We start from the raw sequence: 117,925 nt of genomic DNA, 5'->3' as shown, positions 1-117,925 counted from the left end.
CCCCATGGTGGCCCCTGCACACAGTATTATGTCCCATAGTGGCCCCTGCACACAGTATTATGCCCCATAGTGGCCTCTGTACACAGTATAATGCCCCATGGTGGCCCCTGCACACAGTATTATCCCCCATGGTGGCCCCTGCACACACTATTATGCCCCATAGTGGCCTCTGCACACAGTATTATAACCCATAGTGGCCCCTGCACACAGTATTATACTTATATTTGTGGGGTCACTTACCGATCCAGGCAATTGCCAGGATCAGTAAGTAAATAGGCCCGCTATGGTCATGGCCTATTGAGAAAAAAAAACGCAAAGGTAGCGGCTATTGCCAGGCCCAGGCCCTGTGGCAGCCGCTACCTATGCTACTCCGGTAGTTACGCCACTGCAGCCCCATATGTCATGTGTCAATTTATGTGGTGATAACTTTGCAATGCTTTAACTTTTCCTGGCGATTTTGAGAATATTATTTTGTGACACATTGTATTTTGTGTTTGTTATAGATTTGTGTCAATATGTTTTATATGAAAAAAATAGGAAATTTTGTGAAATTTCTGAAAAATATGCAATTTTCAAATTTTTAAATTATGCTCTTTTCATATACAGAGTCATACCACTCAAATGAGTTAACCTCTTTGAAATCGTGCAGCTGTTGAAACAGGGAGCCGTCTGTGACTACAGCCAGAGCTTCCCTAGAGAAGACAATCACTGTGTACACAGCGCTCAAAGAGCGCTGTATATACAGCTTTGGGCACCGTCATGATGCGACTCCCCTATGACCCGGCGGTCATGTGATCTGCCAGGATCAGAGTCTGTTACACCCAGGCCCCAGATCACCTCTATAGTAACGTGCAGGAGGCTGTATTCCTCCTGCAACTGAGGCAAAATATACCAGCCCCTGTTACAGGGATAATCAGCATCTCCCCCAAAAAATAAAGTGAGCAGATGTCCCTAAAGATCTATTATGACCGTATGGGGACACAATGGAAAAGAAAATGAGAAGAAAAGTAAAAAAAACTAATTTTAAATAAAAAATACATAAAATAGTATATCAATGAAACGCCCTTATTACAAGTTCTAGCCATATCCCCGACGACACCATACAAATAAAAATTACCGTAGCGGAGAGGAAAAACTGTTTAACCCCTTAGTGACCAGCCTGTTTTGGACCTTAATGACCAAGCTACATTTTGGAAATCTGCACTGTGTGACTTTATCAGTGAATAATTCTGTAACAGTTGTCGGGGGAATCATAATACCCCAGAGATATGCTGTCTGTAAAGGAAAATTAATTAACAGGCCAAGATTGGCTACAGCCGATCTTTGACCTGGAGAATCACGAAGACACATGGTGTTTGGTGTATCAAGGTGGATTCTAATTTAATGGTGCACAAAGGTGGTTTAAATACAATACAGACAAGAGCAGGTTGGACTATTCTAACATGGTTGGCATAAAATGATTGGTTATAAGATAAACCTGGCACATGACTATTGGCTGAGGCCTTATGTATTTTGCATATCATTACAGCTTAATGGACTTTGTACTTTGTCCTTAAACAAAGAAAGTTTCAAAAACACTTTTGTGTGAACTAACAGCTTACACTATGTCTATATGCATATATCATGGAAACAGAGATAAGATGTCATGTTGGTGCTAAATGAGTCTCAGTGACCTCCATATACCATGAAGATAAGATATACAAATAGCCAGCTGCGACTTACTTACACAGTTTATGTGTGAAAGGTTACAAGATGACTGACAAAATACAAAGATGGAGGATTTGACTCTAACATTCCCCCATTTTGAGATGGTTGAATACAGGAATTCATATTTAGGTACTTCAGTGACCTAATGTCTACTGCCGGACTTTACCAGATTCCCCTCATATGTTCCTGTATTCTAACCTAATCTCAATCATAGTTCTGGCCTTTTATATCTTGGTCTGCTCATCCTTTTGTATATGTTTTGTATTAAACAAACAAAATGAAGATAAGATTTTTACTACAACTTGCTGATATTTACTTGTTTATACTATGTATCGTTCCTAAAATATGAGGTGGTATCTTCTTAACTATATACCTCAAACATTTCCTGTTGCGTCAAAGAAACAGCTATATATGACATGACTTAGGCTAATATGGGGTTATGAGTACATATCCTACAATCTGACACATTCAGATCTTCGATCAAAATCATATGATGTTTAAGAAACTTATTGTCCCACTTCATTGTTAAATGTTCTATGCAGGCTTATCGTCAGGACCATCTGTAACAGCATTATCAGGAGAATCTTCATCGCTTTGTGTGTAGAGACTTTCTTGCAATATGAAGCATGGATACAATTAGGCTCTCCTTCAAATTTCACAGAAGTACTGGTTATCATCAGCATTTGGAATGGACCATCAAATCTTAGTTCCAAGGTTTTTCTCACGTGTCTCTTTATCACCATCAATCTCTTGGTTCAAATGAATAGGTCCCGCCCACTAACTTAAAATCTGAGAAGGAGAGAAAACTCAAAACTATACATTAGTCAAATGTTTTTGCCAATACATCACATAGTCAGTCAGTACACCATACCACATCTGTAGGAGTTGCCAAGAATACAACCCCCAAAGAAAGTTTGACATGGGCTAAAGCCAATTCTTCTCTTAGGAGGGTACCTTACAGAAAATACCAATACAAGTGACACACTACTTCTTCAGTAGCCGTCTATCTGCAGCCCCGTTTGTGATGGCTTTCTTCACCAGATATGCCCCAGGCCATCCTGAAGATAGATAACTATACACACAAGCACGTACTTATACCGTCTCACCTTTAGTAACTGCATATAGTTAACCTGCAATCTCTGGAACGGGTACAAGGGCTCTGGGCCTGGCTCTGAGAAACTTTTCACTTTTTGGCCTACTTTGCATTTAACACATGCCATGCAGTGTCTGTAGTGATGTTAAATCCTGCAGCCGCCCATCCTCTGCTCACCAGGTCACACATGGCTACTTCTAAACACTGCTTTATGCCATCAGTGGGGACAATGCACTCAGTAAATATATTCTCTTACCACCGGAGATCAGGACTTGTACATCCTCTTTTACTGTAGTCCTGGACCATTTTTGGTGCCTCAGTGTTGTAAAACCTGAAAAGAGAGCTAAAAGGGGGGTTTGGGTCGAGTATAGTGACCAATTATCAGTAAGGCATATCCCCTAGGCCTCTGCAACTGGGTTAGTGGCAGTGTCTACCCACAAGTTACCTCTACTTTCCTTCGTATCAGCCTTAGTGTGTGTCCTGACTTTTGACTATACCCACCTATGTGGGGGTGGCAGCATCACTACCTGAACAGCATGGAAATCCTTTTAAGCTTAACATTGACCCTACAGAAAGCTCTCGCTCTCCAGATTGGACCATAGTCCCGCTATATCAAACACCTACCCTCAGACATTGTACCCTGTCTCAGTGATGGCTTCTAGTTCAACTTCATGAGCTGAGACCCATACAGTTCCATAATGGTTCTACTTGTGCTTGGTTTTACCCTTGGTTTACCTCATATTCAGTGACCATGACATATCTGGTGCAGAATCCACCATCATTCCCAAATCGAGACTCATCTAAAATAAAATAACTCTTATCAGAGTTAACAATAGATTCATCATTTATTAACCAAATCAGCAAAAGTAAAATTAATTTTAAGTTATCTGACTCTCCTTACTCCTCCCCTGAAACTATTGTTAACAGGTTAGAAGGGACTTGTAGTGCAGCACAGAATGCAAAGCTTACATTAGAAGACATAGATAAGACACACTGCAGCCTGAGATATCCAGCCATTGTCATCTTTGTTTCCAATGCAAGATTTATCACCCCTTATAAACCGTGTCTTATCATGGAAGCAGCTGCGCTGGCTCTCCCCACACTTGTCATAGCTGTAGTACTACATATCCCAGCAGACTTATTTATACAATCCCAAGTAAATTCAGTTCTCTAAAACTTCTAAACACTCCAAAAATTCATTAAGGTAAGTAAATACTCAACATATATCAGCAGAGAAGGCGGAAGCCTTAAATTACAGAGCAGATATGTGAGTGACTTCTGATCTACTTACACAGCTATCTAACACCTTGTAGCAAACAATGACCCAGAAACACCACTTTAACTTTGTAGAACTGCAATTTATCTTTACCTGCGTGTACATATTAGGGGCGTTCTGTGCCCCTTGTGGCAAGATAGTTCACATGTATTGCCTACCCCTATGGGGCCTAATCCCATATCAGAAAGAACATCTGAATAACTTTTTCACACAATAAATCCCGATTGTTAACATTCTTGGAATTATAGTATAAACCCATAACAAATATTTATGTTACAAGTGTAAAGCCCATGTGATACATTTGATACACATACGCACCAATACACACTGAGTACATAATACATGTACATGGTATATCAAGTACATCTCATTTACACCAGAACACATATATATTCAACAATGGAAAGAACTTTTATGCCTCCCTTTCATATCTACTTGTCACCACCCTCTGTGGTTATCAGCATTCAATATCTGCTTGCTGTGGAGACTGAAAATGTAACAATACAGACATGGACAAACAGAACATGTACACATAGCAGACACGTAACACGTACATATAACTGACACACATATATGGGCCCATTCACTTTTCTGAACCTTCCATACAAACATGCAACGTCACACTGGAGCTCCAGACAGAACAAAACAAATGTCAATTAAATCAAAAAGAACTTGTCTGAACTAAAATAAAAAATATTCATATATTTTGTACCGTGATATCACTTATTCTCTCGGGACGGCTTATTCCTACAAATAGGCACAGAGTTAGTTATAATTCCTGCACAGCTAAATATTGAGGAGAAAACAAACCAAAACATGTAAATAGTTGCCTTCATCTTTTTACCAATTTGCATATTACTATAAAATAAACATAATAATGTTGATCTCATATTTATGCCATTTATCCAATTTTTAAAAACATTACCATGAGAGGAGCATTCTCAAAATGGGAAACCTTTCCTGAATAAAAGGACACTATAGACATTCTAGAAATAACTTAATGTCCACCCCCAAGCCTATATACACACATATGTGTATACACATACCTACACTTAACCTGCAGTATCCTCACCACAAAACATATCATGTTTCCACTTACATAGCACAAACCAACAAACTAACAACACAATGCTAAGTGCCAAGCACATTAACCCTTTAGCTGGACTGTCAATGGATGCTCACTATACATTTCCTTACACTCAAAGCCTTTGTCCTTCGCTTAGGACACCAGCAATCTCTAGCCAAGTGTCCCTGGTTTCCACAATTAAAACACTTCCTGGTTACCCTCTATCCCTGTATCTGTCCTGCCTATTCTCCATTGGTAACTCCTGCTCTTTTTTTTTTTTTTTTTTCTTGAGCGGCATCTTCTTCTCTCTCTCCCATTCCTATTAGTTCATATGGGGTGTACCCTACCTCAGAGGGTCCCTCCCCCATAATAGCTGATGGCCAGTCAGCCGTGAGCATCCCACTCCTCTAGGGCAATTAAGACAATAGAGGGTCACTTTTGACTCACCTAGTGGGACCTCCCAAACAGTCACTCTGTTTTCATTGAACTAATCTCTAATGTGCATGTTCTGACTTAGTGCTCAGGGCAAAACCCTCATTTGGTTTCCACAGACTCCATTTTGTCTGTGTCCCTCTATCGAACACCCCTGAATCATTGCATGTACTTACTCAGATTCTACTCAGTCCTTAGTGTCCAAAACAAGGACTTTTCAATCACTCAGTACTTCCACTCTCGCAACTCTAGGGATTAAGGATGAAGAATAACTCTCTCTTCTGCACCGCTTTTTACACTCTATAACAGATGTAACAACCAAATGACAGCATGGACAGTAGACAAAGAATGAGGTATAACATTTCCCACCCCACTACAGACAACATACTATTCAGGTTCTTGCACACTATATAATATGGCATCGATTGTTATAACATATGCAGCACTAATCCTCACTCACCGACACACAGGATCCGGGACACGTAGGAACTCAGATTAGTTATTTGGCAAGAAAAGGACTTACCGTTACAGCGCCGTTTTATTCATCTGAGGTCCTCCGGGCCCGTCTCCAAATCGGTTGGTGAGTGGATCAGTACACTATCGGCTGCACATTAAACGATTATCGATGCCCCACGATGGGTGTCAGGTTCTGTTGGGGACATTAAGGGGTCCCCATGATAGAGTATGTTGCTGAGTTCCAAATTAAATATCAGGCCTGAAGTAATTACGCCCATTATCAGGTCTGGAGAAGCCACACACACACAACTGATGGTGTATCAAGTGAGTTCTAATTTAATGGTGCACAAAGGTGGTTTAAATACAATACAGACAAGAGCAGGTTGGACTATTCTAACATGGTTGGCATAAAATGATTGGTTATAAGATAAACCTGGCACATGACTATTGGCTGAGGCCTTATGTATTTTGCATATCATTACAGCTTAATGGACTTTGTACTTTGTCCTTAAACAAAGAAAGTTTCAAAAACACTTATGTGTGAACTAACAGCTTACACTATGTCTATATGCATATATCATGGAAACAGAGATAAGATGTCATGTTGGTGCTAAATGAGTCTCAGTGACCTCCATATACCATGAAGATAAGATATACAAATAGCCAGCTGCGACTTACTTACACAGTTTATGTGTGAAAGGTTACAAGATGACTGACAAAATACAAAGATGGAGGATTTGACTCTAACACAGTATAGCGCATCCAAGCGATTCTGATATTGTTTTTTCGTGACATGTTGTACTTTACTGAGAAGGTAAAATTAGACTGATATAACTTGTGTAAATTTATTAAAAAACTCGCAAATGCTGAAAATTTTTAAAATTTTTCAATGTTTTCCATTTTCAGCTGCGATATCTCACATATACACAATAATACAGGGCAAAAAAGTTAGTAGTTATATATTTCTAAATGTTCCTTTTGTGTTTCAAGCATATTTGAAATAATTTTAGCATATTTGAGTAATTTAGACAATTTAGAAGTTTATCAAGTTTATAAGCAAATTTTGGAAATTTGGAGTATGTGATTTTTTCCTGTACCAAGCTATGTTTGCAGACAGGAATTGGTGGCATAATGACAGAAACTCCCATTAAATGACCCAATTTGTGAAACTAGACCCCTTCAGGTATTCCTTGTGGGGTATATTGAGCATTTTGATCAAACAAATATTGTTTTACAAGAATTATTAAAAACTAGAGGGAGGACCCGGCTTCGCACGGGTATATTACATTTTATGTTTGTGTAGTGGCCCCATAAGAATTGTCCAGTTTTGCACTGGTGTATTTTGTATGTGGTTTGTGTGTATGTCCATAAGCGTCATGTGATTATGTGTATCTCATTTTGGATATCAGTGAAAAACCTGTGATCAGTTGTTATGGATACCTGGAGTAAAGCTGTATCTAATCCTTCCCCGTGTAGTACTGTGTTTAGACGCAAGTATCTAATCCTTGTTGGTGTGGTACTGTGTGCAGATGCACATATCTAATCCTCCGGCGTGTGGTACTGTGTGCAGATGTGTGTATCTAATCCTCCCCCATGTGGCATTGTGTGAAGAGGCACGTATCTAATCCTCCGGTAAGTGAAACTGGGCAGACGTGCATATCTAATCTTACGGCATGTGGTACTATGTGCAGATGCACGTATCTAATCCTCCCCCGTGTGGTACTGTGTGCTGAGACGCGTATCTAATTATCTGGCATGTGGTACTGTGTGCAGAGGCACGTATCTAATCTTCCCCTGTGTGGTATTGTGTGAAGAGGCACGTATCTAATCCTACGGCATGTGGAACTGTGTGTAGACGCACGTATCTAATCCTACAGCATGTGGTACTGTATGCAGACGCGTGTATCTAATCCTATGGCGTGTACAACTGTGTGAAGATGTGCGTATCTAATCGTCTGACATGTGGAACTGCAAGCAGACCCGCGTATCTAATCCATCGGCATGTGGTACTGTGTGCAGACGTGCTTATCTAATCCTCTGGTGTGTGGAACTGTGTGCAGATGCGCGTATCTAATCCTCTCCTGTGTGGTATTGTGTGATGAGGCGTGTATCTAATCCTACGGCGAGTGGAACTGTGTGTAGATGCGCGTATCTAATCCTACGGCATGTGGTACTGTGTGCAGATGTGCGTATCTAATCCTCTTGCGTGTGGTACTGTGTATTGAGACGCATATCTAATTTTCTGGCTTGTGGTACTGTGTGCAGAGGCATGTATCTAATCCTCCAAACTGTGGTACTGTATGCAGACACACGTATCTAATCCTCCCCTGTGTGGTACTGTGTGAAGAGGTGCGTATCTAATCCTACGGCGAGTGGAACTGTGTGTAGACACGCGTATCTAATCCTACGGCATGTGGTACTGTGTGCAGATGCGCGTATCTAATCCTCTTGCGTGTGGTACTGTGTATTGAGACGCGTATCTAATTCTTTGGTTGTAGTACTGTGTGCAGAGGCATGTATCTAATCCTCCAAAGTGTGGTACTGTATGCAGACACACGTATCTAATCCTCCCCTGTGTGGTACTGTGTGCAGATGTGCGTATCTAATCCTCTGGCATGTGGTACTGTGTGCAGATGTGTGTATCTAATCCTCCCCCGTGTGGTACTGTGTGCTGAGACATGTATGTAATTCTCTGGCTTGTGGTACTGTGTGCAGAGGCATGTATCTAATCCTCCCCTGTGTGGTATTGTGTGAAGAGGTGCGTATCTAATCCTACGGCATGTGGAACTGTGTGTAGACACACGTATCTAATCCTACGGCATGTGGTACTGTGTGCAGACGCGTGTATCTAATCCTCCCTGTGTGGTACTGTGTGCTGAGACGTGTATGTAATTCTCTGGCTTGTGGTACTGTGTGCAGAGGCATGTATCTAATCCTCCAAAGTGTGGTACTGTGTGCAGACACACGTATCTAATCCTCCCCTGTGTAGTATTGTGTGAAGAGGCGCATATCTAATCCTACGGCATGTGGAACTGTGTGTAGATGCACGTATCTAATCCTACGGCATGTGGTACTGTGTGCAGATGTGCATATCTTATGCTCTGGTGTGTGGAACTATGTGCAGATGCGTGTATCCAATCCTTTGGCATGTGGTACTGTGTGCAGACGCATGTATCCAATCCCCCGGCGTGTGGTACTTTGTGCAGACGTGTGTATCTAATCCTTCGGCATGTGGAACTGTGTGCAGAAGCGCGTATTTAATCCTCTGGTTTGTGGGACTGTGTGCAGACGTGTGTATCTAATCCTCTGGCGTGTGATACTGTGTGCTGATCTGTGTATCTAATCCTCTGATGCGTGTATCTCAGTTTGGATATCAGTGTTGGGTTGTGTATGTGGAGTGACCGTGTGTATTGCAGTTGGAATAGGAGTGAAAGACTTGCATGTTTGTATTGGCTAAGGGGGGGGGGGCACTGTGTTTGGAACGCTGTATCTCAGCAACGGTACGTCCGAGCGAGTTGGAGTCTCGTCTTAAACCTTCCCGGATATCTGAAGTATCTCTGTACCAAATTTGGTGAAGATCGGTCCAGTCGTTTGGTTCGCATTAGAGCACAGACAGACAGACAGACAGACAGACAGACAGACAGACAGACAGACAGACAGACAGACAGACAGACAGACAGACAGACAGAAATTCATTTTTATAATATAGGGAGATGATGAAAAAAATTACATTTTCATTTTCTTCAAATATATGTCATTTTAAAGCCAGTTTTTTTTGCACACAACACATCAAAAAGAAGAAACACACCCAAAAATATATCACCCCACTTCTCCCATGTTAAAAAATGTACACTTTGTGGCCTTAGTCCTATGTACGCTCATACAGGAGGGCCCAAGAGGTAAGGAGGGCCAAATGGATTTCAAAACACAAATTTTGCTTGCAGATATTTTAGGCAAATTGCACATTTGAACAAGATTTGAGTTACCAAAGCTATTGAAAACCCCCATAAATGACACCATTTTATAAACTAGACCCCTTGAGGTATTCATTGAGGGGTATAGTGAGTACTTTGGCCCCATAAGTTTTGAGAACATTTGCGTCAAAAAAAAATTTCATATTTTTTACACAAAAGTGTCATTTTATAGGCAGTTTTTTTGCACATAACACATGAAAATGAAGAAAAACACCCCAAAATAGATGACCCCATTTCTCCCATGTTCAAAAATGTACACTTTGTAGCCTTAATCCTATGTACGGGCGCATGATAGGGCCCAAAAAGATGGGAGCGCCAACTGGATTTCAAGATAAAAATTTTGCTTGCAGATATTTTAGGCCCATTGCGCATTCAAACAAGATTTGAGTTACCAAAATAATTGAAAACCCCCATAAATGACCCCATTTGATAAACTAGACCCCTTAAGGTATTCATTGAGGGGTATACTGAGTATTTTGACCCCATAGCCGTCTCACAGATTTTACTAACCTTGGGATGTTTAGGTTAAAAATTACTAAAATGTTCCTTTATCCCCAAAGTTTTCACTTTCACAAGGGGTTAAAAGAGAAATCCCCCCACAGTTTGTTACACAATTTCTCCTGAACACGGCAATACCCCATATGTGGCCATAATCTGCTGTATGGGTACATGGTGGGGCTCAGAATGGAAAGAGCGCTATGGTTTTGGAGGGCAGATATTGCTGGAATAGTTTTCTGGTGCCATGTCGCATTTGCTGAGCCCCTAAAGTATCAATACAATGGAAACCCCTCAAAAGTGACCCCATTTTGAAAACTACACCCATCAAGGAATGTATCAAGGTGTATTATCACTTTGAGCCTAAGAATTCTTCCCAAAAATTAATGTACAAAATGAAAATTGAAATTTTAAAAGAAATGTGCCATTTCGGTGCCCAACACGTTGCACCCACTTTGTGTTGTCAGAGACCTGCACTCCTAAAACTAATAAGGGGCCTTCACGAGGGGCAAAAAATTATATATCTGGGTGTAAACTGCTACTTGGGCACACAGCAGGGCTCAGAGGGGAAGGAGCTTCGCTTTTTAGCTTTTGGGGTACAGAGTTAGAGGGACTTTCTGGGCGCCATGACGTTTTTGCAGAGCCCTGGAGGTGCCAGTAAACTGGAATTCACCAAGAAGTGACCCCATTTTGTAGGGGCAAATAGGGTCTCCGCAAATGTGACATGGTGTCCAAAAACGAAGACTCTAAATCTGCACTCCAAAAGCACATATTGCTCCTTCACATCTGTGCCCTGCTGTGTACCCAAATGGCGGTGTATGCCCACATGTATGACACTGGTGTACCCCGGATAACGGACTTAATGCCATATGTGGGTAGAAATGGCTGTTTGGGCACAGCCGGGGACAGAAAGGAAGGAGCGCTATTTTGGTTTTTGGACCTCATGCCACTTTTGCAAAGCCCCTGAACTGCCAATAAAGTGGAATCCGCAGCAATGTCACGCCATTTTGGACACAAGCCCACTGATGGCATTTATCAAGTGGCGTAGCGAGCATTTTAACCCTTGAGGGTTGCATTTATTTAGTTTCCAGAAATGAACTCGTAGCTGATAATGAGAAGTTAAAAATGAAATTTTTCCAGAGATTCGCCATTTCAGTGCCCGATATGTTGTGCCCAACTTATATCAGCAGAGATACACACTCCAAAAACTGGTAAGCGGGTATCCCAGGCACAACAGCTTTCAGAGCGTTCATCTCTGATACAAGGCTGGCACAACATATTGCGCACTGAAATGACGTATTCCTGGAAAAATTGTCATTTTCACCTCTCACAATCAGCTTCGTATTTATTTATGGATAATAAGTTATAGCAACACTTGGGGGTTAAAAATGCTCTCTATACCCCTGGATAAACCCTTCAGGGGTGTAGTTTCCAATTAAGGTCTCGTATCAGGGCGTTTACTGGCGTTTCAGCTCTGCAAAAGCGTCATGGCATCCAAAAACCAAACCGTCTGCACTCCAAAAACCCAATAACCCTTCTTCCCTTCTGTGTCCGGATGTGCCCCTATATCAGTTTATACCCACAAATGGCATTACATACGTTATCCGGGGTACACCAGTGTCATACATGTGTCATACATGTGACATAAACTGCAGTTTGGGTGCAGAAGGGAAGGAGCGCGATGAGGCTTTTGGAGTACAGTGTCAGATGTTTGGTATCTGGACGCCATGTCATGTTTGTAGAGCCTGTAAGGTACCAGAAAAGTGGATTCTCCAAAGGAGTGACCCCATTATGAAAACTGCACCCCTCAAAGAATTTCTCAGGGAGTGTAGTGAGTATTAGTATCCCAGACGTGACTGCACGGCGGATGGCGAAGAGGGAATATATAAGCTGTGCGGAGAACATTGCAGACACCAAATTCCCTACTATGTCCCAGTAGCTCCTATGATTGGGGGAGTCACTTTAGGGGTCACTTCTGGTGTCTGTTCCCTCATAAGCTGTAAACATGGGGTGTCCCCTGATATACGCTCGCACAGCTTATATATTCCCTTCCTGACGCAGCCAGTTGTATTCTAATGATTTGGCGATTTTTGGGGGATTTGGCCTTCGCATTATTAGATGCTATATTTTCTTTATTTTTCTGGTGACGTGGCCATATAAGGGCTTGTTGTTTGCGGGATGAGATGCATTTTGTAACGACACCATCTTTGGGTGCCTACAACTTATTGAATACATTTTATTAACCCTTTTTTGCTGGATTTAAAAAAGAAAAAAATCAATTCTGGCATGGAGTTTTACCTTTTAAATTTTTCACCATGCAGCGTACAGTATAAGTAACATGTGACCTTTATTCTGTGGGTCGGTACGATTACGGCGATACCTCATTTATATTATTTTTTTATGCAATACTAATTCTGTAGAATAAAAACACATTTGGGGTCATAAATCAATGTTTTTTGCATCGCCATCTTCTGAGAGGCGTAAACTTTTTATTTTCTGGTTGACAGTGTTGGTTGGGGGCTTATTTTTTGCGGGACAACCTGAGCTTTTTATTGGTACTGTTGTGAGGCGCATATGACTTTTTGATCACTTTTTATAGCATATTTTGTAAGGTAAGATGCGAAAAATCACTACTTTCGGCAGTTTTTTTCCCTTTTTTTTCCGACGTGCACCGTGTACATTGAATATTGTTTCAGTTTTATTGTACAGATTGTTACGGACGCGGCGATACCAAATACGCATTGTTTTTATTAATTTTTAGGTTGTTTTTTTTTATATAATTCATTTTCTATACAAAAAGGGAATTTTTGGGGCTTTATAGCTTTATTCATTTTTATCAGACACTATTTATTTATTTTTCACTTTTTGTTTTTTACTTTTTCATGTGTCCCTTTAGGACACTTGAATTAGTGATGCTTTGATAAAAGCATCACTAATTCTCTATTAGACGCTGCAGGACACAGCTGTCAGTCTCTTGCAGCGTCTAGAGGAAGTCAGACGCAGGGGCTGCCTGCGTCTGACTTCCTCTTACCCCGGGCAGGATCAACCAGGTATGGGGGGTCTTTAGCAGTCTGGGGTCACTGGCCAGACCCCAGACTGCATGTTGGAGACACTGGCACCCCCCGATCTCGCCGCGGGGGGTGCCGATACAGCCAGCAGCATCACGGAACCGCTTCAGTTCCGTGATCATGTTTGATCACGGAACTGAAGGGGTTAAAACCCCCCGATCGGAGACCCCTCCGATGGGGGGTTATGGAACAGGGTCTTAGCTGTCAGATACAGCTAAGATCTGCTCCATTTACGTCGGCACTGACAGGGAATCCTTCCCTGACTGCCCGACGTAATTTTACTATAGGGCAGTCAGGAAGGACCTGTCAGTGCCGACGTAATTTTACTATGGGCCGGTCGTTAAGGGGTTAAAAGCATTTTTTAATAGTAGTACTTTGTACTATTAAATTAAAAAAAAAAAAAAAGAAAAGCGAAAAACAAACGTTTTCCCTTCTCTTTTGTTTTTTTGTTTTGTTTACATTTTCCCAGATATAAAAAAATATAAAACACATGCAAAAATAAAATCAACATAAAAATAAAGTCCTACATGTCAACCAATAAATCTTTTAAAGGGATTCAATCATTGGGAAAACTAATTTTTAACTAAGCATATATTTGCATAGCCTTTAGAAAGGCTCTTCCACACATACCTTTTGTTTGTAAATCCTCCCAACCATTTTTTGAATTAGCCCGCTTTATGGATATGCTAATTAGCCAGCAGCGAGCACCCGGAAGTTCAGTGAGCACTGTCTGCCGTGTGTACAGCACATGTTGCTGCTGCTGCTGACTCATCAGCCTCCCTGCTCTCACCTCCCCCTGTGTACACACAGCAGACAGTGCTCACTAAACTTCAAGATGCTCGTTGCTGGCTAATTAGCATATCAATAAAAGTGGGTTAATTCAAAAACAGCTGGAAGGATTTACAAACAAAAGGTGTGTGTGTAATAGCCTTTCTAAAGACTATGCAAATATATGCTTAGTTAAAAATGAGTTTTCAAAATTATAGAATCCCTTTAAGGGTCCATTCACATGGAGGAAAATGGTAAGGAATTTGGTGTGGAATTTCAGCGTTGAAAAAAAAGCTGCTAGCAGAAAAAGGAACCCATTTCAGCGCTGAAATTCCACACCAAATCCCTCTCCATTTTCCTCCATGTGAATGGACCCTAAGGTATTAATTCAGTTCCAAAGAGGCTTTGAACGGTCTTTGTATTAGAAACCTCCATAAATCACCCTGTTTTCAAAACTGCACCACCAAAACAATTCAAGACAGTATTTGAGAATTTTAAACATTTAAGGGCTAGTTCACACGGGGACATGGACGCTGATTTTGACAGCGGATTTCGCGGCCAAATCAGCGTCCATACAATGTATCCCTATGTGAACTGCTCGCTTTTTTTTTTTCTGCTAGCTCGCTAGCAGAAAAAGAAGCGACATGACCTATCTTTCGGGCGGAAGCCGCTCGCGATGAGCCGCGGCTTCCGCCCAGCCGCAGCGCCCTCCATGTCGGCTCATTCATTTGAGCCGACAGCGGAGGTCGCGGCGGGAGCAGTTCACATAGTGTGGACATTGTATGGACGCTGATTTGGCCGCAAAATCTGCTGTCAAAATCAGCGTCCATGTCCCCGTGTGAACTAGCCCTAAGGGTATGTTCACAAGAAGTTTTTTTGCAGGCGGATTCCTCCTCAAAATCCGCCTACAAAAATGGCTCCCATTGACTTCAATGGGAGCCGCTCGCTTTTTCCCCCGCTAGCTAGTAGCGGAAAAAAGAAGAGACATGACCTATCAGGAAAACCTCAGGTTCCGGTCCAAAATACGGGTAGCCGCGCACTGCATCGGCATCCAGTTGCACAATCCACTCCAGATTAGGCCCAATGAATGGGCCTAGTCGGGAGGAGGGAGTGTCTTCAGGCCGAATCACGAGGCAAAACGGCCTGAAGAACGAGCATCTCACTTCTTTTTCCAGGAGCCAGAACTGACCGGCTCCCATTGATTTCAATTTATCCTAAGGGTAAGTTCACACAAAATTTTTTGGTCAGGATTTTGAAGCCGTATCCGCCTCAAAATTCTGATCAAAAAGACAAAATCAATGGGAGCCGGTCAGTTCTTTTTTTCCGTGAGCCAGTTTGTTCCGGCTTCCGTAAAAAGAAGCGAAATGCTCATTCTTCAGGCCGTTTCCCCTCGCAATTCGGCCTGAAGACACTCCCTCCTCCCAACTAGGCCTATTCATTGGGCCTAATCCAGAATGAAGTGTGCAACTGACATTCAGTCGCGGCTACCCGTATTTTGGACCGGAACCTGAGGCGGCCTCCGCTTCAGGTTCCTGTCCAAAATACTCCATCTGAACTTACCCTTAAGTCAGGGTTACAGTGAGCATTTTTAACCCCGAAGTGTTGCTATTATTTATTATCCATAAATGAATACGCTGCTGATTGTGAAAGGTGAAAATGTAAATTTTTGCAAAAATGTATCATTTCAGTCTGTAATATGTGGTGCCCAGCTTGTATCAGAGATAAATGCTACAAAACGTCTTGTGCCTGGGATCCCTGCTTAGCAGGTTTTGGAGTGTGTGTCTCTGTTGACATAAGCTGGACACAACATATCAGGCACTGAAATGGCTTATCTATGGAAAAAAATCATTATCAGTTGTGCTTTAATTTATGGAAATTAAATGAATGCAACACTCAAGGGTTAAAAATGCTTGCTACATCACTTGTTAAAACCGTTCAGTTGTGTAGTTTCCAAAATGGGATGACATGTCTGCGGATTCCACTTTACTGTTAATTCAGGGGTTCTGCAAAAGTGGCATGATGTCCAAAAAAACTGTGCTAAACTCACATATGACATTGTTAAGTACGTTATCCTGGAGAAAACAGCGTTATGCATGTGGGCATAAACTACCGTTTGCATACCTCCCAACTTTTGAAGAACTGAACGAGGGACAAAATGTGCGGGGCGTAAAGCGCATTGCTGCAAATTTAGCTCCACCCACTTTTATGTTGACTCTACCCATTCTCATTAATTTTTCATGTGCCCCCACACAGTATAATCCTCCTACAGTCACCCATAAATTATGTGTCCCCCCCCTCTATCTCTCCCCCAGTTTCATATACACCCTTCATCTGCCCCCAGTTTCATGTCCCCCCTCCATCTCTGCCCCCAGTTTCATGTCCCCCATCTGTACCCCCAGATTCATGCCCCCCATCTCTGCCCCCCAGATTCATGTCCCCAATTTCTCCCCACAGATTCATGTTCCCCATCTCTGCCCCCAGATTCATGTCCCCCCTCCATCTCTGCCCCCAGTTTCATGTCCCCCATCTGTACCCCCAGATTCATGCCCCCCATCTCTGCCCCCCAGATTCATGTCCCAATTTCTCCCCACAGATTCATGTTCCCCATCTCTGCCCCCAGATTCATGTCCCCCCCATCTCTGCCCCCAGATTCATGTCCCCCCATCTCTGCCCCCAGATTCATGTCCCCCCATCTCTGCCCCCAGATTCATGTCCCCCCATCTCTGCCCCCAGATTCATGTCCCCCCATCTCTGCCCCCAGATTCATGTCCCCCCATCTCTGCCCCCAGATTCATGTCCCCCCCATCTCTGCCCCCAGATTCATGTCCCCCCCATCTCTGCCCCCAGATTCATGTCCCCCCCATCTCTGCCCCCAGATTCATGTCCCCCCCATCTCTGCCCCCAGATTCATGTCCCCCCATCTCTGCCCCCAGATTCATGTCCCCCCCATCTCTGCCCCCAGATTCATGTCCCCCCCATCTCTGCCCCCAGATTCATGTCCCCCCCATCTCTGCCCCCAGATTCATGTCCCCCCCATCTCTGCCCCCAGATTCATGTCCCCCCCATCTCTGCCCCCAGATTCATGTCCCCCCCATCTCTGCCCCCAGATTCATGTCCCCCCCATCTCTGCCCCCAGATTCATGTCCCCCCCATCTCTGCCCCCAGATTCATGTCCCCCCCCATCTCTGCCCCCAGATTCATGTCCCCCCATCTCTGCCCCTAGATTCATGTCCCCACAACTCTGCCCCCAGATTCATGTCACCCATCTCTGCCCCCAGTGTCATGCCGTCCTCTCCTTCATCTGCCCCCAGTTTCATGTTCCAACTCAATATCTACACACAAAAAACACTTAAACTCACCTTTTCCTTGCTCCCCCGACGCTCTCTCGCGAACACAGTTGTAGGCGCGATGTGACGTCATCACATCGCGGCTACACAGCCACTAGCCGGAGTGCAGCAGCAAAGCAAGGAGCTGAGTTGTGACAGCTCCTTGCTTTAGTCACGTATGTATTCAACTCAGATCTGCGTCCTCCAGATGCAGATCTGAGTTGAAATCGGGACATACCTCCCTCCAACCGAGACCGTGGGACATGTCACCTAAATCGTGAATGTCCCGCGGAAATCGGGATGGTTGGGAGGTATGCGTTTGGGTACACAGCAGGGTGCAGATGTGAGGGAGTACTATGTGCTTTTGGATGCTATATCACATTTGCAGAGTCCCTAAAATTGACCCCCAAAATGGAGTCAGTTTTTGGGGAATTCCAGTTTACTGACATCTCCAGGGCTCTACAAAAACAACATGGCGTCCAGAAAGTCTAAATTCTCCAAAAACTAAAAGAAACACAGTGCTCCTTCCCTTCTAATCCCTGTTGTGTGCCCCAAGCAGCAGTTTATACCCAAATGTATAAATTTTGTCCCTGGGATAGCCCACATAATAGCTTTAGGAGTGCATGTCTGCGCTGAATTCAGCGCACTGTCGGCTTTCCAGCAGTATATAGAACTGCCTGTGCCCAAATCAGTGAAAGGTCCTCTTTAATGCACATTTGGGCTGAGTCCTTAAAGGGATCCTATCATTGGATACCCTTTTTTTCTGACTAACACGTAGGAATAGCCTTAAGAAAGGCTATTCTCCTTCCTTTAGATGTCTTCTACACGCTGCTGTTCGGTAGAAATCCAGGTTTTCTTTGGTATGCAAATAAGTCGATGCTTGGCGACTTATTTCATATTTTCCATATTTTCATAACTGTGCTTCATTGCTGTGCTCCGAGCATGAAATGATGATGTCACTCACATCACACCCGCAGCTTTCCAGAACAGATTGAGACTGCAGACAAGGGATCGAGGAAAGGTGAGTATCAGTGTTTTTATGTTAAATTTTGATGACAAATTGAGAAGGAACAGTAACCTAGGGGCAGAGATAGAAATGGATCATTATACTGGGGACAGAGATGCAAGGGGAACATTAACCTGGGGAGGGGATGGTAGGGGAACATTATACTGGGGGCAGAGAAGGAAGGGGAACATTATACTGGGGCAGAGATAGAGGGGGGACATGAAACTAGGGGCAGAGATGGAAGGGGAACATTATACTGTGGGCAGAGATGAAAGGGGAACATTATACTGGGGGCAGAGATGGAAGGGGAACATTATACTGGGGGCAGAGATGGAAGGGGAACATTATACTGGGGGCAGAGATGGAAGGGGAACATTATACTGGGGGCAGAGATGGAAGGGGAACATTATACTGGGGGCAGAGATGGAAGGGGAACATTATACTGGGGGCAGAGATGGAAGGGGAACATTATACTGGGGCCAAAGATGAGGGGGGGGATATGAAACCGGTGGCAGAGATGCAGGAGGACATGAAACTGGGGAAGAGATGAGGACGGCATGAATAAAGACAATTACACTTACCGGTAATCTGTTTTCCCTTGACTTCCACAACAGCAGTAAGCTGGAGGTATCCCCGCCCTCAGGGACAGGAAATGACACCATTTAAATAGATCCCTCCTAGAACCACCTTCAGTCGTTACCCAAGTACCTTCGCTCAAGGACAATCATTAGCATTATCACAACAACAACAAAAAAATTGTTTGTTTTTTTTTTTTGGTTTTTTTTTACAACAGAAAAGAGAAGAAAACTGTCTGGGACAGTATATACAACTACTATCACCTCAGTGAATATATGGGTTGGGTAATTAAACCCCTGCCGTTGTGGAAGTCAAGGGAAAACAGATTACCGGTAAGTGTAATTGTCTTTATTCCCTAGACTTCCACAACGGCAGTAAGCTGGAGATATACCAGAGTAATCTCAGGGGGGGACAACAGCAGAGAGGACCTTGCGTCCAAAGGCCAAATCTGTATTAGAAACTACATCCAGTTTGTAATGTCTAAAAAAGGTATCAGGATTAGACCAGGTAGCTGCCCTGCAGATCTGTTCAATTGAAGTATGAGCCGACTCGGCCCAAGAGGTGGCCATAGCACAAGTAGAATGGGCCCTAAGGCCCTCCGGGGTGGCCCAGGCCTGGGCTTCATAAGCCAAAGAAATGGCCTGAATAATCCACCCTGCAATAGAAACCTTGCTGGCTGCTAAGCCCTTATTCTTCCCCTGAAACTGGACAAACAGGTGGTCTGACTTTCTAAACTCTGCTGATCTATCTAAATAGGAGAGGAGACAGCGCCTGACATCTAAGTTGTGAAACTTGGCTTCCTTTTCAGATTTAGGATTCTGACAAAACGATGGTAAAACAATCTCCTGCGAACAGTGGAACCTGGAAAATACTTTGGGAAGGAAGGAGGGTTGGTGCTTTAACAAAACCCTATCCTCTAATATAGTGAGGTACGGAGGCTGACAAGAAAAAGCCTGCAACTCCCCCACTCTCCTAGCCGAGGTAATAGCGACCAAAAACGCTAACTTAAAGGTTAACATCTTAAATGGAATTTCATTAAGAGGCCCAAAGGGACTATCAGAGAGGGCTGAGCGGACCACATTTAAATCCCAAGGGGGTACAGTGGAATGCCCCTGAGGTTTAATACTAAGGGACCCTTTCACAAACCTTTTTAAGATAGGGATCTCAGCTAGCCTACAGTCTAAAAAGGTACTCAAAGCAGCAATCTGAACCTTAATTGTGCTTGGACTGAACCCCTTATCCAACCCCCTCTGAAGGAACTCCAGAATCAAGGCTATGGACACCGGACCCTCTGGAGCCCTAGAAGCCTGACAAAATCTCTGAAAAGGCGTTCCAGGATCTCAGATAGATCCTATTGATGATAGGCTTCCTGGAGGCCAACAGTGTGGTAATAACTGGATCTGAAAATCCCCTGGATCTTAATAAACTCCTCTCAATCTCCAAGCTGTTAGCTGGAGTCGATGTGGAGAGGGATGTTTTACTGGACCCTGCATTAGCAGATCCTCCTTGAGAGGAAGTGGCAGACATTCCCCCCTGGATAACTGTAATAGGAGGGGAAACCAAGACCTTCTGGGCCACCTGGGAGCTATCAAGATCACATTGGCCTTTTCCTCCCTGATCTTTCTTAGGACCCTCGGCAAGAGTGAAAAGGGAGGAAAGGCATACAGGAGGCCGAAGTTCCAGGTCTGGGAGAAGGCATTACTACATATGGACTGTTCCAATGGTTTAGGGAAAAAAACTTTTGAACCTTGGTGTTACTTCTGGTAGCAAAAAGGTCCAACATAGGTAGACCCCATTTGTCCACCAGAAGGTGAAAAACTTCCAAGTCTAGGCTCCACTCTGATTTCTTCAGTAACTCCCTGCTGAGGAAGTCCGCTACTAGGTTCTCTGTGCCCCGAAGGTGAGTTGCCATGATAGATAACAGATTGCTTTCTGCCCATCTGAAGATCCTTGCCGAGACATTGGACAAGTTTGGGGACCTTGTCCCCCCCTTGCTTAAGTAAGCTACTACTGTAGTATTGTCCGATAGGATCTTGACATGCCTTCCCTTTAATTCTCCATGAACGGCCTGAACCGTCTTCCACACGGCTGTAAGCTCTCTTACATTGGAAGAACTGTTCTTTAGCTTGGAGTCCCAAATCCCTTGGACTGTGGAGGAGGATGTATGGCCTCCCTATCCCTGCAAACCTGCGTCGGTGGTAACTATAACCTGGTGAGGACGCCGCCATGGGACTCCCTGCTGTAGATTTGTGGATATTTTCCACCAATTTAGGGTGTCTAATAATCCAACCCAGTCTCTGCAAAATGTCGCAGACTAAATCAATATTGGCCAGTAACTGGGCTTCAGAGGGCCCTACCAGCAGGAGGTCATCCAGATAAGGGATCAGCTGAATCCCACTGGAATGGAAGTAACTAGCTACCTCAGACCTGACCTTAGTAAATACCCTAGGGGCAGAGGATAACCCAAATGGCATAGCCTGAAACTGAAAATGACGGATGGCAGACCCAATACAAATAGCAATTCTCAAATACTTTTGGTAAGCTGAATGGATAGGAATATGATAATAGGCATCAGTGAGATCAATCGACGCCATCCAACAGCCCTGGAACAGCAGATTTACAGTGGACCTGATAGTCTCCATCTTAAATTTCTTGTATGCAATAAATTTATTTAAAGGCTTTAAATTAATAATAGCCCTATAAGAACCATTTGGGCTTTTTGATTAGGAAGATAGGAGAGTAAAAACCTTTCCCCTGCTCTTCTACCGGAACAATAACTTGTTTCTGGAGAAGAAGAAAAATCTCTCCCTCAAAGGCGGCCTGCTCTGAGGGGCCAGATATCTCTGGTAAAAGGTAAGATAATATACTGCTACCATAGGTGGCAGCAGGCGGTAGCTGACAATCAAGTAACAGTCAGGTAGCCACCCAGGTGGCCAGTAGCCAAAGTCAGGTAGACACCATATGCGGAGCATATAGAAATAAAAATCTGCTTCCCACAGATTGAATCACAAAAACTTGCCTTTTTAATGAAATTTACTTAATATCAAGAATAGACTTGGCGCACATTCAGCTTACCTCACATGGATATATGCAAGCCGCTGAGAATCCAGTGAGCCCTAAACTCACTGCATTAATAGGCTGTTGTTCACATTAGCTGCAATTTAAGGCAGCGGAGAAACCTAGCCCATCAGCCAAGTGAGCGCACAGAGTCTGCAACAGCAGGCTGGAAGATAGGCACCAATAAATATAACTTAGAGCATACACCATTAAGTGAGCAACAAACAAATATGCATTTATCAAGCAGTGATAATACACAGGTATATGTGAACCGCTATACCTAGGTCCACAGCATATGGTCTCCACTTAGGGACTAAATGCACCTTAAACTGCAAGACATAAAAAGTTTGGTTGGATCTTACCATAATGGCGGTGAGATGACTTCCACAGCTGAGCAGCACGGGCGCTGACAAACGACAGAATGTACATAGCAATAGAAATAGTGCTTTAGTTTCTGCACTGGACACAGGAACGTTGGAGAGGACTCAGCTCAACCTACTGCTGGTAATGAACAAGCTGCAACACAGCTGAGAAAATGTCAGTAACAGGAGAGACAAAAGACTGGAATATAAACCCAGATCTTTCTCAGAAAGAAAGAAAAAAAGAAAGAAAAAAAGAAGAATAAGAAGGCTCTAAGACACCTTCTTACAAACCTTACAGGAGGCTAGAAAAGCCTCCTCCACCTGTCCTGTCACACAGGACAGAAAAAAACACTTGTCCCAATTGCACCTGGGGAAATCCCAGGGGGACATGATTCTTCCTACGACCCAGCCCCTGAAACATCTGATCCTGAATGCTGAGGGGTTCTTTAGCTTCCTCTAGGCCCATTGTGGCCCAGACCGCTTTTACTAAGGGCTGCGAGTCTTTGATAGAACAACACGGCTTCCCAGAGTCGTCCAGAGAGGAATCAGACTCCACCCCTTTCCCCTCACTATCCGACACTACCAGTGCCGGTGAGGCCTGGGGAGCATAAGAGGTGGATGGAAAGGCTGTGGGAGGCCCTGTGACCTGTGGTAACCTCTGCCACTAATTTTTCAGTACATTTGAAACAAAGTGGCTTTTTGTGAAGACTCGGTAAAGACTTTTTGCAAATAGCACATTTTTTGGAAGCCGACTTTGTGCTGGCCGCTTCCTTAGCCTGAAAACACAAACAGATAAAAGAACTACTAACATAAGTTCCTTGAAGTGACTTAAACCACAAACAAACTAGCAGAAAGAGAAGGAGGGACCCACCGGGCTAGGAGCTTTGGTAGAATCCATCAGACCTCACACTGATCCTTAAGGAGCCACTGTAGACCACTGCATATACACAGCAACAAGGTAGCAGCAAACCAAGTATCAGACTGCAACCTGGGATTTTGAATCTGGCGCCACCCGGTTAGGCCACGCCCCCTAATCACCTTCCTTTGAGCTGCAGCCGAGCTCCATATGCCGGCCGGTGGAAAGGAACAGTGTCTCCTGCTACTGCCTGAGGCTCCAGCAGGCAGCAGCGAGGTCTGGGACGTCTGGCCGGCTTACAGCAGCCGCCTGCGACCAGGAAAAGCCCAGGAGAATACCGCCACCGGCGGATTTACATCTATCTAGCACTGGCAAGGCCGTTCAACAGCAACAGCCCGGGGAGCCAGATGCCTCGCACGGTCTCCCCGGCAGCACAGCGCTACCCAGGGACTTCCATGGACCCGTGCGGTAAGTAACTGATGGTGTCTTCATCCCGCAAGGGACAGGAAATGACTGAAGGTGGTTCTAGGAGGGATCTATTTAAATGGTGTCATTTCCTGTCCCTGAGGGCGGGGATACCTCCAGCTTACTGCCGTTGTGGAAGTCTAGGGAAATGGGGGTTAGAGATGAGGGGGGTATGAAACTGGGGCAGAGATGAGGGGAAGCAGAAAACTGGGGGCAGAGATGAGGTGGGACATGAAACTGGGGGAAGAGATGAGGTGGGACATGAAACTGGGGGCAGATGAAAGGAGATATGAAACTGGGAGAGAAATGGAGGGGGAGAGATGAAACTGGGGGCAGAGATGGAGGGGGGACACAAAACTGAAGGGATGCACTTAAACTGGGGGAACATTAAACTGGGGACAACTGGAGGGGGGCATTAAACCGTGGGAGTAGCTGGAGGGAGACCTGTTTGCCTCTAGTTGCCGCCACTTTAATGTCACCCTACAGCTGCTCAAGTTTCATGCCCCCTCTAGTTTCCCCCAGTTTAAACTGGGGCACCAGGAGAGGGACTTAATACTGTGGGACAGTTGGAAGGGAACATTATAATGTGGGGACATATAATGTACAGGTGACTATAGGAGGATTATACTGTGGGGGGGCACATGAAAAATGAATGAGGTGGGAGCTAAATTTGCCGCGGCGAGTATAGCGCACCAGATATTTTGTCCCTCTTTCTGTTCTTCAAAAGTTGGGAGGTATGAAAGCGAGTAGTATTCGATCGAGTAGGTATTCAAACGAATACTACGGTATTCGAAATAGTCGTACTCCGAATACTATCACTATTCGCAGCAAAGATTCGATTCAGAACCAGCGTTGATTTGCTGTATAGCATTCGGCAAATCAACGCTGGTTCTGCAGCAGGCTCGTCCTTGCTAGTCGGAATCGGCATCTGAGATGTAGCAGAGCCGTGTCCTCAACTCTACTACACCTTAGATGTAGCAGAGCTGTGTGCTCTACTCTGCTACATCTTAGATGTACCAGAGCTGTGTGCTCAACTCTGCTACATCTTAGATGTACCAGAGCTGTGTGCTCAACTCTGCTACAGATGAGATCGGACCACAATGGATACTGCTGTGCTCTGATCTTAGACTCCGCCTCCTCACAGACGAGCCACCGGCAGAACCAGCGATGATTGGCCGAATACTGTACACTGTATCGGTCCTTGGGTGGAGCAGTCTGCACATGCCAACAGGCCACGATAAAATGGCTGCTTCCAATACTGTGCAAGCGGCCATTTTCCTGTGGCCATGCACAGACTGCTCCGCCCGAGGCCCTAGAAGTTACAACCCACTGTCGGAAGAATAGGAGGAAGATGACGCTGCTAAAGAAGAGGAGGCGGCGCTGCAGAGAGCTCTCTCCCATCACTGGGGACGCTCCCAAAGCTGTCTGAGCGCTGGGGCCAGCCCCCAATGCTGCGAGAGAGCTCTTTAGCATACTGACAAGAATCAGGATTGTAGGCGAACGGCGGCGCAGAGAAGACAACAAAAGGTAGGAGACGATCAGCCTTTCTTAAGGCTATTCCGACGTGGTACTTAGAAAAAATCATGTCTGAGTGATAGGATCCCTTTAACATTGCCCTCATAGGGTCTTGGCATATACAGTACAGACAAAAAGTTTGGACACACCTTCTCATTCAAAGAGTTTTCTGTATTTTCAAGACTATGAAAATTGTAGATTCACACTGAAAGCATCAAAACTATGAATTAACATGTGGAATTATATACTTAACAAAAAAGTGTGAAACAACTGACAATATGTCTTATATTCTAGGTTCTTCAAAGCTACCTTTTGCTTTGATTCCTGCTTTGCACACTCTTGGCATTCTCTTGATGAGCTTGAAGAGGTAGTAACCGGAAATGGTTTTCATTTCACATGTGTGCCCTGTCAGGTTTAATAAGTGGGATTTCTGGCCTTATAAATGGGGTTGGGACCATCAGTTGTGTTGTGCACACCTCAGGTGGATACACATCTGATAGTCCTACTGAATAGACTGTTAGAATTCGTATTATGGCAAGAAAAAAGTAGATAAGTAAATAAAAACCAGTGGCCATCATTACTTTAAGAAATGAAGGTCAGTCAGTCCGAAAAATTGGGAAAACTTTGAAAGTGTCCCCAAGTGCAGTTGCAAAAACCAAGCGCTGCAAAGAAACTGGCTCACATGAGGACCGCCCCGGGAAAGGAAGAGGAAGAGTCATCTCTGCTGCAGAGGATAAGTTCATCCGAGTCACCAGCCTCAGAAATCGCAGGTTAACAGCAGCTCAGATTAGAGACCAGGTCAATGCCACACAGAGTTCTAGCAGCAGACACATCTCTACAACAACTGTTAAGAGGAGACTTTGTGCAGCAGGTATGTGGTAAAATTGCTGCTAGAAAACCACTGATAAGGACATGCAACAAGCAGAAGAGACTTGTTTGGGCTAAAGAACACAAGGAATGGACATTAGACCAGTGGAAATCTGTGCTTTGGTCTGATGAGTCCAAATTTGAAATCTTTGGTTCCAACCACCGTGTCTTTGTGCGAAACAGAGGTGGTGAACTGATGGACTCTACATGCCTGGTTCCCACCATGAAGCAAGGAGGAGGTGTGTTGGTGTGGGGGGTGCTTTACTGGTGACACTGTTGGGGACTTATTCAAAATTGAAGGCATACTGAACCAGCATGGCTACCACAGCATCTTGCAGTGGCATGCTATTCCATCCAATTTGCGTTGAGGCGGACCATCATTTATTTTTCAACAGGACAATGACCCCAAACACACCTCCAGGCTGTGTAAGGGCTATTTGACCAAGAATGAGAGTTATGGGGTGCTACGCCAGATGACCTGGCCTCCACAATCACCAGACCTGAACACAATCAAGATGGTTTGGGGTGAGCTAGACCGCATAGTGAAGGCAAAAGGGCCAACAAGTGCTAAGCATCTCTGGGAACTCCTTCAAGACTGCTGGAAGACCATTTCAGGTGACTACCTCCTGAAGCTCATCAAGAGAATGCCAAGAGTGTTCAAAGCATTAATCAAAGCACTACAAAGCTACTTAGAAGAACCTAGAATATAAGACATATTTTCAGTTGTTTCACATTTTTTTGTTAAGTATATAATTCCACATCTGTTAATTCATAGTTTTGATGCCTTCAGTGTGAATCTACAATTTTCATAGTCATGAAAATACAGAAAACTCTTTGAATGAGAAGGTATGTCCAAACTTTTGGTCTGTACTGTATACAAGTGCTAAACCTGGCTGCTTACTGTATGCCAAGCTGAATGTCATTCATCATAGGGCCTTGTTGGCTAGCATGGTAATATTTTCATGCAATTAATACGGTTTACACCATAAGAGCTGCACGCTTTTGTACATTGTTTATTGCAGTATTATAAGTATTGCATCTTTGATTCCATTTATTAATACTCCTATTACGAAAAGGTTAAATCTTCTAGGTGTGGTTTGTTTTTGACTTACTACGGTCATTTATAAAATTGAAATTACAGGTAGGCTATATGGATTCTCCTAAATCGACCCTTGGTGGAGGAGTCTAACCAACACCGTGTTCATAAGCCTGGTGAAGATTTGGGTAGAGGCACTGTGAGATCAAGCTGGTGAAGAGGTCACTATTATAACCATTTCTGTAATCCTTATTGTCTCCCAGTGGATTCCCTCAGAGGAGGTGTTACAGGTATATTACTTATGACATTACATTTCAGTATTAGAAATCCTAGTGATGTATAAGGCTGTCACTATAGTTTGTATGTGACCACTAGCAGAGGCAAGGAAGGATAATATGACACCCAGCAAGGAATTAAAAACAAAAAAAAAAATACTCATATCCGGGATTGTCCTATTATGCTAGATGTCTCACAAAACCATGATTGCCATAGAAGTTTTTGTGATGTTTTGTATAGAAAACAACCTCACAGGACCAACCTTCACATTGGAGTTAGTCACTTGGATAATTCACCATTAGTGAGATATATGCATTGATATTGTATGGCTGATATGGTTTTTATTATAGCCCAAATATTGTTCTATAACTCTGCAAGCCAAAAAAAAAAAGCCCAGAAGGTGCCGCAGATAGTGGGGTAAGAGGAGAACTGTGACAACACCGTGTATTTATCTCCCAAAGTATCCCCAGTCTTAAACTGACTTTTGGTGGCTGTCTCTTAGCTGTCCCTAAAACCCATGGATCACTGCATGTGTTTGTTATCCATCGGGGGGGGGGGAATCTAATGAATTAGATCCAAGCAGCAGATAGGAGTAGAACACGTGTCTATGTGCATACTCTGCCCTGCTTACCCCTTACTTTCACTTCAGCCCCATAGTGGATTGTTAGGGTACACCCAGGGGCATAACTTTAGGTGCTACAGAGGGTGCATTCGCACTGGGGCCAGGAACCTTATGGAGCCCATAAGCACTACCATCAGTATTGAGATTGCAGCTTACATCTGTCTCAAACCAAGGGGACTCACCGATTACCCTAACCACACTAGGGATGATTAAACTCCTTAGCACCCGTAACCATCACTATCAAGAATTCTCTAAGGATGAGGTAGGGGGCCCTGGACAAAACATCGCTCTGGGACTCACAAGACTTTAGTTATGCCACTGCACCCACCCCAAGTTTACAATAGCCCTAGTGTTAGAACTCACGGTGTTAACCTACATATTGGATCTCTCTGCTGGTCTTTTAAGGCTGCTATGTGTTAGACACCAGCTGCTTTGTCTTGTGCCATGCATGCTGTGAATGGTAGAGTATATTCAGCCACACTGTGAAGAGTTAAGATGGAGGGGCCATTACTAGAACCTAGAGCAGGGGTGGGCAATTAATTTTCCCATGGGGCCGCATAAGGAATTGAAACTATGCTAGAGGGCCGTGCCACTGCCAATTTAGCTCCACCCACTTCTACATTGACTCCGCCCATTCTCAATCATCTTTCCATGTGCCCCCACAAAGTATGATCCTCCTACAGTCAGCTGTACATTATATGCCCTCACATTATAATGTTCCCTTCCAACTGCCCCACATTATTAAGTCCCTCTCTTGGTGCCCCAGTATAAACTGGTGGAAACTAGAGGGGACATAAAACTGGAGCAGCTGGAGGGGGACATTAAACAGTGGGGGTAGTTGGAGGGGGGCAATAAATTGACAGCTGGAGCGGGATATGAAACTGGGGGCAACTAGAGGGGGACATTAAAATCGTGAAGCAGACATTAAACCGTAGGGGTAGCTGGAGGGTGACATTAAACTGGGGGCAACTAGAGGCAGACAGGTCCCCCTACAGCTTCCTCCAGGATTTAATGTCCCACCCCAGTCTAAGTGCCCTCTTCATCTACCCCGTTTCATGTCCCCCCCCCCTCCATTTCTCCCTCAGTTTCATATCCCCCTTTATTTTCCCCATTTCATGTCCTCCCTCCATCTCTCCCCCAGTTTCATGTCCCCCCCCCCTCCGTCTGCCATCTCTGCCCCTAGGTTACTGAGACACACACAGACAGACACATATAGACACACACACACTCTCCACCCTGCATCTCACCTTACATCTCTCAGTACTTTATGACACACTCCACATGTCTCCATCTTCGGCCGGCACTAAGACACGCCCCCTAGACACGCCTCCCTAGTCAAAGTTGTGCGGGCCGGACTGAATCAGTCAGAGGGCCGGATATGGCCCGGGGGCCGGACTTTGCCCAGGTCTGACCTAGAGTAATCCATTGTTGGCCACTTTACAAGTCTACATGGGGTGATCTGACACCCTATCTTTGCATAATCAACTGTTGTGGTTTTAGTGCACTAGGTTGGTGCCTGTTATTAAGTTGGTTTTAGATGCTAGGCACACCAGGGACATACAATTAGTGCATACATACTCAGGTAAATGCTTGTAGCATTGCAGGAAACGGACACAGACACTAGGTTCAGGGTGTATTCACTTGTAGTGCATTCACTGCCTTTGCAAAGGTACAAATAACCAAAACAAAAACCTTCTTGGCTGAGAACTAACTTAAACATAAGGAATAGAGATGAGCGAGTAGTACTCGATCGAGTAGGTATTCGATCGAATACTACGGTATTCAAAATACTCGTACTCGATCGAGTACCACTTGCTATTTGAATGGAAAAGTTCGATGCAGAACCAGCATTGATTGGCTGAATGCTATACAGTCGGCCAATCAACGCTGGTTCTTCTCCTACCTTTAGAAGTCTTCTCCGTGCAGCTTCCCCGCCAGGCATCGGGCCTGGGCAGAGCCGACTGCACATGCCCGCTTGTAGTGCGGACATGTGCAGTCGGCTCTGCCCAGGCCCAATGCCTGGCAGAGTGAATTCAGAGCCGGAAGACACCGTGGGGACGCTGCACGGAGAAGACTTCTCGGAGGATCCAGCCCGACCCTCACTTGTGGATTTGGTAAGTATAATTTGATCGAACGTTGCCTACCCCTGAAACGAGCATTTTTCCCCCATAGACTATAAAGGGGTTCGATAATCGATTCGAGTAGTCGAATATTGAGGGGCTACTCGAAACGAATATCGAACATTTTACTGTTCACTCATCTCTAATGAGGAACTTTTCCCTGACTATACAGGAGACTAGCTACCAGACTCCCACCTTGGCAACAACAATGGGTGGCACAATACCTGTTCTGTAGATTTGGTCTGGACAGGTCAGCTCTATCAGTGTGGTGCCACACTCCTAGTCCTCACACACAGACTATTATCAGGCCTTGATTAGTCAGCTGACCTCCCTGGTATGGGCCTTTACCAAACACCCTTCCCAGACCACGCCCTTCACTGTCTCACATACTCGCTCTCCCCCATCCACCCCAGTTCTGACCCCTCGGGGCAAATTCCAGACACCAAACAATAAGCCCAGGACAAGGCATCCGCGTTGCTTTGCAGTTTCCAGGCTCTGTGCTCCACTGTGAACCTAAAGTTCTGAAGTGACAAGAACCACCTAGTCACCCTGGCATTCTTGTCCTTGGTCCTGCTCATCCAAGTGAGGAGTGAGTGGTCGGTCACCAGACGGAACTGCCTCCCCAACAGATGGTACTTCAGGGCCTCTAATGCCCATTTTATGGCCAGACACTCTTTCTCCACTACGCTGTAGTTCTTTTCTGCTGGCATGAGTTTCCTGCTCAGGTGACCGGATGCTCTTCTCCATCCACCTCCTGAGACAGGACAGCTCCCAGCCCTACATCTGATGCATCCATCTGGACCACAAACTCCCTCCTAAAGTTGGGCGTAATTAGGACAGGAGATCCACACAAGGCCACGTTTAGCGCCTGAAAAGCACTTTTGGCCTGGTCATTCCACTGCACCATAACGGACTTTTTACCCTTTAGAAGGTTCGTCAGGGGAGTAGATACCGTGGCAAAATTGGGTATAAACTGCCTGTTACCCAACTATGCCCAGGAATGACCTAACTTGTTTGGTGCTCAGAGGTTGAGGCCATTCCCGGATAACGTCAACCTTGTTGACCTGGGGTTTGATTATACTACGGCCGATCATATACCCCAAATAGCGTGTCTCCTCCATCCCCAAAGCACACTTTTTGGGGTTGGCAGTCAGCCCGGCTGCACTACAGCTTGTACCTTGGACAAATGACTCTCTCAGTCATTGCTAAAAATTATGAAGTCATCCAGATACGCTGAGGCAGGCGTATTTTCTATGAGGTTTCAACACTATGGCCATTAACCGTTGGAATGTAGCTGGGGCCCCATGAAGCCCGAATGGTAACACGACATAGTGAAAAAATCCCTCAGGGGTGATCAAGGCAGTCTTTTCTTTGGCGCTGTGAGGGGTACCTGCCAATATCCTTTAGTGAGATCAAGCGTAGAGAAGTACCGGGCCCCTCCCGGTCTTTCAATAAGTTCGTCTACCCGAGGCATGGGGTAGGCATCAAACTTAGACACCTCGTTTAGTTTCCTGTAGTCATTGCAGAAACGCAATGTCCCATCTGGTTTGGAAACTAGAACAATGGGACTGGCCCATTCACTTTTGGACTCCTCAATGACTCCCAATTTCAACATTTTCTGCACCTCCCCTGAAATGGCTTGTCGGCGAGCCTCGGGTACCCGGTACAGCCTCATCCGCACTTTCACATGGAGCTCGGTAACTATCATATTTGATTAGGCATGTACGCCCAGGTTGCTCAGAAAAAACATCTGTATTCCTAGCTGCAAACTCTTTGCACTCTTGTTGCTGGCTTTTTGAGAGAGTCTCTGATATTCCTATCCCTGCTACTACCTCTGTAGTCCCAACTACAGCCTGTGGGGATTTTACAGGAGACAGTTTAGCTGGAGACCTTTCTGTAAGCAGACTCTGTCTTTCCACACCTTTAGCAGGTTTACATGATAAAACTATTCAGGTTTTCACCTACCTGGCTGACGAACCTTGTAGTTTACTTCCCCTATTTCATCTAATATTTATATCATTTTGTTTGCTTTATTATAGCTTGAAAATAAGTTTAAAACTCCAGTGATGTATAGTGTTCTGCTCATTTTTAACTCAGCTTTCTTTTTGTCCCTTACAATAAAAAGACACAATTGTATTTTACATTCTGCTTTATTAGAAACAAAAACATTCCTAGTAAAATAATTCTTATTGAAGATCTATTGTATGAATTTTTAAACAAAGGTTTTAAAATGGTTTATAGATATGTTAACCTCTATGTATATTGCAAGATATTTACATTGCATATTTAAGCATGTTATGTAGCATCAGCTACTTCCTCATTCACAGTTATCTCCATTTTGCATGGGGATCCTGGTGTAGTTTTCTCTGTTGGAAGAAAAAAAAATTTAAATAAATAACAGCTTAATAGATACTAAATGGTTTCACTACATTAGATCAAGAAGGTTCTATCTCCACTTTTTGTAAAAAATGAGTTAATAGTGGCACAAGGTTCTTTGTACTGAGAAAACGTGAATACAAAATGGTTCCATCTCCAAATTTATTATCGGAAAGAAAAAATAAATAAAAGGAGCTTTTTGAAATGTTGTAGACATTGTTTGCGGCTACTTGCACAAGTGGCGGCAAAACTGTTTAAACATCAGCAAAAATAAAACAATGGTGCTCGCCTCTCATAAGTGCCGATTAATTCCCTATGACTGAGTGTCTGAAGCCAAAGTCAGGCCAAAACAGTTGTGCACATGTTCTGGGATTGCAGGGTACTTTGTGACTACTGTCACAACAATCTCAAATTCATGGCGTTCAATTTATATACGTGGTTACCTTTTTATGCATACCCCCCTTCCCCCCTCAAAAAAAAAAAAAAGCAAACAAACCCCCCCAAAAAAACTATCCTATTGAATTGGAAACATCTTAATCTTTCCACCTGAAAAGCATGGATCCATGAGCATCCTACCCATGTACAAATTCATATACAAAGCCAGGGGGTGTCCTAACAGATTCATTAAGTTAGATAGATTCATTCCGCTGTAAGGCTAAGGCCCAACATTGCGGCAAAAAAGCAGCTTCTTTTGTTGCAGATTTTGTTACTTTTTTGAGGCAAAGCCAAGAATGGCTACAAAAAGGAATGTGATTGCATACACACAGATACATATATTAATTATACACAGTTCTTATACTTCTACTTTCTGCTCAATCCACTCACAGCTTTGGCTCAAAAAACTGCAACAAAACTCAATTTCCGCAAAATGGGGCTTTAGCTTTAGATGGATAGCTTCTTCTACCACATCACTAGCATCTATATACCCTTGACTCTACTTTCCTTTATAACCTGGACACCTTTTGGCTGAGTTCACACTGGGGTTTTTGATGCACAGGCCGCCTCAGAATCCGGTCCAAATAATGGCCAGTCGCGGTATTCCGCTTCGGATTAGCCCCAAATGAATGGGTCTAGTCGGGAAAGTGTCGCACCGCGACGTGTACGACTGATTGTCGCTTCTTTTTTCCGCTACTAGGTAGTGAAAAAAAGGGATTTTTGTGTACTCACCTGTAAAATCCTTTTCTCATTGTTTCACTGGGGACACAGCACCTTGGGTATAGCCCTGGTCACTAGGAGGCGGACACTAGGAAACGAAGGCAGTTGGCTCTGCCCACACAGGCTATACCCTCTCACGGGTAGCACACTCAGGCAGTTTTGTACCAACAGCAGTAGAAGAGTCCCAACGAAAAAAATATATATGGTACCAATAACTACCAAAAACCTAAACTCGTGAAGGGAGGAAAAAAAACACAAACCCTGTGCAAAAAACTTTGGGACGTCCAAAAGTAGTCCCTGAGGGAGGGAAAAAAAAGAGACAACCTTGCGAACAATCAGCGCACTACTGCCTTCAGAACCTTTCGACCCAAACTGACATCGGCAGAAGACACAGAGTGGATCTGGTAAAATTTAGTGAAGGTGTGAACCGAAGCCCAGGTGGCAGACTTGCAGACCTGGGAAACAGAAGCCTGATGCCAAACAGCCCAGGAGGCACCGAAAGCATTTTTTTTTTTTTTTTTTAAATGTAGATTGTGAGCCCCACATAGAGCTCACAATGTACATTTTTCCCTATCAGTATGTCTTTGTAATATGGGATGGAAATCCATGCAAACACGGGAAGAACATACAAACTCCTTGCAGATGGTTTTATGCCCTTGGCGGGATTTGAACACCAGGACCCAGCGCTGCAAGGCTGCAGTGCTAACCACTGAGCCACCATGTGGCCCCGCACCGAAAGCCTTTGTAGAGTGAGCCATCACACGGAAGGGCGGGTCCCTACCCTTAAGCAGAAAGGCTTCCTTGATGACAGACCGAATCCATCTAGAGATGGACACCTTGGAAGCAGGCAAGCCCTTCCTAGAGCCTCCTGGAAAAACAAAGAGCATCACAGCGCCAAAAAGGCTCCGTGAAAGCTAAGTAGATCCGGACTGCCCAGACAACATCCAGGCAGTGAAGGGAGCGCTCACAAGGATGTTTAGGCTCAGGACAAAAGGACGGCAAGACAATATCATCATTGATATGAAAAGAGGACACCACCTTGGGAAGAAAGGTTGGAGGAGGACGAAGCACAACTTTGTCCTTGTGCATAACCAAAAAGGGGGACTGGCGTGACAAAGCCACCAGCTCAGAGACTCTACGAATAGAAGTGATTGCAACCAAAAACTCCACCTTCCAAGAAAGGAGGCGAAGAGAGATTTCACTTAGAGGCTCTAAAGGGGGAGCCTTGAGAACCTCAAGAACGAGGTTGAGATCCCAAGGATCAAGCGGAGGCCGGAAAGGAGGGACACAATGAGCCACACCCTGAAGAAAGATCTTTACTTGAGGCAGGAAAACCAGAGTCTTCTGGAAAAGAATGGAAAGTGCCGAGATCTGACCCCTCAGGATAGAGAGACCAAGACCCTGATCCAGCCCGGACTGAAGAAAAACCAGGACCCTAGGCAAAGAAAAAACAAGAGGATGACAATCTTCTGCTTCGCACCAATGGACATAAGATTTCCAGGTGCGATTGTATATCTTCGCCGATTGAGGCTTCCTGGCCCTGAGCATAGTCTGAATAACGGGCTCAGAAAAAACCCCGGCGCCTCAAAACCTCTGCTTCAACAGCCACGCCGTTAAACGCAGCTGATGTAAGGAAGGCTGTAATAGTGGCCCTTGAGAGAGTAAACCCCTTCGCAGAGGAAGAGGCCAGGGGGCGTCTGCTACCAGAGCCATGAGGTCTGCGTACCATGCTCGTCAAGGCCAGTCTGGAGCCACCACAATTGCAGGGACTCCCTTGACCTTCTTGAGAGCCTGAGGGAAGAGGGGGGGGAACAGATACAGGAGCTGAAACCCCGACCAGGGAATCACAAGAGCGTCGGCCGCGATCGCCTAGGTATCCCTGGATCTGGCCACGTATAGAGGAACCTTGTAGTTTAGCTGTGAAGCGAAGAGGTCGACCTCTGGACAGCCCCACCTGGCAAAAGATCTGATGGAGGGACCATTCGCCTGGGTCGAGACTTTCCCAGCTGAGGAATCCCGCGACCCAATTGTCCACTCTCGGAATGTGGACTGCTGAGAGAGCGGGAATATGAAGCTCTGCCCACCTCAGAATGGAAGACTTCCAGAAAGGCTGCCCAGCTCCTGGTCCCGCCCTGGTGATTCAGGTAAGCAATGGCTGTGGAATTGTTGGACTGAATGCGGACAGGACTGCCCTGGAGGAGGGGGGGTCCAATGGCACAGGGCCTGAAAGATGGCCCTCAATGCCAATAGACTGTTCAGGGCCGGTGGTCTTCGGAGGAAACCTTGCTCCAGATCAGTCTGGACTCCGAACACTGCCCCTCAGCCAGAGAGGCTGGCGTCAGTGGTGACAACCTGCCAGTGGATGGGAAGAAAAAACCTCCCCAGGACAAACCCCGGGAAGGAGAGCCACCAACGAAGTCTGAGACGGACCTGAGGAGACAGAAGGATTCGGCGGTCCAGGCTAAACTGGCACTGGTCCCAATGTGCCAGAATTGCCAGCTGAAAAGGCCGCGAGTGGAACTGGGCAAAAGGGACGGCTTCGAGAGAAGACACCATCAGGCCTAGGGCTCACATGCAGAACCGGATAGAACACGGGGACCTTTTCCGCAGACGCGACACACTGGACTGAAGATTTTGAAGAACCACCTTTCCCTGACGGGTATCCAAAAATCATACAGAGAAACTCCATGCGCTGAGACGGCACCAGGCAGGACTTTTCCGTGTTGATGAGCCAGCCAAACCGCCAAAGAAGGTCCATGGTGATTTGTAAATTGGAGAGGTTGTGAGTCCTGGAGATCGCCTTGATCAGCAGATCGTCCAGGTACGGAATAACAGCCACACCACGGGAACGGAGGATGGCCATGAGAGAGGCCATCACCTTGGAGGAGCGGTGGCCAACCCAAAGGGGAGTGCGACAAATTGGAAATGTTGCGAACCTACCGCAAAGCACAGATGGGCCAGAGCAAAGGGAATGTGGAGATATGAGTCTCGGATATCAATTGACGCAAGGAGTTCGCCTGGTTCCATAGAGGAAACCACGGAACGCAGAGACTCCATACGAAAACTCCGGACTCGAACAAACCTGTTCAGAGACTTCAGGTCCAGGATGGCACGGAGAGAACAGTCCTAATTTGGAACAGTAAACAGGTTGGAGTAAAACTCCTGGAAATGTTGAGAACAATCACCCCCTGCTGCTGAAGTCTGGAGATCGACTTGAGAAAAGCAGTCGCCTGAGCGGGGGAAGAAGGCAAAGAAGAACGGAAAACTATGGAGTGGCCGGTTGAGACCACCTCCCGAAGCCAGGCGAGCCAAATGTCCTGGAAGGCAAGCAAACGACCCCCCACCCAAAAATCCCCAGGTGGGGGTAGACCTTCATGCAGAAGGGGGCTACACCAGACCTAAAAGGCTTAGAGCAGGGATGCCAGGCAGGTCTGGGCTTGGAGGACTTCTTGGAGCGCAGCTCCTGAGGAGATTGCCCTCTGAGGCGGGATGAAGAGCCCTGAAAAAAAACAAAACCGCTGGGAACAGCCATAGGAAGAGGCAGGCTGACGCCTTGAACACCTCTGAGGAAGCGGAGAGCTTTTACCCCCAGTAGCCTCAGAAATAAGTTTCTCCAAGCCCTTCCCAAAAAGACGGCCCTGCTCACCATAAGAAAAAGGTAGGGCAACCACCACCTTTTTAGAAGCAGGTTCAGCATTCCAGAAAAGGATCCAAACTGTATAGCCACAATATTAGCAGTGGCCTTGGTCGACCGGCAGGACCCAGTGCGGCCTACCCGCTGGTGAAGCCGTGACCGCCTGTGGGGGAGGATACTTACCTCTATCCCTTAATACTTACCAATTCAGTGTCTTCAGGCGCCACAGACTCACCCCTTCGGCTATATAAATAAATAAATAATACCTCACATATTAACCCCTTAGCGACCCTTGACGTAACTGTACGTCATGGGTCGCATGGGGATGTATGGAGCGAGCTCACACGCTGAGCTTGCTCCATACACGGCAGATGCCGGCTGTATCATACAGCCAGGACCTGCCAATAACAGCAGCGGTCGGTGCCCGAGCCGATCGCTGCTGTTAACCCTTTACACACTGCGGTCAAACGCGACCGCAGCGTGTAAACAGCGCAGGCGGCACGGGCGCCGCCATGTTTCCCCGATCGCCGCCCTCCTGAACGTCACAAGAGGGCGGTGATCGGTTGCTATGACAGCCGGAAGCCTATTGAAGGCTTCCAGGCTTGTCTCTGCACTAGATCTATTAGACGATGCCAGAGGCATCGTCTAATAGAAGTGCTGCGATTTTGCTATTCACTGCAATACTGTAGTATTGCAGTGAATAGTATGGGCGATCAGACCCCCTAGGTTTCAAGGTACCTAAGGGGTCTGATCATAAATGTAACAGAAGAAAAAAAAAAGTTTTTAAAAGTATTAAAAAAATAAAATATAAAAGTTCAAATCACCCCCCTTTCCCTAGATTAGCTATAAAAGTAATTAAAGAACATTAAACAAACATATTAGGTATCCCCGCGCTCCAAAATGCCCGAACTATTAGAATATTAAAACATTTATCCCGTACTGCGAACAACGTAGCGGCAAAAAAAATAAAAACAGCCAAAAAGCGTTTTTTTCAACACTTTGCCTCTTATAAAAAATTGAATAAAAAGTGATCAAACCATCAGATCTTTCCCCAAATGGTATCAATAGAAACGTCATCTTGTCCCGCATAAAAAGACACCACAACCAGCTCCATACATGGAAATATGAAAAAGTTACAGGTGTTAGAACATGATGACACAAATTTTTTTTTCTTTTTTGCAAAGTTTATCATTTTTTTAAAAGTATCAAAACATTTCAAATACTATATAAATTTGGTATCACCGCGTTCGTACTGACACGTAGAACACAGGTAACATGTCATTTGTACCAAACAGTGAACGCTGTAAAAATTAAACCCATAAGAAAATGGCGCAAATGCATTTTTTCTCCAATTGCACCTCATTCTGAATTTTTTTCCAGCTTCCCAGTACATTGCACAGCATATTGAATGGTGCCATTACAAAGTACAATTTGTCCCGCAAACAATAAGCCATCATGTGACTCTGTGAACTGAAAAATGAAAAAGTTATGGCTCTTGAAATGTGAGGAGGGAAAAACGAAAATGCGAAACCAAAAAATGGCCTGGTCCTTAAGGGGTTAAAGTGGGGTCACCGGCATCACCAACCGCGAATGCGGCAACAGAAAAACAGGGAACTGGGTGACTGCGGGGCGCTCTGAAAAAGAAAATAAAAACGATGAAAGACAGAATAGACCCGACACAGGTCGTGACTGCCTCCTACGACACTAGGGAAAAAAAAAAACTACCAGTGAGAGGGTATAGCCTGTGTGGGCGGAGCCAACTGCCTTCGTTTCCTAGTGTCCGCCTTCTAGTGACCAGGTCTATACCCAAAATGCTGTGTCCCCCAAGTGAAATATGCGAGAAAAAGAAGTGAGTACCTCCCATTGAAGTCAATGGGAGCCGGTTTTGGCAGCGGATTTCGAGGCAGATTCTATGTCAAAATCTGCTGCCAAAAAACTCAGTGTGAACTCAGCCTTTCACCTTTAAATAGTCAAGCTGTGCAGTCTGTCTTTTAGGGTGTTTCGCATTATGGTTTACTTGTGTAGGTACCCTGTTTAAAACACTCTTATTAAAATACATAAATGGCAACATGTCTTTCTACTGACATCTGCTTAGATGCCTTAACGTATGTTCACACAGTGGAATCTGGCGTTGATTTTGAGTTGGGCATCCGCCCCAATATCAGTAGCCTATTCTGCCCAGATTTTGAAAAAAATAAGCTTCCTGCTCGATCTTGCTGGGGAATAAATCAGCCGATTCAGCATGAGTCCATCGTGTAACACACTCGATCTTCTGAGCCCAATCAACGGCAGAAAGTGGAAATGGAAAAGGATTTTGGATGTGGATGTCAGTTAAATTCCTCTTAATTTTCTGTTATATGAACCAAGCATCATTGTGTGAGGGCTTCCTGTGAATGAATCACTAGGGCACTTGCATGGCCAGAACTCTATTCAATTCTAAGGGGTTTCTGGGACTGCAATCTCTGACAGTCCAATAATAATTAATGGAGAACCAGTCATGCAAGAACAAAGGTGCTTAGATTACAGACTTACAGGTCCCTTTTGGATCTGACACTTATCTCGCATACGTTAATAAATTTCTGTACAGGCACAAATTTTGTACAGGCACAATTTCCCAAATGGTTAACAGTTATTTTTAGACCCCATTATATGTAAACAGAAAGCATGTTGTCGAAGACCGAAATTTCTCTGTGCTGGATGGGGCAAAAAAAAAAAAAAAATAAAAAAAAAAAGAAGAGCAACCCCCCCAACCATACACACAACCTAGAAAGTTTAGCTAAGTTTTTGATGCCATATAGAAACTTTGAAATTTGTCAGTCATTGCTGAGTTTATAATGCCTTTAGTTCAATATTATATTTCTTTCCTATAATTTGCAGAAATTTTGAAACTAAAGTTACCGAACCTTTTCCACTTTGTTCCACAATTAAACAATCATCGTCCTCATCATCATCATCCTCATCCTCTTCAGTGTCTGCCTGGAATCCATCTGACTCCAATGTGGTCACCTATACAATACAGAAAAAAGGTTAAATAAAATCAAAACCATTTCAGAATACACTATGCCTACTGATGTTTGGGTGAATGAACACTTAATGAAACAACCTTTTAACCCCTTCCCGCTGTAGACATTTTTTCGTTTTTGATTTCCCTCCATTCATTTTTCAGCTGTCATAGCCATATGAGGTCTTAATGTTTGCGGGACAAAATTGCTCTTCATGATGCTACCATTATTTATTACCATATACACGAGTATGAACCGACTTTTTCAGCACATTTTTCATGCTGAAAAAGCTCCCCTCGGATTATACGCGAGTCAAGGTCCACGGAGCACAGAACTCTGGAAGGACCTGGAAGGGGGAGGTCCTTTAGTGCTACTGCTCTGTGATTGGCTTGTCATGAGGTCACGTGACTAATGTCATCAAAGATCTTGTAGCCACTGGTATGTAACATCTGCAGATAAGGTTGAGTCTAAAACATAGTAGCTCCGCCCACACCAGAGTCCGATCACATGGTCATGATGTCATCAGAAGTCCTTTAGCACACTAGGATTTAGCATCTATCCTGCAGATGAGTGGCCAGGATTCATTGTGTCTTATGGAAGATGTCTGTTGTATGGAGGAGAGGAAGCTACAGTAAAGTGACACACACAGGGACCTTCCTTTAGTTACTCTGCATATTAATGTCAGGCATTTGAGGTTATTAATTTAGTTTCAGTAACTCCATGTGCTTCACATTAATAACAGTTAACCCCATCATGTCCCTCATATTAACCCCTATGTGCCCCATATAAGGGTTACTAATATGTGAGACACATAAGGGTACTAATTAAGGACCTTAATTATGAAGATACCTAATTATTACCTCCATATGTCCCACATATCAGTAACTCTTATGTGAGGCACACAGTGGGTTAATGTGAGGGACATGATGGGGTTAACTGCTATTACTATGATCCCCATGGAATTACTAAGCTGCAATGCACATGACCAGACTTTATCTGCAATGGTGGATTCCCCCCCTCCCCCTCGACTTATACTCGAGTCAATAAGTTTTCCCAGTTTTTTGTGGTAAAATTACGGGTCTCTGCTTATATTCGGGTCGGCTTATACTCGAGTATATACGGTACGTGCAATGTACTGGGAAGCTGGGGAAAAAAAAATTTAGAATGGGGTGGATTTGAAGAAAAAGTGCATTTGTGCGACTTTCCTACAGGCTTCGTTTTTACAACGTTCATTGTGCAGCCAAAATGACATGTAATTTGTATTCTATGTTTTGGTATGATTCAGACGATACCAAATTTATAGTTTTATTTACATTGTAACCCCTTAAAAATCCAAAACTGTGCTAAATTTTAATTTTTTCTAAATGTTGCCATATTCTGATACCTGCAACTTTTTTTTTTTTTTTTTTTTTTTTAACTTCCGTGTACGGGGATGTATAGGGCGTCTTTTTTTGTGGAGCCGGGTGTACTTTTTAGTTCTACCATTTTGGGGAATTGCTTTTGCTTTGATCACTTTTTATTCAAACTTTTATCATAGGCAAAACAGTGGAAAAAAAAAAACCTTGGCTTGGCACTTTTGACTTTGGCTACGGCGTTTAACCGTACAGGAAATATATTTTTATAGATTTGTAGACTGGGAGTTTTCGGACACAGTGATACCTAATGTGTATGTGTTTCACAGTAGTTAAGTACTTTTATATGTGTTCTAGGACAGAGAGGAGATTTCAATTTAATACTTTTTTTTTGTTTTTTTTTGTTCTGTATATATTAGACCACCTAGGGGTCTGGAACCCCAGGCGGTGTGATCGCTAATGCATATATTAGTAGCATAGGATAGGTGATTATATATATATATATATATATATACACACACACACATACATATATACACATACTGTATATATAAATATATATATATATATATATATATATATATATATATATATATATATATATATATATATATATATATATTAGTAAGCCGATAGCTGGTCAGGTAATGGAGGGGGTGTACTACCAGACTACTCAGGTGGGTGAGATGAGAAAACTCCAGGAATGTTTGTTCTCAGCAGACAATTTTCGTCTGATGAGCATTTTGGTAAATCCTCAGTATTGGGCTGGATTTTTAGGAATGACAGGAAGGTCGGTAGTGGGACCTGTCATTCCACGCCCCTCCAGTCCACACTTTGGGGATGTTCCAGCAGCGACTCAGCTGCAGAGAGTCTCCTCGTCAAGGAGGCTTAAGAAGTTGCTCCAGCAGCAACACTTTGGCAGAGCTTGGCTGGAGAGTGACAGAGGTCATATTTTTGGAGCTGTGTCCTGAATGAGTCTACTAACTTTTGATTTCTGTGATTCTAGATGAGGTAACCTATTCAATGTTTAGTTAGATCCTAGCCGGGCAGGTATTTATTTTTGTATTGTTTCCTTTTGTTGCTGCATTACCTTTTTGAGTGAAAATAAACTCTACCTTTGTTTTTGGACTAAAGAATCTGGACTTTTGTGTCTATGCCACCCCACCTAGCAACCCCAGACCCTGACGATATACAGTCCTATGAAAAAGTTTGGGCACCCCTATTAATCTTAATCATTTTTAGTTCTAAATATTTTGGTATTTGCAACAGCCATTTCAGTTTGATATATCTAATAACTGATGGACACAGTAATATTTCAGGATTGAAATGAGGTTTATTGTACTAACAGAAAATGTGCAATATGCATTAAACCAACATTTGACCGGCGCAAAAGTATGGGCACCTCAACAGAAAAGTGACATTAATATTTAGTACATCCTCCTTTTGCAAAGATAACAGCCTCTAGTCGCTTCCTGTAGCTTTTAATCAGTTCCTGGATCCTGGATAAAGGTATTTTGGACAAACAATTCAAGTTCAGTTAAGTTAGATGGTCGCCGAGCATGGACAGCCCGCTTCAAATCATCCCACAGATGTTCAATGATATTCAGGTCTGGGGACTGGGATGGCCATTCCAGAACATTGTAATTGTTCCTCTGCATGAATGCCTGAGGATTTGGAGTGGTGTTTTGGATCATTGTCTTGCTGAAATATCCATCCCCGGCGTAACTTCAACTTCGTCACTGATTCTTGAACATTATTCTCAAGAATCTGCTGATACTGAGTGGAATCCATGCGACCCTCAACTTTAACAAGATTCCCGATGCCGGCATTGGCCACACAGCCCCAAAGCATGATGGAACCTCCACCAAATTTTACAGTGGGTAGCATGTGTTTTTCTTGGAATGCTGTTTCTTTTTGGACGCCATGCATAACGCCTTTTTTTTTTATAACCAAACAACTCAATTTTTGTTTCCAAAATGAAGCTGCCTTGTCCAAATGTGCTTTTTCATACTTCAGGCAACTCTATTTGTGGCGTACGTGCAGAAACGGCTTCTTTCTCATCACTCTCCCATACAGCTTCTATTTGTGCAAAGTGCGCTGTATAGTTGACCGATGCACAGTGACACCATCTGCAGCAAGATGATGCTGCAGCTCTTTGGAGGTGGTCTGTGGATTGTCCTTGACTGTTCTCACCATTCTTCTTCTCTGCCTTTCTGATATTTTTCTTGGCCTGCCACTTCTGGGCTTAACAAGAACTGTCCCTGTGGTCTTCCATTTCCTTACTATGTTCCTCACAGTGGAAACTGACAGGTTAAATCTCTGAGACAACTTTTTGTATCCTTCCCCTGAACAACTATGTTGAACAATCTTTGTTTTCAGATCATTTGAGAGTTGTTTTGAGTAGCCCATGATGCCACTCTTCAGAGGAGATTCAAATAGGAGATCAACTTGCAATTGGCCACCTTAAATACCTTTTCTTATGATTGGATACATCTGGCTATGAAGTTCAAAGCTCACTGAGGTTACAAAACCAATTTTGTGCTTCAGTAAGTGCTTAAGTAACTGAACTTGAATTGTTTGTCCAAAATACCTTTATCCAGGAACTGATTAAAAGCTACAGGAAGCGACTAGAGGCTGTTATCTTTGCAAAAGGAGGATCTACTAAATATTAATGTCACTTTTCTGTTGAGGTGCCCATACTTTTGCACCGGTCAAATGTTGGTTTAATGCATATTGCACATTTTCTGTTAGTACAATAAACCTCATTTCAATCCTGAAATATTACTGTGTCCATCAGTTATTAGATATATCAAACTGAAATGGCTGTTGCAAACACCAAAATATTTAGAACAAAAAATGATCAAGATTAATAGGGGTGCCCAAACTTTTTCATAGGACTGTATATATGGCTTGGAGGTTTGTTTGTGTTTGTTACTCAATCATGCAAAAACGGCTGAACGGATTTGGATGAAATTTGGCACATAGTTTGTAATCTCAATTTATTTTCATATACTATGTTACACAGCAAGAGACTTCAGCTATTTGCACTTTGTGCTGATAAAGCTGCTCTGTTATCTCTCTATGTAAACACAAACATAACACTGCTCATTCTCTGATCTTCAGAAGTCTTCTGTGTCCTGTTCAGCCAGAGGGAGGGAGGGAGGCAGAGACAACAAATACAGGAAGTGAGAAGCAAATACTTAAGGCAGTGTGTTCAGACACTAACCTGGGAAAACCCCACTCATCCAAATTGCCAGTTTCCCAATTTTAACCCCTTTACGCTATTTCACGTACAAGCACGTCAAGGAATGTGGTTAGTTCCCGCATTCCCACGTTTCTCTTTTAACCACTTGTGAAAATTAAAACTTTGGGGATAAAGTGACATTTTAGTAATTTTTCATTTACACATCCCAATGTTAATAAAGCCTGTGAAAAGGCTGTGGGGTCTAAATGCTCACTCTACCCCTTGATGAATTCTGTGAATTCTGCAATTGAGACATGGTGCCTGAAATCTATTCCAGCAGAATCTGCTTTTAACCCCTTCCCGACATCCGCCGTAATAGTACGACGCTGCCGGGAAGGACTTCCCGCAAACCGCCGTAATAGTACGGCGGCTGCATGGTGCGCACACAGAAACTGTGTGCGCACCTTGCACTGCGGGTGTCAGCTGTAATACACGGCTGACAATGCCCCGTAACACCCGCGGTCGGAACCGGGTCCGATCGCGGGCGTTAACCCCTGAGATGCCGGCGGTCAACATGACCGCCGGCACCTCCTGGGTTTCAGTGTATTATGGTGCCGGTGTTCGTAGGGGGCAGCCTGGGGTCTGATCAGTGACTCCGGGTCTGCCCCATCACTTACCCCCTTCACGCACCTGGTTGATCCTGCCCAAAAAGGAAGTTGTCAGCCTGTGCGTCCACACAGGCTGACCGCTTCCTATACTCTGCAATACACGTGTAACACATGTATCAGGAAGCCTGATGAAGTGCGTTTAGCACGAAACTGTCGTCGCTTCATTTTTTGTACATTCTATCTGCCCTACCCCCGACTGTAAGTGCTGTTCAAGTACCTGTTTTTATGGATGAATATTAAAGCTTGGTAAATTTTCCTACTGGCTGGTGAGTGCCCTGATTTTCTATTTTTGTATTACATAAACTGGGATTACTTTAAAGATGTTGTCCAGGCATTTGTTTTTAGTGCCTGGACAACCACGAGCGGTATAATAATCATAATTTTAAAAAAAAAAAAAAACCCACACATACGTTTTTCTACTCTGGCGGCTTTTTACTGGTCTCTTCCAGAGTTCCGCTAAAGCCAATCAGTGGCCTCAGCAAGAGACCTGATTGGACTCAGAATGCAAATACGGGTGATCACCTTTACAAACCCATTCAAGTGAATGGGTTTTAAGATTGACCGCCAGGTTTCCATCTCCTGGCCAGTTTTGCCTGGGCTGAAGACGGAACCCGGCAGAATGCACAAACCGTAGAACGAGCACAAGTGTGAACCCCCCCCCCCCCCCTCAACTCTCCCATTATCGATAGAAAGGAACAATATTTAATATAAAAAAGTTGTTATTCATGAAGTTCAAAACACATACCACTTTTATGACAAAGGGTTACCTGGAGAAGTATCAGAGAATTGTTCATTTATAGAAGAATGACAGAGGATTTACATTCATAGAATACATACTTTGGCGTTTCATAAATTTGAAACCTCTAGCGTTCTTGAATAAACACAGAACAGTTTTAAAAACTACTTACATCACTGACTGTCCCCAAAGTCTTGGCTTTTTTCATAAATTTTGTGATTGGCATACTACCAGCAGCTTTCCTCTTGCTGGATGTGGACATTGTCTGCATCTGTCCTCCACTGTTTCCTACTTCATCTTTGCTACACAAATTCACTTGGGTTACATAAGTCCATTGGCATGGCACAGGAAGGCTTTCCTGCTGGAATCTTTTCAAAACCTCAGCGTGCACATACCAACAAAGACGATGATCTGGACGTTTTTCATACACAGAATTCTCAGAGATTATGCGTTTCAGCCGAGCTTTTGAAGGAATATTAACATTGAGTTGGCTTCGTGAGTTTGGGCTTGCAGTTTCACAAGCTGTTGTGTTGCCAGCTTCACCGAATGGGAACATGCTGCGTTGACAGCACTCTTGGAACTCCTTAATTATGGTTTTGCTTCCATGAACATTTCCGTGTAGCAATGGAAGTAGATGTGTAAGGACTGCAGAATGAAAACAAGGTATAAAAGTACACTCAGATTTGTATTCTATAATTTAGCACAACTTGCTTTTTTTTTTTTTTGAGCTAAAGCCAGGAATGGACTGAGCAGAAGGTCAAAGTATAAGAGTTTCCTATATATTCCACATTCATTTGTAGCCATTTTGGTCTTTGGCTCATAAAACTGTAGCAAAATCTGCACAAAGAAAGCTGCTTTTCTGCAACGTGGGGCCTTAGCACTATACATAATTTTTTTTTTCAACGTGCATACACTTAGAAGAAGAAACAGGACACCAGCAAATGTTTCAAGTCCCTCTTAGGTTAAGGCTCCATGTTGCGAATAACCTGCTTTTTCTATGCATATTTTGCAGTAGTTATTTGAGCCAATGCCAAGGGTAGCTTCAACATGAATGAGAAATATGGAGCAGGCGCTGGTACGTTTCCCTTCTGCAACAAAAAAGCAGCTTTTATCACATGTGGGGCCTTAGCCATAAGGTGGATTCACCTGGCCCCTAAATTTTACACCACAATAACAACTAATAAAATTCACAGCAAATTGCATTACATTTTTGCAGTAGATTTTTTCATATAATTTACTGTATGTGTAAATCCAACTTTAATCTCCCACAAGAGCAGTACATTCTTATCCTGAAATACTCACTGTTGTGTCTCTTAAGCTGTTCTGAAGCCATTTCTGGTACAGAGAGCTGAGTGGTCAGTAACCTAAGTCAACTGGTCTCAGAAGTCAAATGTTAGCTCCTTGGGTGGTGTAGTCTATGATATATGGGATAACACCATGCTCTAGGTTTCAGCTGTCATGGTATGCAAGGTTTGGCATTTTTGCTTTTTATTTTTTCATTTTTTAACAGTGTAATAGTCACTGACAACCATCTACCCCTATGTAATCGCCCTCAAAAAGATCTGCAGTCTCCTAAAGTATTCTGTGCTGCTGGGAGGGACATTGTTGTTTCTAAGGACCACTAAACTTTGAATCCAAACAAATAAAGAATGCATAACATATATAGACGCCTAACATTGTCAGATTTTACTCAGATTTTATTTTCTCCTATAAATGCACTAAGTAGAGTTTGGGAAGTAATCAAAGAATAACCCAAACAGGCTGTCAATCCGGTTAATCGACATGATTTTGTACACGTCTGTTATTTCCATATTCTCAAACTTCTACCTGCACACTGAACACATACAAACTGGAACTACTATTATAATCCAAGTCCAGAGTATAGTTAGCGGAGACCATTGGGGAAGGGGTGGGGTGAAGAAAGTGTGTTGCTCATCATCCCTGGGTTCCAGGCATGAGTCTTCATCTACTTCAAGGTTTTAGTAGTTTAAGTTATACACTACTCAACAATTTTGAAAAGGATGCTTGTGGAAATGACAGTTGCTAAATGTATCTAAATAAATCCCACTCCTTGCCATGTAATTGTGCCATATCCTGTCAGATGTCTTTTTCATGGTCCTGGGAAAGCTGGGTAACATTCCAGGTAATGCTGGATTAGTAAACGGCCCTATAATTTCCAAGTTTTCAGATATAGATAGATATAGATACTGGTTTTGAGTGTGTTAAATTAATATGACAATTTGTCAGCATTCGAAATTAGTAACTTTTTCAGATTCCACCTGAAAATACCCACGACCCCATACCAGGGGTTTCCTGGCAAAAAATAATTAAAAAAAAAGTCTGTTAGTGTCATTAATGATTTAATAAGTGCACTCATATACCTTTAGGAGAAATTTGAGTGATTTCTTTGTTTCTCTGGGAAGGCTTAGCATCTTCTGCATTTGTTTACTTAGTGTGTAGCATCCCGCTGCAATGCATTCTGGTAGTTGTAGACTCTCACTATTTACAGCCCACTCTCCCCCCCCCCCCCCAACACCTCCTTCCTGTCTCCCTAGCTATTCCTCCCACTGCTAGTCTTTCCTAACACCACACTATTAGCGGAAAAAAGAAGCGAGCGGCTCCCATTGAAGTCAATGGGAGATGTTTTTGGCAGAAAATTTTGAGGCGGATTCCACGTCAAAATCTGCTGGCAAAAAACTCTGAACATACCCTTAGAAGAATGTATGATAGTTAAAAATAAATAAAAAATATTTATATATAAAATATATGTAATTTTTCTTACTTTCTCTATCTTGTAGGCTCTTGCTAGAGTAAACTTCTGGTGTCAAGTTGTCCTCTCCAACAGCAGGATCTATAATACATGCAGCAAATTTCTCAAGGAACCGATGCTCTACAGAACAGGTGCCAAGCCATACACATCCAATCACTAATGGCTTCAGAACATTAATCTTATTCCCTTTAGACTGCAGCTCATCCCACTCCTTTGCCTTTAATCTTTGTCGAACCTTCTGATTTTCTGGGTTTTTGCACTCCTACAAAATAAGGAAATGGTATAAGCTGTAAAAAAAAAAAAAGATCAACCACTATTTAGCCATCCTTCTCATCTTCAAAGAGACTGAAGCTGGATACATATGTATCGGTCTAAAACAAACTCTCAGAATGGTGGGGAAGCAGTTGTCTGATGCTGTTTCTAACTGCACAGGGATAGGAAATCAGTTAAAGGGGCTCTATCACTAGGAAAAGTCATTTTTAACTAATCACACCTTTGCATAGCCCTTAGAAAGTCTATTTCACACTTACCTTTTGTATGTAGATTGCCTCAGTGGTTTCTGAATAAGTCCGTTAATATTCATATGCTAATTAGACTAGTGCACGATAGATTGTGCACACCTCTCCCTGCTGTTTTCTATGGGAGACTGCTGCTGATGACTCGCTTCCTGTTTGCTTCACACACATAGAAGATAATGGAAGAGAGGAGGCTGCTGGGAACTTCCTGAGCTGGCTGGAGGCTCATTAGCACATATGAATAAAAACGGACTTATTCAGACACCACTGAAGCAATCTACATACAAAAGGTAGGTGTGGAATAGCCTTTCTAAAGCCTATGCAAGCATGTGTTTAGATAAAAATGACTGTTCCCAGTGATAGAGCCCCTTTAAAGCCATATCTGGAAGATATATTGGTAAGAAAATGAGACTTCATAGACTAATTTAGAAAATAACTCTGAAAATAAACTGAAAAATGGCGCAGGAAACATTTCTTTAGTAAGATATTACCATAAATTTGAGAACAAAGGAATTAAGAATTTATTTTAATTTGTTTATAACTGTAGTAACATTTTAAAGCATATCTAAACTTTTGATTTTCTGAAAAGTAAGAAAAGAATAACTGATGTTTATTAAAGATGTATTATGTTAAACATACCAAATATCTGAATAAAAAAAGGGAACACCAAAAAGTAAATGTGGATAAGATCTCATATCTCAGAGAACTTCCCATGAGTATAATAAGGCTTCTAGTCATCACAACATGTTAGCTTCTATAGTACAAGTAAAAACAGCAGCAGTCAGGCTAGTCTTCAAATATAAAACCATAACTGGCAGAAAAAAAAAAGTTGACACATTAAACCAACCACAGAACGTTTAGATACGCTTAAAACTTCCTTGAGGCTCCATGAACATATGAGATGAGTGGATGCAAAAGAAAATGTAAAGTGATGAAAGCAGGAAACAGACTAAATTATAGGAACCTTGGGAAGCAGAAGCAGGAATGGTTGGGGGGGGGGGGGGAAGGGAGATATAGACTGAACAGGTTATTGGTAGGGACTAGAGCAGTGGTGGCGAACCTAAGGCCAGAGGGGACACTCAGGAGTCTGGCTGGGGCGACTGGTCATGCCCACAGAGAGAGCTCTGAGTAGCTCAGGGACAGCTCTACTAGATTCCCCAGACAACACTTCTTTCAAGAGTATGTACAATTGCACATAACCATGAAAACTGTCAGTGTAGGCCGCAGGTCCGTGGCTTACACTGACAGAATATTGTGACCTTTGCCCTGACGCAAGGCTCGATGACATCACTCGACAGTGACTGTTTTGTGGTGGAAGGTGGTGGTTGTTCTTTGTGGGAGTGCAGTAGCTCATCGGACTGTGTGGGGACCACCGTGGAGCACATGGGCCCTAAACTATTTATATCACACAGTATCTGCTTTATAGCAGACGTATGATATTAATACAGACTTTAATTGCATCATACAGGATCTGTTTTATAGTGACCAATGTTAATAGTGAACATTAATTGTTCAAAAGTATACCAAACACAAACTTTTACCTTTCAGAACAAAGCTGTTTGCATCACCGAACCCTCTTTTAAAGCCTTATTCATATGACAGTATTAGGGTTAAATCGCCGTGTTGGCACTTTGCGATAAATTAGTGGGTTTTGGGTTGCAGTTTGGGCACTTGGTCTCTAAAATGTTCGCCATCACTGGACTAGCACATCCAACGCTAGAGTAGTCTGTTTCCAAGTGACAAGCGGAAGCTTGTGACTGAGCCTCAGTCCGTTTCTGAAGTCTCAGAATGTAAATAGAGCTCAACACACAATGGACCTATTTGCTCTTAAAATGTCCATCAACAGAAACATCAGCATAAAACTAATGACAGTACCTTGCAAGGTTGCTTCTACACTATTTAACATGACTTACACATTCTCCATTGCAACATTCTCATCAGGATTTTATTCTTGTAGAAGCAGCCCTGCAAGGTACTGTCATTCATATTATACCACTTTTCCTGCTGACAGGCTCCCTTTAAATGAAGTCAAGGAGTAACTTCATGAAGACATAAGAAGAGTTGAACCAGGCCAAAAAGAAAAGTCATGTACCAGTAGTGGTTGGTTGTTTGGTTGGCCAGGCACAATGTGGAATGTAGAGATATCTGTCCTTTAAAATACTTGCCCTGCAACATGGAGGCTATCAAAGTCTATAGACTTCAATCATAAATTACACAGTTGAGACAGTGGTGGTTCAAGACAGGCCAAACATTGTTTGTTTTTTTTTCTTGGGAATACAGGTAGAAGGTTGAAAAAAAAATCCTAAGAATTAAAACTACATGCTACAGGGAAATCGTGTCTAGTGAAAATAGAGACAAAAGCTATGGAGGAGAGAAAGACTATTTGAGGGCAAGGGAACAAATTTAAAGGGATTCTACCATTAAAAAACTTTTTTTTCTAGGTAACACGTCGGAATAGCCTTTAGAAAGGCTATTCGTCTCCTACCTTTGGAAGTGATCTCCGCCGCACCGTTCGAAATATCGGTTTGTACCGGTATGCTAATTAGCTCTCACGCAGCGATGGGGGCGGGCCCCAGCGCAGGAGATGCGATGGGGGCGTCCCCATTGCTGCTCGAAAACCGACTCCAGCACCGCCTCTGTCTTCTTCTGCATCCACCCCTTCCTTCTTCGGCTTGACGTCGGACGCCTGTGCAGGACGCTTTGTTTGGCGAAGTTCGCCGAATGTACTGCGTATGCCCGCGGCCATAGTGCCGACACCGCAATTTCCCACATGCGCAGTACGTTCGGCGAACTTCGCCGAACAAAGCGTACTGCGCAGGCGTCAGACGTCAAGCCGAAGAAGGGGCGGATGCAGAAGACGACAGAGGCGGCGCTATTTCGAACGAACGGCGCGGCGGCGATCACTTCCAAAGGTAGGAGACGAATAGCCTTTCTAAAGGCTATTCCGACGTGTTACCTAGAAGAAAAAAAAAAAGTTTTTTTAATGGCAGAATCCCTTTAAATTGCAGCTCACAGACAAAAAAATGTGTTGGATACATGCCCAAAAGGCCAAGGGCTAAATGATGTGAGAAATGCAGATTGAAAAAAAAAAAAAGCAAAAAAGCAAAAAAAGCAAAAGTAACCTCGTCAGACACTCCCCCTTCATCCTCTGATAAATATCCATGAGGTACAAAGAATCCATCATCATCTTCATCATCTTCCTTTGTATCATCATCATCTTCATCCTACAATGAAAAAACAAAATCGCAGTTATACAAACTTTTGTTGAAGAGAAGAACAGCTCAGATGATAGGGTAGGTAGTATCAGCCTCTTCAAAGCGTAGATTCTGAAGCTAGGAGAGAAGGGGCAGGACACTTTTATTCTTTCTTTAGTGAAAATAACGTGAGGTAGATTTTTGAGGAGATTTTGAAACAAAAAAAAAAACTCAGTGGCAGCTCCAAAAAAATACACTGTTAATGCTCCCTTAAAATGTATGTCTTTCGTATAGTTGCGCATTTTGAAAAAATAAAATTTAGTTCTTATTCAGACATTAATTTTTCAAACTTCCATATATGCATCTTCGTGGGTCTGTTTTGCATGCAAAGTTGTATTGATACTACTATGAGCCTTCTCTGATATTTCCATTACTATTTTTTTATTCATTTTTCTTTTTTTGCAGGTGAAGCGATGTAGAAACGTCAACTAAGCATATCCCCCTTCATGAAGTTAACTGTATGAGATTTAAATATATTTATATTTAAAACCACCCCCCAGTGACCGGCCGTTTTTGGACCTTAATGACCAAGACAAATTTTGGAAATTTGCCCTGTGTGACTATCAGTAAATAATTCTGTAACAGTATAGGGCATCCAAGCGATTCTGATATTTTTTTTTCGTGGCATGTTGTACTTTACTGAAAAAGTAATATGAGACTGAACTTGCGTAAATTTATTAAAAACTCAAAAATGCTGAAAATGTTTAAATTTTTTTTTTTTTTTTTTTTAACATTTTCAGCTGCGATCTCACATATACACAATAATACAGGGCAAAAAAAGTTAGTAGTTATATATTTCCAAATGTTCCTTTTGTGTTTCAAGCATATTTGAAATAATTTTAGCATATTTGAATAATTTAGACAATTTACAAGTTTATAAGCAAATTTTGGAAATTTTGAGTACGTGATTTTTTCCTGTACTAAGCTGTTTGCAGGCATGTAGGTGGCATAATGATAGACCCTCCCATTAAATGACCCAATTTGGAAAACTAGACCCCTTCAGGTATTCTTTGAGGGGTATAGTGAGCATTTTGGTCAAACAAATATTGTTCTGCAAGAATTATTACACATAAAATTAAATTTTCAGTTTCTTCAAATGTGTGTCATTTTAAATGCAGTTTTTTTTGCACACAACACATCAAAAAGAAGAATCATACCCCAAAATATTTGTGACCTTAGTCCTATATACGCACATACAGTAGGGCCCGAGAGGTAGGGAGTGCCAATTGGATTTCAAAACACAAATTTTGCTTGCAGATATTTTAGGCCCATAGCACATTCGAACAAGATTTGAGTTACCAAAGCAACTGAAACCCCCCCATAAATGACCCCATTTTATAAACTAGACCCTTTAAGGTATTCATTGAGGGTTATAGTGAGCATTTTGACCCCATAGCCATTTCACAAATTCTACTAACCTTGAGATGTGTAGGTTAAAAATGAATAAAGTGTCCCTTTATCCCCAAAGTTTTCATTTTCACAAGGGGTTAAAGGAGAAAAAAAGGTCCCCACAGTTCGTTAAACAATTGCTCATGAACACGGCAATACCCCATATGTGGCCATAATCTGCTGTATGGGTACATGGTGGGGCTCAGAATGGAAAGAGTGCTATTTGGGTTTTGGATGGCAGATTTTGCTGGAATAGTTTTCAGGCCCCATGTCACATTTGCAGAGCCCCTAAAGTATTAATACAATGGAAACCCCTCAAAAGTGACCCCATTTTAAAAACTACACCCATCAAGGAATGTATCAAGGGGTATTATCATTTTGAGCCTAAAAATGCTTCACAAAAATGAATGTACAAAATGAAAATTAAAATTTTTAAAGAAATTTGCCATTTCAGTGCCCAATACGTTGCACCCACTTAAGTAGGTCATCCCGAGGGGCAAAAAAATTATATATGTAGGTATAAACTGCTGCTTGGGCGCACAGCAGGGCTCAGAAGGGAAGGAGCTCTGCGCTTTTTAGCTATTGGGGTACAGAGTTAGAGGGACTTTTTGGGTGCCATGATGTTTGTGCAGAGCCCTGGAGGTGCCAGTAAACTGGAATTCCCCAAGAAGTGACCCCATTTTGTAGGGGCAATTTTAGGGTCTCTGCAAATGTGGCATGGTGTCCAAACACTAACAATCTAAATCTGCACTCCAAATGAACAGTGCTCCTTCACATCTGCGCCCTGCTGTGTACCCAAATGGAAGTGTATGCCCACATGTATGACATTGGTGTACCCAGGATAATGTACTTTATGCCATATGTGGGTAGAAACTGCTGTTTCGGCACAGAAGGGAAGGAGAGCTATTTTGGTTTTTGGACGTCATGCCACTTTTGCAAAGCCCCTGAATTGCCAATAAAGTGGAATCCGCAGACGTCATCCCATTTTGGACACTACCCCACTGATGGGATTTATTAAGTTGCTTAGTGAGCATTTTTACCCCATGAGTGTTGCATTTATTTAGTTTCCAGTAATGAATGCACAGCTGATAATGAGAAATTAAAAATTAAATTTTTTCAGATATGTGCCATTTCAGTGCCTGACATGTTGGACCCAACTTATGACAGCAGAGATACACACTCCAAAAACTGTTAAGTGGGTATCCCGGGCACAACAGCTTTTAGAGTGTTCATCTCTGATACAAGTTGGGCACAACATGTTACACACTGAAATGATGTATTCCTTGAAAAATTGTCATTTTCACCTGTCAATCAGCTTCGTATTCATTTATGGATAATAAGTTATAGCAACACTTGGGGATTAAAAATGCTCTCTGTACCCCTGGAAAAATCCTTCAGGGATGTAGTTTCCAAAATAAGGTCTCATATCAGGGGATTCCACTTTACTGGCGTAAAGAAACAACAACAACAACCATCCAAAAACAAAACTATCTGTGCTCCAAAAACAAATAACCCTTCTTCCCTTCTGTGTCCGGCTGTGCCCTAATATAAGTTTATACCAACATATGACATTACGTACGTTATCCTGGGTACACCAGTCTTATAAACTATAGTTTGGGCACACAGCAGGGCAAAGAAGCGAAAGAGCGCTGTGCGGCTTTTGGAGTAAAGAGTCAGAAGTTTGGTATCTGAATGCCATGTCATGTTTAGAGCCTCTAAGGTAACAGAAAAAGGGATTTTTGTGTACTCACCTATAAAATCCTTTTCTTGTTGTTTCACTGGGGGACACAGCACCTTGGGTATAGACCTGGCCACTAGGAGGCAGACACTAGGAAAAAGAAGGCAGTTGGCTCCGCTCACACAGACTATACCCGTTCACTGACAGTGCACTCAGCCAGTTTTGAACCTAGTGTCGTAGGAGGCAGTCACGACTTGAGTTAGGTCTTTCTGTCTAAGGCTTAGTTCACACATAAGTATGCCATCCGTCCGTTTGAATTCAGTTTGAGACTTTAAAACGGACTGATGCACATACTGATTGCATACTGACACCTTTTTAAGCTAATAGCAAACGCTGTCCATCCCCTAGAGGACAGATAAGGGGATTAAAAGTAGCAATTGTAAACAGAGTAGAGATAAGGACATATAATAAATGTCCTTATCTCTACTCTGTTTACAATTTTCTACTTTGAATCCCCTTATCTATCCTCTAGGGGACTGAGAGTTTGCTATCAGTATAAAAAGGTGTCAGTAAGGGGGCGTTCACATTACTGTCAGTGTCCAACAGCTAGTGTCCGCTGCTAATGTCTGTTCAAAATCTTGCGCGGACATTAGCAGCGGACACTAGCGGTGTCCGTGACATTTTGCATTCATTTAAATGGAGATAGGGTGCGTTCTTTTATAGTCCGTGTCTGTCCTTAACTGTCCGTTCCCAAAGATGTACGACTTTTCAAGCAGACAGCAAAACCAGACATGTTGGTTTTTGCTGTCCGCTTGAAAAGTCAGACATCTTTGGGAACGAACAGTTAAAGACAGACACGGACTGTAAAAGAACGCACCCGATGTCCATTTAAATGAATGTAAAGTGTCACGGACACAGCTAGTGTCCGCTGCTAATATCTGCACAAGATTTTGAACGGACATTAGCAGCGGACACTAGCGGTAGTGTGAAGCGGTGGTTTGGGGAGGCCACTGGAGCAGCGCTGCTCCAGCAGCCTCCTCTCACGCTCAGGCAGAGAGCAGGCAGTCTCCGGGCCTGAATCTCTGCCGGCGAACGGCGCTAAGCCATGCCCCTCCGCTCGGCCACGCCCCCTCCTCCCGCAAGGGGGGGGGGGCGGCTTTCTATAGTTCGCCTCGGGCGGCGAAAGGGGAAGGTTCACCCCCGTATGTTCCAGTAGATGATATGATTGTGGGAGTCACTCTGGGGGTCACTTCTGGTGTCTTTTCCATCATAAACTCTAAATCTGGAGTATCCCCTGATATATGCTCGTACATACACTGCTTATACTGTACACTCCCTTCCTGCCGCAGCCAGTTGTGTTCTAATGATTTGGCGATTTTGGGGTTTTTTTGTCTTCACATTGCTATGCTATATTTTGTTTATTTTTCAGGTGATGTGGCCATATAAGGCTTGTTGTTTGTTGGATGACATGCATTTTGTAATGACACCATTTTTGGGTGCCTACAACTTAATAAAAATACATTTTAACAACTTTTTTGCTGGATAAAACAAAAAAAAAAAAACCCACACAATTCTGGCATTGCGTTTTACCTTTTAAATTATACGCCATGCAGCGTACAGTGTAAGTAACAAGTTACCTTTATTTTGTGGGTCGATAAGATTATGGGGATACCTCATTTGTATTTTTTTTATGCACAAAAACTCATTTGGGGACATAAATCAATGTTTTTTGCATTGCCATCTTTTAAGAGGCATAACATTTTTATTTTTCAGTTGACAGTGTTGGTTGAGGGCTTATTTTTTGCAACAAACCTGTGCTTTTCATTGGTACTGTTGTGGCGTACATATGACTTTTTGATCACTTTGTATAGCTGGCAGTTTTTTTCCATTTTATTTTTTCGACGTTCACCGTGTCCATTAAATATTGTTTCAGTTTTATTGTACAGATTGTTACGGATGCGACAATACCAAATATGCATGTTTTTTTTGTTTTTTTTTTTTTATTTAGGACACTTGAATTAGTGATACATTGATAAAAGCATCACTAATTTTGTATTATACGCTGCAAGACGCAGCATTCAGTGCCTTGCAGAGTATAGAGAAAGTCAGGCGCATAGGCTGACTTCCTCATTACCTGAAAGGATCAACCAGGTAAGGGAGTGGGGGTGGGGAGGGGCTGTAGCAGCCTGGGGTCACTGGCCAGACCCCAGGCTGCATATTAGAGATACCGGAACCTCCTGATCTCGCTGCAGAGGGTGCTGGGGATTCCAGCAAGGTCACACAACCCCTTGGGTGTAGCAATCATACTTGATCACGCCACCCAAGGGGTGTAAAAAAAACAAAACAAAACACACACATCGGAGCTTAGCTAACTGAGGCTTTCTGGCCTTGAGCATAGTCTGAATAACAGGCTCAGAAAAAGCCCCAGCGCCTCAAAACCTCGGCCTCAACAGCCACAGAGTTAAACGTAGTTGATGTAAGGTGGGGTGGAATAACAGCCCTTGAGAGAATCTGGCAGGGGGAAATCTGCCCTCAAAACCATGAGGCCCGTCGAGGCCAGTCTGGAGCTACCAGGATGGCAGGAACCCCCTCGACCTTGAGGACCCGAGGGAGAAGGGGAAGAGGGGGAGGGGCGTGGGGGAGAACAGATACAGAAACTGAAACCCCATCCAGGGAATCGCAAGAGTGTCAACTGCGAACGCCTGAGTATTCCTGGACCTGGCCACATATAGAGGAAGCTTGTGCTTTAAAAGGGAGGCAAAGAGATCAACATCCAGAAAGCCCCACCTGGCGCATAGCTGAAGAAAGATCTCGTGATGAAGTGTCCACTCGCCTGGGTTGAGACTTTCCCAGCTGAGAAAGTTCGCAGCCCATTTGTCCACTCCCGAAATGTGGACCACTGAGAGGGCAGTGACATGAAGCTCTGCCCACTTCAGGGAGTGGGAGACCTCCATAAAAGTCACCTAGCTCTTGGTCCCACCATGGTGATTCAAGTAGGCGACGGCGGTTGAGTTGTTGGACTGAATGTGGACCAGCCGAACCTGGAAAAAAAGAGGGAGGTCCACTGAGAGCCCGAAAGATGGCCCTCAATACCTGCAGATTGATTTGGAGAGAGGTTTCCTCCGGGGGACCACCGGCACTGAACACTCCAGACTCCAAACACCGACCCCCAGCCGGAAAGGCTGTAATCTTTGGTGACAACCTGCCAGTGAATAGGAAGAAAGGACTTCCCCCATGGAAATTCTCGGAGAGGAGAGCCACCAAAGAAACATGAGCAGAACTTGAGGGGACAGAAGAATTAGGCAGTCCCGGCTAGTCTGGCACCGGTCTCAATGCGCCAAAATCGCCAGCTGAAGAGGCGGAGAGGGGAGAGCCTCGAAAGAAGAGACCATCAAGCCTAGGACCCACATGCAGAACTGGAGGGAAGACAGACCTTCCGCAGACATGACACAATGGACTGGAGAGCCCGAACTATGGATTCTGGAAGAAGAATCCTGCCCTGACAGATATCCAAAATCATACACAGAAACTCCATGCGCTGAGATAGAACAAGACAGGACTTTTCCTCGTTGATGAGCCAGCCGGACCACTGAAGAAGATCCACGGTGATCTGTAAACTGGAGAGATTGTTCGTCCTGGAGGGAGCCATGACAAGCAGATTGTCCAGGTATGGAATAACAGCCACACATCTAGGACGGAGAATAGCCATGAGAGAGGCCATCACCTTGGTGAGTACCTGAGGCCAACCCAAAGGGTAGTGCGACAAATTGGAAATGTTGCGAACCTACCTCATAATGCAGAAACCGCCGATGGCCAGCGTGATGAGAATGTGGAGGAAAGCGTCCCGGATGTCGATGGAGGAAAGGAATTTGCCCAGTTCCATAAAGGTGACCAAGGATCACAGAGACTTCATGCGAAAGCTCCAAACTCGAACAAATCTACTGAGAGATTTCAGGTCCAGGATGGGACGGAGAGAACCGTCCTTTTTTGGAACAGTAAACAGGTTGGAATAGAACCCCAGGAAATGTTGTAAAGCAGGCATGGGTACAATCACCCCCTGCTGCCGAAGCCTGAAGACTACCTTGTTTCCCGCTTGGGCGGCTGCCTTTCTCGAGGTAAAGAGGAATGAGAGAAAAAAAACAAAAAAACACCCTTCCTCCTAAGAGGGTGGAAAACTCTATGGAATAGCCAGTCGAGACCACCTCCCGAATCCATGGATCAACGACCCAGGCAAGCCAAACCATTGTCGACCCAGGCAAGATCTTCATGCAGAGGGAGGTTTGGCAGCACCAGACCTGGAAGGCTTAGAGCAGGGCGGTCTGCCTGCCAGGCAGGTCTGGGCTTGAAGGAGATCTTCTTTAAAGCGCAAATCCCAAGGCTGAGAACGGCCAGTAGCAGGCTGACGCCTTGAACGTTTCTAAGGAAGAAGGGAACTTTCAGCCCCAGTAGCTTCGGAAATTAGCTTTTCCAAGCCCCTCCCAAAGAGACGGCCCTGCTTACCCTGAGAAAAAGGTAGAGCAACCACAACTTTCTTAGAGGCAGGTTCAGCATTCCAGGAATGGATCTAAACCGTGCGACGCATAGCCACAACATTAGCAGGGGTCTTAGCAGAGCTGCGAGCCGCTTCGAAGGAAGAAGCATCACATACAGTGTTAGCCAAAAGTATTGGCACCCCTGCAATTGTCAGATAATACTCATTGTCTTCCAGAAAATGATTCCAAGCACAAACTCTTTGGTATTAATATCTTCATTTATTTTGCTTGCAATGAAAAAAAACACAAAAGAGAATGAAAAAAAGTCAAATCATTGATCATTTTACACAAAACTCCAAAAATGGTCCAGATAAAAGTATTGGCACCCTCAGCCTAATACTTGGTAGCACAACCTTTAGACAAAATAACTGCAAACAACCGCTTCCGGTAACCATCAATGAGTTTCTTACAATGCTCCAATGGCAAACTGCTCCAGGTCCCTGGGATTTGAAGGGTGCCTCCTCCAAACTGCCATTTTGAGATCTCTCCACAGGTGTTCTATAGGATTCAGGTCTGGACTCAATGCTGGCCACTTTAGAAGTCTCCAGTGCTTTCTCTCAAACCATTTTCTAGTGATTTTTGAAATGTGTTTTGGGTCATTGTCCTGCTGGAAGACCCATGACCTCCCAGGGAGACCCAGCTTTCTCACACTGGGCCCTACATTATGCTGCAAAATTTGTTGGTAGTCTTCAGACTTCATAATGCCATGCACACAGTCAAGCAGTCCAGTGCCAGAGTCAGCAAAGCAACCCCAAAACATCAGGGAACCTCCGCCATGTTTGACTATAGGGACCGTGTTCATTTCCTTGAAGGCCTCTTTTTTTTCCTTGTAAACTATATGTTGATGCCTTTTCCCAAAAAGCTCTACTTTTGTCTCATCTGACCAGAGAACATTCTTCCAAAACGGTTTTGGCTCTCTCAGGTAAGTTTTGGCAAACTCCAGCCTGGCTTTTTTATGTCTCTGGGTAAGAAGTGGGGTCCTCCTGGGTATCCTACCATACAGTCCCTTTTCATTCAGACGCTGACGGATAGTACGTGTTGACACTGTTGTACCCTCGGACTGCAGGGCAGCTTGAACTTGTTTGGATGTTAGTCTAGGTTCTTTATCCACCATCCGCACAATTTTGCGTTGAAATCTCTCGTTAATTTTTCTTTTCCGTCCACATCTAGGGAGGTTAGCCACGGTGCCATGGGCTTTAAACTTCTTGATGACACTGCGCACAGTAGACACAGGAACATTCAGGTCTTTGGAGATGGACTTGTAGCCTTGAGATTGCTCATGCTTCCTCACAATTTTGCTTCTCAAGTCCTCAGACAGTTCTTTGGTCTTCTTTCTTTTCTCCATGCTCAATGTGGTACACACAAGGACACAGGACAGAGGTTGAGTCAACTTTAATCCATTTCAACTAGCTGCAAGTGTGATTTAGTTATTGCCACCACCTGTTAGGTGCCTCAAGTAACAGGTGCTGTTAATTACACTTAAAGGGGCTCTATCAGCAAAATCCTGCAGATAGTGCCCCACATATGCGTGTATAGCCTTTAAAAAGGCTATTCCGGCACCGTAAATGTTAAATTAAACTATCCCCCCCCCCCCCCCCCCGTCTTAAAATAATAACTTAAAAAAGAATGTTCTCTACTTACGGAACGTGCACGCTGGGCGGGCATTCAGAGTGTGTCTTCACCCCCGCCTCTTCTTCATCAGATGTCCTCCGGTCTCGTCCTCCTCCGGCGCTTGCTCGCGGACACTGATAAAAAAAAAAATAGCCTGGGCGCATGCGCAGTATCCGTAGTAGAAGCCGCGTGCTACTGCGCATGCGCCCGGGCTATTTTTTTTATCAGTGTCCGCGAGCAAGCGCCGGAGGAGGACGGGACCCGAAGACGTCAGAGGAAGAAGAGGCGGGGAAGAAGAAGACAGCGCACCCTGAATGCCCGCCCAGGGTGCACGTTCCGTAAGTAGAGAACATTCTTTTTTAAGTTATTTTAACCGGTTAAGGACCGCCGTACGTAAAATTACGGCCTGCGGTCCAGGTACCTAAAGACCGGACTATTGTAAAAATACGTCCTGTCTTTAGGTACCTATTTCGCGGGGGGATGGGTGCGGGGAGGACGGGGGTTAGGTGTTACTAACACCTAACCCCTTCCTCAATAACGTCCAGTCGGAACTGAGTCCGACTGGACGTTTTAACCCTTTCGATCGCGCCGTGAAACATCACGGCGCGATCGAAAGGCATCCGCCGACAATTGTATCAGATCGGCACCCCCCGCGGCGAGATCGGAGGGTGCCGATAGCAGTAAAAGGTAGTCTGGGGTCTGGCCAGTGACCCCAGACTGCCCGAAGCCCCCACATACCTGGTGATCCTGCCAGGACCTTCTGATGTCAGGCTGTGCGTCTACACAGCCTGACATCCTGCTACGGAATGCCATGTGGGACACCTGCAGGCTGTGTCTCACATGGCATTCTATATCAGCAAAGTATTGCTGATTGAAGTGTCCTAAATGGACACATGAAAAAGTAAAAAAAAATGTAAAAAAAATAAAATGAAGTGTATGAAAAAAATTAATAAAGTTATAAAGCCCAAAAATCCCTTTTTCTCAATAGAAAATGAATTATATAAAAAAAGAACTAAAAAGTAATAAAAACAATGCATATTTGGTATTGTCGCGTCCGTAACAATCTGTACAATAAAACTGAAATAATATTTAATGTAGCCGGAAAAAAAAAACGGAAAAAACTCGCCGGAAGTAATGATTTTTCGCCATCTCACCATACAAAATATGCTATAAAAAGTGATCAAAAAGTCATATGCATCCGACAACAGTACCAATAAAAAGCGCAGGTTGTCCCGCAAAAAATAAGCCCTCAACCAACTCTGTCAACCGAAAAATAAAAATGTTACGCCTCTTAGAAGATGCGATGCAAAAAACATTGATTTATGTCCCCAAATGTGTTTTTCCTCTGTAGAACTGGTAACACATAAAAAAATACTATAAATGAGGTATCGCCGTAACCGTACCGACCCGCAGAATAAAGGGAACATGTTACTTATACTGTACGCTGCATGGCGCAAAATTAAAAAAGTAAAACTCAATGCCAGGATTGATTTTTTTTTTTTTTAAATCCAGCAAAAAAGGGTTAATAAAATGTATTCAATAAGATGTAGACACCCAAAAATGGTGTCATTACGAAATGCATCTCATCCCGCAAAGAATAAGCCCTTATATGGCCGCGTCACCAGAAACATAAAGAAAATATAGCATCTCACAATGTGAAGACAAAAACCCTCAAAAATCGCCAAATTATTAGAACACAACTGGGTGCGTCATGTAGGGAATATATAAGCTGTGTGAGCGGATATCAGGGGACACCCCAGATTTACAGCTTATGAGGGAACAGACACCAGAAGTGACCCCTAAAGTGACCCCCAGAGTGACTCCCCCAATCATAGGAGCTACGGGGACATAGTAGGGAATTTGGTGTTTGCAATGTCCTCCGCACAGCTTATACATTCCCTCTTCGCCATCCGCTGTGCAGTCACGTCCGGGATACTAATACTCACTACACCCCCTGATAAATTCTTTGAGGGGTGCAGTTTTCAAAATGGGGTCACTCCTGGTACCCCATGGAATCCACTTTTCTGGTACCTTACAGGCTCTACAAACATGACATGGCGTCCAGATACCAAACATCTGAATCTGTGCTCCAAAAGCCGCATAGCGCTCCTTCCCTTCTGCACCATGCTGTACGTCCAAACTGCAGTTTATGACACATGTATGACACATGTATGACACTGGTGTACCCCCGGATAACGGACATAATGTCATATGTGGGTATAAACTGATACTAGGGCACAGCCGGACACAGAAGGGAAGAAGGGTCATTTGGTTTTTGGAGCACAGACGGTTTGGTTTTTGGATGCCATGACACTTTTGTAGAGCTGAAACGCCAGTAATTTGGAATCCCCTGATAAATTACCTTATTTTGGAAACTACACCCCTGAAGGATTTATCCAGGGGTACAGACAGCATTTTTAACCCCCAAGTGTTGCTATAACTTTATATATATAACTATAACTGTAGTGGATTGTGAGAGGTGAAAATGACCATTTTTCCAGGAATACGTCCTTTCAGTGCCTAATATATTGTGCCCGACTTGTATCAGAGATGAACGCTCTAAAAGCTGTTGTGCCTGGGATACCCGTTTAACAGTTTTTGGAGTGTCTCTGCTGACATAAGTCGGGCACAACATGTTGCACACTGAAATGGCAAATCTGTAAAATTTTCATTTTTAACTTCTCTATCAGTTGCGATTTCATTTCTGGAAACTAAATAAATGCAACACTCAAGGGTTAAAAATTCTCGCTACACCACTTGATAAATCCCATCAGTGGGGTAGTGTCAAAATAGGGTGACATGTCTGCGGATTCCACTTTATTGGCAATTCAGGGGCTTTGCAAAAGTGGCAAAAAAAACCAAACTGTGCTCCAAAAACCAAAATAGCGCTCCTTCCCTTCTGTCCCCGGTTGTGCCCAAACAGCCGATTCTACCCACATGGCATTAAGTACGTTATCCGGGGTACACCAGTGTCATACATGTGGGCATACACTGCTATTTGGGTACCCAGCAGGGTGCAGATGTGAAGGAGCAATATGTGCTTTTGGAGTGCAGATTTAGATTCTTCGTTTTTGGACACCACGTCACATTTGCAGAGACCCTAAAATTGCCCCTACAAAATGGGGTCACTTCTTGGTGAATTCCAGTTTACTGGAACCTCCAGGGCTCTGCAAAAACATCATGGCACCCAGAGGGTCCCTCTAAATCTGTATCCCAAAAGCTAAAACGCACAGTGGTCCTTCCCTTCTGAGCCCTGCTGTGTGCCCAAGCAGCAGTTTACACCCACATATATAATTTTTTGACCCCCGGGATGGCCCACTTAATAGTTTTAGGAGTGCAGGTCTCTGACAACACAAAGTGGGTGCAACGTATTGGGCACCGAAATGGCATATTTTTAAAAATTTCAATTTTCATTTTGTACATTAATTTTTGGGAAGCATTTTAGGCTCAAAATGATAATACCCCTTGATACATTCCTTGACAGGTGTAGTTTCTAAAATGGGGTCACTTTTGAGGGGTTTCCATTGTATTGATACTTTAGGGGCTCTGCAAATGCGACATGGCACCTGAAAACTATTCCAGCAACATCTGCCCTCCAAAATCCAAATAGCGCTCTTTCCATTCTGAGCCCCAGCATGTACCCATACAGCAGATTTTGGCCACATATGGGGTATTGCCGTGTTCAGAAGAAATTGTGTAACAAACTGTGGGGGGCTTTTAATTCTTAAACTATTTGCAAAATTAAAACTATGGCGCTAAATGGACAATTTATTGGGAAAAAAAGTAATTTTTCATTTTCACGTCCCAATGTTAATAAAATCTGTGAAACACCTGTGAGGCCAAAATACTCACTCTACCCCTAGACAAATTCTATGAGGGGTGTAGTTTCCAAAATGGGGTCACTTATAGGGGGTTTCCACTGTATTGGTACTTTAGGGGCTCTGCAAATGCGACATGGGACCTGAAAAATATTCCAGCAAAATCTGCCCTCCAAAAGCCAAATAGCCCTCTTTCCATTCTGAGCCCCGCCATGTTCCCATACAGCAGATTATGACCACATATGGGGCATTTCTGTGTTCAGCAGAATTTGTGTAACGAACTTTATGGAGCTTTTTCTCCTTTATCCTCTTGTGAAAATTAAAAATTTGGGGCTAAATTGACAGTTTGTTGAAAAAAAAGTAATTTTTCATTTTCATGGCCCAATGTTAATAAAATCTGTGAAACAGCTGTAGGGTCAAAATGCTCACTCTACCCTTTAATATGTTCTGTGGGGGGTATAGTTTCCCAAATGGGGTCACTTTTAGGGGGTTTCCACTGTATTGGTACTCTAGGGGCTCTGCTAATGCGACATGGCACCTAAAATTATTCCAGCAAAATCTGCCATCCAAAAGCCAAATAGCGCTCCTTCCATTCTGAGCCCCGCCATGTTCCCATACAGCAGATTATAGCCACATATGGGGTATTGCCGTGTTCAGGAGAAATTGTTTAACAAACTGTGGGGGGCTTTTACTCCTTTAACCCCTTGTGAAAATGAAAACTTTGGAGATAAAGTGACATTTTAGTAATTTTTCATTTACACATCCCAATGTTAGTAAAATCTGTGAAACAACTGTAGGGTCTAAATGCTGACTATACCCCTTGATGAATTCTGTGAGGGGTGTGGATTCTAAAATGGGGTCACTTTTGGGGGGTTTCCATTGTTTTGGTACTCTAGGGTCTCTGCAAATAAGGCATGGCGCTGAAAATTATTCCAGCAAAATCTGCTGTTCAAACACCCAGTGTCGCTCCTTCCCTTCCATGCACTGCCGTGTGCCCAAAAATCAGTTTACACCCACATGTGGGGTATTTCTGTGCACGGGAGAAATTGCACAATAAACTGTCAGATGCATTTTCTCCTTCAACCCTTTGTGAATGTGTTAATTTTGGGTCTAAATGAATGTATTAGTGAAAAAAAATGAAATGTCTAAATTTCACTGCCATATTATTTTTATTCTTATGAAATGCTTAAAGGGTTAACAAACATCCCAAATGCTGTTTTGAATAATTTGAGGGGTGCAGTTTTGAAAATGGGGTAATTTATGGGGGTTTCTATTATACAGGCCTTTATAATTACTTTCAGAACTGAAGTGGTCCCTAAAAAATTGGTTTGGAGAATTTTCTTGTAAATCTGGAAAATTGCTGTTACACTTGTAAGCCTTGTGACGTCCAAAATAAATTAAAATACAATCAAAAGATGATGCCAATATAAAGCAGAGATATGGGAGATAATATTTATTCATGTATTTGGATGGTATGACTATCCGCCTGAAAAGCAGAGAATTTCACATTTTGAAAATTGCAATTTTTTTCAAATTTCCATCAAATTTCCTAGTTTTTTTATAAATAAATGCAAAAATATTGATTAGTGTTTACCACTAACATGAAGTATAATGTGTTACGAGAAAACCATCTCAAATTCATTTGTGTAAGTTAAAGCGTCTCAAAGTTATTGCCATTTAAAGTGACACATGTCAGTTTTGAAAAAAGAGGCCTGGTCTTTAACATACTTTTGGGCCTGGTCCTTAACCGGTTAAAACGGGGGGATAGTTTAATTTAACTTTTACAGTGCCTGAATAGCCTTTTTAAAGGCTATGCACGCATATGTGGGGCTCTATCTGCAGGATTTTGCTGATACAGCCCCTTTAATAGAGAAGCATCACGATTTTTCAAACGGTGCCAATACTTTTGTCCACCCCCTTTTTTATATTTGGTGTGGAATTATATCCAATTTGGCTTTTTGACAATTCTTTTTATGGTTTTCCATTGAAGACCAATTAAATGAAGATAATACCAAAGAATTTGTGATTGCAATCATTTTCTGGAAGAAAATGAGAATTATCTGACAGAATTGCAGGGGTGCCAATACTTTTGGCCAACACTGTAGATATTTAGAACCAGTCGCAAAAAAAGCTCCCCTTAGCAAGAGAGTCCAACCTTCTATCAGAGGAATCACTGACAAAGGTAGAGTTAGCTAGAAGCAAAATGGGAGCCCAGCAATGGCAGGATCAACCGCAGGAGACTCATTCCACTTAGAAATTCATTGCTCAGGAAAAGGAACAGATGAAGCCACTGTTCCTGTAGAATATGGTCAAACGCCCCATGATTAGGAAAAACTAAAGGCCAAAGGAGATATCCTCCTGAGCAACAGCCCCAGTCTTCCGCTATCCGAAGGGTTTCACGAACTGCACAGACAAGCTCCTGAGAAGCAGCTGCTACCAATGTGCCTGACTAATTCCGGTTCAGAGTCAGAGGTGTCCCCAGAAGAAACGGAGTAATCAGGAGGAGACCTAGATCCACCTGTCCTGGAGGAACTGTGCGCAGAACCTCCATCTAGAGAATGCCTGGGAGAGGGAGAAGACTACCATGACCTACAGGAGGACTTCCTAGTCCACTTGCGAGGGAGGCCCCTAGGACTGGAACTGGAAAGACTCATTAGAACCTCAACCACAGCCACTGACTGTGCCGCAATCTGGTCGGGCAGCCGCTCCAAAGATACTGCCATAGACTGATTAAGTCTGCCAAGTTACTCATAGCCTGAGACAGAAAAACCGCCCAATCCGGGGAGGGAGAAGGGCCAAGAGCCTCCAGAGCGGGCAGAGAGGAGCTATAGAGCGAGCAGACCAACACATACTTACCAGTCTGGTGTCTTCAGGCATCACAAGCTCACTCCTTCGGTGATACCTCGCACGTAGTAGTGGGGTCACTGGAATATCCAGCCACTGATGCAGCAAGTAAAGAGGGAGACTGGGTGACTGCAAGGTGCTCTATAACAGAGCACTTGCGCTCGCAGGGGGTACAACTAGTGTGACAAATATACTGACAACCCCCTCGCCCTGAAAGAAGAAAAAATGAAAACGATCTGAGACAGAAAGACCCGACTCAGGTCGTGACTGCCTCCTACAACACTAGGTTCAAAACTGCCTGAGCGCACTATCCGTGAGAGGGTATAGACTGTGTAGGCAGAGCCAAGGTGCTGTGTCCCCAGTGACATATGCGAGAAAGTACTTCTTGCAGCACTTTTCTCTCCGCATGTTCCGTGCGGACACCGCGTGAAGAAAAAAAAACAAAAAAACAAAAAAAAAAAAACAGACCCCATTATAGTCTGTGGGGTCCATGTACTTTTTAATGTGTTCGGTATTCCATTTGGGGGTTCCCCAAGCGGACTCCCCGAACTGAATACCAAACGCAGATGTGAACCAGGCCTTAGGGAAAAAAAACATGTTTAAAGGAAAGCGGTCCGTAAAAACAGTTACATCAGTTTTTCAAAGCAGAGTGCATGTGGTGCAGCTGTGTGAATAACCTGTCAGCTCAAACTGCTCCTTGCTTATGACAGACATATACATCATGGTCAAATACCAGCTCTGTGAGTCATGCTGTAGATAAAGAAGGTATATAAAGAATACAGATTCAGTGCTATGTTCTTTGATCAGGGATGGTGTTTTTCTGTAACAGCTGTTCTGATTTCACATACCACTAAAAGCTACAGCTCAGTACCTTTATGATTAAACTGCAACAGTTAGTATGGGTAGAAAACTTTTTCACTATAAAAATGTTGCAATTGGTTTGTTTGCATTAACTGCCCAATCACAGTGATCACCATGGAAGGACCTCTGTGATTCAACCACTGCCACTTGGTTGCTAATCACAGCAAACACTTTCTACTGTGTCTTTACATACAGCAAACAATTAATTCCTTCCCACTCATTATTAACCTAAGAAACAAGATAAAAATACATTAAATTAGATATTTAGATTAGAGGTCATTGCATATGAATATTATATTAATATTAATCCATTACACAAAAAATGTGTGAAAATATAAGAAAAACAACAATAAATAATATCTTCAACTTACCCCCTCACTATGCGACAATGATTCTCCAGGCTCCTCCTCTTCCCATTCCTCATCACTGTCTACTTCATAGTCCAATAGCTTCTGGAAAAGTTATTTATTTCACTTTTATATTGTGTAATTTTTGCTTACACAGTACTTTTTCCTACTGGTTTATGAACAACCTTATGTACATCTATATAACCTTATGCAAACTTTTTCCAGCATTGCATGTTAATTATAAGAGTAGCCTCCCATTTTTATACAACAGTCTGGTGTTTTAACAAGTTAGAGAAGAAACAAGACCTGACTATTCAAACCTCTCCTGTCTCAAGTTTTGAGTTTCCACAATTGTTATGCAATATAACCATCAGCCAAAGACTGATGGCCCACCAGAGGTTGTAAGAGTCTCGTATCAGACACATCGGTCTATTGAAACAGAAGATATGAAGACCAGCGTGGAAACAACCAGTCTTCATAAGCCTCCCCTTAGAAAAAAAGAGGAATGGCTATCGTTTGTTCACCGTTCATGCCATTCGTCACACAGTTAAATATATCCGCACTGGAGTAACACTGTACATCGTGTCTTTACAACAGTATGTAATTGGTTTAGAAGCCATGCCAGCATCATATTAACTTGAACCAAGACAATCCATTTGAAAACTGAACAACAGCTATGGCAATAGAGGTCACTAATGAAAATAATTAAATGGAATCTTGACACTATTTTAAAGGGTAGAAATGGGAGGAAAGGAGCCTATTTAGTGAAAGAATATTTTATTAGGATTTATACTTACAGTGTCTTGAGCCCACGGCTTCCGTGGATTAATTATTGTACTTGATCTGTTCCATGTGCCCCAATAAGCTGGACGATAATTTTCACAGAACTGCAACAATTTCATTTTTCTGCGCTCCAACAAACTCTGCTTCGTAACAATTAGGTTTTCCTGTAAGGGTTCATCTGTACTCTCTAGAATCTGCACGTCTTCACTTTCACTGAAATTCACACAGAAATTTAACATTGTGTTCCTATTTTGTGTATTAAGTACAAAAAGTAAAATACAAAATGCCTTGACTGTATAACAAAAAAAATAAATAAATCTGAAAGTTACTAAATTATTTAAAAAAAAAAACAAAAAAAAAAACAAAAAAAACAAACCCAAACCCTCAGTCTTCCTGTAGAAAATATTTTATGTCCTCTGCAGAGAGCAGAGCCATCTGCTAACTACTTCATTCTGCTAGCAGCAGCTAATTGCTGGGGGTACTGGTTTTCAGATCCCCACGAACATCATAATTTATAACCTATCCATACAATGCATCATCGATATTTCTAACCTAGAAAACTCCTATAAAAAGGAGGAGCATCTACATTACTGCCTACCTTGTTAAATTTGGCAGTTGAGGCATCACAGTCCGTCCCATACGTCTTGGTTTCCTGACTTTTATTTCCAACAAAAACAATGATTCAGAGCTTTGCTCTTCTAGTAGTTTATCTAATCGCTCCGAACTTTCTTGTTCAAATTCAACTCGACACAAAGGAGCAATAGCCATGTTCTTCTTTATTTCAAATGGTGCAAACTTCCCACATGATTGAGAAAGTGTCTAAATATTTAAAGAATGAAATTTAACAGTTACATGTAAAAAAAAAAAAAAAAAAAAAAGCCAAACCGGTTTGAACACTTATAAAAAGGCTGAAATCTGACTTATCTACAAAATTCTATGTCTAAATGAGAGATCTAACACAGATCCTCTCACATGCAGCAAATTTTTTTTTTTTTTTTTTTTTTTTTTTTTTATATTTCAGGTATATTTGTGCATGTCAAAAGTTTAAACATTGTCAAAAGCATAGAAGCAAAAGTGTTAAATAGAATTTTATTTAAATTTGAAAGGTTGGGAATATTTCCAGTTATCATAAAATCCCTTAGATATTGAATTCATTGGGAAACCCAGCACCACTAGTATAGATTTTGCTCTAGAGTGCTAAACACACTAGTTACCGTATATACTCGAATATAAAAGTCGACCTGAATATAAGCCGACCCCCCTAATTTTACCACAAAAAAACGGGGAAAACTTATTGACTCAAGTATAAGCCGAGGGGGGAAAATGCATGACATTCTGTTTGTGCTCATGGTAATCCTAACTGGCTTCAGGCCTATATGGTAATATCCCAGACCACGTGACATCTGGGATTTTACCATATAGGCCTGAAGCCAGCTAGGATTAACATCGGATCCCGGAGAGGTGAGTAAAACGGTTTATTATTTTCTCACACCTCCCCTGGGGCTCCGATTATTATACTCGGGGTCTGAAAAGCTCGGCTTATACTCGATTATATACGGTATATCAAGTCTTGAGTCTGCCCTGTTTAGCCTAAAGTTTGTGGAGAGAGTATAGCACATCAGTTCCATACTGAAAGCAGTAAAAATAAGAAGCCTAGCAAGAATACTTTAAGTGGGCAGGATTAGGACAAACGGAAGAATGTTGATATGGCAGTTGGGGACCGCACGAAACATGACTTTCTGTGACTGAAGTTGGAGGGGAATTTCCCATGAGGAATCAAAAATGAAAGAGAAAAAAAACAAAACAAAAAAAACAAAAACAACCCTTTTAAGGTCTTCACCTGGGAACAAAGTGTGCACTGGAAAGGGAAAGGGTGGTGATCTGCACCTCAGAACGTTGTGGAACTGCAGCTTTTTTTTTTTGCAAATTTTGTTTCTTTTTTTGAGCCAAAGCCAAGAATGGCTGCAAAAGGAATGTGAAATATATATGAAGTTCTTATACTTCTACCCTCTGCTCAATCCACTCCTGGCCTTGGCTCAAAAATCAATAACAAACACAGCAAAATCTACAACAAAAAAAGCTGCGTTTCTGCAACGTGGGGCCTCAGCCTTAATGGGTTTTTCTAGGATTGCTATATTATTATTTTGAGACCTGGAGAAAGACATCCTCTTGAAAAATTCCAGAGAAGTACTGTTAGAGCTGCTTTGCCCATACAGTAGAGACCTTGGCCCATGATACAGCAACACCTGCCCAGGTAGTGCAACCCATAGCAATGAAGACCAATTTCGAAAAGAAAGCTGACAGTGTCACCACCTTTGTAACCACGCTCACAGTTGGGTTAATTGCATTCAAGCCATGGAGAGAGGAAGGAGAGCTGAGTGAACAGAGGTTGTATGAACCCACAGGGAATAGCAACTAATGTGGCAACTAGAGATGAGCGAATACTATTCGAAACTCCAGTTTCAAATAGCACCCACCCATAGGAATGAATGGGAATGGATGTAGCCGGCACGCAGGGGGTTAAGCGGCCGGCCAAGTCTGTGTACCGGCCGCTTCCATTCATTCCTATGGGTGCGTGCTATTTGAAACGGCCGTTTCCAATAGTACTCACTCATCTCTAGTGGCAACCTATACAGAAGATTCTGCTGTAAGCATTTGCAATATAGGAAGAAAAAGTAATTTTTTAAAAAATAAATAAAAATATAGCAGACATTCAAAATAGTCTGGTTATCTTAGAGATTGTGGAGAGGGTATAATAGACCTGGGGGTGTCTAATACTCTCCTCAGCATCTTAGTGGCAGCACCATGACATTAATCCTGCTATGCAAGTCAGAGCTTTTCATTTGTGGGACAAGTTGTAATTTTTATTGGTACCCATGTTTGGCATTTTTAATAGCCATTATTTGGGGAAAGCAAGGTGAACAAAATATGCTATTTTGAGCATTGTGGTACATTAGGTTTTTTTTTTTTTGTTTTTTTTTTTAAGGCGTTCACCATACAGGATATGCAACATGTTCCTTTTCTTGTTTGTGTAATGTGTTTTTTTATTTAGTTTTTAAAAAAAAATGTATTTCTTATTCTTAACATTTTTCGACAAGGTGACTTGAACCTGGGATCTCCAATCCCCAGTTCACTGTACTACAACAAACAATCTGGTCCCCCTGGATGCTGTGCTTGCTACTGATCACGTTATCCAGGGGGTTAATCCGCTGGAGTATGTATCTTCCGCCTCTGGCAGATAGTCCTGGGCTGGATTTAATGCCGCAGGTAGAGTACCTGTGCCTGCGGCATTACAGTCCCGTATTATTACGATGCTCATGGTTAACTACCGTATTTTTGGACTACGAGAATTTTTTTCCCCCCAAATTTGGGAGTAAAATGGGGGTGCATCTTATAGTCCTAATGTGGATTATAAGGGGGAGGCAGAGGAGCAGAATTGCAAGCATCACTACGCTCCTGATGGTTTCCCGCTATGGGTCCCGGCAGCTAAAACCCTCCCCAGCATCCGCCATTCTATTACAGCGGATACCTGGTCGCCATAGCAACCAGGTCTCTGCCGGTACAACGGAGACACCAGAGAAGACTCTGATCGTGGGCATAAAGTCCCCCCACAAAGTTTAAAAATATCCCCCGAGGCCAGTTCCCACACCTTTAAAGTTTCAGGCCGGCTCCTGCATGGCGAGGTCGCAGGATCCAACTTGTCCCTAGGACAGCCGGGAGCCTACTGAAGAGCCTACCAACAGACATCCCGACGCAAATGTGAACCTAGCATTGTTGGGACAACTTGCTCAAAACGGTCAAAAAAAAAAAAAAGGATTGGCATTGTTGCCCATATCAACAAGAGACTTAATATGAAAAATATTAGAGAGCAGTTTTTAATATCTTACCTTAGGAGTCTGAGAGGTTTTGGGTTTCTGTAAAAACCTAGTAATCTCTGCTTTCATGCGCTAGAAATAGAAATAGAGGGGTTTTTTAGTACTCGTTTGTTTATAACACCACAATACAACTATTCCATCTACAGAGTGTGTGGGTGCTGATGAAATTCCAACATGCTCATATGCCCTTATCATATGGACAGGTTTAGTCTTCACAAGAAAACCACATTAAAGTGCTTATCCATTTTTTAATACTAATAGCCTATACTTAAGATAAGCAATAAATATGCAATCTGCAAAGGTCGGAAATCACAACACAGCTGTACCAGGACAGTATGGCTCCCAGAGACGCCAGGAGGCACACTTATTGTCTGCTATACAAACTGTAGTGTTGGGTTTCTGTGCTGCAGTGCTAACCCACAGAAACAACACGGCTAGTAGCAAGTAAACATTACTGGAAGCTGTGATGTCTGGGAGCAGACTTGCAGGGATTCTTGTGTCAGATCCTCGCAGATCTAATATTGGTGGCTTTTTGTTGTTGTTGTTTTTAGCACTTCCAGACCGCTGATTGGTTATACACGTCAGACCGCTGATTGGTTCTCTTGTTCTACAAGGATGTACAGTCACATCCTGCAGAACTAACTCACCGCATAAAATCTTTGCAGAAGTATACACCCCTCATAAAAAATATAGCCATTGATGAATCCCCGATTCATTTCACAGGTCAGGAAGAGTGTAGAGTTTAGCTCTACAAACTTTGTGAAAGTGAAAATGGTTAAACCATTGCTTTCAGAATTTAAGAGGAAAAAAACAAAAACAAAGCTTTAGTCCCCCTGGTTGCCCAACTTACATGGGTATTAACCCTTTCACTGCCAAGGGTCTCTGGAAATTTTGCACCTCTGGCTGCCAGAGAAATTTTCACAGTTTTGAGATGGACAAATCAAACCTAAATTGCAACATTAAGAAAATATAAAAGGTATGGCAGCATTGCCAGAATGAACCTTCATGCAATTTTGATTTAAAGGGATTCTATCATTAAAAGCACATTTTCTCTCGATCACAGAAGAAGAAAGGCTTTTCTTCTACTACCTTTAGAGGTATTCTCCGCGCCACCATTAGGTAGAAATCCCAGTTTTCGTCTGTATGCAAATTAGTTCTCTTGCAGCACTGGGGGCGGTCCCCAGCGCTCAAACAGCACTGGGGGCATACCCAATGCTGCAAGAGAAATCTCCAGCCCCGCCCGAGGCCCGACGGTAGAGCCGACTGCACATATGTAGAAGCTTGAACCCAGCTCTGGAAGAAGTGAGTGAGTGAACCCCTAAACCCTATATATTTTTTGAAAGTAGACAACCTGAAGATTACATAAGTCTCAATGGGTCATCAATAGCCACATCCACCTTCATGCAACTTTGTGACAAATAATTTTTTGAAAAAATGCACTAAACACACATATTTGCACCTATATATTTGCACATTCATATAAAAAAATACATTTAAAATAATAGCTTAAGGTGTAGACAATGTATATATGCCTCTGCGGGTTGTTGGAGTGGATGATTCGCAAATTGCTGCCGTTGATGGTTTGCCTGCTCCAGTGTTTTGGCAGCGCTCAATCTGTCCTGCTGCTGAACTTGTTCCTCACACCGTGCCTGTGATTGTTCCAGCATCTCAGCAGCTCGCTGGGATGCCATATAATGAGTGTGTTGTTGGCGTTGATGATCCGCCTGCTTCGGCAGCTCTTAAGTTGGCCTGGCACTGAAGAGCTTGTTCGCACCGTGCCTGTAATTGTCCCGGCATCACAGCAGCTCGCTGCGGCGCCATATAATACATGTGTTGTTGGCGTCAATGATCCCTCTCAGTTCCGCTTGAGGAGAACTCTATTGACTTTTGGCTTCCTTCATAGCTCTCGTTGTTTGCGACAAATTAGATTTTCTTTTTCCAGGCATGTTTAAAATTGACAAACTGCCCATTTGGATTAAAGATATTTACCCATGTCAAGTTGTCTGCAGTGCCTGGAGCAGATCAGATAATATGCAAATGCATGAACACAAACCACAGAAGGTTAGCATGTGTTTACACAGAGAGATAAGAGCCCTGGCTTTCTCAGAAGCTGAGATAAGAGCAGTGTAATATAGTATGTGAACAAAAATTCATAACAGTCGCGAAGCCATGTCATTTACCGGAATAAAAAGTATATTATATTTTAATCAAGGTTATAATCTATCTATGTGCCAAATTTCATTCAAATAACATACAAACTTTCACATATATATATATATATATATATATATATATATATATATATATATATATTATAATAATTATAATTTTTTATTATATTAGTAAAGTAATAATTAGTAATAAAGTAATAGTAATTAGTATTAGTAAGTATAGTATTAGTAAAGTATTAGTATAGGAAGGATAGGATAGGAAGGATAGGATGTGGAAACTAGGCTCCCTTCCTAAAGTTCAAGGAAGAAACAACTTTTAGAATACTATCGATCTGGTACTGTTCCTGTGGGCACAGAGTTGGAATCTGTCAGTGGCTGCATGGCATACACTTTTCCGACATCCTTCCACCAACAGAGAAACAAAATCCCCAGAAAAGGTGCAGGGTTTGTGCCAAAGAGGATATTCATAGAGACTCAAGATACTGCTGCCCGCAGTGCCCAAAGCCTGCACTATGCGTTGTAAATTGTTTCTACTACTGGGCTTTACAGCGCTTGCTTGAACAACAGAGAACGTAAACCTATACTACATGATTTCACTGCATAACTCGTACGCATTCACAAGGAGAACCAGGGATCAATCCGACATTCAAAGTAGTCTCTGTTTCAACAACCTATTAAGCAAATGTGTGGCACCACTGGTCTCTACCTGGGTGGTATCTGTGTGCTGTAAGTCATGCAGTGTTACCACCTAATTGGACTCTAACTTGCATAAACAACACCACTGTTATATCTTTGGAATAAGACTTATTACATAAGATACAATATTTGAGGTATGCTTTTGAGACCTGGTGAGATATACATTTAAATTTTTGATTTATTTATTTTTTTATCCTGGGTACAGGACAAATTTATGTGACATTCAATTCTAAATATGAAAAAAAGTAATACAAATAACATTTCTAGAAATACTGAATAGTATTAACTGCAGTATTGAAGAATTTACCTTTTCTTCTATCTTAATTCGTTTTTCCTCTTCTTTTTTACGTTTTTCCTCTTGTTTGGCTCTAAAAGAGAAAGATAAATTTAGCAATTTTGTGAAATTGATTCTAAGTTTCTGTGCTTAACCTTTTAATGCTCAATCTTCCAACAGTAAACAATGGCCTGCCTTCAGGAATTTCCTCTGTCTGATGCAATTCTCGGGTACAGTCTGGTCACCACTGTAGCCATAAGGCACTCTTAAGCAAGAAAATAAAAAAAAACAAAAAAAAAAAACACAAGTGCCAACATTTTATAGCCTAAAAATCAGGCAGGTCCAGCAGTGACGACCCCCTGACAGTTTCTATGATGGGGAGAAATTCTGATACCATATCCCTCCCCATCATACATGTCCTTGCAAGGGTAATGTATGATGAGGAGCTGAGAGGTCTTAAAAAGGATTGTCCAGAATACGCCAAAAATATCTGATAGGTGAGGGAATTGACAGCTTCTACACACATCAACCAGTACGGGGAAGTTTCTGGTGCCTGTATTATACACAACATGGGGCTGTAAACTGATTGGTGTGGATAGGCCATAAAACTCTTCAAGGGATTGTCCAGTTTCAGACCAATATTATGATCTTATTTGATGAAAAGTTTTCTAATCTACTTTCTGTATCAATTCCTCAGAATTTTCTAGATTTCTGCTTGCTGGCATTCATTACACTCATTTTGAGTGGCTAGAAATCAATCCATGGTCATGTGATGAACATGGTTATAATCACAGCACAGTAATCAAACATCTTCCTGGTAATCAGCTGTGCCTGACTGAACAGTAATCTACATACAGTATATAAGGATAAGTATGCATTTCCTGAGAATAGATTACAGTCTTCAGCGCAGAACTGAGTATTACAGCTGCATTTAGAACTTTAACCAAATTCCATAGAGAGTCAGATTTTTTGGGAAGTCCAGAATTTGGAAACTTACTGCCCTAATTGCAAAATGGGGGATCTTGATTCTTCCCTGAGATTCTTGTAGTTATTATATGAGAGAAAAAAAAAAAAAAAAAAAGTTCTCACCAATACCACACATACACTGCAGAATATAGATGTGCCAAAAAACAAAAACACAACACTTAAATAGTGCAGATTTTGAGAGAAAACAATTGGTACAACAGACAGTAGAACAATTCATAGTGTATATTAATCCTTTAAAGTAAAAAATATGCAAATCTATTCTCCAGGATGTAATTAGGAGAACAGTGCACTCTGTACGCCGCCCTCTAGAGGGGAGCATCCTTAACATCATGCATGACTCAGTTAAAAAGTCTATTTAAGAGGACCTTTCACCATTTTGCCCACAGGCAGTTCTATATACTGCCGGAAAGCTGACAGCGCGCTGAGTTCAGCACACTGTCGGCTTTCCCGATGTGGGCCCGGTGTGAAGAGCTTACGGTCCCGGTACCGTAGCTCTTCTATGGTCAGAAGGGCGTTTCTGACAGTTAGCCAGAGACGTCCTTCTTCACAGCACAGCCAAATCGCGCTGTGCTGTGAGAGCCGGGAGGAACGCCCCCTCCCTCCCTGATAATGCTCGTCTAGATTTGCATATTTTTTACCCAGAATCCCTAGCGGAGCAGGAATGACTTGCAAGTCTCCGTACTGCCTATGTAGGCACACACTCTCCCTGATGTTTATAATTATCCCGACCATTAATCCTTTAGTGATACATGACATTCTGGGTGCTTGGTACTTGGAAAATGGACGCAATAGTACGTCACCGGCCAGCAGTCCACTCGTTATCTGAGCAGGCGGCATCGGGAGCAAATGAGATTAAAATTCTCCTGAATAAGAACCTAAAAATTCATCCTCATAGCTGGAAGTATCCAATGGTGGTGTTCTACAAACACTGAATCACAGGGGAGAGCAGAGAAAACCAGTGACTCAAATCAACAGGATAGGGGAGAAGTAATAGGTATGCAAGAAGTAATCCAAATGTGAGTGGGTGAAGTGGTTTCATTTTAAAGCCCAGGGAACTCCATTTAAAATTATCCTCCCCACTCACACTGTACAGCGTGCTATAGGTGCTGCTGTGGAGAAGGCCGTTCCTGACAGACTGTCAGGAATGCCCTTCTGACTGTAAAGAGCTATGGTACCGATAGCTCTTTACCAGGGGCATAGATCGGGAAAGTCGACAGCTGGCTGAATTCCAGCAGTATATAGAACTGCCCGTGCCCAAACCCATGAAAGGTCCTCCTTAAAATGGTTTCTTGACTAACAAATCCAAATCTGGATAATTTCACACACAAAAAAAAAAAAAAGTCTAGTCAAGACTTTTGTTCATTGTACTAAGGTCTGTTTTTGAGTATGAGTGCATCTTCTGTATATGGTAACTCAATTCACAATACACATCCCAGGATAGGCAACTAATTCATTTCTGAATATCAATTCAATTGTGGATAGTCACACTAATTTGCAGGTTAATGCAAAGAAGATACAAGTCTGTGTGAGCTTTAAGTGAGATACCGTGCCTTGCAAAAGTATTCATACCCCTTGAACTTTTCCACATTTTGCCACCTTACAACCACAAACAAATGAAGAGCTCAACGGAAAAATGGCCTAAGTCCAAAAATCAATATTGTGAGAAAAACGAAATTTAAAGTTTTAGCCTAAAGCAAACGGGCATTATTGTGGAATATATCTATCCAATGTAATCAGCTAATGAACACCGTTAATCCTAATCATAAATTGTATTATTTATTAAAAAAAATTGCAGCTTCATGTATAAATATTATTTATTTAATATTATTAATTACTACTATTATTAAACGATGAAGAATAATAATTACCTGCCTCCCTTTTCGGCGCTAAATATGTGCAAAAGTCGATTTAGAGCCTTTTAAACATTAAGACAAAGTTTTTACACTAATATAAACAACAGACCGGAAGTCACGATTTCAATGAAAAAATGACCAACGAGAGTGAAGTAAGTTTGTATTGGACTTAGGCCATTATTCCATTGAATGTAAATTCTTCTGCATTGAAATATATGGACTTAGGTCATTAATCCTAGGTACCTTGTAAACCCAATGCATAGAACGAGGTACAAAGAAGCTTTCTAGGTAATAATTTGAAATATGACAAAAAGTGGACTTAGGCCATTTTTCCGTTGAGCTCTTCAAATGTATTTTATTGAGATTTTTAGTGATAGAGCAACACAAAGTAGTAGATAATTGTGAAGTGGAAGGAAAAATGACAGTTTTCAAAATTTTGATGAAAAATCTGAAAAACTGACTGTGCAAAAGTATTCAGCCCCTCAATATCAATACTTCATAGAGCAACCTTTCGCTGCAATTACAGCTGCAAGTCTTTTGAGGCATGTCTCGACCAGCTTTGTGCATCTAGAGACAGAGACTTTTGCCCATTCTTCTTTGCAAAATAGCTCAAGCTCAGCCAGATTAGATGGAGAGCGTCTGTAAACAGTAGATTTCATATCTTGCCACAGATGCTCAATGGGATTTAGGTCTGGACTTTGACTGGGCCATTCTAACACATGAATATTCTTTGATCCAAACCATTCCACTGTAGCTCTGGCTGTACGTTAAGGGTCATTGTCTTGCTGGAAGGTGAATCTCTTTCCCAGTCTCAAGCCTTTTGCAGCCTCTAACATGTTTTCTTCCAGGATTGCCCTGTATTTAACTCCATCCAACTTCCTATCAACTCTGACCAGCTTCCCTGTTCCTGCTGAAGAAAGGCATCCCCACAGCATGATGATGCCACCACCATGTTTCACAGTGTGGATGGTGGGTTCAGGGTGATGAGCAGTGTTACTTTTCCCCCACACATAGAGCTTCACATTTAGGCCATAAAGTTCAACTTTGGTCTCATCTGACCAGAGCACCTTCCTCCACGTTTGCGGTGTTCCCTAAATGGCTTGTGGCAAACTGAAATCAGCACTTATGTCTTTTTTCAACAATGCTTTTCTTCAAGCCACTCTTCCGGATTTTGCCGCCTCCATAGAATGGTGGTCTATGGAGATCGCTAACTTTCGTTTTTCTGCTAGCAGTTTTTTGCCACTAGCAGAAAAAAGAAGCGACATGGCCTTTTTTCAGGCGGATTCCGCCTGAGGAAAGCAACAGAAGTGAATGGGAGGCGAACTACGCGTTGCTTTTTTGCAAAAAAACATCATGTTTTTGGCGCTTTTTTTTTGTTGCAAAAAAACACAACACTTTTTTTTTTTTTTTTTTTTTTACAGTCCATTCACTTTAGGGGAGGGGAAAACCGCCTGGCCTTTTCTAAAGTGGTTTTTACCAAAAAAAACGCTCCAGAAAACACGGCATGGTCCAAAAACAGCTTCCTAATTAGGAAGCTTTTTTTTTTACGGCGGATGTCAGGAAGGAGTTAAAAATCTTGAAAACCATGTATCATTTTTGTTATACTTCACAATTATGTGCTACTTTGTGTTGGTCTATCACTTAAAATCTCAAAATACATTTAAGTTTGTGGCTGTAAGGTGCAGATGTCTAGAGGGCAGTATACAGAGGCACTGTTCTCCTAATTACATCCTGGAGAATAGATTTGCATATTTTTTACCCAGAATCCCTAGCGGAGCAGGAATGACTTGCAAGTCTCCGTATTGCCTATGTAGTCACATGCTCTCCCTAATGTGTACGATTATCCCCCGACCCTGGTGTATAGTCTCTCACTCTGCCAAATCAGTATCCCTGCGCTATGCTGAGGAGGTCCAAAAGACTGAAACAGCGCTGTCCATAGCTGGGAATCTGCTCCTTTTGGAATAGAAATACTAATTTGGCAATTAAATCAGCATCATGATAGTAGGCTTATTAAGTCATGCATGATGTTAAGGAGGCTGCCCTCTAGAGGGCGGCATACAGAGTGCACTGTTCTATTTACATCCTGGAGAATAGATTTGCATATTTTTTACATTATTCTGGTCTGGAAGAGGACCAAAACAATGAGGAAAAAAAAAAGTAATTGAAGTACACAACATCCAATGCAAACTATTTACTATAACGGAGTCTCTGGTACAAATGTGAATGCAGCTTAATGGCTTTTATTATTTTCATTTTTGATTTTTCCTGTACAGTGAATGCCATAGCAGGAAAAAAAAACCTTAGTGCCAAAAAAATTTAATAACTGATCAAAGCAATATACAATTTCCAAAATAAGAAAAAATATAAAAATAAAAGAATTAAAAAAAATCATTTCAATCCCGAATAAGGCAACTGGCACATCAAATAATTCTAGTTCCCATAACTTTTGTTTTCAGGGAAGGCATGCCATTCCTCCCATTATTCTTTTACAAGGTATAAGTGATCACAACACCCTGAGGAGAGTTCCCTAGTCTCAATGCGCTTAATACGGTGTAGCCTTTTTTTCCTGCAGATGTAGATGTAGATATAGATAGATAGTTATAGTAGATAGATATGAACTATTATTAACGAGGCCAGTGGGAGATTATTATTATATTATTATTATTATTATTAATAAAAGGATCTTATTAGTAAAGCTGGAGGAACTATTACTTATAAGGGTAACTTGACAAGGCCGGGGTTATTATTAATAAGGAAGCAATAAAAGGAAAGACTATTAAGAAGGTTTGGGGAACTATTATATATAAGGAGGGCTATTTATGAGAAGGAACTATTACTTATAAAAGGAGGAAATTATTATTGATAAGGTGGGGGGGATTGTATTATTTATAAGAACTTATTATTAGTAAGGGGTATTGATTTATAAGGGGGCAGACAGGACAGGACATCAGTATGTGATCTGTTGAGGGCAGAATGTTCTAGTGGCCTCCACGTGAAAGCTGCCAGTGCACAGAATGCTATTATTCATGTAATAGGAGGGGCACAGCAGTACCCTCCAGTGCACAATCACCACATGGAGGTAGTCACCGTGTCGAGGTAGTGTGCAACCTGGGCCTATTATATAGGTATTAGTGGTCTTTAAATGATGTGTTTTGTTTGGTAATTGTATAGTGGTAATAATTCTCCTTAGTATAACGGTGTACACACAGTGGTTTCACAACTACTATGTCAGTGCCGCTAGAATGGCAGCACTGACTACTGAAATGACTAAATATGACTGTTGATGGAATGTCAGATTTTGGGGCCCTACTTAATTTTGGCCAGGGCCACATTTTGTCAAAAACGGTTCCTGATTGTGTTTGCACTCTAATCCACACATCCCCTTAATTACTTTGGTCAACCTCCTCAGCTGAACTTAGATGGGTGCAAGGTCTTCCCTATATAGTGTCTCCTGGTCCATGTGGAGCAACTGTCATACCATTAAACATCAACCAAAGCTTTTGACTTGCTTCCTGCATCTGTGCCAGCTCTGAATTACATATTCTGACAGTGCTTGTATACTACTTATGGTAAAAATCAAAAAACCTGAAATTAACAGCACACATATCTCCAGTAGAGATGAGGGAGTAGTAGTCGATCGAATACCTCGCTCCCATAGGAATGCGTATAAGCGGCCGAACATCAAGGGGTTAAGCGCAGTGAATATTTGATGCGCTTAACCCCTAGATGTTCGGCCGCTTACACGCATTCCTATGGGAGCAAGGTACTTAATCGAATACTACTCACTCATCTCTAGTGTCCAGCAATGGGGTGCATACCTGGAAAACTGACAGTACGCTGTAATATCACATCAATAAGGATTAGAAAAGTCAATTTTAAAACACAATTACTCACTCAATAGCCTCAAGCTTCTCCTTTTTCTTTTCCTCTTTTAGTCTAAGCTTTTCTGCTTTTTCCTGATTCTCCTTTTCTTTTTTCTCTTTCCGCTCTTTTGCCTTCAACTCACGCTCTTCCTCTTTTTTTTTCTTGGCTTCTTCCTTCGCCCTTTCCTTAGCAAGCTTTACTTCCTCTTTAACTTTAATCCGTTGCTCCTTTTCAGCCTGCAACTTGCGCTTTTTCGGCTGTTCTTTGCTCTGCAAATTTAAAATATTTAAAGCATGAATTACATAATATTCCTTAAAGGGGTTGACTATTTTAAGAACAATATTGAGACCAAGGTTTATGCTTGTATAATAAGTTGTACAATTTTGTAATATACTTATGTATCGATTTCTTATGCTTTTCTAGACCTCTTCTTGCTTTCATTCAATCTGCTTACTCCTTGTAGATAAATATCAGTCCATAGTCATGTGATAAACACCCAGGTGCGCAGCCCATTGCCAGGAAAATGATTACTGTGTTGTGATTATTACAAGCTGAGCACTTATGTCCAGGGAAGACCATCCCTGCTGTGCTATACTATTACAGCGGATGTCAGGAAGGGATTAACATCCTTACAGAAATCAAACACTAACTAAAATACAAATTTTTGCATTATTTTCTCAAATTCTGACAGCTTTAATTTTCAGTTTACAGAAATGTAAATCGTATATTTACTGTGGCACAAAATTTGATTTTATAATTGCTATTTTGGGTCATGCCCCATTCATGTGCACAAAGCCTTCAAGTTCTGGTTTTGGTCTATGAAATGTTACAAAGTATTGTCAAGGTTAGCAATGGACAGTCACCACACTGGAGACTAGGAAGAAGAGGAAAGTCATGCCAGGGACCAGGAATGATGGGACCATCTTCAACTAGGAAATGTGTTTGTCACCAGGGAAGAATCAGGGCTCCCTATTGTTATATGTGTGGGTTGGAATGACTTTAGTACAGTACCTTGCCTGTTTTGTTAGTACCAATCTAGTCCTGGATCTGTGTAATATGCTGAAGCATTAAAGGGGTTGTCCAGTATAAACTGATAATTAACCCCTAAACTAAACTCCCTCCCCAATCTAACTTCTAACTAACTTCGATAAAAAATAAATAAATCTATAATTAGCCATCTCCCTGGAGCGATCATGTAACCACTCCAAGGACACTTTCTGAATCTGGTGACGTCCTGTTTCACAGCTTCCGAAACGGAATGTCACCATTACTCTTCCCCTTTCCCTATCCCAATCAGTACTTACCAAGCCTTCCTATGTCCGAGTAACAGTTCTTCCCGTCTTCCTAACTTCTAGTAGTGGGCGGAATAGATTAGCTAGGGAGACTGAGGGAGGTGGTAGTAATGGGTGGGATCGCTAGTCTTAGTGAGACAGGGAGGGTGGGAGGGGCTAGGCTAGCGAGACAGGGAGGGTTTTGTAACAGAGTGAGAAAGGAGGGGGAGCTGAGAGTGAGAGAACTAGTGTAGCTACACAGGAAGTAAAAACCAGGTAAACAAAGGCAGAGGTTGCTAGCAGCTGACAGACACTCAGAAATCACTCGTATATGGGTATATTTATTAACCCATTACTAGCAGTAACAGACCATTATATAGATTTATAAAAAAATAAATAAAAAAAAAAAAAAAATCATTGACTCCCATTTAACCCTTTCCCACCGATGGCATTTTTTGATTTTCGTTTTTGACTCCCCTCCTTCTGAACCCCATAACTTTTTTATTTCTCCGCTCCCAGAGCCATATGAGGTCTTAATTTTTGTGGGACAAAAATTTCTTCATGATGCCACCATTAATTATTCTATATAATGTACTGGGAAGCTGGAAAAAAAAAATTCAGAATGGGGTGGATTTGAAGAAAAAATGTATTTCTGCGACTTTTACGGGCTTTGGTTTTACGGTGTTCACTGTGCAGCCAAAATGACATGACTCCTGTATTCTGTGTATCAGTACGGTTCCAGGGATACCAAATTTATATGGTTTTATTTACTTTTTGACCCCTTAAAAAAATCCAAAACTGTTAAAAAAAATTTTTTCTAAAAGTCGCCATATTCAGACAGCCGTAACTTTTTTATACGTCAGTGTACGGGGATGCATAGGGTGTCTTTTTGCGGGGCCGGGTGTACTTTTTTAGTTCTACCATTTTCGGGAAATGTTATTGCTTTGATCACTATTTATTCAAATTTTTTATCAGAATCAAAACATTGAAAAAACGGCGGTTTGGCACTTTAGACTATTTTTCCCACTACAGCGTTTACCGAACAGGAAAAATATTTTTATAGATTTGTATTTTAAATATGATTTTTATTGAAAAAGAAGAAAACTTTTACAATATAATAGAAAAACAATTACAAACATAAAAAGAACCGGCAGAGGTCCAATCAGTAGAACAGGAATTGCAAATTGGAACTTCGGGCTGCAACCCAAATACATGGATGACACAAACATGACCAAATAAACAAAGACCAAAGGACCAAATATACAAACGCTACAAAGACACCAATTCTACGAGAGGGCAAAAAGGAGGGAAAAATCTACAAAGCAAGACAAAGAGAAAAGAGAATGAAGAAGGGAACACAACCAGAGAGGTACAGGAAGGGAATAGTGAAAAGAAAGAATAGGAGAGACGGGATAGGGACGGAAGAGAACAAGAAAACCAAACAATAACAAACAACATAACCACATACCTGAATACAATACTGAAGAAACACAAGGTACAGCCAAAAAAGAAAATAAAGCCACCTGGGGTAACAACACAGTAGGTAGAGATCAAGGGGTCCCCATGGGAGCAGCCTGAGGCCGAGGAGAAAGAACTCCCTTATTAGACTCCACATACGAGATACAAAGGGACCACTGGGATCGAAACTTGGCGTAAGTATGGTTTTTATTGGACAACAGACGTTCCAAGGTGCATGCCAAGTTCACATGGTGGAATAATTCAGCTACGGTTAAACAAAGAGCGGACTTCCACTGACGAGCGATCATGGCCCGAGCTACGAGCACGATCTATCCCAGAACGACCTGCATCTCTGAGGGAAAACTACCAACGTCTAAGAAGCAAAGGGCGAGACCAGGAGAAGGACTGATATCAAAACCGGCTATGGTGGACATGAAGTGAAATACCGCTATCCAGAAGGCTCGAACCGGAGGGCAGTCCCACCACAAATGCAAGAAGGAACCTACTTGGCCGCATCCCCTCCAGCAGAGTCTGGAACAAGAAGAATCAATGTGCGCCATTTGGGTTGGGGTCCTATACCACCGCAGCATAATTTTCAAGGCCGTTTCCCAATGAGACGCCCCCCTAGATACGCGTTTAACAAACCCAGCTGCAATATACCAGTCCGACAGAGGGATGGTTCTGGCAAGATCCGCTTCCCAACGGAGCAGGTGAAGAGGCTTGATCCGCTCCGGGGGGACAGAGAAAAAGCCATAAAACACAGATAACCCACCTCTAACAGGCGTGGATCTATTCCACAGTTTTAAGGCTAGCCTGGGAAAGGTCAATATAGAGGGCTCGTAGAATTGAAAAAAAATGACGCAACTGCAAATATTTAAAGAAGTCTGTTTTAGGGAGATGGAACTCTTCCTGTAACATAGAGAACAACTTAAACCCGTCATCAGAGTACAGATGGGCCACTTTATAGAGACCCCCTAGAGACCCATCCACGGAGTCACAGCTGGGGGAGAAAAGAGGTCAAATATAATAGGGGTAACTTCGACAAAGGGACCAGGTCTTCCCTGGAGGTATATGACAAAAAGTAGCGCCAAGCAGTCACTGAGGCCCTAATACTCAGCAAGGGAGGGGAAGTGATGGGGGGGCTCAAATCCTTAGGACGTAAAATACTCATAAGCGGGGCATCTAGAAGGCTTTCCTCAATTTCGGCCCAACGCCATTTAGAAGTCTCATCCCACCCAACCTTAAGTTGATCAAGGATAGACGCCATATAATATTTTCTAACATCTGGGACACCCGAACCCCCATGGGACCAAGGACGCGTCATCACCTTAAGTCGGACCCTGGATCTCTTACCCTCCCATATATAATTGGAAAGAATAGACTGAAGCTTAGTAAAATATGAGTCAGGGAGGGGGATGGCAACTGTGCGGAACATATACAAAATTAGAGGTAACACCATTTTGACAATGGCGATTCTGCTAGCCCAAGACAACATCGGTTGTGAGAAGGAGGCAAGGAGAGAAGTAATTTTGGTCAGAAGGGGGATGTAATTGGCAGAGAACAGATCCGAACTAGGGGCCGTCAGGGAGATGCCAAGGTAAGCTATACGGGAATCATTCCATTGGTAGGGGAATTGAATACTAAGATCCAGTCTCAACGAGGGAGAGATGATAACAGGCAAGATCTGTGATTTAGAGGAATTTACCTTATAATAAACTTTACCAAATCTCTTTAGGACCTCCGTAGCAGCACTCAAGGAGGGACCAGGGGAAGTCAGGGCCAGTATAACATCATCAGCATATAGGCCAATTTTATGCTGCTGGCGGCCCACAGTAATACCCTCAATATTTTCCGCCGACCGAATGGACTCCGCCAGGGGCTCCATCACCAGCGCAAAGATAATAGGGGAAAGAGGGCAACCCTGGCGGGTACCATTCAAGATCCGAAAGGGCTCAGACAAGAAGCCCGATGAGAGCACACGAGCCGACGGATGGGAGTACAGAGCTAGAATAGCAAATTTAAAGACTGGCCCCATACCAAACTTATCCAAAAGGCTATTTAAGTAATCCCAGTGGACCCTATCAAAAGCCTTCTCAGCATCCAAAGCCAGAAGCAAAGAAGGCATACCATCTCTTTCGGCTTTTTGAATAAGGTCTATGAACCTCCGTGTGCCGTCTGGAGCCTGCCTACCGAATACAAAACCTACCTGGTCAGGGCTAACTAACTGGGGGAGAAGGAGGAGCAACCGCTCAGCAAGGATTTTAGCGTACAATTTGATATCCGTGTTCAAAAGGGAAATAGGTCTAAAATTAGCCGGGGCAGTGGGAGATTTGCCGGGTTTAGGGATGGTCACTATAGTGGCCGACAACATTTCTTCCGCGAAGCATTGCTCCTCCGCCGCCTTCCTGAACACAGCTAAAAGATGAGGGGATAAAATATCTGCGTATTTCTTGTAATAGATCCCTGAGAAGCCGTCAGGGCCAGGAGATTTTAGTGGTTTCAGTGAGGCTATAGCTTCCGTAACCTCAAACAAGGTGATAGGCGAGGCCAGGGAGACAGACTGCGCAGGGGAAAGGCGGGGCAGGGCCACAGAGTCTAAGAATCTATCAATTTCCTCCTTAGATGGTTGGTATGTCTGGGGATCATCCCTAAGATTGTATAGAGACTTATAATATAAGTGAAACTGCTCTGCAATAAGGCGGGGGTCAATTACTTTAGTACCCGAGTCATCCACAAGGTAAGCAATACGGGTTTTGGGGCGTGACTGTTTGATTTTTTTGGCTAAAAAGGCACTAGTTCTACTGTTATGCACATAGGCCTGACATTGAAAACGCTTAAAAGCCAAGTCCTGTTGGCAAGCCAGAAGGCCCTGCAATCGGAGTTGACATTGCCTAATCTCCGCAGAGACAATGGGGGTAGGATTAAGCTTATTAATTGCGGAGAGGGAGGATAGGGAGCGAAGTGTAGCATCTATGTCTTTAGACCGTTCTTTTTTAGCTCTCGCGCATGCCTGAATAAGCATCCCTCGCATATATGCCTTATGGGCATTCCAGAGCGCATGAGGGTCCGATACGGAGGGGGAGTTGAGGGAAAAATATTCCCTCAGGGCTTCACGGAGGTGCTCACCATAGGAGGGGTGATCTAGGATATACTCATTCAAGCGCCACTGGGTAGGCATAGCAGTAGAGAATTTCTCATGTAGAGAGAGGGACACCGGAGCATGATCAGTCCAGGTGATCAGCCCAATATCAGTAGAATCTGCCTGCATCAGCCCAATTTTATCAGTAAGAAAAACGTCAATACGGGAATAGGAGGAGGAGGAAGAGGAGAAATAACTATAATCTCGTTCCCCGCCATGTTGACAACGCCAGACGTCATAAAGGCCCTGGTCAATCAAAGAGGACAATATAGGGGAGCGTCTCTTGGGGTTGGAAGAGTCTAGAGAATTATCTACTAAGGGAGCGTTCACACTACCGTCGGTGTCCGACATGTAGTGTCCGCTCAAAATCTGTCACGGACACTAGAAGCAGACACTAGATGTGTCCGTGACACCTGTCATTCACTTGAATGGGCATGGGGTGCGTTCTTTTGCACTCCGTGCCCGTCCTTTCCTGTCCACAAGAGAAGATGTCCGACTTCTCAAGGGACTTAAAGCAGTAGACACCCGGCGGCTATGGCGGCTGCCCGGCTCCCGGGCGGTCGCCATAGTTACACACCCGACATGCGCCGTACTATTACGGCGCATGTCGGGAAGGGGTTAAATGAATGGTACGAAGAAGGCAATAGACCGCGCTCAAGGTCACAGTAGAATTTATTGGATAAAAAGGTGCACAACGCTAAAACACTGCGTTTCGGACCCTCACGCCCTTTTTCAAGTACATAAACTGGTTAAAAAGACCAAAAAAAAACAAAACAATATTCAGATAAAGGATACACAGAACAATTAAAAACAATATTCCAAATGGACAAACAAAAAAAATATTGTATGAAATAAAAAAACAAAACTACTAATAAATTACCGTATATACTCGAGTATAAGCCAACCCCCCTAATTTTACCACAAAAAACTGGGAAAACTTATTGACTCGAGTATAAGCCTAGGGGGAAAATGCAGCAGCTACTGGAAAATTTCAAAAATTAAAATGGTCGGAGTTTTTGGGTGCAGTAGTTGCTGGGTGCTGGGAAAATGGAGGGGGTGTTTTGGTTGTCTGTCTGCCCCTTCCCTGAGCTTGAGGACTGGGTTTTTTCCCCCCACTTGGAATTCAGCCTGGCGAAATATAGGGTATCTGCAGTACTCCTATTAACCCCTTCCCAACGGAACAGCACTGCAGATCCCCTATATTTAGCCTGGCTATAGTCAGACTGAATTCCAAGGGGGGGAAAGAGTCTCAGGGAAGGGGCAGTTAGACAACTTTTTTTCTAGCTACGGCGTGTACCGTACAGGAAGAATATTTTTATAGATTGGTAGAGCGGGTGTTTTCGGACACAGGGATACCTAATGTGTATGTGTTTCACAGTATTACTTTTATATGTGTTCTAGGGAAAGGGGGGGTGATTTGAATTTTTTATACTCTATTTTTTTACTTTTTTTTTTTTTTTTTTTTTTTTGCATTTATTAGACCCTCTAGGGGTCTTGAAACCCAGGGGGTCTGATCACTAATGCAATGCATTACAATGCTAATGCATTGCAATACATTGCAAAAATCATCATTTCTTTTGCAGGCTGCATAGAGCAGCCTGCAAAAGAAAAGCACTGCAGCTGGGGGAGCCTTTACAGAGGAGCTGAGGGGAATCCCCGGCTGCTGGAGCTGAAGGGGAACTGTGTTCAGTCACCTGCAAAAGCGATGAGGGGAATCCCCAGCAGACTCGGCTGCCTGGATTTCCCCTCAGCGCTTCTGCTGGCCTTAGTTTCCCTACAAATCCGACAGCCAAGGTCTTCAGGTCTGCGCTCCTGCCGGGGATCTCTCTTTCAGCTCCGGATTTCTTCCTTCAGGTACGTGCTCCTGCCGGGGATCCCCCCCTTCAGCTCCGGCGGCCGGGGATCTCCCTCAGCGCTTCAGGGCAGCATTTGAGAGAGCGGTTGCGTCCGCTCTCTCCAGGGGAATGGCGGCGAGTGCCACTTCCCCGCAGTTAAGGGCATCTCCACTGTAACTCTGCCATTACCACTGTAAGAGTTACAGTGGAGGTGCCGATTCTAATGGCGACCGCTCTGGAACAGAGCGGTCGCCATTATAGCTACAGACTACGCAGATACTGTAGTTACAGCCTGGCATCCAGACACCGGGGCGATGTTGTTATTTCAAACTACAGAAGTACTTACGGTACTTCTGCTAGAAGGCCCCGGTACTTCTGCCAGGAGCATGGGGCGATGTTGCGGCCCGGCACCCGCCTCCGTGTCTGTATGCCGGGTCTGTAACTACGGTATTACCGTAATGACCCGAATATAAGCCGAGGCAGACTTTTTCAGCCCAAAAACTGGGCTGAAAAACTCGGCTTATACTCGAGTATATACGGTATTATTCCAGACATTAAATAGGCTAATATAAATCCAGATTATAGAAATGGAATACAAAAAAAAAATAGGGTAAAATGTCCAACACTTTGACAGCCCAATAACTAAAAAAAAATTAGATATACCCATTCAGTTATATAGTCATTTAGAGCGTCCCTATGGACACACCATGAGATACCGACAACCAAACAAGTATAACAGCTAATAGTCAAGGTACATTAGCGTCATACTAGAAACCAAAAACCTTTGACCAAAGAAGATGGTTTGGTTTACTTTAATCCACAGATAGCATAGAATAGACCAGCTTTCTATGACAGAAAGTGTCAGATTAAAAGCGGTGCTGCTTTCAACTATTTGAAGCGACCACTCGATCTACATCCAGGGGTGGTTCTTTCCTGTTGTTGGGATTCCCCGAGTGTTATGTGCTTCACATTGGGACACATGGCATAGACGCACATGCGTATTGAATGTTATTTTTCTATATTTCCGGTTTTCATCTAGTGGGCGGAGTTGTGGGGCGTCATGCGTCTCAGGATGGAACGCACAATGCTCCTGCGCATGTGTTATTGGGCATTATATCGCTCGGTTTTTCTATGCTTCATATATTAGTGTGTCCATATGCAAATAGTCGCACTAGACCACTGACTTTCACATGTACCATAAATAAATTAGTTTAAATAATTTGCAAAAGGAGTGATTATGTCTAACCCTGTGACATCAAAAGGATACATGTCGGTATCTCATGGTGTGTCCATAGGGACGCTCTAAATGACTATATAAATGAATGGGTATATCTATTATATATATATATTTTTAGTTATTGGGCTTTCAAAGTGTTGGACATTTTACCCTTTGGTTTGTTTTTTGTGTATGTGTATATATATATATATATATATATATATATATATATATACACACACACACACACACACACACACACACACATATATATATTTGGGTCAACTTTTGGCCTTTATTTCATTTCTATAATCTGGATTTATATTAGCCTATTTAATGTCTGGAATAATAATTTATTAGTAGTTTTGTTTTTTGATTTTATTCAATATTTTTTTGTTTGTCCATTTGGAATATTGTTTTTAATTGTTCTGTGTATCCTTTACCTGAATATTGTTTTTTGGTCTTAACCAGTTTATGCACTTGGAAAAAGGCATGAGGGCCCGAAACGCAGTGTTTTAGTGTTGTGCACCTTTTTAACCAATAAATTCTACTGTGACCTTGAGCGCGGTCTATTGCCTTCTTCATATCATTCTCTTTCTCAGTTGTTCCCTGATCGGAGCTCTTTGGATGTGCTGCTCCCTCCATCTATATACAAATAAAAAATTTCTTTACGTGGTTGTGAACGGTTCACAACCACATTTGGGTCACTATTACCATATATTTTGGATATCCTTCATTTTGGTTTCCACAAATATCTACACTACAGTCATGGCCAAACGTTTTGGGAATGATACAAATATTAATTTCTACAAAGTCTACTGCTTCAGTTTTTCTAATGGCAATTTGCATATACTCCAGAATGTTATAAAGAGTGATCAGCTTAATAGCAATTACTTGGAAAGTCAATATTTGCCTAGAAAATGAACTTTATCCCCCAAAAACACATTTCAACATCATTGCAGCCCTGCCTTAAAAAGGACCAGCTAACATCGTTTCAGTGTTTGCTCCATTAACACAGGTGTGGGTGTTGATGAGGACAGGGCTGGAGATCAATCTGTCATGATTAAGTAAGAATGACACCACTGGACACTGTAAAAGGAGGCTGGTGCTTGGCATCATTGTTTCTCTTCTGTTAACCATGGTTATCTCTAAAGAAACACGTGCAGTCATCATGGCACTGCACAAAAATGGCCCAACAGGGAAGAGTATCACAGCTAGAAAGATTGCACCTCAGTCAATCTATCGCATCACCAAGGACTTCAAGGAGAAAAGTTCCATTGTTGGCAAAAAGGCTCCAGGGTGCCCAAGAAAGAAGAGCAAGCACCAGGACCATCTCTTAAAAGTGTTTCGGCTGTGGGATCGGGCTACCAGCAGTGCAGAGCTTGCAGAGCCTGCAAAAGGTACAGGGAGTGGACTGCTGAGGACTGGGGTAAAGTCATTTTCTCTGATAAATCCCCTTTTCGATTGTTTGGGACATCTGGAAAACAGCTTATTCGGAGAAGACGAGGTGAGCGCTACCACCAGTCTTGTCTCATGCCAACTGTAAGGCATCCTGAAACCATTCATGTGTGGGGTTGCTTCTCAGCCAAGGGAATCAGCTCTCTCACAGTCTTGCCTAAAAACACAGCCATGAATAAAGAATGGTACCAGAATGTCCTCCAAGATCAACTTCTCCCAACCGTCCAAGAGCAGTTTGGCGATCAACAATGCCTTTTCCAGCATGATGGAGCACCTTGCCATAAAGCAAAGGTGATAACTAAATGGCTCAGGGAACAAAACATAGAGATTTTGGGTCCATGGCCTTGAAACTCCCCAGATCTTAATCCCATTGAGAACTTGTGGTCAATCATCAAGAGACGGGTGTACAAACAAAAACCTACAAATTCTGACAAAATGCAAGCATTGATTGTGCAAGAATGGACTGCTATCAGTCAGGATTTGGTCCAGAAGTTGATTGAGAGCATGCCAGGGAGAATTGCAGAGGTCCTGAAGAAGAAGGGTCAACACTGCAAATATTGACTTGCTGCATTAACTCATTCTGTCAATATAAGCTTTTATTACTCATAATATGATTGCAATCATATTTCTGTATGTGATAAAAACATCTGACAAACACACAAAAACCAGAGGCCAGCAGATCATGTGAAAATATAATATTTGTGTCATTCTCAAAACTTTTGGCCATGACTGTAGAAGTCTGCTCGGTGTCTTCTCTTTTTTTGTTTTGAGTATTTAAATGAATGGGACATTTAGGTGACGATCCCCCCCACCTTTACAAATGGACAAGTACTGGGGTGGGGTTCCTCTAACAATACAAAGGACAGGTACTGTCGGGAAGAGGGTGTTTCTCACAGTGGGCAGATATCGGTGACGGCATATATCTAGCCGTTGGGCACATACCGGGAAAGTCAACAGTGCACCGAATTCAGTGCACTGTTTTCTTTCTAGCTGTATATAAAAACGCATAGTCATGAGGACATGAAAGGTCCTCTTTAAATACTAGATATTTCATCACCTAACCTCATACGCTTACCTCCAGTATATTCTTCGCAATGTAGCCTGTGGCTGTTGGGCCAATTCATTCTACTCAGTCTTGTGCACACCCTTCACTCAGGCTGCACTTAATCTCTTGAACAGACAGAGGTAACACACAAACTTTAAAAAGGTAAAGGGTTCGTACAGTATATACAAAGTGCCAAAAATGTGAACGTAGCTCCACTGTGCTTGCATGACTAACACTCCATTCACAGGTAGACTACTTTAGGGGGGACTTTGTTGCCCGTTCTCTTGATTGCTGGGGGAACCTGCTTTTGTCAGGTATGACCACAGTACCTGAAGGATTCAGTTTACTTTTGGTTTTCTTTCTCCCCTTAAAACAGCTCCAGCACCATGAGGTCACAGGAGCCGTTTGGTTGCTATTGCACCTGTGAGCCTTCTGAAGGTTCCCAGATGTGGTTTTGCTTTTAAATATCCTTAACAGCACAACTCCTTTAACCCCTTCCCATCATCCACCATAATAGTAATTTGCTACCTGCTGGCATACCACTGTACCACCATGGCTGAAGCATGGTTCGCACACAGGAACTGGTTATAGACTGCTGACACTAGCCTCTAACAGCCCCAGTAGGAGTTTGGGGGGGGGGGGGGGGGGGACTGACACCTATAATAACAGACATTAACTGAGGGTTTGTTCACATCTGCTCCCAATCTCCATCTGTCGGGTTTCCGTCCTCTGCAGACAGAAGACGGAAACCTGAAAGACAGTGTCCGGCTGTGAGCGCAGGGGAGCGTTTTGTGATCTCCGCAGCGAAACAGTTTCGCTACGGAGAGCACAAAACGCCCCCCGGCGCTCACAGACGGACAGTTTCCAAACCCATTCAAATGAATGGGTTTGAAAACTGACTGCAGGTTTCCGTCTCCTGCCCATTTTCGGGCAGGAAACAGAAACCTGCATAACGGAAACCGGGGCTCAGATGTGAACCCGGCCTGACACTAACTGATGTTAATGTATCAGTGTGATTTTTTTTTTTTCTTTTTTTTTTAAACTGATCCATTTGAAGAATCGGTTAAAAAAAAAAAACAGACACATTAGTATCAGTTGGTGTCAGCATCAGTTAGTGTCAGTTTTTTATAGTTTTTTGGGTTTTTTTTTTTTTTTGCTGTTTATGCTTTCGGAGCATGCGCAGAAAATAGACACAAAACAACAGACAGCAACTGATGGCTATCAGTAAAGTGGCGTTCAAACTGCTGCTGCTGTCCACCCCGGGGTGTCCATGGTAAACCCCAGGGAAACTGGACAGCAGACTGCTTGCGAGCGGTCGGCTTTAAAACCCACTCATTTGAATGGGGTTTTTAAAAGTGACCGCCGTGAGCATTTTCAGCCTCTCTGTCTAGTCTCCGTTTTTTTTCCGCAAACACAAAATCCTACATGGAGGACTTTGTGTCCGCAGAATAAAAAACGACACCAGGTGGAGAGGCTGAAAACGCTCACGGGCGGTCATCTTTGAATCCATTCAAAATTAATGGGTGTTAAAGCCAACCGCTCGCAAGCAGTCTGCTGTCCGGTTTCCCCAGGCTTTACAACGGACACCCCAGGGCGGACAGCAGCGGCAGTTTGAACGCTGCTTTACTGTCCGTTATATGCCCGTTGCCCATAGACCTCAATGTTAAAAAAATAAAAATAAAATAAAAAAACAAAAAAGGGACACTTGCTCTCCGTTTTTCCAAACGGACAGAAAAGTCCTGCATGTAGGATTTTTTGTCCGCTTGAAAAAACAGACATGGTTGTAAACACTAAAGGACAAAAACAGACAAAGGATACAAAATAAAATTCTATTAAAATGAACGGAAGTTAGAAACGATCCAGCTAGTGTCCGTTGCTAAAAACTTGTATGGACAATAGCCACAAACACTACTGAGCGGACACCAACGGTAGTATGAATGTCCCCTAACAGGTTACTTATGCTATACACCGCTCGGTAAAAAATGTATAATGTTAAAAAGCAATGCCAGGTTTGGTTTTTTTCCATTCCACCAAAGTGTTAAAAACTTTACACGTGGACAAAATTGTTGGTACCCCTCGTTTAATGAAAGAAAAACCCACAATGGTCACAGAAATAACTTGAATCTGACAAGCGTAATATGAAACAGGCCTGGACAGAAATGATGGTTTCCTTAACTTAATATTTTGTGGCACAGCCTTTTGAGGCAATCACTGCAATCAAACCATTCCTGTAACTGTCAATGAGACTTCTGCACCTCTCAAAAGGTATTTTGGCCGACTCCTCATGAGCAAACTGCTCCAGGTGTCTCAGGTTTGAAAGGTGCCTTTTCCAGATGCCATGTTTCAGCTCCTTCCAAAGATATTCAGTGGGATTTAGGTCAGGGCTCATAAAAGGCCACTTCAGTATAGTCCAATGTTTTCCTCTTAGCCATTCTTGGGTGTTTTTAGCTGTGTATTTTGGGTCATTATCCTGTTGCAAGACCCATGACCTGTGACTGAGACAAGCTTTCTGACACTGGGCAGCACATTTCTCTCTAGAATCCCTTGATAGTCTTAAGATTTCATTGTACCCTGCACAGATTCAAGACACCCTGTGCCAGATGCAGCAAAGCCAGGAACCTTCATTGCCCGCTAACTGCTACTCTGTATCTGTCCTGATAACTTTTATGGTAGATCTTATAGTGCATATTATAAAAGGGATGACATGCGTAGTATGGGGACTTGGGGAGGCAAACATTGATTGACACAAACATATCTTTCAGAAGTATCCTGTTGCTGCAGTGGGCCTGGGTGGGTTCAGGGCAAGTTCACACAGGGTTTTTTGGTCCGGAACCTGAGGGCACTCCGCTCCGGATTAGACCTAATGAATGGGCCTAGTCAGGAGGAGGGAGTGTCTTCAGGCTGAATTGCGAGGTGAATTGGCCTGAAGAATGACCATGTCGCTTTTTTCTGGGAGCTAGAAGAAACTGCTCCAGGAAATAAAAACCTGAGCAGCTCCCATTGATTTCAATGGGAGCTGTCTTTTTGGTCAGGATTGAGGTGGATACAGCCTCAATATCCTGACCAAAAAACCCCGTGTGAACTTACCCTCATAGTATCACTTGCTGTATTCCTCACATGCACAGGGAGTCAGCCTATATTGGTTCATAAAGTATCCCCTTTGACTGTAGGGATAGAGGTCGTAAATTTATCATGTCAATATTTTGGTAGTCATACATATTCCACTACCTATTTAGGTGGAGGAAAAACAAAACAAACAAAAAAACAACACGTTTATGCTGGCCTCTCCTATAGTCCCAAGTTCCAGTGCTTATAGTGGGAGATTTCAACAACTACCCACATCTATACTGGGACAAATCTCACACTGGCTCTATTGATGTGGCTGCACAGCCTACATCTCTGGCAGGGATCCTTCAGGAGATAGACTTGCTACAAGTCCACCTAGCCTACGCAGAGGATATACTCTTGTTATTTAATGACCCACCACTCTCTCTCCTAAATTGCCCTAGCCATTTGTGACAAGAGTGTTCAGTGGAAAGTTAGAAGTTATTTATCACACTAGAAGTGCTTCTGACCAATCCCCTTTGCAGGTATGAGTGAAAACGAGCCCACAAAATGGAGATTGAAACAGTCTGGCTAAGACTGGTGGGAGATGTAGCCAGTGGTAAGGAAACTGTATATTTTAATATATTCACTCAGTTGTGTACTTCTAATGGTGACCTGCTACAAAATGAGGACATTTTCAATGTCTTTCACACCTTATATACCCAAATTATACCTCTTTAGGTCTACAGGATATTGAAGTGCCTTTGAAGATCTAATTCCCCATGTCGTCACCAATGGATAGGAGATTGTTGAAGCATCTTTAGATACTTGAGGAGCTGGAAGAGACACTTCAGACTGTTCCCACTGAAAAAGGCACCAGTGGCCAACGGCCTTCTGGGCAAATTACATAAAATGTACAGTGATAGTTAAGAGTTGTGGCAGAAGTCAGTTTTGGAACAAGCACTTGCACAAAGGGCTCTTCCTGGCTCAGAGGGAGACAATAATAGTATTGATGCCTAAACTGGGTAAAGATCCAGTACTCCTACAGGCCCAATTCCCTTCTGCCAGTAAACAAATTACTTTCTTTCTTAAAGGCCATCATAGAGGTGGTTTGAAGGACAAAACAGGATTTATGCCCAGTCTACAGCGGTTAGCCTCCGGAGACTTTTTAAATATGCAGAAGGAAGCACGAGACTAGGGTGTTCCACAGCATCGATTAGCCGATTACCTATGGAAGTTATTGACCAAGATTACGTTTGGACCCAGTTATCTAACATGCAGTTGTTATACACAAATCCAATGATTTTAGTGCTGCAAATGGTTAACTACCTGGCAGCATTGCACTGGGAAGGGAAACTAGGCAGGGATACCCTCTGTCACCCCCCCACCCCCCTCCTCCATTTTCTATTGAGCCCATAGCATGTTTGGTATGCCACTAGAGATTTCACATGTGGAAAGAGGAACAAGCTTTGCTTTATACAGCTACCTCATTACATCTGGGTAATCTGGAGCTGTCCCTAAGACTGGCAGTTGATATTATACAGTAGCCTGAGCAACGGTCGGGGCTTTGGATCAATTGGAACAAATCTGTCAACATGATTGATCCTTTGCCTCCTGGCATGTGTATGGCACATACCCAGATTCAGGTAGTACCAGTTTAAGTAGCTCAGAATTACAGTAACTACAAAAGTAAAACAATTATTTATTTATTTTTTATAAGATTGAACGTTTTCCATTTGTAGGACAGATTAAGGACCAAAATAACAAAATGGTGTCACATGCCAAAGTCAATGGTTGGGAACTTCAATCTCATTAAAATGGTACTAATGCCTAAACTGTTGCACATTTTGCATTATGCCACAAAGTGGATCCTGCTACACTATTTTAATAGGATTGATACATTTGTTATTTGATTTGGAAGGGGGGAAAAAAAACAAAACAAAAACAAAAAAAACAAACACCCACTAGGGTTAGATTAGAATGTTTAAAAAGAGCTAATGACGAGGGAGGATTGGCACTACCGAATCCATGATTGTTTTTTACAGCACAACTGCAACATTTGAGAGGATGGGGACAACTCAACAACTTAAATGAGGCAGGAAGGGGCATTGAAGGGGTCCCTGTGAGTTCTACCATTTACTATGTTCTAAACAGGGTGTGGGCTGGATCTGAGTGATCACTGCCTGATGCTGCACCTTCATTAGAACAGAGGTAAGGCTTAATTGGGCTTGTCAGGGAACAAGACAGAATTCCACTTTTCCAGAATATGTTATTTTAGAGAAAACAATCGTCTTTCTCACCAATTTCTACAAGTTCCTACAATTCAGACATTTTTCAGACACCAAAAACGCATTTGCAGTACCTTAGAGAAGAACAATGGAATCCCAAAATAAATGGCAATGATGGAAACTACAACCCTCACAGATATTTAAAAACATTTTTCCAATAGTTTGTGTTTGTATAAAATGTTTCATTTTCAAAAAGAATAAAAAGTACCCAATTTAATTATGACAATTTCTTCAGGGTGCAACAATACCTCATTTGTAATCATAAACTGCTGTTTGGTCACATGGCAGAGTTCAGAAGCATACAACCATGGACTTGGAAGCAGAAAAGAAAATTACAGCAAAGTCATATGCAGAGCCCCTGATGTACCAGATATTGAAACCCCCCCTTCCCCAAAGAAGAGCCAAACAGCTCCCATAAGTGTAATCATCTGCTACTACAGCATTACAGAGCAAACTGCAGTGAAACACAAAATGTTAAGAGTTATTCTCTAAAGTTACAAAAATTACACTTTTTTTAATAAATTGAGTTATATTCATGTCGGGAAGATATTATTGCCCTCCAATATGTTGTAATCTCAATGTATAGGGATCCCAGTGTATACCACCAACAGAAAGTTATATAAAATGGTAGAAAAGAAAAAGGACAGAAGTAGGGTTCCGTGATATGAGAGGTGTGTCAAAACTTAAGTTTTTAATTTTTAATTCTTCTTCTAATAAAAGTTAATTCCAAAATTTATACACACACACACGCACACACACACAGTGTGTGTGTGTGGGGGGGGGGGGGGGAGTATTTAGTCAGCCACTAATTGTGCAAGTTCTCCTACTTAAAGAGATGAGAGAGGCCTGTAATTAACATCATAGGTAAACCTCAACTAAGAAAATATGAGAAATCCAGAAAATCACTGATTTGGAAAGAATTTATTTGCAAGTTATGGTGGAAAATAAGTATTTGGTCAAAAAAGCAAGATTTCTGGCTCACAGACCTGTAACTTCTTTAAGAGGCTCCTCTGTCCTCCACTCATTAGCTGTAGTAATGGCATCTGTTTGAACTTATCAGTATAAAATACACCTGTCCACACCCTCAACAGGTCAGACTCCAAACTCCACTATGGTGAAGACCAAAGAGCTGTCGAAGGACACCAGAAACAAAACTGTAGCCCTGCACCAGGCTGGGAAGACTGATTCTGCAATAGGCAAGCAGCTTGGTGTGAAGAAACCAATTGTGGGGGCAATAATTAGAAAATGGAAGACATACAAGACCACCAAATCTCCTTCAATCTGGGGCTCCACGCAAGATCTCACCCATTGGGGTCAAAATGATCATAAGAAAGGGGCCACACGGTGGCTCAGTGGTTAGCACTGCAGCCTTGCAGCACTGGAGTCCTGGTGTTCAAATCCCGCCAAGGGCATAAAACCATCTGCAAGGAGTTTGTATGTTCTCCCCGTGTTTGCATGGATTTCCAACCCATATTCCAAAAAACATATTGATAGGGAAAAATGTACATTGTGAGCTCTATGTGGGGCTCACAATCTACAAAAAAAAAAAAAAAAAAAAAAAAAAAAAAAAAAGATCATAAGAACGGTGAGGAAAATCCCAGAACTACACGGGGGGACCTAGTGAATGACCTGCAGAGAGCTGGGACCAACGTAACAAAGGCTGCCATCAGTAACACACTACGCCGCCAGGGACTCAGATCCTGCAGTGCCAGAAGTGTCCCCCTGTTTAAGCCAGTCCATGTCCGGGCCCGTCTGAAGTTTGCTAGAGAGCATTTGGATGATCCAGAACAGTATTGGGAGAATGTCATATGGTCAGATGAAACCAAAGTAGAACTGTTTGGTAGAAACACAACTCGTCGTGTTTGGTGGAAAAAGAATGCTGAGGGCGGGTTAACACCTGCGCCCGGTCTCCGCTTTGTGGGTTTCAGTCTTCTGCCCAAGAAACTGGACAGGAGACGAAAACCCAGCAGTCAGTGTCCACCCGGGAGCGTCTCCTGGTCTCCGCGGCAAAAAAGTTTTTTGGTTTTTTTTTTTTAACCGGACACAAAGTCCTGCATATCCGATAAATTTTTTTAAAAAAAAACCACGCAAAAGACAGAAACCTGCAAATTGGATACCAGGCACAGGTGTGAACCCGCCCTAAGCTGCATCCAAAGAACACCATACCTACTGTGAAGCATGGGGGGGGGGTGGCAACATCATGCTTTGGGGCTGTTTCTCTGCAAAGGGACCAGGACGACTGCACCGTTTACATAAAAGAATGAATGGGGCCATGTATAGTGAGGTTTTTAATGCAAACCTCCTTCCATCAGCAAAGGCATTGAAGATTAAACACGGCCGGGTCTTTCAGCATGACAATGATCCCAAGGACACCGCCAGGGCAACGAAGGAGTGGCTTCATAAGAAGCATTTCAAGGTCTTGGAGTGGCCTAGCCAGTCTCCAGATCTCAAGCCTATAGAAACCCTTTGGAGGGAGTTGAAAGTCCGTGTTGCTCTAAAGGAGATCTGCATGGAGTAATGGGCCAACATACCAGCAACAGTGTGTGCCAACCTTGTGAAGACTTACAGAAAACGTTTGACCTCTGTCACTTCCAAAAAAGGATATATGAGAGATGAGCGAGTACTATTCGAAACTCCCGTTTCAAATAGCACACACCCATAGAAATGAATAGACACAGCCGGCACATAGGGGGTTAGGCGGCCGGCCGCTTCCATTCATTCTTATGGGTGCGTGCTATTCAAAACGGCCGTTTCGAATAGTACTCGCTCATCTTTAATACATAACGAAGTACTGAGATGAACTTTTGTTATTGACTAAATACTTATTTGCCACCATAATTTGCAAATAAATTCTTTCCAAATCAGACAATATGATTTTCTGGATTTGGTTTTCTCATTTTGTCTCTCATATTTGAGGTCCACATATGATGTCATTTACAGGCCTCCTCTTTTTAAGTGGGGGAACTTGCACAATTGGTAGCTGACTAAATACTTTTTTTTTTTACCCCCACTGTATCTGCAAGATTAAAAAAGGCATGTACCCAACAATACATGGTCGCTGCGGGAATTTATTGTAAGTGTCCCAATGTATCACCAAGAGGAATTGACATTCAGTGTTAATTGTGTTATAATCACTGACAAATCATGGATCATATATAGAAAGTCAGATGGAGTTTTTCTTCCATTCCTTTCCCGATATTTTTATGTAGTATTACAATTACAATATATTGCTCAATTCAGTCGGAGAGGGCTTTGATTTGTATAAATATATATAGCTACCGGCAATGAATGAAAAGCAGTTGTATAGAATGCCTAGGCATTGTATAGAATGCCTGGTGTTTTTAGGCAATGTATGAAATGTGAGAACCATTAAATACTTTCCCTAGGCATTGAATAGAATACCTAGGCATTCTATAGAATGACAAATGCCATTTAGGGAAAATATGAAAAAAAAATAGAATGAGAGTACCTTTCTGCTGGTGTTTTTCTGGCAAGAACGGTTCCCAAAAGGTAGATGTACAGTTCAATATGATGACGTGTAAAAGTGTGTTTTGTATTTAGTTTAAAATTCTTTCAACATTCTATCACATCCTCCGTGTCCAATAGCCCAATATCATGACGTGTAATGTTTTTGTACTTGCTTGAAAGTTTATTTCATGTCCTTCTCCAACACTACAGCTTGTTCCTCCTCCCCCTCCATTTTTATGGACACTCACAAACACCCAACTAATTCTAAGCCTGAGGCAGCGCGTGCAGGTTCAAAATCTAAATCTTTCTCTAACCCCGAGGCAGCAACTGTCGTATCGGGCTGGCTGGTTCAAAGTAATGTGTCTTGATTGCCGGAATGAAGCGCTATCGGAGATGTGCTAGTGCCTTGCTGGAACAAACTAAGTGATCAGAGATGTCACCTATTTCATACTTTGCCGCTTTCTCATTTGGCATTCTATAGAATGCCTAGGCAATTGTGAAATTATGAATCATTTCATACAATGCCGGCTAGTTTTCGGATTTCATACATTGCCAGTAACAGACAGATATACACACACACTTTACTATGTAAACATACAGCTATTTCAAGGAGGACTATGTATTTAGGGACCTCAGTTATAATATTACTGATCAGCATGGTGTAATAACCAAACAGTTACCTCACTCACCAGAAATAATGATGATTTTTAGCCATCTTGCCTCACAAAATATGGTATGATCAAAAAGTCACTTGTCCCCCAAAACAGAATAAAAAAAAGCACCATTCACCACCCCCATAAAAAAACACAAAAAAAACACACACACACACACACACACACACACACACACACACACACACACACACACACACACACTCTATAAGCCCTCTGCCAACATTCTACCTAAAAATGTGACCTCTCTAGGATGGCGATGCAAAAATCAGTTGATTTGTCCCAAAATTAGTAACTCACACAACCTACAACCTACGAAATAAAGGTAACATGTTAAATTTAAAAATGTAAAAATGCCAATTTTTTGTGGGGTTTTTATCCAAAGAGTTGTTAACCCCTTCCCAAGATCTGCCGTAATAGTACACCGGATGTTGTGTATTTAAATATGGCAGCCTGCAATGATCACAGCATTAACCCCTTCTATGCCTTAGTCAAAGCTGACCAAGGAGACATTTTACCGGTGGATCGCTGACATCTGGAGAAAGCTCCGGGGCCAGCATCCCGTTATCATGACACCTGGGAGCCTTTTGAAGGCTCACAGGCCTGTAATTACTTTCTATGGAGGGCTGCTCTCTGCAGCCCACAATAGAAGCACTGATAATTTACAATGCATTAGCATTGTAATGCATTGCATAAGTGATCAGATCCCTAGGGGGTCTAATAAATGCAATATAAAATAACCAGATCAATAATCACAGGGACGTTATCTGAAAAAATAATGGAACCCATGGAAGCCCCACGGAGAAGACACAGTATAGCCATTCCCAAAGAACTCAAAGAAATGCTCCACCAGGTCTGGTGGAAAAATTTTTTGTATATTTCACACACACTGCTAAGGTGGAGTCACTGTGACTAACGTGTCTTCTCTGGAAAAGATTAAAGTAGTATTCCCTCTCATGGATCTTATCTAAACTGCTAATTTATGTAAATTCGAGAGTTTTCCTAAATATATGGTTTTAGAAATGCTGCTTTGTTTAACTGCTATATCAAGTTATTTCTCACAACGCAATAAGTTCCCTTGATTCCTGGTCTGTTATTTGATCTATGGACAGATGAAGTGATTCACTCAGAGCTTATCTCCTGCTCTTAACATTTTGCTGATAAGGGCTCAGACATTTTTTTTAAAAAAAAAACAAAAAAAAACAACAAACATTTAAGTCATTCTGAAAGACGACAATTTTTTTTCTCACCGTTACCATTTTGGGTACATATAACTTTTAGATTATTTTGTTAATTTTGTTGTGAGGCAAGTTGATCAATCAGCAATGTTTGTATTATTTTGGGGCGTTAATTTTCGCTGCGTTATCTTGATATTGTTACACAAGTCACTTTCATTTTCTATATTTTACTACTGCTACATATTAAGGCTACATGTAAAAAGCAGCTCAGTCACAAAAAAAAGGGTTAGCACAGAGCTAAATTGCTTTAGCTGGAACGGGACTGCAGGAAGCTAAAATAGGCAACAGTACATCCCATTGATCCACTATATTGAATGTAAATGGAGGCCCTCGCTTTATCTGTCCCAGATCATATTAAACTTGGGCAAAATGCCAATCCCTCTCTGCCAGTCCCTCCACTGGCTACCTATAGCCCAGCGAATTGAGTTCAAGCTACTAACGCTAACATACAAAGCCATCCACAACCTGTCCCCTCCATATATCTCTGAACTAATCTCCTGCTACCCGCCCACACGTAACCTCAGATCCTCCAATGACCTCCTACTCCGCTCTGCTCTCATCCGCTCCTCACACAACCGTCTCCAAGATTTCTCCCGTGCATCCCCCATACTCTGGAACTCCTTACCAAGACACATAAGACTGACCCCCACAATCACAGGCTTCAAGAAGGCCCTGAAGACTCACCTATTCAGGAAGGCCTACAACCTCCGATAACACTAATCACCACAGCACCATCTGTACAGTCTCCCCCTCTCCTTCTGTCTCTACCCCCTTCCCCCATAGATTGTAAGCCCTCGCAGGCAGGGCCCTCTACCCCACTGTGCCAGTCGGTCATTGTTAGTATTATATCCACCTGTATACTCTGTGTATTGTATGTAACCCCCAAATTGTATGTAACCCCCAAATGTAAAACACCATGGAATTAATGGTGCTATATAAATAAATAATAAATAATATTAAAAATGATATTCCTTCTCAATAGCCTATACTTATAGGTGCATGCAGTGGGCCTGATCCTCTAAGTTATTCTAAACTACTCAATTCTGTTATCAGTTGCTTCATATGGGCAAACTCTAGACACAAGCTTAGCCTGAACACTCTACAGAGACTTAGACCTAAGACATCAGGGCCCTTCCCATTTCACCCATACTTCCAGGCTAGCCAACTTAGCTTTTTTAGTCGATGAACAAGAAGAGTCAATTAATCATCCACGGAATACTATTTAGAACCTCACTTGGGCCTTAGTACACTATGGCCAGTATTGTAAAGTCCACCTCAGTTTCCCCATTGCCTCCTTTTATTTAATAAAGCTGTGAGTATGAAGAGCTGCTAAGGGAATACCTCCATGGCAAAACTCTAGGTTTCCCCACTTGCAAACAAACCATCGTAGTCCCACAATGTACTTAATACTGGGTGACCTATATCATGATAATGCTCAAATCCTAATCCTAATTGCAAGATGCTTACCAACTGCCTCATTCTATAAAGCTCTCTAACTGCTAATGAGTGCAAAATCACAGCAGTTCTATTGCATGCTACATAGAGAAGCCTGCTATAAAAACTATTGAATGACAGGCCTGGGAGCCTTCAAACGGGATGATACCCAGTAAAACAGCGCCTCAGTCAGCTTTGACCGGGGGGTTAATGCTGACAAGGCACCTGGCAGCTATGGCGGCCGCCTGGCTCCGCCATCTTTAAACACTCGGCATCTGCTGTACTCTTACAGTGGATGTTGGGAAAAGGTTAATATTAAAAATAAAAATGTTTCCTTGTATGTCAAACATTTGAATACTTTTGTTTTAATTAAGTAGCTATGTTGATATTTATGGTGTGACCATTCCTGATAGGCATTATATTTATTTTTTTGGGAGGGATGTTCGATGTTTATGATAACTACTATATGAGAATTGTTGGTCAATAATTTCAGCCCTGTACACACATCTACTGGGAAGCAAACTAGAATCCATGCAACTTGCAGTAAAAGAGAACAACCCCATGATTTCTCAGCAGAATACTGGGAGGAAGCTCTGCAATTGCCATTATATGTATACCCAGCTATTAGACGAATTATACTTTGTACACAAATACTACTTGTCTCCAGTGCATTTAAACAACATAGGGCAGCATGGTGGCTCAGTGGTTACCACTGGAGCCTTAGAGCACTGGAGTCCTCTGTTCAAATCCTGCCAAGGACAAGATCTGCAAGAAGTTTGTATGAAAAATATATATACACACACTCTTAAAATGGACTACTCAAATATCTGACTTTACAAAGACCCATAAAATTCAACATACCGCATTAAGTAGAGTTGGCGACACACAACTGTCTGCATCTATCTGTTTTCTAGATGGAACTTCAGGGGAACTGGCTGAAACTGGAGAACTATTTGAAGAAAATGCAGCAGGACTATCTTCTGCAGAGATGTCTTGGTCTTCTGTGACTGCTTGCACTGGAGACATTCGTAATGAAGCATCTTCAAATGCTGTTCCTGAAGATACCTCCGTGGAGTGAGAGGATAATCTCTGAATATCAGTTATCTGTGACTCTATGCAGCTATGTTCAGCACTACTTATACCTGGACTGTCATGATGACTGATATCATCATGAGCTGTTATTGCAGAGTTCAGCGTGGCACAAACTGAAACCGTTTCTATTGTTGGTAAGGACTGAGCTATTACATTTGACTGAATCGGGTCTCGACTGTCTCCATTTGAGTCTTCTGTTAAGTCAATAGTGATGCTAGGAGTCACAAGGCAAGTTGCTTTTGCTTTCCTAATATAATTGTCCAACGGTCCCCTACCATTAACAGCTTTAGGGAGAGGACTCAACTGTGCAGTTTCCGAGCCATTCTCCATATTCTCAAGAGAAATATCAACTGGACATACTTTATTATGTGACACACTCTGTTTCTTTCCTTCTAAAAGGTCTTCTTTGGGCACAGGATTCAGACGTTTGAAGGGTAATCGAGCTGAAATAGTACATAAATTTTAGAGTTAATCTTTCTCTACAATTTACAAGTATGAAGTTTTCGATGGGTCATCTTTTTAACCACACTACTCTTACTACAAATCCCCTGAAACCAACCAAAACACAGAATATGGTTAAATACCTTGTACCATCTTCTTTGAAGCATACGTAGATGAGGATTTAACTGCAAAAACAATGGTAAAACAAAGTTAAGACTTTAAATACATCGTCAACACTTCCATGCTTTACTGCCTCTTAATTGTACCTTACAAGAAGCAGCCTAGGGGAAAAAAAAAAACCCTAACGCAAAAGCATTAATACACCTTGTCAAAAAACAGGCTCCTATGTTAAAAAAAAATATCTGAAAATACCCCATTATACTTACCTTTCTGTGAGACAGCGCACTTCTCCATCGCTGCTCTGTTCTCTGCAGCAATGATCCACCTCTACTGCAAATGTGGAAGCTGCGCAGTAGAGGTGGATTATCAGCAGGAGTGCACAGAGTAGCACTGGGAGAAGCGGCAGCAGTCAGAAAAGAAGGAGGAGACATCCCCCAGGAAGACGTATGGAGGGCAAGTATAATTGGGTGGACTAGGGGGGACAGCAGGGAAGTAGTAGTGGCAATCTGTTTCCGGAAATAGGGAAACGGATAGTCACTACATAATCAGAAAATGTCCCGCCCAAGGGATATAGGTAATATACATTTTTGATTAGTTAGATTAGTGCAGGGATTTCGAGTAATCCCAGACAGCCCATTTAATGAAGCTAGGTGTGGTGGGAAACAAATTATTGAGACTTTCCTAAAGTGTGGCTCCTCCCCCACGACTTTATAAAGACACAGGAGCACAGTGAAAACATTGTTGTCTTCGTATTTTTTTGGCAGGATTGACATTGTATTGAATTCATTGGGAACCACTTACTGTCATGGATGACAGCAATTTGGGGATCTAATTTCTCATAATATGTTCCCTTTATACCTGCCCCTCCCCCCAAACATAATCAAATATCACTACTGTGTTACAGAGCACATTACAGTGATAAACAACATACCTTTGATAGGTAATGTCACTTTCGTAGATTTGCAAAAAAACAACAACTTGTAAATTAAACAGTTGGTGCAAGGGTACATGTATTTAAGTCTTTAGAGCACTGTTCTGGTACCCTACTATCTGGTGCCTGTACTACCCCATGAAGTGAATTGATCTCCTCGCTGCTAGGATATCACTTATCCCATCTGAGCAGAAAGAGCAGTGCTAAGAGGAATGAAGACCCACCTCTAGAGCACTAACTCTCTCCTTTGTTTAAGACGTCAAAATCATTTTTCACCATACCTACAGAAGTGACCTGAGAGATTTACAAAATTAATTTCCAAACAGAATTGTAAAATCATTTCTTAGGCATCTTAAAATAGCACTCCCATGCCTGCATTGCCCTGTCCACACACTGCAGATGCTATAAATCTGAAAGGCTGCAGGTCCGTCAGAGTGCAGTCAGGGATCGTTCACATCTGCCCCCGGGGTCTCTGTTATGCAGGTTTCCGTTTCCTGTCCAGGGAAACCTGCAGGCATTTTTCAAACCCATTCAAATGAATGGGTTTGAAAAGTGTCTGGCCGTGAGCGCCAGTGAGCATTTTGGGCTCTCCGTAGCGAAACGGTTTTTAAAAAAATTTTTTTATTTAACCAGACACAAAGTCCTGCCTGTCAGGTTTAAAAAAAAACAATTTCGCCCGGAGAGCCCAAAACGCTCACAAGGCGCTCACGGCCGGACAGGGTCTGACAGGTTTCCGTCTTCTGAACCCAGCGTAAGCAGAGCTGCCACATGTCTGTGTTTTCAGTAATGGTAATTGAGGAGCAAGTTAACAGAAGCTGTACTCCGTTAATGCGACTGAAAACACTGTGTGGCTGCACAATATAGCCGTATCCCAGTGACGAGGAAATGGTTAACAAGAGCTCTTTCACAACCTCTGGCGCTGGTGGTGAATTCAACGCACCGTCAGCTTTGATTATACATGCCTAGGTGTCAGAGAGATCAGTGCCATTAGATACTACTCAGTGTCATCATTGGTCTATGAGGAAGGCCCCACCCTCTTCAATAGCCTGTCAGGGGAAGGGGGACGGGCACGTTCCTCACAGATCAGCAATGACATTGAGAAGTAGAGCCCGCCCCTCTGACAGTGGAGGGATAATCTGTGCCGAAAATAAATAGTACAGATATCTACGGCAGCCAGGCACATACAACCAAAGCAGTAAGGCACAGATTTCAGTAAATTGCACCTTTTTGAGGTATTTTTCTTCTCTACATGTCATTTATGAAGCATCTGTGCCTTTGCTCAGATGTTCTGCTGCTCTCGCCACTTTCGCTTTTTGGTGAGAATAGGAGATGTGGCTTAAACACCGGTTTCTCAGAATGCCCAGTCCCCAAACTTATAAGGATATTTTTCCCAAAGGGTGAACATCGTAGCAGAAAGAAAAACAAAAAGCGCCAAACTGCCATTTTGAATAAAAAGTGATCAAAGCAATAGACCAGTGGTTCTTAACTTTGTTTGAGGTACCGAACCCATGATTTTTTTTCCAAATTCAAGACATAGGTATGTGTTTTTTTTACTGGTACACAAAATGAACCGTTCAAATGGCCTAGAGTTCGATCGAACCCTGCTTAAGAACCACTGCAATAGACATTCCCCAATAGTATAACTAAAAAGTACACCTGGTCCAGCCAAAAAAAAAAGTTGCCTTGTTGCAAAACCATATGGTTTTCATGTTATTAAATATTTTACCACTTTTCTTGTTTCAAATTTTTTTTTCCCCCATTTACCTCCATTAAAACCTAGGTGTGTCTTATACTCTGAAAAATACGAAATGGCCAAAAAAAAACCCCAAGAAGATTATAAATAACCCCCAATGCGTTTTCGTGTTTGAACTGTGACTGACTGCCTGACGCTAGGTTCACACTAACGCCCGGAGTCCGTTCTCAGCTTTCCATCTTCTGCATGCAGAAGACTGAAAGCTGTCAGACCGGGTCCGGCCGTGTGCTCCGGTGAGCGTTTTATGCTCTTCGCAGCTAAACCGTTTTTTTTTTGTTTTTTTTTAAACCGGACAGAGTACTGCATGTCTGACTGTGTCCGATTTTAAAAAACCGGTTTCGCGGCGGAGAGCATAAAACGCTCACCGGCACTCATGGCCAGACATCTTTCAAACCCATTCAAATGAATGGGCATGAAAGAGTCCTGCAGGTTTCCATCTCCTGCTCAGTTTTGTGCAGGAAATGGAAACCTGCATGAACGGAGACTGGGCGCAGATGTGAACGAGCCCTGAGCTGTGGACAGGACATAGATTCTGTTAACCTGTTCCCAGTGGCAGATAAAAGGTTAGCAGAAGCAGCAGCTGCATGTGATCCATATAATTGTGCCACTATGTGTCCTACTCTGTCTATTGTTCAGTTGTTACACAATTTCATTAAATAAAATTCCAATATCACATGATTTGCAAAGTAAAAATCATGGTTGTGATGCAACTATTCACTTACACTGGCGAAAGGGTTCAGAGGTTGCCCACAGACGTTGTGGACAAAACTAATGTGTAGTCCCCAAATGAAAACTGTAGGCAAGGATGGTGTTAAAATAATTTAAAACAAAACAATTGAGGTTGGCTACATCATTGCTTCACAGGTTCCAGGTCCTCTGCAGCAATGATGAAGTCAGGCACCTGAATATAACCACTGAGGCCAGTAATTGGCAACAGAAACGTGGGGGTGATGGCGGAATCTATTTTTTTTTAATGTGTCTGCCATTGATTTTCACTTGGGGTCCAAGCTTTTACATAAATGTAGCATTATCTTTCTTCACTGTAAGTCAATCATAGGACAAGGAAGTCTACATAGCATATAACTCCTTCTGGTGCCAGTTTAGTAATTTCTCAACACCTTGATTTCGGTCCCATTACTATTGGCGACATTTCTCTCATCACTGAGTGGTGAGGAATGCCCACCTTCACAGTAAAAGTCGATAGAAGGGTACCATCAGGGGAGCATTCATCACCACCACGATTATGCTGAGCTGTGAGATCACACCCTCATAGTGCAGATATATTGGTAGCTGAAACTAAGGCTAGGTTCATATCTGTGTTTGGGTTACCTTAGGAAACTGGTGGACCCCATAGACCAGTGATGGCGAACCTATGGCACGCGTGCCAGAGAGGGCACGCAGAGCCCCCTCTGCTGGCACGCGTGCTGTCGCCCTGATCGCTCACTAATGGCGAATCCGATGCAGGATTCCCCGTTAGTGAGCGATCGCTGCCTTCAGCTGGTTGTGCAAATGCGTATCCAGCTGAAAGCTGTCAGTGTAGCTCAGTGTAGGCCACGCGTACTACGCGGCCTACACTGACTACAGAGTGTGACCTCTGAACAAGCGCGGGCGTGATGACGTAAGTCATCAGCGCGCGCAGTGAACAGAAGAGAGAACACCCGGCAGCTCTTCAGGTAACTATATTGTGTTTGTTTGCACTGTCAGGGGAGGGGGGCAACGGTGGACATTTCATGTTGTGTAGGAGGGGGCTACTGTAGACTTTCATGCTGTGTGGGTAGGGGGCTACTGTGGACCATTTTATGCTGTATGGGAGGGGGCTACTGTGGACCTTTCATGTTGTGTGGGAGGGGGCTACTGTGGACCATTTTATGCTGCTACTGTGGATCTTTCATGCTCTGTGGGAGGGGGCTACTGTGGACCAGTTCATGTTGTGTGGGAGGGGGCTACTGTGGACCATTTCATGCTGTGTGGGAGGGGGCTACTGTGGACCATTTCATGCTGTGTGGGAGGGGGCTACTGTGGACCATTTCATGCTGTGTGGGAGGGGGCTACTGTGGACCATTTCATGTTGTGTGGGAGGGGGCTACTGTGGACCATTTCATGTTGTGTAGGAGGGGGCTACTGTGGACCATTTCATGTTGTGTGGGAGGGGGCTACTGTGGACCATTTCATGTTGTGTGGGAGGGGGCTACTGTGGACCATTTCATGTTGTGTGGGAGGGGGCTACTGTGGACCAGTTCATGTTGTGTGGGAGGGGGCTACTGTGGACCAGTTCATGTTGTGTGGGAGGGGGCTACTGTGGACCAGTTCATGCTGTGTGGGAGGGGGCTACTGTGGACCAGTTCATGCTGTGTGGGAGGGGGCTACTGTGGAGTATACAGGTATAATCCTGTGTGGGGGCCACTGTGGGCCAGATTGTACTGTGTGGGGGGCCACTGAGGGGCAGATTGTACTGTGTGGGGGGGCCACTGAGGGGCAGATTGTACTGTGTGGGGTCCCCTCTATGTATATCACACAGTATTTGTTTTATAGCAGACGTGAAATTAGTACAGGATGTAATAACATTGCACGGTAACTATAAAACAGATCCTGTGCGATGTAAATAGTGAAAATTAATTGTTTAAAAGTACAGAATGCAGAGACCTTTACCTTTCAGTACAAGATCTGTAAAGCCCCAGTCACATGACTGTAATTTGTGGGTCCGCAATTGTGGACCCACAGAGTTTTAAGGTTAAATTGCCGTGTTGGCACTCCGTGATAATTTATTTGGTTTTGGGTTGCAGTTTAGGCACTCGGTCTCAAAAAGGTTCGCCATCACTGCCATAGACTATAATGGGGCCCCTGTGGTTTCTGCGTGAAAAATGCAGAGAGAAAAGTGCTACTTGCAGCACTTTTCTCTCCGCATTTTTCATGCAAAGAGAAAAGTGCTACTTGCAGCACTTTTCTCTCCACATTTTTCATGCAGTGAGGGGAACAGAATCCCCGAGCACAGATGTGAGGTTCAGTAACCTAACAGCAACATGGCACATACCTGCAAAGCTACCAATGTGCTGAATTCAGCACTGTGTCAGCTTTACAGCAGGAGCATCATCGCTGGGCGGTGAGGAATGCTCCCCTGATAGTACCCAATTGTGGATATATGATGGCACATATTAGAAGACATGAAAGATCCTTTTAAGGCTGGGGCCCCATGTAATGTGAACATCACGATTTGCCCGCAGCATTTTACAGTCAGGGCAAGTGGATGGAATTCTACCGACTCCCATGCCCACTTTGCGGGAAAAACTACGCTGCAGACACGCCACAATTTCCAAAATCCGATGCGGTTTTGGAAATCACTGCATGTCAATAATACCTACAGAAATGCCAGAAGATTCCCCATAGGTATAATTGAAACAGAAAGGCCGCAGAGGAAACCTCTGAGAACTTTCTGTCTAAAGCACTGGAAGAACAACCGCAATGTGTTCCCGCCTCGGTTTTCCCTACAGTGCTTTTCTGCTGTGGAACACCATGTCTCAACCTAAAAGGGTTATTCAGGCAAAAATGGACAACCTTTCTAATGTTTATATCTGCTTGGGACAGGGGGGGGGGAGACACCTCACCTGTCTCTGATGCTCCGTGCTGAAGCCACTTAATGGCCTTAGTGGTCACGTGACGAATGAGGCCAATCAGTGAAGGGCCTGGATGTCAGTGTGACATCACGGGTCCTCTTCCTGAGACCACAGATTAGCATGTGACCGCTGAGGCCAATCAGCAGCTTCAGCACAACTCTGGAAGGCGTAGGAGGACACCACAGCAACAGGGACAGGTGAGTATGCACCTTTAAAGTGACACACACTTGTAAAATAACTTAAAGAGGTTATCCAAGATAAAGGCCATGAGGGGGAAAGAATAAAAAAACAAAACTCACCTGTCCCAATGCTCCAGTGTCCTCCCATCGTAGTCTGGTCCTGCTCCTCAGCGAGAAGTTCCACAAAAGAAAGAACTGCCAAGTTGCAGGACCAAACAGTGCTGGGAGGACCAGGGACAGATGAGGATGTGGTTTGTTTGTTTTTTACCTCCTCCAGCCTTATTGAAAAACAACCCCTTTAATGTAACAATATACATCTTTAGAAAAAACTGAAACACTTTGTTCAAACCAGTCAATACTCTATAGATTGGCAGTCACTTTACAAGGCTATAAAGGAAAGGGGTACAAGCATACGCCAAAGTAATCCTGACAGAATGTGTCTGCGCCATAAAGCATGCGTCTTGACGCAGAATAGGCTCACAAAGGAATACAAAGCTCCTTTTAAAGTGGAGCAGCGCCAAAATAATCAGGAGCACATAAACCTATGGAGTCATGTCATTACGGGGGGGAAGAGTAACGTGTTCGGCTCTGAACAACCAGAGCTGTGGAGCTGTAGGAGGCCGAGCACTTACATTTTTCTAGAATAAGCCTGCTGAGGAGAAAGCGAGCGCTAGCAAATACCTGTCAGACGTTGCTGCATTTTCTGCCCTGTCTCTTCTGTTCCCCTTGCTCCATTACCAGACATTTTCACGACGAATCGTTTGGGAACAAGGTTGTCCCCTATTCCCCCTCAGCTTTCTCCCTTCCGGCCGCTTCTCCCCGCGCGATTGAGCTTGGCGGGAAGTTTTCAGCTGCAGTCCATCCCCTGATGCTGGCAGGCGAACTAGGAGTCACGTGACAGTTGACGTCTTGACGCTGCCAATGAACTAGGCTCTTAGTATAATCCTGTAGGAGGATTGGCGATACAGCTTTGTTCGTGCTTATTGGCTCTGCTCGCGTCCAGATCCTCTCAGCTGACCTGAAGAAACATTTGTTTGGGGACATAGAGGCGAACATAGCTTCAGGGGGTTCAGCAGTAGCTACTTCTATCAGGCCCTGGAGCCTAAGGGGGCCCAAACACTCATAGTAAATGAGGCTCCCGATACAAGCTTTTTACTGGGACGCAGAAGCTTCAGGTTACACCTCTGTTGGGGTAGAGTCTGCACCTGAAAAACAAACGCAGCACTGTGATCAGTTGCTACTGTTATGAACCTCCATTGCTCTCATCTGTCACAAGATGAGAGCAAAGAACAGTAACAGCACCAGGATAAACTTCACGTTTTGATCATCATTTTTTGAAGAGTACCTTTCATGTTCTCATGCACATACGGTTTTATATACCGCTAGAACACTAACAGTGCGCTGAATTCAGCTCACTGTCAGCTTTCCCATTATGTGCCCCAGGGATTGATATATAGGTGCTGTTCGTTTCAGCCACTGATCTCTCCCCACTGTCAGAAGGGCATTCCTGATAGTCTAGTGCAGGGGTCCTCAAACTTTTTAAACAGCGGGCCAGTTCACTGTCCCTCGGACCATTGGAGGGCC

General features: G+C 43.0%; 1 protein-coding gene across 1 annotated transcript; it reads right to left on the bottom strand.

Moving 5' to 3' along the window:
* Positions 1–32,634: 32,634 nt before the first annotated feature.
* Positions 32,635–117,263, bottom strand: CHAF1A (chromatin assembly factor 1 subunit A). Its single transcript, XM_075283012.1, has 14 exons — positions 117,023–117,263; positions 109,891–109,932; positions 109,076–109,749; positions 84,679–84,917; positions 77,978–78,038; positions 74,816–74,875; positions 71,527–71,747; positions 70,943–71,141; positions 70,170–70,250; positions 52,934–53,035; positions 49,309–49,558; positions 46,699–47,171; positions 40,488–40,590; positions 32,635–32,785 (listed from the first exon to the last, which is right to left on the bottom strand). The coding sequence occupies exons 1-14, from the start codon at positions 117,084–117,086 to the stop codon at positions 32,715–32,717; spliced, it is 2,640 nt and encodes an 879-aa protein (XP_075139113.1). The 5' UTR covers positions 117,087–117,263; the 3' UTR covers positions 32,635–32,714.
* Positions 117,264–117,925: the final 662 nt, after the last annotated feature.

The sequence above is a fragment of the Leptodactylus fuscus genome, chromosome 1 (assembly GCF_031893055.1).
Source record: "Leptodactylus fuscus isolate aLepFus1 chromosome 1, aLepFus1.hap2, whole genome shotgun sequence".
Lineage (NCBI taxonomy): Eukaryota > Metazoa > Chordata > Amphibia > Anura > Leptodactylidae > Leptodactylus > Leptodactylus fuscus.
The sequence above is the reverse complement of the archived record's forward strand: the minus strand, read 5'-3'. Positions and strand labels throughout refer to the sequence as shown.

What these genes read in the sequence shown, in the direction of transcription:
- CHAF1A (XM_075283012.1), bottom strand. Translation starts at nt 117,086, where the DNA reads ATGTCTGGTAATGGAGCAAGGGGAACAGAAGAGACAGGGCAGAAAATG. An exon ending in GAGCCTACAAGATAGAGAAA is followed by an intron (nt 47,172 to 49,308) that starts GTAAGAAAAATT and finishes TTCATTCTGCAG; the next exon opens with TCCTTACACATCTACTTCCA. An exon ending in CTTTGGGGACAGTCAGTGAT is followed by an intron (nt 40,591 to 46,698) that starts GTAAGTAGTTTT and finishes TGTATTGTATAG; the next exon opens with GTGACCACATTGGAGTCAGA.